General features: G+C 36.3%; 2 protein-coding genes across 2 annotated transcripts; both read right to left on the bottom strand.

The window, feature by feature from the left end:
• Window positions 1-541: 541 nt before the first annotated feature.
• Window positions 542-61,121, bottom strand: LOC142349163 (uncharacterized). The gene is made up of 17 exons (XM_075400578.1): window positions 60,439-61,121; window positions 59,792-59,986; window positions 59,225-59,410; window positions 55,229-55,360; window positions 51,173-51,257; window positions 37,882-37,966; window positions 36,016-36,103; window positions 24,428-24,454; window positions 23,895-23,972; window positions 23,421-23,483; window positions 17,339-17,532; window positions 16,770-16,891; window positions 10,424-10,520; window positions 9,702-9,886; window positions 6,851-6,985; window positions 6,654-6,692; window positions 542-677 (listed from the first exon to the last, which is right to left on the bottom strand). The coding sequence occupies exons 2-17, from the start codon at window positions 59,961-59,963 to the stop codon at window positions 542-544; spliced, it is 1,824 nt and encodes a 607-aa protein (XP_075256693.1). The 5' UTR covers window positions 59,964-59,986; window positions 60,439-61,121.
• Window positions 61,122-77,015: 15,894 nt separating this feature from the next.
• LOC142349234 (uncharacterized) lies at window positions 77,016-78,149 on the bottom strand. The gene has a single exon (XM_075400659.1). It carries the CDS (start codon window positions 78,142-78,144, stop codon window positions 77,110-77,112), a length of 1,035 nt encoding a protein of 344 aa, XP_075256774.1. The 5' UTR covers window positions 78,145-78,149; the 3' UTR covers window positions 77,016-77,109.
• Window positions 78,150-122,212: the final 44,063 nt, after the last annotated feature.

Below are 122,212 nucleotides of genomic sequence, written 5' to 3'. Positions count from 1 at the left end.
CCAAATTAGCCTATTTTGATTGATGTATACTTGGCTATTAGAATAGTAATCGTAGTAATAATTGATACCGAAATCAATTAAATTAATCATCCGCCAAAAACGTTAATCTACTATGTTGCCCATTCAATTGAACATTCCGGACATCTGCAAGAAGGTCTACTCCACCGTATCTTCAATTTTTTGTAGATCCACCCACACATTCGAGTTATCTGGAATTAGGGTTGAGAAATCATCCCCTTAAATTGGGTGAAAAATTGAGAAATTGGATGAGAAATTCTTTGGCTCCAATTCAATTGGATGGATAAATTATCTCCGGAGATATGAAAGTTTAATAAATCTGGCACTATTTCTAGCAGCATCTTTGAAGAGGAAAGTTTTCTTGATTTCAGTTGTCAAGCGAATCTAGCAATTATTATATTTGAAATACCGCGCATTAATTGGAGAAATAAAGATTGAAACAGTCCGTTAATTTCGACGGAACTTGAGCCGAACATCAACACAGCTCGACCAAACTGTTTCCTTGAGTTATAAACTGGAGTAGTCAGAGGTCAAAGGTCACTGGACCTGTGGATGTTCGAGCAACACTGTCACGCGTACTTGTTTTCCAAGTTCCTTGGGAGTGAACAAACTTCATGTTGCAATACTTGGCATAAATATGTCTCTCTGCAACACACTCTCTGAAAGAAAAAACATACTCTGAAAGAAAAAAAACATAACAGGAGGTGTTATCAAAACAAAAGCAGTCAACTTGGTCAATGATTACACAACTATAGTTAAAGCAGACAAAACTAGAGCGCTCCTCAACTATCGAAACAATCTTTTACTTTGAGAAAACAGAGTAGAGCAATTAGACACATTTCCGCGTTGTATGATGTTGTGTATACATACACTCTCGGAACTCAAGGTTTTTTTAAAAAAAAAGACAAAGAGAAAATGATTCAGAGAAAAAAACCCAGCCAGTTTCCACAAACATAAACGCTGCTTGAGTGCAATCATTATTTATTGAGAGTAAGTGAAAGTTATATTTTGTCAACAAGCAAAAATTGACAGACTGGATTTGGAAAAGAGCTGTTAGGGGGTCTATTCAGGTGCAACTACTGTGAAAATGGACCAGTACTGGATTCGAACCAGCATCTCTTACTTGCAAGCCTAGTGTGCTACCCAATTACACCAACTGGTCTTAAGCTCTCGAACTTGGGCGTCTCTTATAACCCGTTGTCACGTTCTTTCTTGTTCCTCGAGGCTTCATTTCTCTAGCCAAGTATACGTTGAACAAGTAGAGCTTCTTGTCAAGCTATGTCAAGCTTATCTTATGCGCAATTTACATTAGGTTGCTCTCTCTCAACCTTCTAACACTCCCCCTTAAATTGCGCATCATCTCTTTCACAGTTTCTAACTATCCTGGCTCTCTTTTGCGGTTAAGCTCAGAGACTAGGGTCTGGGCCCATAACCTGTTAGGGGGTCTATTCAGGTGCAACTACTGTGAAAGTGGACCAGTACTGGATTCGAACCAGCATCTCTTACTTGCAAGCCTAGTGTGCTACCCAATTACACCAACTGGTCTTAAGCTCTCGAACTTGGGCGCCTCTTATAACCCGTTCTCACGTTCTGTCTTGTTCCTCAAGGCTTCATTTCTCTAGCCAAGTATACGTTGAACAAGTAGAGCTTCTTGTCAAGCTATGTCAAGCTTATCTTATGCGCAATTTACATTAGGTTGCTCTCTCTCAACCTTCTAACAAGAGCCAAGGTAAACAAACTTAATTTGATCTCGCCTTCTACACAAGATAATAAAAAAAACAGTCGCTTAAAAGATCTCAAGCTCTCTTTGACAAATGTTTGTCATATAGCTATATTTTCGAAAAAAATTAGGTTAATCGAATACTTAGAGACTAGTAAGCAGTATTGCTCTAAAAGAGCTCCTCTGTCACTTTATGCCCTCCAGGGTTTACTTGTTTTTCAAGACAAAAAGTCAAAAGCGCCAGACAAAAAATCAGTCAAGAGGAATATCGCCTTAAAAAAGAAAACAAGACTAATATAATTGCTACAAACTTCGCTTGAGAGCAATTAACAATCGCTAAAATGGTCAAAAACTCTCCCATAAGTACAAATGTTGTTTATGTAAATGCAAATATCTATTTTGGTCGATATAATTCAAGCTTAAATTACAAATTACTTTGAAAATACTCGGACGTGAACAAAAAATACACGCTGAGAAAAATTTTTCGCTTCCACTTTCCTCGCTCTCTCTCTCAGAAAAAACGCATGAACATAACCCACTCTAAATTTCTATTGTTATTTATTTTTGCTCAACAAATTGACAAAAACTCTTGTTTCCAAAAAGCTGCATTGAGTGTTACATATTGTTTCAATGACCCTCGTCCATTTTTTAAGAAACCAGACCATCATAACTCCTCATCGAGTCGTAAAATGAACTGTTCATCAAACAAAAATGACTAAAGAGAGCACTTAAGCTCCCCATAATAAAGAGACATCAATATACATCAGACCTGCTAACTAAGACTTATTAGAACAAAGTTCAATATATACCGATAATTAACCATACCGAAACTACGACAAAAAATTCAATCGCATTTCTCGTTTAAAAACATTCTGCTAGTTGTGTCAATCAATGAGTTTTCCTCGTAACTTTTTATAATGGGGACACACAACAAGACTAAGCACAGAAAGGCAAAAAAAAGAGAAAAGCACTTAATTTGTTCAAAAAAGCTGACCCAGCAAATAATCAAGCGTATCCATTTGTTCCATAAAATGGATCTAGATAAAAAACTCTACCAGAAAAACTATTCACAAAAAAGCGCAAGAAAAACAGAAAAATTAGGAAGAAAGCATGAATTGGTAAAAACTATTAATATCATAAAAAAATACAGCTTAAATTTCAATTTTTTTCAGATAAAAAAGCATAAAACTGATTTTCAAATGATTAAAGGATCACATATACTGACAGAAACATTCACTGCCGCCATAAACCTCAACAAAACTCAGTGCTGGAAAAACCACTAAAAAAGACTAAATCGGCGAAACAAAAACAAAGAAACAAAAAATACCCGCAAATTACACCGTACAGACTAATAAAGACTTAATATGGTCCCAAGCGTAGAATTACTGGTTAAATTTGTACCGAAATTATTTGGACCAAAAAAATTGCAGCATGCAATCAAAAAATTCCCTGGCTTAGTTAAAAAAATTACACCACTTTTTTTAACCATTTGATTTTACATTCTGGAAAAACAGTGAAGTCGCCGATGAAAATAAAATAGATCAGTATCACACCTCTTCGAATCCCCAACAATTTTGGTGCTCAATAATGGCCAGCCGAGAAGATAATCGCTCCCAACAACCAAACTTCCCTAAGATGGAAAAAGAAACTAAAAAAGCAAACAAATAACTTGGAAAATAACTATTATTATATGAAAATATTAACGCGTGTAGTATTGTATTACACTAAAATGAGTGTTGTATTGCACCTTTGAATCATTAGATACATGTTGTAAGAATAATCTTTTTACAGCTGTTCGTCAGCGGAAGACATGTATCTCTTTCACAGGCTGATCAACAGGCATAAAAGCAAAAAATCCAAAGGGAAAAATAAGCAAAACTGATCAAACAGCTTCAAAGCTTATAAAACGTGCCCTGTGCACCTTGTTTCTTATCCTTTGGAGCGAAACTTAGCAATAAAACTGCATTGAGCACTTAGCAACAAAACCATCCAAAAAATCCATCAGACTAGTGCCTTCGAGCATTACCAGCTGGTTCTGTTTCAAATTCTAATGTCATTTAAAAGCTAAAGAAAAATATCCTACAAAAAAAACATTACTCAACTACAATTTACCCCCAAAGACTGCACAGAAAGAGAGCTCCGAATATTAGCCATTTGATATGAAGCAGTTCCTGAATTTAAAAAAATGGATCAGAATGTATCACATGTGTATACTTTCCAAAAAAACAAATTTAAAAAAATGAGAGTTTTTCTTAAACTCTTTTAGTCAAGATCGCAATTGTATTATTGTCTCTTTGCACAAAGTAACATGCCTATAACATAGCCCGCAAACGGCCGGAAAACAGCCGCCGTTGACCCGCTTGACGCACATTGGGTTTGAAACAGAAAAAGAAAAAAAATAAAAGATAGAAACCAACAAAAATTTTTTAAGTGTCAAAGCGTTCTTATTTGTTGCACAAATTCTGCATATTCGGTTAGATTCTATAAGTACACTTAATTCACCCTCTAAACTGAAGGCTATTAGGCATAAAACCGTTTCTTTTGATTTTCTTCTTTTCACAGCATTCGTTACATTATTACGTCATTCAATGAGTGAAAGAATTTAAAATCTCTTCAGTTGAAACAGTGAGTGAAGTAAGTCAGAAGTCAAGCGTGAAAATCGTGACTTATGTAAAACGAAAAACATGATCGAAAGGTAAAGCAAAAAAACATAGCAGGACAAAACCTGACGTATAGTTCAAAGAATTTATATTGACTAAACAAAAGACTAGACCTAGAACGGACTATGAGTGAAATGGGAAAATCATTTCCAAAGAAAATAGAAGAAAATTTAGAATGCCGCATGTGAACAAAAAAAACACTAACGAGAAAGGGAAATTTTGGTTCAAAGAAAAAACTTAGGCCTAGAATGAATTTTGAATGGTTGGAAAAAACATCAATAAAAAATATATCCAAAAAAAGGAAAAACCAGTAAAAATTGAAGTGATAATGCCGCATGTGAACATAAAATCGAAAGCCAGAAACGGAATGTTTGTTCCAACACTGTTTTCTCTCTACTTTTAAATTAGAGTAGAACATTTTACGCCACAAAACCACTCGCTTTTTCGCTCAACTTCCAGTTTCGGCGTGACCAAAATCACTAATCCAAATTGACTTCATGAAAATGTGTGAACAGATCTTAAAAAAAAACACAGCCGAAAGAATTCCGGAATCAATTCAAAGGAAACAACTAACGCCCCTGACTAATATAAAACTTATCCCACTGAACCACCACAAAAACCAACAATGCTTATCCTACTGAACAACATTAATCACTTTAAAACAAGAACATGAAAAAGAACAATGAAGAAGTATCTGACCAGAAAAGACGATTAAGCATATGATGAATTTCTTCAAGTTGCAAGTTTCAAAAAAAACTTTTGGCGAAAAACCATGCGATACGTTTATTTTTTATTCGTTGAACCACAGCAAATTGAGAGGAAATCCAACAAAAACCTTGCAAGTAGAGAAAACGGAGATAAAAGAAAGGAAATGAAGAACAAAACCATAAAAATTCTCTGTAAAATTGAAACAAAATTTAGTCACAAATTACGGATCCAAATCATTATGTTAAATTAAAAAAAAATTAAATACTACTTCTGGTCAAACGCCCACCAATCCAAAACATTAAAGATTTATAAAAACAAAAACGAAGAACGAAAACAGAAAAAAGTAGAAATTTGTAATGTCTGTCATTGAAAACTGCACTAAATAAACTCCAACAACACTTCTAAAAAAATCCTATTAGGTGCTAGAGCAGTTAAAAAAAAACAAAAAGCACACAATGAGAAGATTCAAAATTAAGCAAGAAAAAAAGAAAATCAGCTGAAATCTGCCTAAATATTACACAATTATTTTGACCAAAACAACTCAAAACTAAAATCAAAACCATCAACATGCAGCAAAAACAACTGATTCTAACCATAGGCATCCCGAAATGCTATAAAAACTTGAACAATACAAAAGGCAATTAAAAACAACTTGAAACAAACTCTGGAAAAACAATACGAAATTTTGGTTTCACGCGAGCACATAGAGCCAAAAAACGTTCATTGAAGCAAATAGATTATTGAAACGCTTGAAAATCAATTGGCAAGTAAAACAGGCTGAGAAACTTGTCTAACATTAGAAAAACAAAAAATAGCAAAAAACATAATTAAAAAAAACTCAGTACATTGTCATTTTTCTCAACCAAAAAATCGTGTAATACCAATAAAATTGTAATCACTTGGTATCCAAAAACTCCATAACTAACATGCGTCTATTCAAAGCCCATACAAAGCAATATAACAAGACAAAACGCAAAAAAATGATAAAATTCGCCTAAAAATCAGCAAAATAGCTGAAAAACCAGCAAAATGGTATAAAATTCTTATTAATGACCAAAAACCTACAAACCACTATTAAAGCCACCTTAAAAATCACACAATATCATAATAAGACTTCTAAACCAACAAATTAACAGAAAAACGGTTTTAAAAAGCCGCCCGTGAACACGAAATTTCAATCGCTTTCAGAAATTTTTTTCACACCTCAATTTCTCGCTTTCTCGAAAACAGCGGAATGAACAAAAAACCACTCTTTTTTTGCTCCCCTCTTCACTTTTGTTCAGCACTCAAACCATTCCAAAATTTTTCACGCATTTCATTTCCTGCTTCAAAATTCACTCCAACGAAAAAAAAAGATTTTAAAAAAATACTTCTCCAATACTCCTCTTCGAGTCGTAAAAAAGACAGCTCCCCAATACAATTCAAATTCTTTGAATTTTAAAAAGGAGAGCGCCTAAATAATAGCCGTTGAGAGGCTGACGGCAGCTATTAAACATGAATATCGAAATAGTTGCTTTTTTGATGACATTGAAGAAACATTTGCTTACTTGAGACTGGGCAGTGGATCCTCACGCAGCAATTCATACCTTAAAAGAACACAGCTAAATTAGTCGGTGAAGTTAAAATGTTTATAACCCAATCATCAGGAGAAAATTACAATTGATCAAATGAAACTTGTGAAAATTATTTGACAGCAAAAAAAAAACAGATTTTAATAAATATTAAAAGTGCTTTTTAACCTTACCCATCTATATAGTGGTCTGGATGTTCATCACTGTACCAATATCTGCTCATAAATGCATTAGACGCTGACTGCATAGCATCCCACGTGTTATCATTGAACTCGTCCAACCACAGGTGACGAGCAGACGAAATAAACCTAAAAAAATACTACACGTTAATTGATTTTTCGATTCAACTGAATTAATTATTTGGGCATGCTCTGGGCATTCTCGATCTTAATGTAACAACCACCATGGTCTATACTTCCAACATAATTCCCAACTTACTACAGCAGAGATGCACTAGTTCACACGCTAGACAGCGGTTCGGTTCTGTTGGCTGACGGGTTCAAGTTCTATTAGCCCTAAATAATTGTAAATGCAGTTGCCAGTACTGTTGGGTAGCTACACTAAATCAAAAATTTAGAAACTTGCTGCTGTTCATCAGAGTAATTGAAAATACCATCATGTTTCGCAAAAAGAGTAAAATGAGGCCCATCATAATGTAAAGGATAACAATAGGCCATTTTACTCACAAAATGAAGGAGTTCTAGCAATCAGTCAGAAATTACGAAGGTAACGTATAACAGTGTGATATCTTTTAAATACCGAAGTGCCATATATACCAACAAAGTTTTTCAATTCAAAACAGGCTTGATAGTTGACCGTTTAATAAATATTAGCACTCATGGTCAACTTTCCAAGTTGTCTGACTCTATGAAAACAGTAATTTTTTAAAAACCAAATTCATTTAGGGTCTCCCTTTTCTTTTTTATTTACATATAGCACTCAAGATAATTTTCATTACAGATAGCTAGCTGATCAAGATATTTTTAAGGCATAATAAAAATCTTGTGAAATGCCGTTTGCGCTCATCTCGTTGTTACATGTCCGGATAACCATTGCTTTTGAGCAACAATTTTACTGGTTCAACTGTCAAATATGCACATCACAGGTATATTAGTGGCAGGTTACAAATGTCAATACGTTTGGGCGAACATAGGAACAGACCTATCCACGATTTTTATTTTGCTCTTGATAACTCCTATTTTAATTTGTTGATGTTAATTTGTTACACAAAAAAGGTAACTGTTTCGAACAGGAAGTCGAGCATAGATCGCGTAAAGTGAAACACTGGCGCCCAAAAAATTCCTACGATATGATTTGTTCCTGCGATATATGCACTGCTGCCAGAAAAAAAAACAGGACACAGTGGCTTTTTGGGAAAAGTTAAAAGATAGCTCATCACATCCCGTCACAATAATGCAAGGGAAGCGTTTCCCAATACTGAAGATATTGGGTGTCCTTTTTTCACTTCTGTCAATCTCCATAAAGAAATGTTGTTGCGTTGGTCTTCTCTGTCAAATATCGGGAGGACAACTATTTCAGTTTAAATATCGGCATGTTTGCAGCACTTGCTTTTTCGCCCCCGAACATACTGAATCTTCGTTCAAAATGCTCCAGATATCGTTGCAAGATTTTTAAGCTCTGGATTTTGTTGATTATTTTGAAGTTAATTTCGGCCGCCTCCACATGAACGAGAGCAGGCGACAAACAAGCTTTCATCTCGTAATGTGGAATGTGTATCATCGCATGATTGAAAGCCTACCGAGAACTAACAATGCGACAGGTTTCCGTAGAGGTTTTGAATCGATGCTTGAAATTAACAAGCCCGATATTTGGAAATTCTTAGAGGCCATGCACAGACAACAAGCGATTCAAGAGTTTACCGTGGCACCAAAAATGAAGGAAGCACATGGTTAAAGAAAATAAGAATTACCGTAGAATAAAACGAATTGTTTTTGCCGCACGCGAATATCAGCCTTTAGAAGATTTGCGAGCAATTGCTTCAAATATGTCATTTTGAGAAACAGTTTCAATCTTTTGCTTTTCATCTGTGTAATTTTGTTGCAATATAATTATTCAGTTAATCCGATTTGATAGATGCCACATCTCTTTGACAGTCAAGTGGGAGTTTACTTCCTCGGGTCTTTTCCTTGAGGATTCCTTTCCGTGGGGTTTTTATTCTATATAATTTTGAGTGGTTTTTTGTCCGTGGGTTTTTTTCCGAAACCCTCTAGGAAATAAACTCCCACAGTGTCTACTTCCTTGGGTTTTTTTCTTGTGGGTTTCTTTCTGTGGGGTTTTTTCCTATCTAACTTTGGGTGGTTTTTCTGTGGGTTTTTTTTCGAAACCGGTTTCTTATTTTTCTATTGCCCTGCTTTAAGCTGAACTGTTCTATCATCTAATTTTCATCCTATGCCGTCAAGACGGTGTTAAATAAGTCAAATGAAAATATGAAAATTGTTAGTAACAAAATATCAGATAAATTAGTTTTTTAAGAGCCATTTCTGCCAAAAAAAACGTGCACAAAATTTAAGCGACTCATATCAAAAAAGGACAAAACTATTATTCTTTGTCTAGTGATAAAATCCAACGAAACCTCAAAATAGCTTTGTACAACAATCACATGAAAGCTAAAATACGATTTTATTAACTTGAATATGTAAGCCATTATTTCGTTAATTTGTAGAAGACTTCGAACAAAAACTAGATCACCAAGAGTAATTTGCTAGTCTGACTAATGATATGAATTCAAACAGGTTATAATTATTGCACATTTTCCCAATAGAGATACAATTTAAATGCCTCAACAAGATCTCGCTGATCTAAGTTTTCATGATCAGTCTTGACAAGTCGACAATATTCTGTCAAAATATATTCTTTAGTGCACACATGAAAAAAGAACTGAAAAAGCTGTATATATCAACATTGTTTCTTAGCAAGACTCTTATAAAAATCATATCAGTATATTTCATGTTTCATTTCACGGTGATTACTAATGATATAGAAAAAATGGCGAGCAGTACTAGCCTCCGTTGCCAGTTGCTGCACTTGGTACAGACCATGGTCCAAGAGTCCAGAGAAAACCAGAGGTCGAACACTCCTAGGAATTTACAACAGCACTCGGCACAGAACAAGTTCGAAACGTTCTCGGCCATCAACTCTTCAATCTTCCGTCGCCTCTCGTCAATTTTCGCCTTTTTATCATCCACGGACTAAAAGTGAGACAAACATTGTCTTTCGCATTTTTACACGAAAAATTCATATCAAACTCAAATTCATGTCAACACCCTCCCCCCTGCCGCTTCCGCCGCAATGGAGGCGTTGCGGGTGATTTGATACAAAGTTGGGCACATTTATACGAGACATTTTGTGATTGCCGCTAAAAGACATGACATATGGGCATCTTTTTCAGGCTACTTCCACAGGATAAAAACGACAGGAAAAACGAAACACGTCAAACAAATCAATATATCATTGAAAATGAAGTACAAAATGTATTCTAGGTGTTATAAATAGATATGTGATCATTAACATCATCGCCAAGTCTAGACGAGATGAAATGTAAACAATTGTTTAACTTGCAAGAGTTCTCTTCGATTAAAAACACTGAATTAATCCTGAAGTAGTGTGATCAGATATAATGATGCATAACAATGTTGAGCAAAATAATATACTCAAGTCAGTATATTTAAATAGTTTAAACAAACAAGTCAATAATAATTTGTTTAGTACCGGTTTAAAAAACTTACCATGCAACCCATAGACGACAGGAACAAAATGGTAGAAGACGCCTCCAACATCTTAGAGTATAGCAGTTCGGCTTGTCCTATGGACTCAAGAGTGAATCTGTAATAAACAAGGAATCTCTGCAAGAAGCATAGGTAGAAAATAGCTCACTACACTCGTTCAGAAAAAAAAAGAAGTCAACAGGGGAATTCGCTAAATTAGCAAACACTAATTTCTTATGTCTATTTTGTTTGTTCCAGTTCAATCTTTTAATTATTTAACCCGTTTTAATAAAGAATATTCAACAGAGATAATAAGAGTTTCGCTACAATAGAAGAAAGTTTCAAGAGTAGTTGTCAACTGGCTATCAGGCTGGTTCTCCGGTGTTTTGGTGAGGGTTGATTGCGAAGTTTTGTACGCCGCCTTGTATTGGTCCTTCTAAATATTTACTGATCTTCAAGTTGGGCAATTTTCGGCTTTCGTGCCTTTCTTAATGTTTAAGTATATACAAAATTCCGTATTAGCACCAACTTTATCGCCATAATTACTTCACCGAATACGTAATATCTCTTTACAATACTAACCAATTATACAAATTCATCTTCATCGCACTTAAAAAGGTGAACATTAAGACTTTCTGTTAAGTAATACGTTTATCAGTAACCTGTCGTTCTGATGTTTTCAATAAACATAAACAAATTGAGGGTCACCGTCTTCGTGATGTTTTCCTTAAAAAAGCCCTAAATATCCTTAAATAATTGCATTAATTTGGTTTTTACTTAAACAGTTCTCAAGGCCATATTTGGTCCCTTCCATCTAGGACCGTGACCCTCAATTTGTTTATGTTTATTGAAAACAATATCAGAACGACAGGTTACTGATAAACATATTACGTAACAGAAAATCTTACTGTTTGCCTTTTTCTGAAAACTTTGTTTGAGAGAAATTAAGAAACTCTCCGTAAAGAGTGGTAAGTTATAGATCTTCTCGGACTATTTTTGTGAAAGCTACATAATAACTGCTTCAAAAAGCAATCAAGGAAACAACTGCTAAAGTCTACGAATAGAAACATGGCTGCCAGAAAATAGCCGCAATAGCTTCGTAGATCTGCAGTCTCGAAAAAAGTAAGAAAGACCAGAAAAGAAATTTAATGTTTTCATTAAAGGCTGAGATGCTAAATTTTGAGTAAGAATCTGTATAACTTATTGTTATTTCTATTACGTGCTCTTGAATATTTTTCAATTAGCATGCTATACACTCACCTGACCTTATAACTCTGAATTAAAGAAAAAAAGTCAATTTCAGAGTGAGGAAGTCATTTTGGGATTGAAGTAAGTCACCATAAACTTAATCACGCGAATGAATAAAAAGCACTCTCCACTGAAAGTTGAAATTGCATGAACAAAAAGCAGATTTGATGTGATTTGGAAGTCATATGGTCGTAACAAAAATCTTGACGACGAAATACAAAACAGAGGACAAGTCCTGAAATACAATGCAAAGAATTGTATTAATTTATTACCCGACAATCATTTACTCCGCTTTAAAAGGCAAATAAGAGCTGTTACTATAGAGGCTATGAAATAAAACAACAAGAACAACAAAAACGAGCAAGACTAAAAATTCAACTTTTAATTTTTGAAACGACAGGATCAACATAAAAAAAGAACTACGATAAACTCAAACTGCCAACTCTATTCCTCTATTTCTCATTAGAAACCTGTCATTAAATGTCGATGAGTCCTCTCACTAATATTAATAAATGATAAGACAAAATAACCAAAAATCCCAAAAAAACTCATAACTTTTGGAAACACTTAGTACAAAAACCATAGAACGTAACAGCTATCGAAAGGATACCATTACACCAAATTATTGAGTCCTCAATGACCACCGGTGAGACCTGTCATAAATGAGATTAAGTGATAATACATCAATAATTACAACAAATTTTACCAAAACTAAAAAAAAATCACTAAGATTTTTTTAAAAAACGAACAAGGGTATAAGTCACAAAAAATAATAGCTAAAAACGGAAATGACTCGCTTTCAAAGCATTTTTAGTAACCAATGAGACCTGTCGATAAGAGACTAGGAGTTAGGACGACAAAATTGAAAAAAAAAACACTCATAAAACTCAAAAAATTCGATAATTATTATTGGAGACAATTAGTGTTTAAGTCATAGAAAGCATTCGCTTTGAACAAAAACAATTAAATCGATAAACTTAACCCCTATTAGCAGCATCAGAGACCAATGAGATTTTATAAGACATCAAAAAGTACAATAAATACTTGGAGAACTCAAAAATTCACTCAAAATTTTTGCGAAAAAGTAGTGTCAAAGTCACGAAAACCATTAGCTATTAACTCGATCCATTAATTAGGTTCTTTTATGACTCATTAACAACTAATCAGACCTGTCATTGATGACACTAATAGATAGGACAACAGATTGTTTTAGCTGCCTCTTAGTGAATTCAAGCAAAGGCAAAAGGCATAATTAGAACACATATGTACCGTCTTAAAAGCACTGAAGGAGAGGAAACTCTGAAAACAGAAGTCAAATTGATGCACCTGAAAAAAAATCCATCTCAAAAACCGCCGAATTGTTCAAACACCAATTTCTCACTCCACTTTAAAGGTAATTCGAAAAAAGTCACGCCTCAAACCTACTCGATTTTTGACTCCCTTTACTATTTCAGTGTAATCAAAATCACCACTCTTATTTGACTTCTCACTAACGTGAAAATGCGTGAATAGATCTTAAAAAAGACAGCGCACCAATACAATTCAAATTCTTGGAATTGTAAAAAACCAAGAGAAGGCCAATAATAGACTCAGCTATCGCTTCGCGACTATTAATAAAAATATCTACTTAAGGTACAGAAAAAGTAAAGCAATTAGTAAAAGCGACAATTTTTGAAAAATCTCAAATGACGTTAACTTCTAAAATTCTATAAACTACCTGATATCAACTCAACGTACGACTGGTCCAACTAATTTCCTTTAGCATACCGAAAAAACGGTAAAATCGATTACAGCATGCAAGATGAGGCTTATCAGGTTTGGCAAAACTATAACACCCCGTTACCTCTTACTTATGTAATACAACGGCGGTACTTTTTAATGATAGTTCTGGCTAAAGGTGCCGCTATGTTATCTGCATATTGGCTAAAATTTTGAGCAGTCATAGAAGTTCTGCTACACCAAACCGTCTAGCAACCCTTGCCAACGGATAAAAATAAGGAACATACCCGGCAGATTGCCGGAAAATAGCCGCCGTTGATTCCAATAAGCATGATTGGGATTGAAATAACAGAAGATATTGAAAAAAAGAGATTTTTGTACAAAAACATTTTTTTAAGTCCGATTTATTTTGATGGTATTTGGTAGTTGATCATACTTCTGTTTCATAGAGAGAGGCTACAAAGGCTACTATCAATGCCAATAAGCATTAGAGATGGTAATTAAGACTTATAGGAACGACGTTCAAATAGCGGGCATCTAAAATTGGGCTTTATGGGTTTATCCCGCTTCTACTTCTGACTTCAATTTTTTATACTGGCTCTGTTCAATTTGAATTGCTTTGCTGAGCAACTGATGTTCAAAGTCACTTTTAGCAGAATGAGAGAAGAGAGAAACTAGCCTAGAGAAGTCAAAAAGATATCACGCAAAATGTTGAAAAAGCGGCCAAATGAGGTAAAGCGAAACATTTTTTTATTCGACGAAGTAAAAAAACATAGCAGGACAAGTCCTGACGTACAATTCAAAGAATTTTCAATGACTTAACAAACAACAAGACCTAGAACGGACAATGAGTGAATTGGGAAAACCATTTCTAAAGAAAAAATCAGATGAAAAAAAAACAAAAAAAAAAAACAGAAAATCAATGTCAAAATGCTGCTAGGGAGAACAAAAAACCACTGTAATTTTGATTCTAACAAAAAACTAGGTCCAGAATGAGCTGTGAATGGATTGGGAAAACTATTTAGAAAAAAATCCGATCCAAAAAATCGAAAAAACAGTAAAAATCAGAGTGAAATTGCCGCATGTGAACAAAAACCCACTACCGAGAAACCGAATTTTTGTTCAAACACCGTTTTCTCACTCTACTTTAAAATTAGAGCGAAAAATATTCACGCAGCAAAACCACTCGCTTTTTCGCTCCATTTCCTGTTTGGGCGTGACCAAAATCACCACTCCAATTTGACTTCAAAAATCATGAAAATGTGTGAACAGAACTTAAAAAAAAACATAGCCGGAAGAATTCCGGAAACGACTCGAAGGATAAAATTGCCCAAACTTATGACTTAATAAAAAGAACCACTATTGTGAACCCAGAGCCTCCACAAATGCCATAAAAAACAAGGAAGAATAGAAACGGCATTCGAACACAAATTGAACAAAAAAACTAGAAAAACTTAATGAGTTTTTTTAATAGTACAAGGAAGCATAAAACTGAGTAAAGTTCCTTTGCACTTAGAGCAAAGAAAAGTTCGCAAAACAATTGGCAAGTCATAATAGGCTAGGAAACTTCTCAGATTTAAAAAAAGAGAAAAACTCCAAAAGATTTAAAATTTCTCAAATTTTCTACCAAATTTCCCAAGAAAAAAATAATTTATACCAAGAGAACTTCAGTCAATTGGTTACCAAAAATATCGTAAGTAACAAGCTTCTATTCGATTCCCACTTAAAGCCATAAAACAAAAAAAAACAGGCAAAAAACCATTAAATTTTGTCTAAAAATCAGCAAAACTGACCAAAATCCTCCAAATTATCAGTAAACTCAAATTAACTACTTGAACACTTCAATTCCTATCAAAACAAGACTAAAGCTAATACAATATCACAATCAAACTTCATAATCATCAGAAGTGGGAGAAAACTGCATTTAAAAGCCGCACGTGAAAAAAAAAATTTGCTCGCTTAGAGAAAATTTTTTCAGACATCAGTTTCTCGCTCTCTCAGTAAAGAGATTAAGAAAAGTTAGTAATATCTGTCAATGAAAAGTGCTCTAAATATATTCCATTGAAACCTTTAGAAAAGTTCCTACCAAAAGCTAGAATACTAAAAAGTAGCATAAAGCAGAATCAGAAGATTTCAGCAAAAATTCAAAAAAAAATCACAAAATTCGCGGAAATCTTGATAAAAATTACCCAATTATCTGCAATAAAGTGACTCAAAACTAAAAATCAAAATCATCATCACGGATCATAAACAACTAAATTGGACTATGGGCATCCCCAAATGCTATAAAAACTTGAAGAACACAGAGAGCATATAAAAACAACTTGAAAGAAATCTTAGAAAAATTAAGCTTTTTTGATTTCACAAGAGCACATTGAGCCAAAAAACGTAAATGGAGCAAAAAGGAAACTGAAAAACATCCAAAACAATAGGAAAAGCGAATAGGCTAAGAAATTTCTCTAAGCTAAGAAAAAAAGCGAAAAACAGCAAAAAATTAAGAAGAATAATTTAAAATGTTTCAGTTTATTGTCGTTTTTCTTAACAAAAAAATCGTTTAAAACCTAAGAAAATGTAATCACTTGGTATCTAAAGACTCAGTAACTAACATTCGTCTATTCAAAGCCCATACAAAGCAATATAACAAGAAAAAAACGCAAAAAAATTGCTAAAATTCGCCTAAAATTCAGCAAAATAGCTGAAAAACCAGCAAAATGGAAATTCTAATTAATGACCAAAAACCTACAAATCACTATTAAACCAACCTTAAAAATCACACAATATCATAATAAGACTTCTAAACCAAAAATTACCAAAAAAACGGTTTTAAAAAGCCGCACGTGAACACAAAATTTCGCTCGCTTACAGAAATTTTTTTCACACCTCAATTTCTCGCTCTCTCGAAAACAGCGGAATGAACAAAAAACCACGCTCTTTTCGCTCCCCTCTTCACTTTTGTTCAGCACCCAAACCACTCTAAAATTTTTCACGCGTTTCATTTCCTGCTTCAAAATTCACTCCAAGTAAAAGTGATCAAAAAAAGGACTTCTCCAATACTCCTCTTCGAGTCGTAAAAAAAAGACAGCGCCCCAATACAATTCAAATTCTTTGAATTGTAAAAAAAATAGGAGCGCTATAATAGCCGGCTGAGAAGATGAGGGCGGCTATTAATAACGATTCTGGTGCAAACCCCCGAAATCAGTCGTAAAAATCTAAATCTGACATAAAAAGACGTAATTTATCAACGCCCATGAGTCAAAAGTTCACATAAATTAAACTCCTTTAACAACTTAAAACTCCTTTAATAAAAAATTGAAAACACCCCTTATTAAAAATTTCTACGCTCGAGGCGCTGTTCTTGGCACAGCTTGTCTGTTCTACTTATAGCACCCATATTACTCACAGGAAATCGAGGTATTGTGTATCTCCTGAGCTGACCTTGACCTCGCATTTGAGTTCACCTTTTCTTTCCAGCCGCCAGGGCTCATGTGCCGACCCGCCCAGCAATTTAGGCACGTAGGATTCCTGGAATCGACTAATTTAGATAACAAATTATAAAAGCAAAACTCGCGCTGGTAGTTAAAATACTTCTACACAGAGATTTTCAAAATATTAAACGAACAAAAACTCAAGAATAAATTCGCCAAAACAATGACAAAACACTTGTGAAAGATGTCAACCCAAAAGTTGTCGCCTGCAGCCTATAAGGACCACAGAAAGGCTAACGCAAAATTACAATTTCTTTAGCTGGACTGACAATAGTGGATCTTTCCCTTTTGGTCCCTCGTGTGGGCTAGAAACCTCAATGGTTATTTACGAGTTGTAAGATAGTATTTGTAAATTTACATCTGTGTTTGACAGGCAACCACCAGAATTTAACCTCAGGGTTGTAAATTTAACTATACCAGTTATAAAAAAAACTATGGCTTGTAGGGGAACAGATCCAAAAATTAACGCAAAAAATTAACAGACCTTGAGCCTTAGATCCGGCTTTGTAGACATCACCCAAATTTCAGGCAACGCGTCATGCTTCCGAATGCCAATGATGATAAAGTCGGATTTCTTGAGAGGACTGCGGTTCTGTGGCTCACACTTGACCCCCTTCTCCACTGGAATGTTCATGTACCAGCTAAAGTGCTGCTCATACTGGCTCAAATCATCACTGACTGAAACAGATACCTTCTTCAGAATCTGTCCTTGAACCCCATTTGTCACTCAAGATGGTAATTGTAAAAAATTATGTTTTGGGAACCCTACAGTACCTTATGAGTTCCCCGCCCCTCTACAGTATGAGGTGCATAAAAGTGGAAAACATCCTGTTTTTGCCCTCATATCTTGTTTTTTTTGCTGCACATCATCCCAGGTTGAGCACCATAAAAATGTCAGACAAAAAAAACCCACTCATGTATGGATTATATGGAAACTACGAACCATACAAAGGTCATAGAAAAAATTCTAAAAGGCAACTTTAAATGTCCAAACGTCATTCATGCACATGTTAAATTGCTGAGTTTCTCTTGAATGGCAACTTAATTACCATAAAAGGCCATATATGGTCAGTTCCAAGGCAAATAAAATCAGGCAACACAATGTTTATTAATGAATATTACCACACGGATGTTATCGCCATCGTTCCTGCCTAGCCCCCCCCCCCCCCACATAACCTTAAATATATATACGGGAATGGGAGGCTATATGTTACGCACTGACTTTTTGTATTTACCAATTATACAAATTCATCTTCATCGAACTTACAAAAATGTAAACATAAAGACTTCCGGGTGCGTAATACGTTTATCAGCAATCTGTCATTCTGCAGTTCTTTTCAATAAACATGAACAAATTAGGGGGTCACAGTCCTAGATGGAAATACGGACCAAATATGGCCTTGAAAACTACTTAAATATAAACCAAACTATAGCAATTATTTAAGGATACTTAGGGCTTTTTTAAGGAAAACATCACGTAACTATGAGGCACGAAATAGGGGCGTGACACCATAATTTCCTGGCTCTAATGGGATTGGCCCGTCATTTGATTGGTATGTTATTTAACTGTTGTTAACGAACGCAACGATAAATGCTTAATCAAATCTAACGTACTGATGGAACTAGCCGCTCTAGACGTTCTCCCAACATCTTCAGTATCAGTGGAAAAATCGACTGAATCGTTCACAGAATGAAGAATAGATCGTCTCGCAAGTAATAAGATAGACATGCAAAACAGTCAAACAACTATAAAAATAAACAAGTTGTCATTTATGACAAAAATGATAGCAGATCGTGTAAAATGTACAACAGATGCAGTCATCTAAATGTGATAAAATAGCTCAAGGTATAGTTAAAAAACTAATCATACATTAATTAAAGATAACTTATAACCAAAGTAAAGAAACCTGTACGAATAGCTGATATGGTTGCAAATTTTAAATATAAATCAATTGTAGGCTAAAAATAAAAAAGCAGTCAAAACGGGCCCTGCTCACAGAACAAAAAAACTAAACGAAATCAGAATATTAGACACCGGCGACAACTGTTAAAAATGAAATGTATCACAATAGCTTTATAATTTCGTGATTATAACAATCTTTTAGATAATTGTGATTGAACTATAAAATAACCGTTCACATTTCGATAAATTATTATTATAAAATTGGGCAGAAATATCGTCAAAATATTTTTGAGATAAAACAATATTTTCAAGTTTTCAAAATCTATGACCTCGCAGGAAACAACTAAACGGGCTAGTAACAAAAATTGTATACACAAGACCAAACAGCGTAATATTTGATTCATTTAAATATTTGATAAGTAAGGAAGGCTCTGCTCTTCTTGACCGAAGACGCACCAAAAATGGTAACAAGCAGTCCAATCTTTTGGTAAAACAAACGTCACATATTTAGCTCATCAACTTTAGGACATGAATATTATTAAACAGCAGTTTAAATCTCATTTATATTGCAACAAGAAATGACATTCTGCAAAACTGTCTCACCGCAAAATTATAAATTGTGAAATCTTTTGTAAGTCTGTCATCTACAGACAAATGAATTTGTCATAATCTTTAATATCAAGCCTTAACTTTCTATCGTGCAGCTCATAACCATATTAAGGCAGTGTTGTGATTCAGTTATAACAAGGAGGCTCGGTAATGTTTGTTTGCGTAGTGTACCGAACCCGTCAACCGACCCTTTATAAAACAAAAATTACGATTGGAAAGCTCCAATTCGTCTATTGATTAAGTAAAGCAGGACAAAGGCAAAAGCATTTTGGAAATCATTGACTGAAGATTTTAAACATAACCGGCATGTTTTCGTTAAATAACCGTCGTTGACGCGCTTGGATTGAAAAAAAAGAAGAGATAGAAGTTGACAGAATTTATTTTCATAGTTCGGAAGAAGGTTCTAATTCGGTGTGAAATTTCAGTGTGATTCTAAAACTATACTTAATTCAACTTATAAATTGAAAGCCATCAAACACAAATTTAATTCCAGCTAGCAATAGCCTTAATGAATTTTGATAACCAAATGCACCATGATTTAATGACCGAGCTGTATCGGTTTATCCCATTTCTTTTGATTTTGCTCTTTAGGCATCGACTGTATTCACTACATTCCGTAATTCAATGCGTGAAAGAATTTGAAATTCATTCAGTTGAAACAGTGAGTGAAGTAAGTCACGAGTCAAACGCGAAAATTGTGACTTATGTAAAACGAAAAGCTTGATCAAAAAGTAAATCGAACTAAAAAACATAGCAGGAAAAGCCCTTACCTAAAATTCAAAGAATTTTCATTGACTTAACATCAAACTAGACCTAAACAGGATTATGAATGGACTGGGAAAACCATTTAGAAAAAAATTCGATCATATCAACCGAAAAAACAGTAAAAACAGAAAACAAATTGCCGCACGTGCATAAAAATCGCAATCGAGAAAACGAATTTCCGTTCAAACACCGTTTTCTCTCTGAATTTGAAAGTTCGACTGAAAAAATTCACGGCGCAAAATCACTCACTTTTTCGCTCCGTTGCCTGTTTCGGCGTGACAAAAATCACTACTCGAATTTGACTTCAAAAAATCATGGAAATGTGTGAATAGATCTTACAAAAAATAGCTCCAATATAATTAAATATCGCTGAATTGTAAAAAGTAGAGCGCCTAAATAATAGCCGTTGAGAGGCTGACGGCGGCTATTTAAAACAACTTTTCGTCTGTATAAAGAAAACAGTGAAATGAAAGTTGTAAAACTTTCTACTATAGATATTAAAGAACATAAACGCTTTAAAACAAAGCTTTTTGAGAAACTAACTCATTAGATGTTCACGACAGATAGGTCAAAAGAAAAGTAACCGCATTAATAGCATTTTTCAAAAATAAAATGAGTGCAAATCTTTCAAACTAAGTTAAATACGTTCCATATTGACCCATCTGTTAATCCATCCATCAGTTATCTTGCAGAAACAAATTTAACCTTTTATAATTACAATGGGCGAAAAATTCCAAAAAGAATTATGGTAATTAAATCGGAGCGTTGTCTTGGTATACTTATGAGGGTTTAAGATCTTGCTAACGAGCAACTACATGAACCAAAAATAAAAAAAAATGTTAAAATACCTGTCTACGTTTCTAGCTCTACAAACAAATGAAGAACTAGACAACATCATACCAACGGAAGCTAAAGAATTTTTGTATAAAACAGAAAACAACCTTTTGAAATTATTTTTTTAAAAGAGGAAAATGGAATTTTTGAATTACTTCTTTCGAACAATTGGAAAATCAGTTCCGACTTCATTTTTAATCAAAGAGTTATGATTATAATTCCACGATTATCTAAAACTAACTGCACTAATAAACGTACACCAACCAGTAAACGCATTTTGTAGAATTATTTCAGAAATTTTCCAGTATCTCACTATTATCTATTTTTAAAAGCGTGTCCTTAATATGGGAGCGCCTATATAGGTTTTAATATCAATAGTGCTTCTATATATGCCTTCCTTTATAATTGAAAACATATAAAATGATGATGAACACTGATATTGAAGCAATTATAGTAGTGTATAATTGAGTGTGATGAATTGATTTCCCAAAATTTTTGGTGAAGAGGAAACTTGATTTAACTTGCGACCAATATTTGTTGGTTACTATTTATAACTTTCCAGTAAACTGCTAAACCAAAAGTGGCACATCAGTTTGATCCAATGTCCGTTATATTGACCTGAACAAATCCACAGGTAGGTGGACACCATAAGAGCATAAACCGACTAACGTCAGACAAACTTCTCTCGAACGACAGGCGGGGCAATTTGATTCAGGGACTGCAGCTAAGATAAAATTTTGTTTTTGGGCAGAGAACATCATACCAGGGTGCGATTCGAACCCACAAACTCCAGAGTCTTACACTAATTGCCTTCGCCATTGGACTATCAGTCTGCATCAATCTGCAATCGCTTTTACTTTACCAAAAAACTTTACTTCGGAGTGAGAGCAATTGAGATCACTCAAAAATGATGAAGAGAAGGATGACAGAGATACTTGAATGTTCTAGGACAAACGCGCTAAAGTGACCAGCAAACAAGTTGCATAAAAACGACGCAGACATTTACATTTACTGCTTCAAACTTCGTTCGAGAGCAATAAAAAACGATATTTTGGCTGGAGGAAACGCAACATAAAAAACTTTAGGTTTTACGTTATTTAACGCGAATATCAGCAGCACCATGTATCCCATTTTAAAACATTTGCACTTTAAACATTATTTCAACAAAAATCTTTTGAAAAAGTCTGAGCTATCTTTGATAAGAGACGGAATTCTTTGCCATTTCTCAAATGTAAAACGTATTGAAAATTTTTTAAAAACTCAAAAAATTTAATTTCCAAATTCAAAATTTTACATCGGAACCCGGAATAACCAATTTTTGAAGAGTTCGCATAATAGAGTCTATGTTTAGGCAGCAGGACTGGAAAAGCAAGGAGTTCAAAATTTGGAGTAAAAAATACGAAAAATTTTAACTGTTGAAACAAATTTAAATACTCGTAGCTTCTCCATTTTTCAAAAATTGGAAATTAAAATCAATATTTGTACAGCGAAGACATCGGACAGTATCATTACAGAAACAATCAGAATATTGCTCTTCAAAATTTTTGGTCTGTAAAAATTATCAATTTTTTTAAGTTTTAATTTGCTTTGGTGAGCCCTGACAGTCCTGAAAGGGAAATTAAATTTATATTTAAGGAAGAGATCTCTTATTGAGGCGATGAATTTTCAACGTTTCTGAGCTTTTGCTGATATATTCTATACCAAAACAAAGACACAACCATTTTTTTACACATATTTTCCGAATAAATTAATGAGAACAAGATTGCAATCCTGTCTTACAATATTTGTAAAAATGGACTCGGTATTCGCAACCGATTTGATGGAAAATTGCAAAAAAGTAGGGAAAAGTTGTACTCTGAGAGCTGTTATTAATTTCCTATCCACTCTCCTAAGACATGACCACACAAAACTTGGTCCTCCTAGCTCTGAAAATAAGCAAATTTGGAAAGATTTATGGTGACAAAAAACTACATTATGCCGCCGATAAGGGCTTTGCTCCACTTCGTCTTGCAATCCTTACAAACTGCTAATTAATGCTTCGAGCAATTCAGTGAAATGCAAGCGGCCTCGAGCATTCTCTTGCGCTTGTTTTTCAAAACAGGTGGTGAAGAGAAGTACTAAATAAGAATACTTTGATGGCAAAAAATAGCAAATTAACTCACAATAGTTAGAGCAAGTGCGACAGATAAATATGATAAACAATCGCTAGAAAATTGTAGCTCTTTTTCTGAAAAGATACCATAATGATACGCGTCAGCAAAAAGTATAGTAAACAATATTAGTTGTTTCAAGTCAAATTTTAATTACCAACAGTACTTACAAACCAATGATCAAACATGAAAAATAAAATACTGTTTTTATTTGAGGTGATAGCTCAATTGTATTTATCAGTGAACTCAATGACAAACTTTTGGTAAAAAATAGATTGAATTGAATGAATGAACAATTTGCTTACAGAAGAGAGAGTAAGCTCGCGTGCTGCCTCTGCGTAAGAAAGGCTGCAGGTTCAAACTGAAGTCTGCAAACAAACAAATTAGCATCTGACGACCTAACACCTTGAGTTGAAAAAAACTTTAGTAAATTAGTAATTTTTAATTAAAAGCTTAGTAATTTTCGGCTTAAAATACTTTAAAGAAAATTGTTCATTTCAAAGTTCTTTTTAAAGGTTACCAATTCGGAGTTCTGGGGCAATGGGGTTGAGGGGAAGGGGGCTTTAGATAGCAACCCCGATATATTGGGGCTAACTTCGATGACATTACTCCAACTAATTTCAACCGCAGTCCTTTATGGTATAATTTTTAAATCCATAAATGATGTTCAACTACTGCACCAGAAGTAACTAAATTTCTTAACTAATATTATTTAAGCTAGAAAAATAAATATAGAAAGCGTGATAAGAACATGGTTAGATTGTAATAGTCCACCTCACCTTTGAATTCCTGCATCTTCTTAGATGCCATATCGAAGTTGGAAGAGCCTTGAGCCACGAAGCCATCGTAGAGTCCACCTGTCAACAATTAGTTAGTAATTGTTAGTAATCGTTAGTTTAGGGGTGAACAGATAAATATATGATAATAAAATTAGGACATGCTGATGAAGCCAAAATTAACATTCAAAGTGTGATTGAAGAAAAATAGCTTTTTAGAAAATCAACGAGTAGCAGAACCCGATAAACAATCTATACTCATCTCAACATCAGTTAAAGAAGCAAAAACGATTACTGTTGATGAGAAGACAGATACACACATTTCGTCCATTAATGCTGCAAAACGAAGCTCTCAAAACTAATACTGAAATTTTGAACAAATCAAATGAAAATCTAGCACGTATGAGATACGTAAGAGACTACGTGAGTATGAAGACGTACAAAAATGAACAATGAAGTCATTGATATAGATGATACCAGGGACAAAATCTGACATCCTCAATATACAGATGACTTAACATCAACAGTTAGCTCACCTAAATTAAATCCGAATCGGGAAAACTCTGAAAGAATATTATTTTTAAAGTTTATTTGTTGCGTGTAACAATTTAAATTAAGAAACTTAGTTACGAGAGGCAGGTAAACTCTCAAGCATATTCATGCCGTCAAAATACATGATGGCGCCAAAAACTTACATACAGCATAATTTCTGCTTTTAAAAATGATTCGTGCCTCATAAGCATGATTTGCGCCAAGGTGCGAAAAAGGTGTAAAATTTAGAGGTTATAAGAGAAACTTTATTCCATTTCTCCGCTTAAACAGAAACGATGGTTAAACAGCTTTAAAACTTCACCTAGATGTCGGATTTTCATGGAAGAAAATACAAAAACAACAAAACTTGAAATCAAGATCCAGTGAACAATATTCATATAAAAATTAGCTGGAAAAAATTTGAAAGCCAAAAATTGAGTGAAGCCTCGAAAAATGTCAAAAAATCCAAAAAAGTTAGTAAATTATGTCTTAAAGTTCCCAAGGACTCACTGGAGCATTAGAGTAACTCAAAACGCTTGCTCTTGAGACGATACAATTTCTAGAGGTACAATTAGATGAATTCGCAGAAAGATATGGATTTTTTTTTTCAAAAAATGGTGCAAAAAAGTCAGTTTGAATAATATAAGCAAGTGTTTTTTGTTCAAAATGGTGTATCAATATGCTCAAGAAGCCCTTTCATTTCTGGCAGATTGTTCTTTTATTGATGAAAATAGAGTGCGCATCTCCAGCGATGGAATTGTTCGAGTTTTTGAAGAAATGGTACGAGATTTGAGTTCGGACAAGTGATCACTTATGTTTTGGGGTGCAATAGAATAAGATGGGCGGAAATTGCTGCTTAAATGTCCAAACAAGCTAGACGCTGTTGCTCATTTGGAAATTTTGAATAATTACGAGGAAAAAATGCATTTTCAGGAGCTTATTTTTCAGCAAGATAAAGCTCCTGTGCATTAATAGAGGACTATATTGCGGCTGAGCTTAACAACTCAGAAATCAAATTGAATAGCGCTTCAAGGTCATTTCAAGCTCTCAAGCTAGAATAGTGTGACAAGCGAAATTTAATGCTACATTTTACTGAAGCCATTCGGATTTGTTCATTTTGTTCAACATTTATATTTAGCAACTATTATTAGTACACAATTGTCATTCACGAAGTAAAACTAACTCAAACTCGAACTACCTCAACAACCAGCAAAACAATACTACGACTTAACAGTATTGCATCAGATTCTTTGCGATTGGATTGCGAATCAACCTGTTATTGACACAGAATATTCGACAAAACTTCTACATGGTTAACAAATTTCCCATGACATCAAATTTACACTGAAAAAGTGACGTTATGGAAAAGTGTTCACATTCTGTCGACATCATTACCTACAACCAATCGACAGTTGAATTTGACATGTAAATCCACGTGACTAGCAGCATAAAAGGAGCTTGAAAAACTACCAAAAATCAGAAGAAATTTGCAATTTTGGTCATATTAACTGACATACAGTGCGTATTGAAGCACACTTTCTTGAGCGGTAAATTACTTGTTATCGTGTCTTGTTTCTGTAGATCATATTAGTGATTGTACAGTATTAACTTTACTTTGACTTGTGAAAAGAGAATTAACTTTGATATTCTCAAAACTTTCTTTCTGAGGAACGAAGTTCCTAAGTAAGAGAAACTTTGTGCAAAGCATAAAGTCAGTTTCTCTTACTGGCTTTAAAGAAGCGTAATCTAGTTCAACATTGGTGTTATTGAAACCAATAGAGAGACTTGCTAACATTAAAGTTAGAAAATTATTATTATTATCAGATTTACAAAGGGTAAAAGGCCCTGTTTTACAACTGCTAACGGTAGCAGGTTGAAACTTTGCAGAGTCATAGCCAAGTTATAAGGCTACAATCTTTCGAAGCGGGATTTCCAAAATTCGGTTTATAACTTGAGTTATTAACCAAAACTCAACAAAAATTTGATTGTTTCAATTTGAATTATTTTGTTATTCTGAGAGAAACAAGTTTGTTATACAGCAAAGCTGAGCGATTAGTTATCAGAAGTAATTGAGCAACAAGTAATGCACCGTATTCTACAGTATAGCGGATAATACAGTTCACAAAAGTTAACTGCAAAAACACATTATCCGGACAGATTTGAAACCGCTGAAACGAACTGGGCAGTGTAAAGTTTTCCTTGACTTTGATAGGAGAGCAGCCGTTACATTTGGTCCGCCGACCCGGACAGTGGAAGGCAAACTGCTGTCCAATCTGATGAAGAGAGTGCCAAAGGCACCCCCTAAAGAGAATCAAACAAATCAACAGCGCAACGCCAGTGAGGCAGAGCGAAAGTTCCGAGTGCACTTCACAAATTACGTTGAAGAACTAACCTCGCTTAAAAGGAGCAAGCAAAGCAAAAGGCAATCAGGCAATCCTAACACGATCAGCAGAGAGGAGCTCAAATCAACAGCACAAAGGTACGACAAGAAGTTCCAAGATTTAGGGGAAGAAGTCAACACTAAAAGAAGTCTTGGCTACAAAATAATTGAAGATTCAGATCGACCCAACAAATTAAAGGTCCTCTATCAACAGACAGTCCGCCTCCTAGAGGAAGAAATACCCAAGCAACTGCAGCGTCGAAACAAGCTTGTGCCCTACCAAGCAAATTTCGTTGAAGAACATCTGAAAGAAGCAAGGAAGTGCAAAGCAAGTTTGGACTATCATTGGCTTGCATATATAAGCAAAGGCACGCAACCAGAAATGAATGCAGAGCAAAGCAACGCAACCCAAGCAGTGAACGACAGCGAGAGCAACAACTACCAAACAGACAACCCAGTTGCTCAATCAGTGCAAAATGGAGCAACAGTAAGCGGCCAAGAGACGGAGAATGTTTCGGAAACATCTTCAGCACAGCAAAGGCGCGAGGAAAGGATGAAGAAGTTTGATACCGAGTTCGAAACGAAGATGCGACTGGAACAGGCACGGTTCGAGCGGAGGAGGCTAGAGCTAGAAATGCAAATGAAAGAACTGGAAACCAAGCATCAACTGCTGGAGGAAGAGCGTGAGCTGGAGCGCAAAGTGAAGAGAACGGCATTAGAAAACGATGATGCTCGTTCCCAATCAACCAGTGCTCGAGACAAATCACCCTTCAACTGGACCCCAAAGAAGAGAGATGTCTCTGACTGGGCCAGCAGGATCGACAACCTTCTAACACCAGAACGACCAACAGCTCGCTTCGAAGTAACCCCTGAAGTGAACAGGCATAGTCACTTCTCACGATATCGCAGTTCACGAGACCGATCCTCAAGTGCTGAAGACCGAGACGTTTCCCCCAGAGCTGGTCTATTACGATACAACACTGGCTATTCAGGTAGTGGTAGCCTACCAAAGCTGAAGTTGAACAACTTCGACGGGAACCCTCTCGAATGGCCGGAGTGGTCTAGTATGTTCATTGCTACAGTGGATCAACGACCAATACCAGACTCAGAGAAGATGAGCCATCTGAAGACTCTTCTGACAGGCAAGGCAAGGTCAGAAATCTCTGGAATGGGCTATTCTGGACAGTTCTATGGTGCTGCATGGAGTATTCTGGAGAGGAAATTTGGAAGACCTCATGTGATCATTGATGCACAGCTGGAGAGTCTTCGCAAAGCAAGTCAGGTGAAACCACACGACTCAACAGGTCTGATCAGTTTCTAAGTTATTGTTTCGAACTTTGTGAATGTGCTCAAAGAGTACAAGCAGATTGGTGATCTGCAATCAAGCTCGACACTGTATATGGCAGTAGATAAACTACCCCAAGTTCTCAAAGAGAAGTGGTGGTTCTATGTTGATGATAAAGATGAAGATTGGCCTGATCTGATAATGTTTGAAAAATGGCTATCAAGGATAGCATTCGTGCAGGAAGGGTTTTCAGCTTTCAAGGGAGAGCGAAGAGAAGAAGACCGAAGAAGCACAAATAGAGACAAACGGTTCTCGAAAACGTCGAACTTCAGTGCAAGTTCCAACGTGAAAGAAACGAAGCAAACGCAAAGTGATCACTGTCCGCTAGCTGATGGCACTCATAAAATATGGAACTGTCCACTATTCAGGTACATGAGTGTGAATGATCGGTACGCAGCAGTGAGGAAGCAACGCTTATGTTACGGATGTCTAGGCAAAGGACATGCAATCAAAGATTGTAAAGTCAATGCGTGCGGCATCAATGGATGCATCAAGAAGCACAACCGATTGCTACACTCAGAAAACCAAATGGACGAGGGCAATCACGCAGTCAACGTAAGCGCAGCAACAATCAACCAGAGTAACGAAGTTACTAGCTTTCTTCAGATAGTTCCTGTCTCAATACAGAGCGGTGGCAACAGGCTGAACACATATGCTTTCCTCGATAGTGGATCAACGGTTTCATTCATCGATCAAAGTGTGCAAGAGAAGTTACGGGCCCAAGGCACCGGTGTGACGCTCAACATAGCTGGCATACACGGAACGAAGGATCTGAAGACAGAAAAGGTTCCTCTCAAAATAAAGGGAGTACATTCAAAGGTGCATTCAATCGAAGCGTTTGCACACCCGTCAATCTCCTTGGGAAACACAAACTACAACTACAACAAGCTGAAGCAAAGCTTCAACCACTTGAGTGTTTTAACCAGCAAAAGCTTCAACTTGATGGAAGTTGGCATCAACCTTGGTCAAGATGCTTATGAGCTACAACGCCCATTGGACTATAAGATAGGAACACGAAGTGAACCTTTCGCCGTTCTAACAGAGCTAGGATGGGTAGTCAGTGGACCCATGACGGGCAAAAGAAGACAAAATGTTTGTCATTTCGCCTGCACTGAAGATGTGAAAGTGGCTGAGAATATTCAAACCTGGTGGGACATAGAAACCTATGCTCCCAAAATCAACGTCGTCAGTCAGTCAAAGAAGGAACTGCAGGCACAGAAGATGCTAGAGAGTACGACGAAGTTCACAGGCGAGCGGTACGAAGTGGGAATGCTGTGGAGTGAACCAGAGCCAAACCTACCGAACAACTACAGCTCAGCCTTGGGTCAGCTTTACTCACTGGAGCGAAGATTCCAAAGGGACCCAAATCTGAAGAATTTGTATCAACAGTCAATAGATACAGACGTAGAAAAAGGATTCGTAAAGATATTGGACGAGTTCGAAGTGAAAGGCACCTTCGGGAAAGAATGGTATTTGCCACACCATCCAGTGCTAAACCGGAACAAGCCTGGCAAAGTAAGACGTGTTTGCAATGCCGCATCCAAGTACAAAGAAGTATGCCTAAATGATAAGCTACTAGCAGCACCTGATCTGCTACATGGGTTGATTGGAACAATATTCAGATTCCGTGAGGGACCAATAGCCCTGACAGCTGACATCGAATCGATGTTTCTACAAGTGCAAGTTCCCGAACAGGATAGAAGTTGCTTGAGGTTCTTATGGCGTCCTAGAACAAACGAACCTGTTCAGATATACGAATATCAGCGTCATGTTTTTGGAGCTAAGAGTTCTCCAACTTGTGCAAACTATGCTCTCAACCGAGTGGGACTGGATAACGAAAAAGAGTATCCGATTGCAGCCAAGGCAATACAAAACAACTTCTACATGGACGATTTCATCAAATCGGTAGGAACCCCTGAAGAAGCAATTGAAGTCTTCAATCAACTACAACCTCTTCTCTCTCGACGTGGGTTTGAATTGAAGAAGTGGATAAGCAATAACGATGCAGTTACCGAAGCAATCCCAGAAGACTTGAAGTCAATCAGCAACACAAAACAAGTCGAAGTGGAACCCAATACGGAGGGATCTTCAGTGCTAGGACTACAATGGACCGTTACTGATGACAGTCTTCAAGTATGCAGAGGTACAAACAAGGAAGTGGAAGCGCCTATAACCCAGAGGAAGATTCTGTCACTGGTATCTTCAGTATTCGACCCGATCGGATTGTTTGCTCCGTTCAGTGTTCATATGAGACGACTTCTGAAAAGCATCTGGATCAAGAATGGACAACATTGGGACAACGAAGTGGAACCTAGTGAAGAAGAAAAATTTCTGAGATGGAAAGAACAACTTCCAATAGTGGCTGAGACAAGCATCGATAGAAGATACTTCAACAGAGAGAGGGATAAAACTGAGCTTCATGTGTTTGCTGACGCATCTGAAGACACGATGTGTGCAGTGGCCTATCTACGTTCACAACCAAAAGAATACTCAGCTGACTTAGCATTTGTCATTGGAAAATGCAGAGTGGCACCGATGAGGCATCTTTCAATACCACGATTGGAGTTGCAAGCGGCAGTCATGGCAGTGAGGTTGAAAGAACAGATAGTCAAGGAACATGAAATGAAGATAAATAGTTGCAGTTTTTGGTCAGACTCAACTACGGTATTGCAGTGGATACACAGTTCCCATCGCAAACAACAAGTGTTTGTGGCCAATCGAGTAGCTGAGATACTAGATACCATTGATGTTTCACAGTGGAAACATGTCAGCGGTATCAACAACCCAGCGGACATTGGCACCAGAGCAATCAACATTGAGGAACTCAAGAGGACTGAGTGGCTCACTGGGCCGGCCTGGTTAAAACGACCAGAAAGTGAATGGCCAGAGCAAGTGAACCTAATCTTTGCATCAGATGAAGAGAATATACCCTCATCAGTCTTCATGATACAGGCTGAAGAAAAGAAATCTGTTAATCAGTGGGAACGATTCAGCAATTTTAACAGACTAGTAAATACAGTGGCATACGTACAGCGAGCATTGAACCAACACAAACCAGCAACGCTTGTAACCAGCATTGAAGAAAGAGAAAAAGCAAAAGCAACAATCTTCAAGTTACTACAGCAAGAACAGTTTGGTGAAGAGATGAAATCTCTCAAAGCTGAAAAGGAAATTCCAAAAGGCAGTAAAATCCTACAATTCTCACCCTTCGTAGACGAAGAAGGACTTATTCGAGCCAAAGGCAGAATAGGCAAAAGTAAATTGGACTTCAAAGCAAAGCATCCAATTTTGCTACATTGGAAACATCATGCGGTTGAATTATTCTTGCGAAACGAGCACAAGGACAACCAACACGAGGGCACTGAGCATGTAAGAAACATTGTTCAGCAGAAGATGTGGATCCTAGGCATACGGAACGCCTTAAGATCAATCAAGAACAAGTGCATTACCTGCAGAAAAGGCAGAGCACAAACGATAGCACCAGTAATGGCAGGTCTACCCGAAGAGCGGTTAGATGCTTCAACAGCCTTTACAAATGTTGGAGTCGACTACTTTGGCCCTTTCATTGTGAAGATTGGGCGAAGAAATGAAAAGCGATGGTGTTGTCTCTTTACTTGTCTAACTATGAGAGCGGTGCATATAGAAGTTGTACCCAAGTTGGACACAGATAGTTGTCTCAATGCAATAATGAGATTTATTGCTCGAAGAGGCAAACCGAATACGATCATCAGCGACAACGGGACAAACTTTGTTGGAGCTGAAAGAGAGTTTGCAGAGTATGTTGTGGCATGGAACAAAGAAGGGATCGAAGAACATCTAATTCAACGAGGGATCAGATGGAAGTTCAACCCACCCGCAGCACCTCACTTTGGAGGAGTATGGGAGCGGTTGGTGAGAAGTTGCAAGAAAGCAATGTATGCAGTGTTGGGGAACAGATCAGTCACCGAGGACGTTCTTTCAACAACGATGTGTATTGTTGAGCAGACGTTGAACGCGAGACCTTTGACTCCAGTCAGTTCAGATGTTAATGACTTAGAAGCATTGACCCCCAATCAATTCTTGCTTGGCAACAAGAACGTTTGCTTACCCTACCTACCATGCGCGGAGGAATATGTCGATCATCGAAAGCTCTTTCGACAAACTCAAGCCTATGCAAATCTCATATGGGACAGATTTCGTAAAGAATATCTGCCAACTCTGAATAATCGGCAAAAATGGCGATCTACGGCGAACGAAACCCTTAAAGAAGGCGATCTCGTTTGGTTGATCGAAGACAGCGATAAGCGTGGATATTACAATCTAGGTCGAGTTGCGGAGACCATCGATGGGTCTGACGGTGTGATTCGATCAGCTATAGTTCGAACGAACGACGGAGTGTACAAGAGACCAGTAGTGAAGCTCGCCCCAGTACTACATGGAAAAGATGTTTTCGCGATGGAAAACAGGGCCGGCGATATTGCGGCTGAGCTTAACAACTCAGAAATCAAATTGAATAGCGCTTCAAGGTCATTTCAAGCTCTCAAGCTAGAATAGTGTGACAAGCGAAATTTAATGCTACATTTTACTGAAGCCATTCGGATTTGTTCATTTTGTTCAACATTTATATTTAGCAACTATTATTAGTACACAATTGTCATTCACGAAGTAAAACTAACTCAAACTCGAACTACCTCAACAACCAGCAAAACAATACTACGACTTAACAGTATTGCATCAGATTCTTTGCGATTGGATTGCGAATCAACCTGTTATTGACACAGAATATTCGACAAAACTTCTACATGGTTAACAAATTTCCCATGACATCAAATTTACACTGAAAAAGTGACGTTATGGAAAAGTGTTCACATTCTGTCGACATCATTATCTACAACCAATCAACAGTTGAATTTGACATGTAAATCCACGTGACTAGCAGCATAAAAGGAGCTTGAAAAACTACCAAAAATCAGAAGAAATTTGCAATTTTGGTCATATTAACTGACATACAGTGCGTATTGAAGCACACTTTCTTGAGCGGTAAATTACTTGTTATCGTGTCTTGTTTCTGTAGATCATATTAGTGATTGTACAGTATTAACTTTACTTTGACTCGTGAAAAGAGAATTAACTTTGATATTCTCAAAACTTTCTTTCTGAGGAACGAAGGCTACAATCTTTCGAAGCGGGATTTCCAAAATTCGGTTTATAACTTGAGTTATTAACCAAAACTCAACAAAAATTTGATTGTTTCAATTTGAATTATTTTGTTATTCTGAGAGAAACAAGTTTGTTATACAGCAAAGCTGAGCGATTAGTTATCAGAAGTAATTGAGCAACAAGTAATGCAACGGTATTCTACAGAATAGCGGATAATACAGTTCACAAAAGTTAACTGCAAAAACACAATATCCGGACAGATTTGAAACCGCTGAAACGAACTGGGCGGTGTAAAGTTTTCCTTGACTTTGATAGGAGAGCAGCCGTTACAGACTAACGGCAATTTTTTTCCAAGAAAAGGACAGGAAGGTGCTGCAATGGCCAGCACTCAGTCCATATCTGAATCTTATTAAAAATGTATGGGCGACCTTGAAGCAGCAATTACAAAAACAGATAGGTTCTCTGGGGAAGTGTCAGACATTGGAACGAAATTGACACTCATGTCGAGAGAAACCTGTATGAAAACTATCCAAAACCGTCTGCTGGACGTTTAAAAAGCTTAAGGGGTAATAAAGCGTTATTAAAGCACACATTGAAATCAAAAGTGTATTTGCAATGCTCTCAAAAAAAATCTTTAGGTGTCCGTAGCTTGTTGGTACCATAGTGTACTAGTTTCTCATTTGGTTGCAACAGTTTGACATCTCCCCGTTCACTGGTGAAATAAAAAATATAATCGAATAACGATGGCGAAATTGCTCAGGAACGGATAAGGGAGACTCGACGTATTGTAGATTGCTATCACTGGGTGAAGGGAGTAGTAGCGGAGTAAACGGTTTATTAGGGTGCTCAAATGATTTATCAGAGCTAATGTAGCGCACTAGAAAAATTCAAGGTTTAAAAAAAACTATATGGCACTCTTTTAATTTGATGTTTATGAGCAAACTGCCGCTAAATAAGTTTAACTGCTTAAAATTATTCATGAGAGTTCAATTTAGATCACGATAAAATTTGAGAACTCAGAACGGTCAGGCAAAGTTTAAGCAATACAACAAATGGTAGGAAACGCAGAAAGTTGCACATTCTCGAGATGTATATGCAGTTGATGGAATTCATAATTGGTGGGGATATGCTATGAGTAGATAATGGAGACTGTCAGTCATGGGGTCAAACCTGGTAAAAAATAACCTTTGAATCTTGAAAATTACCAAAGCTTACAAACTACGAACATTAGAAACACACGGAGCACACTAAATGTTAATGACCGTTGTTCGAAAACAGAATTTTACATAAGGAATCAAAGAATTCAACTTTAGCCATTAAGAAATGTAGTATTTATTCTGTTTCGAATTCAGTTACAAAAAATATGTTATATGGCACATTACTATGTAAAAAAACAGCACGTGCGCCTAGGGGCGTAAAAATATGAGCCCGCTAAGCTTGGAGTGGGGGGGGGGGCAAAACAGAATATATCACAAATGTGATTTACATTTAAAAACACGTATAATACAAATACTTCTCTTCGAGTTGTACAAAGAGAGACACTACTATAGTAATTGCTTCGAACATCGTAAGCGAGCAATTAATGAAGGCAAAATCCAAAGCATCTAATGTCATCTCTATGTTCATTAGGTGAGCAGGCTCAAAGAATTTCCAACATTTCATAAAATCCATATTTCTAGCAGACCCATGATTGATTCTGATAAATTTTACATTTTTATGGACCAACATTCTAAGGAATTGTTCCATTCGGAAATGTATAGATTCTTAGGAAATGCTTCATGTATACAACGACGTGATTTGACACGTGTACAAGCCAATGAAAATGGTCGGCGAGGGAGTTTTTCTCGGGGAAAAATCAGGGAATGATTTCTGTTAGCCGAAGGCTCGATTGAACAAAAGCGCTTTCTGTCAAACTAGGCAAAAAATGTCCAACTTATACTGTCGAAATTAAGAAAATGCCATTTAAAACACTTTAGGGTGGCACTTCAAAATCCGCTTGACAATAAAAAGAAGTCTAGTATCTCCCTTATTTCGTTTTCATTAGAAAATTCGAGTTCACGCACAAAAATTCAAAAAAAAAAGAAACGCACGAGTAAAGTTCAGTATTTTTTAAAAGCATTTGAGACCCTGTTAGGCGTGCACTACTTTATATTATAGTTGCCTACTTTATTTTATAGACTGGATTTTCATGTGCCACTCTTCAATGTTTCAATTTGTTTAATTTCACTAGAGTCCACAAATCTTTTGCCTAATATCACAAGGAGGGGTCAGCATAATATTAAGCAGCATATTTTCCTTGCGTTGAAGTCATTGATGATTGAAGAAATAAAGTTTTTCAAGCGCGAAACAAAGAGAAAGTTGATTGCTGCTGATTCGGTAATCTAATTTAAGATTTACAGCTCAAATGTAGCTGTTTATAAAGTTTACGGCATTTAGGCAAAACAAGCTGACAATTTATTGAAATGCAAAGAAAATAATGAAAAAGTATGGCTATCCTTCCACAAATCATTACCCTCAAATTAACAAATGTCTAATTGGATTAGAAATAATTGTTCCGTATTCAAATGTGCAGGTCAAAATATTTATTGTTTGCTGAAGTTAAAATTAGCTCTTGTCATAATAGCTCAATAGGTGGAAAAAGCTTCCTTCATATGAAATAAAATGGAATTTTTTCAATGCAATGGGATTTTTGCGTGAGCGTTGCTAATGAGAAGCCCCGTACAACTCACCTGTTCTGGGGGAAGTGGGTGAGTCGACCTCGTCATCTCCAGGGTCCTGGTCCAATAGAGGTGCTGAAGTCACACGAATCAGAGTGCCCTGCAAAAATGAAAAACTAAAATAAATACATTAATTATTCAAATATTTTCAAAACCAATTCAAAATTTATCCACGCGAGATAAACTCAGAATTTTTTGCAACTATTTGATCTGTTTTGAAAGCAAATTTCAGCATTATTCAATAAAATCACATTAAAACATGTGCTCATTTATCGCATTTTTACCGTTTGTGCCCCCACCCCCCCCCCCCCCCAGTACGTTTTCCTCCCCCAGTTACAGAGCACGTGCCATTACATTGTAAATCATTATGTAAAAATATGGCACGCGCGTGTGGGGGTGCAAATAATATGTGCCCACTAATTTGGGGGGGGGGGGGCACAAACGGAAAAGATCCAATTTATCAATTATGATATGAGAGCTGTGAAATCTCTCAAAAATAATTACTGCAAGAAGTTCAAATTACTACGTCAGGGATCAGCACTAGCCTAAAAAAGAGGAAAATATATCCATTAAAAAAAAACAATTCGGTTTGTCATGTGTTTGCCAACACTAAGACAAAATAGCCCTGAATTAGTTGAAGACATAAAACTTCTGCAATTTTTCAGTTGCAAGAACGGCACAATTGAATTTTAAAATTCTCATTTGTAGGGGTCGGCCAAACGAATCTGTAATTTCGTATACCACAGACACAACCAGATCAGCACAAGAGAGCAAAAATACAATATTCGTATTTACCTGCCATTTTGGATACCATTACGTTCAAAAAAATGGTAGCTGTTTCATGATTATACCAAAAACTTTCCATCTTCGCTGTTAAAATTTAATATGCAGTGACTTCATGGCTAGCAAAAAAAGAACTATAACACAACCGACTAACGTAGGAAGAATTGATCTCGTGCTAGTGGCAGGAGCTCTAAATCTATTGCAGCCTGCTTCAGTGGGGGCGGGACATCAAAGGTTATCATTAGAGGTTACTATATACCACTTTTAAGAATTGAAGTAAAAAAATGACACCAATTTTGGCGCACTTTTCATTTGACATTAAGTATTACTGCGCCATTTGAGTTCAGCTGCAAAAATTGTTCGTGAGACAAATTTAGATCAGGCAAAACGAAGAACATCAAGGGCGCAAGAGTGGTATAAATTGAGCAAATTACTGAGCAAACTTCTTGGAAAAGATCCTTAGAAACCTAAATGCAAGCTTCCTGGAAAATTAATGGGAAGCCAGTTACTCGATTTTTTTTCATTTACTTTGACTGATGGCCCTATCAAATTGTAGGCGACTCCAATTACGGATATTATATTCGCAGCAAAACAGAACGAAGTAGTTGTTCGTTGTTTTGTGCGACAGTGTGCCAAAGTTAATGAACAAACCACCGTAATCTGATAGCCATAGCAGTAAAATTTGGGTCTAAATAAGAGTTCAGGAAATCCTTCGGCAAATCGAGCTCAGCCTCGAGAGCATTTGCCGCAGGTTTTGAGCTTTAATTGCATTAGGCTTCACAGAACTATATTCTAACATATACTTACTATTGAAGTGCGACCCAATGAGGTCAGCTGCTTAGAATTGTGAATGAGAGAAATATAGATCGAACAAAATTCAAAAGTTTAAGCGTGATAAAAATCACTCGAAAAGTTATAAACGGGTCAACTAAAATTTGCATAAAAAACAAAAAAATCACATACGACTAATTGGTTCGAACTTGGTTTGTAGGCAATTAATCACAGCAACCCCTAGCATATCAACCTACATAATCGGGTCTTCAATGGCAACATGCTTGGTGAAAATTGCAAAGCATACAGAAACAGTTTTCTCACTGGTTGGTGGAGGTTTATGGGTGGATGAAGACGGTGTTCAACCACAGGCGACTCTTGTTCATCCCCATCGTAGCCAGTTCCACCTCTGAAACAGAATCAATAAAATACATTTATACCTAATATTAATATTCAACCAACATAACTAACCAATATAACTAATATTTATATTTAACCGATATAACTAACGTACACGGCAGATTACCGGAGTAGCTGCGAAAGAATAGACTTGCATGCCGTATAATAGAGATAGAAACAGATACATATCTAAATTGAAACAAAAAAATCGACGCCGCTCCAAAAGCAATGTAAAAAGCATTCCGCGATTTACAAAAATGAAGATTGTTAAAATTCATTTCGCAGAAGCCTTTTTATTAGAGTCTTTATTTATTAGGGCCTTTTTATTTTATTTAAAAAATGAAGATTGTTAAAAATCATTCCGCAGAAGCATTCTTATTAGGGACCCTTATTACACAAATGAGTTCCTTTGACCTTATACTACCTCAAATTATACTTAAGTTTTTAAGTGCAAAAGTCAATTTATTGAGTGAGTTAAGTCACGTATTATCAAAACCCAATCACGCAAATGACTTTAAAACGTTGACTAAAGAGTAAGAAAACACGTCACGCGCGCAAATGCCGTTAGTGAGAGGAAGAAGTCCGTCAGAAAATTTGACAATTTCAGCTTTGCTGCGTGAACAAATGAACAGACGACGAAACAAAAAACATAGCCGAAAGAACTCCGGAAACTATTCGACGATTCGTCTTCGTGAAAGAATTACCTTTTAAATCAACTGGTTCCTACTAAAGCGACAACTAAAAATAAAAAAAAAATAAATCAAAAATGAAAATAGCCCATAAAACCAACTGAACGACCAAATTTATATTACTCCTATGTATAAAACAAACCAAAAGCTTTGTGCACCATTGAAAACATCAAAGTACGCAAGCAGCAAAAGTCAAGCCATGTTAGGCTCCCAAAACTTTATATTGGAAGAAAAATAGAATTACTGCAAGAAATGGCCAAAACTTGTTACAAAATTATTCAATTTCCGTAAGTTCCATCAATGGAAACACTATTTTACAATATTAAAACAGAAATCAATTGGTTATTAATTAAACGTTGTCGGTTTCACTAAAAACTTCAGTTGTCGCATTAAAGAATACTGAACGCGATAAAACTAAACAATGACCAAAAATGAAATCGAAACTAATTAAAAAAAAAAGACTGGAGAGGTCGAACAACATTCAAACGCAAAATTCGTGTGTCACCGAAACCAAGCCCTAAGTACATTCATAAAAAATGAGTGTTGTTCAAAATTTTTAAAATTGAAACAAGCAAAACCTAAGTGCCATATTATGATTAAAAAAGTCAATTGTAAACAAAAAATCTTTAAAATTAAAGGGAAAAAAACAAAAATTTTTGCTTCAAATCGTTAATTTCCAATTTGATAAAGGCAGGGTGAGTAAAACTATAGGTCTTAGGAGAATTTTCGAAAGAAACATGCAAGAGTGTGGAGAATACAAACATTGTAAAAAAGATAAAACTAATTCGCAATTTCTGAAAAATCAAAAAAAAACTAAAATGGAAACACTAATGAAAAATCAAAATGAAAAAATGGAGTAAAAAGCATGGACTTTTCGTTATTAAGCAATCGATGTTTCGGAACATAGCCATCTTCCTGTCTCAGTAAGAAGTGAAAACAGCTCGCTTTCGAAACAGTAAAACAATTTGAAAAAAGATGTTCAAGATGTGGTAAAAATTTTTACTGAATTTTAGTATTGTTATTGCCAAAAACAACTCAATTAGCAACAAAACGAAACCAGAAGCACCGATGGTGCACCAAAAGACTTTAAATTTAGAAAAATTTGACAAAAACCCACCTCAATCGGATTAGTTTTTGTACAAAACACCTCACGTCTAAAGGAGGCATTCAAGTCAGAAATTATCAGAAAGAATTTGACTTATTTACTAATTTGGTGTTAAAAAGCCCGCTCAAAGAGTCAAATAAATGAAGAAATTAATTTAAAAAAACGCCAAAAATTGTCCAAAAGAAGAAATATGGCCCTGTTTTGTTTCTCGATTAATTTTCTGTTATCGATTTTAGATTGTTGCATATTCATGCGGCATTGATCAAAACATAACTCTACAAAAAAACAGGTTACGAGAGAACAAATTTGGGCCAAATGGATAAAAACACCCCTAAAAACATAACTCTACAAAAAAACAGGCTACGAGAGAACAAATTTGGGCAAAATGGATAGAAACACCCCTAAAAACTCCTCTATATGGGCAAATCTCTCAGATACTCTGTTCAAAGTCGAAAAGTCATTCACTGAACGCAGCGCATGAACAAAAATTTCGCTCACTCAGAAAAAGCTATTTCACATGCAGTTCTACTCACTTTCACTATTAGGTCAAAACGCCGCCTCAACAAATAGTACTTACGGTAAAAACATGGCCGGCAGATTGCGGGAAAATAGCTCCACTAGACGCTTGTGGCCTTCAATGGAAATGAAACAATTAAGAAATAAGACAGAGATTGACCAACAGTCCTTTAATAGACCACTAGACTTTTTGGGATAGATTTGTACTGTCATTTTTTTGAGACACATATACCCTTTAAGGAAAAAACCCCCATAGAGCTTTTTGAAATTTAATATTCTAAATCGTAAATTTAAGACTCTATAATAGAGAATTAGGGCATTTACATTTGGGACTACTTGGATGCACACTATTGCTCTTTAACTAGTAAATGTCCATGAAATTTACGGTTCAATAATTGATTTTAGAAGTCATTTTTTCAATGAGGTTAGTCACGAAACCAAATTAAAAGCAGAAAAATGACGTCAACAACACACTTTTTAACTGCAAAGCAGTAAGGTCAATAAAAGTCAATTCCAAGAAGTCAGGTCGTAAGAATCATCGATGAAGATAGCAGGAAGAATTTCGGAAACGACTCAGTGTGGCCTCTCTGAAAAAAACTTTTTAAATTAACTGGTACCTACTCATGTGACTACTAAAACTAAAAATTAGGTCAAAATGTAAAAATAGCACATAAAACAAACTGAATTGAAAAAAATGGAAAAGTCCATTATTCCTGTATTTAATACACGCAAAAATTACTACGAAAATTGTTTTACGGAAATAAAAACATCAAACTGATCAATCGGCAAATTCGAAGAAAAACTTAAAAACTGCAAGAAAAAATTGTTACAAAATTTATCAACTTGCGTAATTTTTCTCATTAGCAGCACTAATTTATACCATAAAAACTGTAATTATTTAATAACTAAAAAACCGTACGCAGTAGTTGTTGTTTCAAAACCCAATCAACGCGATGATAAAACTGAATAATGGCCAATAAAGTTATCAAATCAGAAATTAATCATGAAAAAGACTTATAAGAAAGAACAATATTCAAAAGAAAAGAATATTATATTACCAAAACCTAGCAGTATGAATGATCGAAGAAGAAAACTGTCAACCAAAACTTTTAACAGTGAGTCTAGCGAAAACTCAGTGAAAAACATGATGCAAATGAAGAATTGAAAAAAATATCAAGACTCAAGTTATTAGTTCAAATCAAAACTTTTAAACTTAATAAAAGCTGGGCCAATCAAATTATAAACCTTAGAACATACATGCTACAGTGTGGACAACACAGGCATTGAAAAAAAGATCAGAAAACTAATTCGCAACTTTTGAAAAATAAAATAAAATCAAATAGGAAATTCTAATTAAATATCAAATTGAAAATCATTCAGCAAAAAACATGGATTCTTCATTATTAAGCAATTACGGCTCAAAAAATTTACATGCCCAACTTCCCGTCTCAGTAAAAAAAAAGAAAACAGTTCAAGCTCGAAATAAACAGTTTAAGAAAATGGTCAATAAATGGTCGCAATTCTTAACAGAGTTTTAAGAGTAAATAGCTACAAGAACAAAAAAACTTGGAAACTGAGAAAAAACCGCCAAAACCAGATTAGTTTGTGTACACCTATATAAAAACAAGAAACTCTCACGTCAAGAAGAGGCATTCAATTGATAAATTATGAAAAATACGTGGCCATATTTACTGGGCGCGTAGTAAAAAGTCGGCTCAAAGCTCCAAAAATGAAGACATAGATGGAAAAAGCCAACAATTACTAAAATTTGAGAAATCCAAGTCAATTTTGCGCTTAAAACGCATCATTAGGCGCGCAAAAACATTGTGGTTTTAATTTCAGAGGTTTACATGTTCATGCAGCATCGATGAAAACTTATTTCTACAAAAAAAAACAATCTACAACAACAATTTGGGCCAAATAGATGGAAACACGGCTAAAAACTGTCATCTATCTGCGCCACTCTCTCAAAAACACTTTTGTAAGTCGAAAAGTCATTCACTCAACGCAGCGCATATTCAAATAACTTCTCTCGCTCAGAAAAAGTTAGTTCACACGGCAATTTTATTCACTCTCGCTTTTAGGTCAAAACGCCGTTTGAACAAATAGTACTTCCTGTAAAAAAAAGCCTTCAGAAAACCAATACTCCTCTTCGAGTCGTAATAACCAAGAGCACCGCAATATAGCTCCGCTCAGCTTACAGCTTCGCGCCTATAAAAAAATTTCATTCTCTCACTCAATGGGTGGGAAGTCAAAATAGAAGCCAAAAGTGAATGAGAGAGATATAGACAACAACAACGATTTTGGAGGTGTAGAAAGTGAACCATTCAGGCAGATTCGAATTATTTTATATTCAATTTGCTTTGTGAACGATAACTGGAAGATTAACAAAAATCTACGCAACTGAACCATGTCTGTACTAAGTTTTCGCTCAAAGAAATGATTATGGGGACATTTAGTAGGTGAAAACAAATTGCTGTTCAGTCTTCCGTTTATTAACACTAATAAAAACTACATATGTTAAATATAAAAGGCTGTCTGTATTGATAGGAACATTCGTTTCTATCAAAAAAACTGATTAAGAGGACAAATTAGACATAAAAACAATTTGGTGTTCAACCTTCTGTTTATTAACACTAAAAAAACAACACATGTTAGCTATAAAAACTGCTCCAATTCAATTTATTAGAACAGAAACTTTAAGATCAAGAATTGAACTGAAGAAAAAAGATAAAGGCAAAAATTAAAAAAGAATGAAAATATTCCCAGAACTAGTTCAACTCAATAGAAAGTAAAAATAATTGACCTCAAACAATACAAAATTCCCTTTATGGCGACTTAACAAGCCATGATAAATTTTTCATGAGACTTTATGAAAACAAAAAGCGCAACAAACCCAAAATATCACAGAAATTTACAAAAAACGCCGAAGCCACAAAAACTATAAATTCTCAAACAAAAACACAATGAACCTTTACTAATTCATCCTTAGAGAGCCCAACTATCCTCTCCTTAAACAATCTTAGTGATCAAACCTCAAAAAAGAGAAAAAAACGGGAAGAACTAAAAAAAACTCATTAACATTTTTACGAGACCCTAAGGTCAAATTAATCATAATTAGGCTATTTAAAGTAAACATTCCAAAGGTTCACTTAAGCCTTTTACATCATCACTGGGACCTCCTTTTTAATAAAACTTAGTAACAAGGCAACAAAAATTAAAACAAATACAAACAAAACCAAACAAAAAAAAATGATTTATGAAAATCGAGTTAAACCCATAAAACTCATTCGCTGTCCTCTGATCGATTCAAACAAAAACAGCTACGCACCACTAAAATACATGTATTTGCTTTAAACGCATTTGCAAAAAATCAAAGAAAAAAAGCAATTTGAGGAAAAACATTTTACCTTTGAAACCACTAATTATTTTCGCCTTTTACTATTCTTGCGCTGCCGAAAACTCTGCTTCAATTTGACTTCTCATTGACGTTGACAAAAATGTGAATATCTTTTAAAGATTGTTAAAGCAAACATGAGAAAAAATAGCCTCGTTATTGGGTCGCCCGGCTATCGAAAACATGCAATTGTTGCTAATATCAACATTTTGGCAAAAATTTCTAAAAAATATTCCAAAATTAAGCTAAACGTGAAAATAACGGTATATGAAATGGATTCGGTGCATGCATCAAGCAACGACACGCAAGATCTCATTGACAAATTGACAAAACTTGGGATGCTTCGGCGACATCTGGTTGGGCTAAGTTTTCACGACAAAACTTGTTTGTCTAAGATCTTTGTAAAATGGCCCTTTATTTGGAGCAAAGATCTCAAAATTTTTGATTAACCTTAACACTTGATTGTCACGAACTATGAAGCTTGTTCAGGATTGGACTTGAGAAAACTTATGAGTTATCAAAAGAGCTCACAAGTAGTATATATGACTATCAACCGCACACAAGCGCCAATTACTCAAATCATCAAATTCCTATAGCAATTATGGAACAAACACATTTTCTGTCAAAAAAATCGGCATCAACCAAGAAAACAGACGCATGGAGCATCTCTATTTCGCGATAATAATACTGGACGGTATTCTACCAAGTAATTGATAAAGAAGTAACTCCAGCTCAATAACAAAAAACATAGGGAAATAAAAAATCAACGGAAAATTAAACTGTTCGGAAAACTGAATCATTTGACACAAAACTAAAATGATGAATTGGAAATAGCTAGATTTAGAGTACAAAAAATAATTTCTGAAAAAAACTTTCAACTGATCCCAAAGATTTGAAGCAAGCGTGACGTCATATGGTCGTAACAAAAATCTCGGCGAAAAAAATAAACATAGCAGGAATAACACCCGAACTAAAAAATGAAGACTTGAATAAACAGAAGGTCTGCCTATCAGCCTCATTAGAAGAACAGCCTTTGATTGTCAACGCTGGAAATAACAAAAACACGAAACAAAACATGAAAAACACATTTCGCATTTTTTTTGGAAAACACGATCGGTAAAATCATTAAAACCGATAACAAGACAATAGGTAAAATATTACAGCAAGATATCGTAGACGATAACAATATTGTAGAATACAACCATATCTTCTCACTCTGAAGCACATAAAAATTATAAAGACAACCAAAAGGATTATGTAACAAAAGTAACATTTAAGGGTCGTTGCAATGGACCTTAATTATGCCTCAATCATGCCTCGTAATAGAGCCAATGAGACCTGCCATTAATAAAGTGAAGCGACGGCACAAAACTAAGAGACAGAACGAACGAAAAGCAAACAATACTTATAAATAGTGAAAACAAATAGTGTCTTAGTCCTATAAAACATTAGCAGCCCTTTAATGAACTCAGAAAAAACTCCTGAAAAAAGTTTAAAAACTATCGCTATCGCAGCTATTTAAAGACGTTCATTTTCACCTTTCTATTAAGAAACGTTTTCAGCTTCGAAATAAAAAACATAGCTGGCAAATTGCCAGAAAATAGCTGCAATATATTTGTAGATCGGCAGTCTAAAAAAACAGTAAAAAAAGACAGACCAAAAAAAATCGTCTTTTCATTGAAGCATGATCTGTTATATTTTGATTAAAAATCTGTATATAAGTTATTGCTGCCTCTATTAGCTGATCTCAAATAACCTTTATTTAGAGTGACAAATACGCATTTGACCTTATCTCTTTGAGTTAAAGTAAATAAAAGTCAATTTCAAATTGAGGAAGTCATTTTTGAGAGAGGTAAGTCAAGTAAGACAAAAAATTTAATCACGCGCATGAACAAAAAACTCGCTCCACTAAGAGCGAAAAATGACGTCACACATGCAATTCAGTTGAAATTGCATGAACGAATGAAAAAGTGGCTGTGACGTCATATGGTCGTATTAAAAATCATGACGACGAAATAAAAAAACCAAGAGAAGGCCAATAATAGCCCCAGCTATCGCTGTGCGGCTATTAACAAGAAATACAGAGGAAGAAAGGAAGAAAGAAAAAAAGATTGCCACACACACACAAACACACACACATACACACATACACACACACACACACACACACACACACACACACACACACACACACACAGAGAGAGAGAGAGAGAGAGAGAGAGAGAGAGAGAGAGTAGAGCACCATTTCAACAGTAAAGCGTACTTTAGAGAGATTGTAACTATTATTATAAACAACGAAAAGTAATTTATTGCGAGCATGGTCGAAGACAAAAAATTTTTTGGTAACGTTGTTGGCATCTCTGGGAAGCTCCGGATATCATTCAATTGAAACAGCTAAGTTTCAGTCTAGAACCTGGAAAACTATTGTAGGTATAGATTTTCGTAACAAGGTAACAATAATGCTAACAACGATATTACTAACTTATTAAATTCTGGAATATGATTTAAAAACAACAGATCTCAATTTATATTATTGTAGTGTGACATAAGCTAAACTGGCGCAAACGCCAAACATAACCGGCTAACTTCCGGCGAATTGCTCTCGAACGACTTGCGAGCGGTTGGCATCGTCAGTAGCTAGCCACGGTTTGTGAGGCTAGCTTTAGATTAAATGAAGGGGCGCCAGGTGAGCGCAGCGGGTGGCGGGGGGAGGTATGCACCGATGGTGGCTTTGAGGGAGTGCAACAGTGGGGGGCGTTGAAACGGTGGGAGGGGGTCTTTGGCTGCACCGGGCCCTTACAGCCTGAACGATGTGCAGGGGTGGGGATTGGGGGGGGGTTGAAGTGAGAGGGGTTGGGTTGATGTGTGCGGGGATGGGTTGTTGTTGTGTGTGTGGAGGGGGGTTAGGGGTCAACCTCCAAGAACCACCCTTTACACCATAAGTATAAGTCTCGAAAACAGTTTCCTTTAATCGCATACTTGGAGACTAGTAAGCTGAAAGGCTCAGAGAACAAAAAACCCGCTGGGCGCTACCTGTTTATCCCGTTTTGAGGACTAAAAGTCACATGGGTCAGACGAAAAACCGGTCGAAAATCGTCAAATTATAATCTTTTCTGGCACTCACAATATGCACAGCCGAATAGAAGAATTCATGCTACATGTTAGTGCCACATATGAAAAGCCATAGAAATGCTAGAGCTTGAACAAACCATACAGTTAAAGACTGAGTTTTTACAAACTAAAAAGACCAACCGATCGTGCCACCTCAGGGGGCAAAAACTCTTCCAGTTTCAAAACAAATTTTGCATGACATTATTGACAATGGTACCTTATATGTGGGCCAAGAACTGGCCATAGATCGGCCTATTTACCCAAGTCACCAAGAACTCACCCAAGCCGGCCTACAAGTCTGGCCATAAGCACCTGAATTGTGCTAATTCGATGCTATAATCTTTATCCTCACATCAGTTCGTTTTAACGTCACAAAAAATGAGAAACCGAAAGTTTTTTGATTAGATGAGTGACGGAAAAATCACATTTAGCATTTTTTTCGTGAGTAAACCTGATTGGTCAAATATGCTAATTAAATTGTTCCTCTTGAGCCCCTTCTATCAAAAATATAATCATTGACTCTGTCATAAAGAGTATATAAATCCAGGGAAACAAAGATGGGGATAAAGATTAGAGCATCAAATATATCCTTGTTGGAGAATCGAAAAACAGTAATTTGCAATATAAAACATACCAAGCAAAAATTGACAGGGAGACAGTTCCATTTTTTAAAACAAAACCGCAAATATAGCACCCTTAAAGACATTATAATGCCGCTTATCTTGCAAAAAACTTGCATATCTAACGTCTTGCAAGATGGTGCGAAATCTTGCAAGATCTTGCAAGATAGCCGTTGGTTAAACAGTGTTACCAATGGAAACTTTTTTGTACATGAGTTACTCTGGAGACTGTCTCCATGGTTTTCGGGACAAAATGTCAACTTGAATCCCTCATCAAGCACGCATTAGCAGGTACTTTTCTCAAAATAGATACTCTTCATCGTTCGAAAATTTTTGTTTCTTTTATTCCGCTGAGATCTTTGTTACTTTTCTAAGCTCCATTTTAATCAAATACCCGAAATTGTAGGACTGTCTGGAACTACAAGAGCTTCTGCCATCTGATTGGCTTCAGATTTGGATGGTGGATTGGGAATGTCCACATTTTCCATCAAGTTGATGCTCACAGGTTCCCTTCTGATGGTAGCCTCTATAAAGATATATTATGCGTTCATTTTTATGTATTTTAAGGCAAAACTGTCAGCGGCGTTCCAGATTTACCCATGTGGTTTTCTCAATTACTCAAATCATCAAATTCCTATAGTATGGAACAAACGCATTTTATGTAAAAAAAATCGGCATCATAGTATGGAACAAACACATTTTCTGTAAATAAAAAATCGACATCAACCAACAAAACAGACGCATGGAGCATCTCTATTTCGCAATAATATTAATACTGGACGGTATTTTACCAAATAATTGATGAAGAGGTAACTCCAGCTCAATAACAAAAAACATAGGAGAATAAAAAATCATAGGAAAATTAAACTGTTCGGAAAACTGAATCATTTGACACAAAACTAAAATGATGAATTGGAAATAGCTAGATTTAGAGTAAGATAAATGATTTCTGAAAAAAAACTTTCAGCTGATCCCAAAGATTTGAAGCAAGCGTGACGTCATATGGTCGTAACAAAAATCTCGGCGAGAAAAAATAAACATAGCAGGAATAACACCCGAACTAAAAAATGAAGACTTGAATAAACAGAAGGTCTGCCTATCAGCCTCATTAGAAGAACAGCCTTTGATTGTCAACGCTGGAAATAACAAAAACACGAAACAAAACATGAAAAACATTTCGCATTTTTTTTCAGAAAACGCAATCGTTAAAATCATTAAAACCGATAACAAGACAGTAAGTAAATTTTTACAGGAAGATATCGTAGACGATAACAATATTGTAGAATACAACCATATCTTCTCACTCTGAAGCACATAAAAATTAAAAAGACAACCAAAGGATTATGTAACAAAAGTAACATTTAAGGGTCGTTGCAATGGACCTTAATTATGCCTCAATCATGCCTCGTAATAGAGCCAATGAGACCTGCCATTAATAAAGTGAAGCGACGGCACAAAACTAAGATACAGAACGAACGAAAAGCAAACAATACTTATAATTAGTGAAAACAAATAGTGTCTAAGTCCTATAAAACATTAGCAGCCCTTTAATGAACTCAGAAAAAACTCCTGAAAAAAGTTTAAAAACTATCGCTATCGCAGCTATTTAAAGACGTTCATTTTCACCTTTCTATCAAGAAACGTTTTCAGCTTCGAAATAAAAAACATAGCTGGCAGATTGCAAGAAAATAGCCGCAATAGATTCGTAGATCGGCAGTCTAAAAAAACAGTCAAAAAGACAGACCAAAAAAATCGTCTTTTCATTGAAGGCTGATCTGTTATATTTTGATTAAAAATCTGTATATGTTATTGCTGCCTCTATTAGCTGATCTCAAATAACCTTCATTTAGAGTGACACACACATAATTGACCTTATCTCTTTGAGTTAAAGTAAATAAAAGTCAATTTCAAATTGATAAAGTCATTTTAGAGAGAGGTAAGTCAAGTGTGACCAAAAATTTAATCACGCGCATGAACAAAAAACTCGCTCCACTAACAGCGAAAAATGACGTCACACATGCAATTCAGTTGCAAATGCATGAACGAATGAACAAAAAGTGGCTGTGACGTCATATGGTCGTAACAAAAATCATGACGACGAAATAAAAAAAAAACAAGAGAAGGCCAATAATAGCCCCAGCTATCGCTGTGCGGCTATTAACAAGAGATACAGAGGAAGAAAGAAAGAAAGAAAGAAAGAAAGAAAAAAAGAAAGAAAGATTGACATACACACGCACAAACACACACACACACACACACACACACATACACAGAGAAAGAGTAGAGCATCATTTAAACAGTAAAGCGTACTTTAATTTAACTAGTTTAACTTATAAGACAAGAGAGGTTGTACTTATTATCATAAACAACGAAAAATAATTTAATGCAAGCATGGTCGAAGACAAACAATTCTTTGGTAACGTCGTTGGTATCTCTGGGAAGCTCCGGATATCATTCAATTGAAACAGCTAACTTTCAGTCCAGAACCTGGAAAACTATTGTAGGTATAGATTTTCGTAACAAGGTAACAATAATGCTAACAACGATATTACTAACTTATTAAATTCTGGAATATGATTAAAAAACTACAGATCTCAATTTACATTATTGTAGTGTGACATAAGCTAAGCTGGCGCAAACGCCAAACATAACCGGCTAACTTCCGGCGAATTGTTCTCGAACGACTTGCGAGCGGTTGGCATCGTCAGTAGCTAGCTACGGTTTAGTGGGGCTAGCTTTAGATTAATTGAAGGGGCGCCAGGTGAGCTCAGCGGGTGGCGGGGGGAGGGATGCACCGAGGGGGGCTTATAGGGAGTGCAACAGTGGGGGGGGGGGTTGAAACGGTTGGAGGGGGTCTTTGGCTGCACGGGGCCCTTACGGCCTGAACGATGTGCAGGGGTGGGGATTGGGGGGGGGTGAAGTTAGAGGGGTTGTGTGTTGATGTGTGCGGGGATGGGTTGTTGTTATTGTTGTGTGTGTGTGTGTGTGTGGGGGGGGGGGGGGGGGTTAGGGGTCAACCTCTAAGAACCGCCCTTCACACCATAAGTATAAGTCTCGAAAAAAGTTTCCTTTAATCGCAGACTTGGAGACTATTAAGCTGAAAGGCTCAGAGAACTAAATACCCGCTGGGCGCTACCTGTTTATCCCGTTTTGAGGACTAAAAGTCACATGGGTCAGACGAAAAATCGGTCTACCGAAAAATCGCATAAAAACGACCAACAGGGCTAATATAATTGCTACAAACCTAGTTTGAGAGCAACGAAAAATATATAGTTGAAATTAGCGTTCTTCAACTATGCTGACTCAAGAGAAACAAAAATTATTTTCTCGATAGGGGTCAACCTCGATAGGGGTGGCCCTGAAAATAATTTTAGCATAAAAGGGCCAAAAAAATTCAGACAGTGTCCTCAACAACCAATACAGTCTATCAAGAGCGTTACAATGATGCCATTCCTGTTTAAGCTCAAGAATTATTGATCACGCAATGAAGCTGTCATGACGTTTCTTTTCCTTAGCTTCAGATAAACTAAGAGGCGTACAGCCAGCATTGAAACTTACAATTTGGCGAAATGAATCATTGCCATTTCAGCATAATTTTATTTGTTGACAAAAATTTCCGGAACGACTAATATGAGCTCTAATGAGGTTCTGAAAACCCACAGTAATAGAAAATTCGCAATAAATTTCAAGGTTTGTGACAAAAAATTTTTGAGAATATATTAAGAAAAATATATGAGGAATTGAAACATTGTCAGCAGCAGAATCTAATTTGACTCACGGTTCGCCTCTTGGTGCGTCAAATGAGGTGTCAATTGGATCAGCACCACCAAAGAATTGAGCATTGCTGGATGCCACCGAAGAAACTGAAATAGTAAACTTTTATGAGCCAACAAAAATAATAAATTCATCCTGCTGAATAAGGATTTGAGGTCGTTGGCATTAAGTTTCTTTTAATTTTCAGAAATAACAGCACATTCAGAGCGTTTGAACATCAGAGCGACTCTATATCAAATCAAAGCAGTTGGTCAGAAAACAGTCAGCCAAAACTGTAATGGAACATAGCTGGGTGGTTCCAGAAAAGACAGAATTTTGTTTGCAGGAATCTTTGTCAAATGTTTGCAAAAATATACCAGTCATAATTTTCTCTCAGAAACACAAGGGAAACGATGTAAAATAATCTCTTTTGGAATTCAATAATTGTTAAAAAAAAGATGAAATACAAAATGAATAATTTAAAAATCGTCAAGTTATGCGCTTTTCTGGCACTCACCATATGCAGAGCCGAATAGAACAAGGTAGTTAGAGCTACATGTTAGTGCAACACATGAAAATCCACATAAATGCTCACCTAGAGTTTGGAGAAACCATACCGTAAAGTATTACATGCTAAAAAGACCAACCGATCGTGCCACCTCAGGGCAATAACTGGCCATAAGTCGGCCTATTTACCCAAGTCACCAAGAACTGTCACCCAAGTCCACCTACAAGTCTGGCCAGAAGCACGAGAATTGCGCTAATTTGATTTTCTCTAATCACTATTCTCAAATAATTTGGTTCGACGTCACAAAAAAACGAGAAATCAAAAAGTTATTTGATCAGATGAGTGACGGAGAATCTACATTTAGCATTTTTTTTCGTAAGCAAACTTGATTGGTCAACAAAGCTCATTAAATTGTTCGCCTTTAGCCTCTGCTATCAAAAATATGATCATTGCGTCTGTCATAAAGAGTATATAAATGCAAGGAAACAAAGTGATGGGGGGATAAAGATTAGAGCACCAAATATATCCCTGTTGGAGAATCGAAAACCAGTAATTTTTCAATAACTCATAACAAGCAAACATTGACAAGTAGACAGTTCCATTATTTAAAATAAACAAGGAGGCTCGGTAATGTGCGATGGCACATAAGGTTCCGACCCCGCTCATCCACAATTTCGGCATAATTGTCTACCAAATGAGGAGCAGATAGAAAAGTCCAAAAATTATTTTTTGAGGAAGTACTTTTCAAAAAAATTGTGTATGAACGATAAGATAGCCTCCAAAGCAAATAATTCAGTGGAGTAAAAATTGATGTATTAGATTTCTGTGATATACCAATTTTAAGAAAGCGAGTCAGGACGAACAGCAAAATCAAACAACAACAACAACAACAAACATTAATTACATCAAAAACTTTATGTCCGTATTAAAAAACAAAATTTAATAACAAAGTCAACACACCGTCAGATTAACTAAAAAAAACTTGTAAATCACCAGAAAAGATATGGGACCAGTCCATAAAAAGATTTGGTAACAATTTGACAAAAAAGAAGAAAAACAGTAAAGTTAAAAAAATCCTTTAATTTTTTTAAACAATTCGCTTCAAAGTAATGAAAACCATTGGAAATCAAGTAAAAAATGCCAGAGGTTTACGACTAACAATTCTTCTATAGAAGTGCATTAGAACCTGTCCTTATTCAATTTTTTAAACGGCTAAAAAGAACAACAAAAAAACAACCAAAAATTCAATTGAAACTTGCCAGAAAACGCTGTCAAAACCGTCAAACCATATTTTGGCCCTCAAAACTTATTCAATTGCGCTTTCTTCAAACACTGTTAATGTAGTATGTGGCCATTCATTAGTGAGACTAGGTAACAAGTAGACAAAAAGAGAAAAGGGCAAAAGTATGTAAAACTTCCGATTTTTTTCGGAACAAAATTACATCCAAAGTCATGAATGACATTAATTACAGAATTATATATTTAAATGGGGCCGTTTTTTCACCCAAAGGAAGTTCATGAGACCAGCAAGTATCCAGAATATGTCTTGAGTCTACAAAAAAAACGTAAAATCTGACAAAAATTGAATTAATTTACTTTTTTGTCAAAAACCCGTGTCGAAGCCAGTAGGGTCATAACGAATTTTTTTAAAAAAGATTTTGGTACACCAATCCCTTTTTAAAACCTTCCTTTGACACCCATAATGCCATATTTGACTTGTAATTAACGATATTAGGTAACAAAAAGAATAGTAAAAAGAACAAACTTGCGAAATTAAAAAGTTTTTTTTTAGTTTTGGAAAACGATTGTTTTCAAAGTCATGGAAGCCATCAGCTATCTACTAAATCGGCATATCGGCTCATCTATTCTTCCATGAAAAGCTAATGAAACCTATCACTATACAGGAAATTTCAGAAGACTAAAACGACAAAAAAACGACAGTTAAAGACAAAATTTTAAAAAATTCAATTAAAATCTTCAAGAAAGAAGTGTCGAGGCCGTTGAAACGATAATCAATATCTTTCAGGGTTTTGATATGTTCCATTGTGTCTTATTTTGAACGCTAATAATGTGATATGAGAAATGTCAACAATGTGATAATGCGACGAAACTAGAAAACGTGATAAACTGGCAAATATCTAAAAACAAAATTCTGAAATCTAGTATTATCAAAGCCAGAAAACAATAAATTCAAGCTTAAAACTGCAATCGAGACTAAATTTTGAATCCATAGAACGAAAAAGCATTCTTTCTAAGCTACAAGTTGACCAAATTAAGAGGAAAAGTTCATTAAGCCATTATTTATTTAAAAATCAATTAATTTTATAAGTCGAATTGACCATAAAGTTTCAAGTAAAAACTAAATGCATTAGCTTGGAGCTGCTTAGGAAGCCAATTGGACCCATAAATCCTGAGCTTTGATTTGATATACTCTGTTCTTTATTAATAAAGAAAATGGTCTTTTTTTAAAAAAAAAAGAACGACTGATTACAATCCGAATTCTTTTTGGATTGTAACAGTCCAAGATTCGCCCAAAACTAGCCCTGCTAGTGCTTATTGGCCGTTAGGAACAATTAATTTTTTGAATGTTGTAGATATAGATAATTTGTTAGTCGAAAACTTAAAAATAAATTCTGCTATTTTGATAATCAACGAGTAAAGTTAGCAAAAAACGGCAAAGTTTTAATTACAGAGCACTCTAAGCGGAAGTTGAAGTAATAGTAGCCCCCTTTGAGTCCACAATGATTGTAATAGTGTTGTTTGGGGTGTACTGCCGGTAATTTTAATCAAAGTGGACCAAAGTAGCTTATTTCGTGCTGTTTTTGATGAAAAAGGCTGAATTTTGAAAAATTTAGCCAGAATTTTTGAGCAAAAACATTAAATCCAAATAATCAACAATGCTTGTTTGCCATTAAAAATAAAATCCGCGACACTATTCTTAAAAATTTTACGAAATTTTAGCAAAATTGACGAAAATATAGGCAAAAATTTTGGAAAATATGAATAAAAACAGCGTGAATTCACTCTACTTTTCTCAGAAGTTTAAACCTCGATAACTCCATGTAGAAAACGAAAATTAAAAAAATCTTTTTAATTCCATATTCTACGCTGGACGAGCTTTCTAATGATACCAGTCTCAAATCTTTACGATGAATATATCGATCGGCGAAAATTGACTGAACAAAAAAAACCCATTTGGTTATATAGTTCCTCCCCCCCTCAAGAGGGGTCGGAACAAAAAAGCAAATTTCGAACCCTTAAAGACATTATAATGTCGCTTATCTTACAAGAATCTTGCATATCCGACAGCTTGCAAGATGGTGCGTAATCTTATAAGACTCTTGCAAGATAGCCGTCGATTAACTAGGGTTACCATTGAAAACTTTTTTGAGTTACTCTGCCGATGGTCTCCTTGGTTTTCGGGACAATCTGTCAACTTGAATCCCTTATCAAATACGCATTAGTAGGTACAGTTTTTTCAAAATAGATACTCTTGGTCGTTTGATAATTTGTGTGTCTTTTTATTCCGCTACGATCTTTTCTACATTTCCAAGCTCCATTTTAATCAAATACCCGAAATTGTAGGACTGTCTGGAACTACAATAGCATCTGCCATCTGATTGGCTTCAGAGTTGGATGGTGGATTGGGAATGTCCACATTTTCCATCAAGTTGATGCTCACAGGTTCCCTTCTGATGGTGCCTTCTGTAAAGATAGATATATGTTTATTTTAAATGTATTTCAAGGCAAAACTCAGCGGAGGCCCAGATTTACTCATGTGGTTTTCTCGTAAATTGCATACAATGTTAGAGATGTCCCTGAGAAATTTTGATAGTGTAAGTTCTTCTTCAATTAATCAGGAAATGGCCTTCAAGAGTGCTTAAATGTCTTCGAAAGTTTTCGGTCTTAATCTCAGAATTAAAGTTTTTAAGTAAGTCCACTAAGATACACAAAAAATTACAATTTTTTATATTTGACAGAAAAAACATTCGTTTTTACATAAACCATCGAAATTTAACGTTCAGCTGCCTGCCCGACCTGTCAATTGACGAGCAAACTCCACTGCCCCATTTTTATTAATAAAATAACTCGGTAAGAAAAACTCCGGCCAAAAAAAATGCTGGCAAGTAACGTTCAAGATTGTTACACATTCCAAAAAGTACGCACCAAAAAGGAAAAGACCGAAAAAACAATTGCGGGATAAAAGACAGGACAAGACAATTCCTCACAATCCAAGATTTAAATCAATCGAAAGTTAAGAAAACCGTCAACTTCAGAAAACTTATTTGGAAGTATTAATTTGAAAGTATACAGAGCCAACATAGATGGCACGATTGGAAAAACTGGCTTATGTACAAAGGCAATGAACACAGACACGAACGAAACTCCGCAAGTTTAACCAACCTGGTGTTCAAAGGTATTGAACAAAATGTAGCACAAAAATAACTTTAAAAACTAGTGTCTAAAATTTGACAAACGTTTATCTCAACCCATATCAAGGTCGACCAGACAAAAATTGGTCAGAATTTGAAGGGCTACTGAGGGCAAGCACTGCGTGTTCTCGAATACGACAAGCAAACCACCAACGCGCACGGTATCTGCAATTACATTTGACAGGTAAAACCCTAAATTTTAATCTACAATTTGTAGAGAATACACAAATTACTTGAATGCCTCTTTAAAAGAATTACGGAACAGGTACGCTGGAGCCGACCAAAAGAAAAACTTTAATTAGCTCTGGAGCCCAAAAAAAATTCAGCCACCAAAGAACAACCCGAGGACTTCCTGGCAGACTTAAAACGACTTGCAGAGCTCGCAAATGTTGACGACCTCGATGCAGTTATAAACCGCATTGATGAACAACAGTGCCACATCAATTTATTCACGGCATGCCGTAAAAATACAAGAAAAGTCAGTTGAAAGAAAAGAAAACGTCATTGGCACCTCTGTTATAATCAAAAGGAGATTCCGCATAAACCAGTTTAAACACGAATCTCAAAAAGACTGCACTATTAAAATCACTGAACTTTTCAACTAGAAATGCTGTTCTTCCACCACATAAGAACATTTTAGCGGCAATTTATGCATCCCAGCTGCCTCAGAACGAGTCCAATTCAAATTTGGCAGTTGTAGCAAGATGTGCGGGGTACGCCACACAAGCGTTAGTGTCCATTGTGCACGACACACTACAAGGAAGACGAACCAGAAAAGAGCGACGACAAAGAACCAGAATGCTTTGCTGGCAGCTTTTCGGAACCTTACAAAACAACACACATATTTTTTATCCTGAATGCAAAAAAAAACAATTAAAAATTGCAACAAGTATCCAATAAATGTTTTAAATCAGTAGTTTGCTCAACAATCCCCACAGAAACGCAGGATGAAAAATCAACTATAGCTATCACAGCTACAGTGAATCAATCTTGAGAACAGGAACTTAATTGTCACCCACGAAGAGCTGGTAAAACCAAACTGAAGAGAACATGCAGGAAACGAAATACGTTGTCATCGACAAGGGAAGATCGAAAACAGCAGGCTTTCTGTGGTTCATTGCAGAAGTTTTGTTGGTTAAGTTTCAACCAATGAAAACATCTCATGAATGGCGTCATGATACTCGCTTTTTGTCATGTTGTACTGCTAAACGAAGCATGGACCAGGCTCTTTAAAACGAAATTTGAAAATTAAAATTAGTTGACCAAAACATTCGAAATTTGCAAATTTGGAGTCGTAAAATAAAAAAACTCTGTAATTCGAGTACGCCGTTTTTAATAACGAGAATAAACGTACAACTTCGTAATCTTTTGGCTAAATCAAAATTTAAAAAAACGACAACAGGGAAATTAAATGCTTATATTTAAAAATTCGATCTTTATTCACCTGCTTTTCCCAAACACATGCTGCACAAACATTATCAAAAACTATGACATGTCGGAACCTTATAGTTATGTAGGCGAAATGAAACCTGATATAATGAGCGTCAATTACTTTAATGTAATCGGCTAGCGCTCCCCGATTACATTAAAATAGTTGACACTCACTATATAAGGTTTTATTTCGCCTACATTACTAGTTGAGTCGACATTAGTAGTTCTATATACACTTGAATAGTCACATCAAGCAATATTAAAAAATCGAGAGCAAAAGTCGGAAGAACAGAAGTCAACCTGAACCGTGTCGTCTAGCTTCCAGATTAGTCAGAGAAAAACACGAGGAACAATCACGCAATAATTTTTTTAAATGCTTTCACAAGGAATTAGTCCTTCTAATTAGTCCTTAAATTATTTGATGTATCGCGGTACCAAAATTTCAATTGCACGCCTTTCCCAAATGCTAATTAGAAAGCGCTAATAAAATTGTGATCGATAAAGACACGTTCAATTTCCAGATACTAAATTTTGTGAACTTCTTAATTTCGATTAAACGGGTAAAAATGTGCTGAAATTTTTCTTTTCTGAAACTGTAAAAATAGAACTACTTAAATTCTATTCAACCTTGTACCTTTTTATTGTAACCAGAAATCGGGCGCAAGCGCGTTTTTGTCAAGTCAATATGTTCTTCGGGTGACTATTATTTATTCTGTAACAGTTAAGTGGCTCTGCTTGAAGTCACTGAGAACTTCGGGCTTCTGGCTAAGTAGCAACTTCTCGCATTTTAACTTCTGGCACTGCAGACTTTCGGCAATTTAAAATGTGCACGTGAGTGTTTCAAACTAACAATAACGGTAGAATTTTAAGTAGGCAACATAATCAAAGAACTAATATAGTGCCCGACAGCCATTACATTTGCTTTTATATTATTGCATACTAAAATTGCGCATGATTGTAAACACCATAGGCTGCACTATGGTGTTTACAATCATGCGCAATTTTAGTATGCAATAATATAGAAGTTCTACCACACAATTATATAAAAAATTTCATTAACTAGGTCAATTGTCCATTGATAATACCTATTAAAAGCAAATGTAATCTAGCTTTAAAAAGCAAAATTTAAAAGCAAATGTATCTTCAGCAAATGTAATTTTGCCTTGGTAGTGCTATAATGACAACCAAAAATAAATCACTGTCTTTCAGCTAAAATCATCGGCTGTGAGGCAAAACACTAAAAATGATAAAATTGTCATGTATTTTTAACAACGTGTATGCATGTCAAAACTACTGTTAGGGACACTTGACAACTTTATAGCATTGAGTGGATTTTGAAGTACCTCTTTTAGATCAGGATTTTTGCCTAATGGCTACAAAACTTTCTTTCGCCTAATATCCCATCCCCCCTATAAATTACCTTCGTCTGTAAATGAATTGTAGTTACTCCGCTATGAAACCCGAGTTGAACACTAATTAATTGCGCATTGAATACAAAGTCCAACAGAGTCCTGAAAAGTTTTTAAAAAATTGTTCCAAGTAGTCTTTTTCAATGTGAAATCCATGCTCAAAGCTAATCTTTCCGACATTCAGAACTAACAGATGGAAAAAATTCAAATTCAGCAATCGTTAGTTACTATTCTTTGTTAACCACGGTCTATTTTATCGATTCTCAGGCAAGATCAGTGCGCAATCCACGCCCTACCTGTGCTTATCAGTTCATTGTCAAATTCTTCAGACGTAGATGTTATGGTCACGACCGACTTGCCTCTGTCATAAGAACTTTCTGTGTCAACATTCGAATGATCAGCTTCCAGTTCAGGTGGTCCAGGATCGTTAACTCTCGGCACGTCAAAACTGTGAACATCGTCCGAATTTTTGTTGTTCACGACTGCAAGGCAATTGTTACATTTTTAGGAATTTTTCAAATACTCCACTCAATTTGAAAATCTATTGGAATTTTACATATGCTAAGCATGACAATGGACAGGCAGACATGAATTGCCACTTGGTCGAACGTGTAACTTCCGTTTTGATATTTATATATATGGGACTTACAATAACTTAACTTGGCAAAGAAAATTTTTTTAGCAAAATGTTTAACTTTTTAATATATTTACTCATTACGTGGCCTCCATAACAAGAGAAATTGATTTAGCTTAATAATTGATTGAAAAATGACTTCACTATACAAACTTTTTATAACGGATTCAACGATTCGATTCAAATTCTTTTTTTGTTATGCTTTTTTAAAAATTGAGGAAACAATTGCCTGAGGTACAAGCTGACAGTCTCAGGTATTTCTCCCCATTGATATCCACACTGTTTACATCTCCCGGAAAACCCACAAACAAACTGGGAGAGCCAGGAGGCGAGTGTTGCACGGGTTCGAACCTCTGACCTCTGTCAAGTCCAAGTTCCAATTTCATTCCACCCTCAGCCATAATTGCAAATAAAAAATGAACAACTTTTTTTTTAAAATGAACTGTTTCCCCTTTACCCAGTGAGATAAAAATTTGCTTTCCTACACCTGTGGCAATATGCGGCAGTATGTTTGCATTGATACGTTCATACGGCCTATTAGAACGCGATACCAATCGTTACAGTTAAGACACCATGAAATGATTTCAACAATTTGAACTATGCATGCTTACTCGTCCGAGAATAACTATACTTCAAATCTCGAATTATTTTTACAAACGAAAACAAGCGGAATGTTTCTTTTTGCATAAACAATTTTTAGCAATAAAAATCTCGGAATATTGTTGTGAAAAAAGCTTTTAACGCGATGAGTTTCCTCAGAAGTTTCTAGGCAGAAATTTGTATCACAACCATTCAGAGTTGACCTGCTCTATATTCTACAGCTGCAAAGGAAACAGTTCAAATTATGTCAAAAAGCAAAGAAAAAAAGGTTCTAACTATTTAGAACAAATTTGTGAGTAAATTATGACAAGTTATGATTCACTTGACAAGAATGCAAGTTTCAAAGTCTGTGTTTCAATTCGTGGTAATAATTTCAGTAAAGATTATACAGTCTCGAGAAAATGTTCAAATCTATTCTCCTCCGTTTAAACAATATTTCAACTGTCAATTCTTCGCTTTGTCTTAATAAACGATGTCTCAGAAATTTTGTTTCAGAAGTCCTGATTCTGATTAATATGGAAATCGGTAAACGTGTTTCATGTCAACTTCAATAACGTCCTAAAATCTAAGCAGAATAAAAGTACTCAGATGAAACGAAAATTAATTGGACTTTTAAAGCTTGAACAAACGCTGGTTTTTGAGCTCATGAAAACTGCGCGGCAATGATAATTGTAATTAACCAAGATTTTTGAGAGAAATGTAAATTGTAATTGAATATCGTTAATATGCATGAGCAAACTTTGACGTGTACATTTTATGACCAACAACAGTTTGGTCGCATTTTTTCTTCGAAAATTAAAAACAGTTTCATAGCCAAATTTTTAAATAAAAAATGAACTAACTCGTTTATAACTAAATCTTTCTCAAAAAATGTTCAATTTTATATGAATTGCAGAACGACTAAACTTGTAGAAAGTTATAATGCCATTATAAAACTTATGTTTGAACAGCATAATTACACTGCAGTTGTTCAAATTTGATGACCAGTTTTGTATTGTGTGGTATAAGCTTTGCTTTGATTCAATGGTAAACTGAACTGTTTGGTGTTACGTAATAACCGAGGCATGCCGATTGTACATTTGTAAACGTTTGAATCGAGTCTATGTATTTGAATGGAGAAAGTTGAACACGAGAAAGAGTTTAGAGCTAAAACTTCAGCTGTTCTTTCAAATATACAATACCAATAAGTCACTGGAGTAGACCTCAAACAAGTTTCATAATTACCCAAATTGGTTAAACATTTGTGCTTAAGAAGTAAGTCTAGATACGCCTCAAGTCACCTCTTGTTATGACTGAAGAGAACGTTTTAAGATGCCAAGTTATAGCCCTTGATGACGCACATTCAATTTTTAATCTTAATCAAATGTGGACAGACTTCAAATAAAACTCAAAAAAACGTCCGCAAAAATTAGCTTACAAATTTTATCAGCTCTTCGTACATATGAACAGGATTTTCGACAATATTGTATGAATAATACTCAATTTCAGATAATTATATTCGATTAAAAAATTACTTCTCAACATAGCAACAATTTCGACATCTGAAATTTGGGTCAATTTAATTTTAAAAAAACATTTTCCTATTACTACCACCAAGTTTTAAAAATATCACGAATAAATTTGAAACAAACAAATCTCAAAAAACGTGAAGAGAATGTATTTTATTATCCTTTCAGGCGTTGCCTTCAAAATTTTTCGTTAAACATGATCAGTTGAGGTCAAATACTGCCGATGATACAGCACTCAGCAACAATTCCAAGAGGTCTAATTTCTTATCAAGGCGGACAATTTCTGTACCAATTTCCTATTTATCAAAGGAAGAATGTTCCATGACAAAAGTGCGTTTTTCCCACAGTCGTATTTGACACCCAAGCATAAAATTCACGTCAGCTAGTTTCTCACCTAGTTTTATCTCTACTATTTTTCCAAAATAACAACAATGTAAAGGTGCGAGTAAAAAAGGAAAATTAAATATGCGAGCTGTTAGATGTACCAAAAGTGATCAGACCCTCTTTTTTGAATTAACTGAAACAAAAGTGACGGTCATCAGGCAAAACGAGAAGCGTTTTTGAAAAAAATCCAAATTTCTTTTAACCGCTTATGCCATTTAGTGAAGTCCAAATCGAAAACCAATCGCTACCCATAACAATGTTTCCAAAAACCTTCAGAGATCTTCGTGCAATTCTGTAAAACAAAACAAAGACATAAAAAGAACAAATTAATTCAAAAATATTGCTTACTTAAGCATTGCCAGTCAGTTTGGTTTAAAATTTTCACAAAAAAGTGACTGAGCAACGATGAAAGCTTCTACAACCCTATAACGTTCTGTCGAAAAAAAAACTACAAACCAAGGAGAGTTTTTGAATTTGTCCTATAAATCATGAAAAATTACCAGCAAAAAAACTTTGCAAAACTTGCTCTCCAAATCAGCTCAGCATTATTGCACATTTAAGCCAAGCTATTATGTTATTTGTCTATTTTATGAGCAAATCGTGGTAAAAAGTTATGGGCAGAGGGCTAGCTCTGAATAACTTTTCAATTCACATTGATCTCATTTTTAATAAAACATGGTGAAAATTAATTTCATGGCACCTAATGCCTGTCGTAGGATTTGAGCTGTTGAGAAATATGTAGCCATCAAAGTTGGACTTAAAAAGCCTTCAACAACATTACCAAAACTTTGAACCGGCATATTTGATATCAAATACAGTTGAGCACTATATTAAATCACACCGGCTGGTTAAAATCTGAAAAAAAACAAGACAAAAACCTCCACCCAGAAAACATTTCTTCTATATGGCAACGAAAAAGTAAAGTAACTTTAGGGAAGTATCAAAAACCTTCTTCCTGTCAATAACACAAAATATTCTTTTAACGTCTTACTCAGAGAGAGAGAGAGAGAGAGAGTTTCCATCAAATAGAAATAAAATTGATATGAATTGAACAAAAATTTCTGGTCTCCAAAACTTTCCTTAAATCTTGAGGCTTAGAAAAGAAGAGGTCAGTTAAAATCAAAAATTCACGGTCAGTGCTTAGACTATTTATCTTGTGGAGCAAGCCAGATTCTATGATATCCCGTGAAATTTTTATTATTTAATCATAATTGATTCTTCAATCGTTGAAATAATGAAAGATCAAAACTCGCCAATTAAAATATTGTTGGTGAAGTTCAAAAATTCACGTTTTTAAAAATACTACACACTGTATTAAGTATCTAACTAACTTAGAGAGTTAGTTATTTTACAACATAATTGAGGCCACTATTAAGTATCATTTAGCTGTTTCTCGTTGTCAATTAAAACTGACGACGTTATTCAGCAAGAACGGAAGGCATTTAAAAAAGCATTTTTTAAGGTTCAAAAGAGAGTTTTGGTGAACCCAGTCTGAAGATTTTTTCTGTTGAGGTGATGATTTTCCCGTAACTCTTATAGCTCATGAAGTATTGGTTCTTCGTAAACATTCACTGATCTCTTGAACGGACCAGTTTATAGGTTTATTGGAGATTTTAATATTGCATTATCAGTACATATACTTCATCAAGCGCTTTATTTCTCTAACAAGCAAATAGTGCTTAAAACTGAGTACATGTGTTAGTGAAGGATTCCCTCAAAAAACTAGAAAAAAAAACAAAGTGCTTGCTGCACTAACAAAGACACTTGCTTCTCGAAAAATGTGAGAACCACCATCACACAACTCAAAACCATCTAAACTGAAATTAAAGTAAACCTCAACAAAGAGTGTCTACTTCGCTGTACCAGAAGGCGCTAAAACTTAAACTCAACGCAAGATCATAATGACAAAATTTGTGGACGAGTTGCACTAGCCAACGTGAAGGCCTAAACACACAACTTAATCTTTTTAGAGCGCTAAAATAATCTTCAACTCAAGTTTAGTTTAATTGCTCAAAAAACTGACTAACATGTTAACATGTTTCCTGACTGCCTACCAATCAATTATTCTAATTGACAAAAGTTTTAAATAAAACATAATATCCAACTAAAAACAGATAAATTGCTCACGAACGACTTATGGACAATCAATTTTATTGCTGCTTGCTTAAACGGGGCATTAGGTGTACGAAGGGGCCTATATAACTTATATAACTAGTGCTTCTATAGGCAAAAATCGAGATAGTTTTTGTTTGACATTCAAAAATAAACTACTGTCGTCACTTGGAGTTCCTCGGCTTGGTGTTCCTCTAGCGAGCAATTTACATCAAGAAAAAATCGAAAAATCAAGCGTGATGGAAGCAAAAACAGTCAAGCAAAAATTGTGCACCAAAAAGACAGACGACTAAAAACTAAAATAAAATAATAGACCTCATGATATACAGTTAATAGCATAAAGTTGCAACACTATCGAACGTTTCAAAGGTCAAGTTCAAACCTATAAAAAACAGTTATCAGCATATTGATACTTATTTGCATGTCAGGAGTTTTACAAAGTTCGCTAGCGTTGCAATTTTATGGTACTAACTATAAACTTTTAAAGAAAAACGGACGAGGTATTCAAGCAAAAACCAAATACAGGGACTGCTTTTTGGATTTAAAGGAATGCTGGAGCAGAACCAATTTGTTTAGAGACGTACTCCATATTGCCATTGTGAGCGTATAATTAATTGTCTAAGAGAGCGCGAGATGGTCACATTGGATTTAAACTGCAAATTTAAACATGTATTTGGTCACTTGAATTAAGATGTTTGAATCATCCTAAACTTGACCAACAAAACAACCCTTTTGTTTTAAAAAAACCTATTTCTGCAAAGAGGGTTGGTAACGAGTGTGCATATCAAATACTGCGTCGTATAATTGTACTCTAATTTTTGCGTCAGCAGGTTATAATGACCAATTAGAGCTAATTAGACAAACTAACTGATAAAAATACGAAAAATATTTTTTTATTAAAAACGTCTAATAACAGAGTGATCTTCTGAAAAAAATTGTTTCCGAAATCTATTTTGTCTGTGACATTTTTTTGACAAACCTGTTGTAACTATAGGCACAAAAACTTAGAGAGTTGCTTAATTGGTAGATACTGATAAGTGGAATTTTTTGACACAAATACCAAAGTCCGTTAAATTTTGCGCAAAGAAAAACGCAAAAAACATCAAATACAAGATAGCTGTCTGCTAACGAAACAACTTTGACTTGATCATCAATAATATCGACTGACAATATAGAACCTTCCCCCCGTTACCGGCAGTGAGGACAACACGAACTGCGATCACTTCACGAGGTGCATTATCTGTGAAAAACACAAATTATCCGTATTTCTTCCAACAAATCTAAGTAGGTTAGATAGATTATTGAGATGTATATGTAAACAACAAACAGTATTACATAACGGCATCATAATCTCACTCACCACAATTCAGATCAGGTTAACCGAATTTCACCTCGGATTTTACCACAATTTCCAGAAATTTCATGAAACGTCTAAAAAATCTGAAAAAGTACGTTCTTCATATGTTAATCGAAATAGAAATTTCAAGAAAAGCAACCCTTAACTTCTAACACAGTGCAAAGTTGTGGCGCCAAGATAGTGTACCTGAAACCAAAATATTTTTTGTTGTTTCAAAGTACAAAGCTATTTTCGATTATTAAGCGCCGAAGATTTGTGGCTTTCCAACAAGCAAGTGACTATTCCTAATGGTGATTAAGAAACCATGAAAGGTCAAACACTTCAATTTCAAATCAATCAGCAGTTCCGATCAGGACCATTCTTTCCAAAAAGAGCCGCAAAAATTGAACATCCCAATAACAGAGCAGACAGGTCATTTAAAAAGTGATGAAAACTTTAATGCATAGTTCGGTAACAGTTCAAACTCAAATGTTATTACCAAAACAAATTATACCAAATTCAAGCTTATTATTAACCTTTGGTTGCACACTTAATTTTTCCAACCTTTCTTTTGAAATGGTTAAATAATTATGCGAGTATGGCCTTTTCTCTAGACCAAATGGAAAATTTTATGCGCATCCTGAACAAAGAAGGTAGTAAGATTGGTAATTGTTAAAAGTTAGGGTAATGATGTAATAGGGCAATTGTTTCTAAAAATACTGGTGAAATTTCCCACTGAGACCAAAACTCAGTTCAAAACTGATAGCAAACTTAATATATTATACGGTCAGAATTCAAGTTCAAGTGCATACGCACTATAAACTCAGTAAAACTGTAGTTCGGACGATTCAATTCAACTTTTTTCGACATATAGAAAGCATAACAACGTGTAAGCATTAGTGTAAGCATTAAGACGTACAAAGCAACAAGTGGAACTTAGACGGCAAGATTTTTTGTTGTTCATTTAACAGGTTTTTTGTCTGATGTCATTGACGTCAAAATCAGTTCGTATTCAATCGGCAATTGTCTAGAAAACCTAAAAATATTAAGCCGAAAACCAGCTTAATCGATACATATCATGGTTCTATTTACTTAGAATTAGGTTAAATGAACTTTTTCGGAACATTCTACGTATATTAGAACGTATTTAATTCTTATTTTAAAGTTTAGAAATACTCGAATCTGATTGGCTAAAATTCGTTGTTTTATTTACTTCGTAACATCCTCCGGCCCGGAAGAAGATGTTGGGAAAACTGGTACAAGTTTTACAAGCGGGCGGACGAGTGAACCGGTCGACGTACGTAAAACGGCGGAGCGCGCGACGCTATCGGAGCCGTAACGGAGTTCCACAATCCGAGCGGTTGGGTAGTAACCCCTAGGGTTGGTTTCTTCAACTATCCAAACCAAGTCACCGGTCTTAAGGTGTTGCTCGGCAGGCGTCTGCCACTTAGAACGTCGGTTCAGCGTCGGTACGTACTCTTTGATCCAACGGGACCAGATCGCATTAGCGTACGACTGCGCACGGGCGTAACGTTTACGATGGTCAAGCTCATTATTGCCGACAACAGACGGAATACCGGTAGAGTATTCTCCTAAAAGAAAGTGGTTGGGCGTTAAAGCGTTCAAATCGCACGGATCGGCGCTTACGGGTGTTAAAGGACGCGAATTGAGAGCATTCTCCACGAGACAAAAGGTAGTATGCAGCACTTCATCCGTGAGGCGACGCGTGCCAAGAATAGTATACAACACGCGCTTGAAGCTGCGTACCAACCTCTCCCAGATACCACCTTGATGTGGTGCGCTGGGTGGATTGAACCTCCACTTTATACCTTTGTGAGCGAGCTCAGCTGCAATGTTGACAACGTTCCACTTTTCAATACTTTCTCGGAGTTCTTTCTCCGCTCCAATAAAGTTAGTGCCATTGTCCGACCAAATCATGGCAGGTGTACCCCTGCGTGACACAAACCGCTCAACTCCCATAACACAAGAACTGGTGTCCATGGATGTAACTATCTCGACATGGACAGCGCGAGTAGTGAGACAGGTGAAGAGGAAGCCCCACCTTTTCTCGGTAGTACGGCGGACAGTAACATAGAATGGCCCAAAGTAGTCAACGCCAGTGTTCGTGAAGGGAGGAGACTGGTAAGCAAGTCTCTCCTTAGGTAAGTCAGACATGATTGGTTGCATAGTTACAGCTTGGAATTCTCGGCATCTCAGGCAGTGTGCTTTGATGGAACGCAAGGATGATCTTAGTTTCAGTACTGTGTAGTGTTCCTGCACAATTGATCTTAGGTATTCAACGCCCTGATGATAATGCTTTACGTGCGTGTGTTCAAGGAACAGTTTTACAAACGGATGAAGTGCATCTAAGATGATTGGGTACTTTACGTTAAACCCAACTTCAGTTAACCGCTTGATGCGGCCCGTGGAACGGATTAGCCCATTTGGACTAATAAACGGTGAATGTGGAGCAATTCGGCTACTCCGTTTAACGAATTTATTGTCAATGAGATCTTTTCTTTCGGCTTCAAAAGACTCTCCTTGCACCAAATACTGTAGATGACGCTCGGCTTCGTCAAGCTCAGTAGGGTCGGTAATGCTACCATCGGGGTTACGGTAGCCGGCATGTTTCGGCAAAAGCCGGAGAACGTACGCGGCAATGCGCAAGTACTTTTGATAAGAACTAAACTTATCAAATGGGAATAACGACGGAACGGGAGTTGTCTGTTTTTTAACAGATGTAGCGAGAGAGACAGTGTCTTCTATGATGACTGCTTGGTTGACGCCAAGTTTGATGTTATTAATGACGTCTTTGTTCGGCACGAAAGGGAACCTTGTGTTAATTAAGAAATGTGGACCATTGACCCAACTGCTTAGTTGCAAAACCTCAGCGGACATTCCACGCGTGCCAGCGTCAGCTGGATTATCCTTAGTTGCGACGTGGTTCCATTGGTCAACGCTGGTATACTCCAAAATTTCACAAACGCGGTTTGCAACAAAGATTGGTTGCTTTTCATTAGAGTTTATCCACTGAAGAACGGTCGTGCTGTCTGTCCACATGAATACTTGGTTAACAGTTACAGTAAGTGCCTGAATAATTTCGTTCTTCAGCCGAGCGGCAAGTAGAGCTGCTTGCAATTCCAGTTTAGGGACAGTCAATACTTTCATTGGCGCCACGCGCGCTTTCCCCAAAACAAACGCAAGCTCTGTTTTTATCTTGCCCGTAGGGGTTGTTACTCGGGCTCGAAGAAATGCAACGGCACTGAAAATATCCTGAGAACTGTCACCGAACATATGCAACTCTGTATTATCAAAGGGTCCACTAAAGTAACTTCGAGGAATTTTGATGTTTTCAAGCTTTGGTAAGTCCGCACTCCAGACTAAAAATCTTTGAACCATGTCCTGTGGGAGCTCGTCATCCCATTGCTGTCCTGTGGCACGCCAGATGTCTTTTAAGAGCAATCGCGCACCGACGGTAAACGGTGCGACAAGACCAATGGGGTCAAAGACTTTCGAGACAAGACTTAAGACCAAGCGTTGCGTGAGGGACTTGGTGATAGCGCAGCTTGTACCCCTACTCACAACTAAAGTGTCATTAGTGTGATCCCACTTTAATCCTAGCACATGCGATGAATCCTCCTGACATGAAACAATAACCTTGGGCTCAGTAGATTGAGGCGAACCATCAATTCGATCAGCCAGATTTTGCACATTGCTTACAAACTTTGTAAGCTTGAACCCACCGAGATGGAGAAGATGTACCAATTCCTTCGATCTATTGATGGCTTTCTCAGGAGACTCCACTGAGTCAAGGTAATCGTCCATGTAGAAGTTTTCAAGGACGGCTTTTGCAGCTTCGGGGTAAAACTTGGCATTGTCTCTCGCAGTGCGTTGTAATGCATAGTTGGCGCATGTGGGCGAGTCTTTAGCCCCGAATATATGGCGCGTATATTGATACACTACAACGTTAGTTGTGGGGTCCTCCCGCCACAGAAAGCGAAGCGATGGTTGGTCTGATGGTAATACACCAACCTGTAGAAACATTCCCTCGATGTCGGCAGAGACGGCATATGTATGTTGTCGGAAGCGAAGAAGTACGTAAATAAGGTTTTGGAGCAGATCAGGGCCAGTGAGCAAAAATTTATTCAGTGAGGCGCCATGAAATTTTGCTGCTCCATTGAGCACCCTACGCACCTTATCCGGTTTGTTCGGGTTTAAAACCGGATGGTGGGGTAGGTACCACTCTTTATCGGACCGATTCTCAACCTTGTGAGCGTCCGGAACCTCAATTACATATCCCTTGTTTAGGTCTTCCTTGATGGTACTAGTATACTTCTCTCTAAGGTCTTCATCCTTAGCCAATCGTTTTCCGAGAGATTTTAGTTGCACAAGGGATGAGAAGTAATTGTTTGGGAGCTTGGTGTTATCTGCTGCCCAAAGCATTCCGACATCGTATCTCAGGCCATTGTGTATGGTGGTACTCTCAAGGATCTCGTGAGCCCTTGCGTCTGCTGCAGATCTGGAGTCGACCTGCTTGTTTGCTCCGAATGATTCAATGTCGTACCATGACTTTACTTGACTTGCTAACTCATTGTCATGTTCGATATTCACTTTAAAGCACGTTGAGGTTAAACAAGAACTTGATGGTAACGGACCGCTTAAGACCCAACCTATGGGTAAGCGTACGGCAACGGGTGAACGCTTCTCATCGGCAGAGAAGTATTCTAACGGGCGGATGGCATGATAGACATCTTGTCCGAGTATCATCTCAATGTCTTTATAGGAATATGTCACGGGATCAAGGACTGCTAAGTGTGGGTAAGTCTCCTGCAGGGCCTGTACATTAATTATATCAGAGCCGACGTTCAGACTCTCTTTAACGAAAGGGTTGATGGTAAATGGTTCGAAATCTTGATGTTCTCTTGGTTTCACAGTGACTTCAACAATCCTAGTGTCAACTACTTCTTCGGTATTAATACCTTTGACAGTTAGCTTTAGTGCTTTACCGTGCAAACCGAGTCTATCTGCGAGACTACCGGCCACCCAAGAGTTACTGCAGGCGGTATCACACAATACTAAAGCCTTGGTATCTAAACCGGAGGAACTGACCAACTGCAACTCCGTTACCTGAAGGAGGCCCTTAACATCAGTAACAGATGACATTGTTGTGGTCTTATTAGACGGCTGTTGACTAGTAGTTGCTTTACTTTGACCTGTGTTGCCAGGTGACTGGATAGTATTGGGATTTGTCGACTGTTTTGTTGGGAAAACCCTATCTGCTCCATGCAATAGTGTGTTATGCGAACTATTGCACCCTTCTGCTCGGCACTTTCTTGGTTGAGGGCACTGGCGGAATGTGTGCTTGTCCCGTAAGCACGAAAAGCAAAGTTTGTTATCCGCCACCAACTTAGCTCTCTGGGTTGGAGTCTTTTCCTTGAAAACTCGACACTCCCATAGCCGGTGGTTACCTTTGCATACAATGCATCGAAAGTAAGTATTTGTGGAAGCAGATGGCATTTGCTTCTTTGTTTCCCTTTGTTGCGAATTTGATGCAAACACTTTTGAGGCTGTTTTGGTCTTGGTTACTGAAGTGATGTTCTCTTCAGGTTTGGCCTTGGTTGCGCTTTGTTTCATAAGATCATGGGCCTCAGCCTTTTCTTTAAGCCAATCGTTAAAGTCAAGGAGGGTAGGCTTAACCCAGTGCTTCTTAACCGTAAAGAGTGACCATGACTCTTTCATGTTTGGTGGTAACTTCTGTACCGCTTGGTTAAGTAGGGAAGCGCTCTTCAAATCAGCATCATATGATAACGACTTGAAAACCCCAACGAGACTGGATATTGCAGCAGAATAGTTTATGATGTTATCACTATTGTGCATTTTAAGAGGTGGAAAACTGCTTAGTTTATCCAAGTGTGCACTTACGACTGCCTGTGGCTGGCCAAATTTACGTTCCAAAGTCCTTAGTGCATCCTTGTACATTAAACCACAGTAAGCAAACTCGGCGATTGCAATCTTTGCTTTACCAGTGACGAGTGTCTTAAGGTATGTCAATTTAACGTCATCAGTGAGCGTTTGCGAGTCGATCGCGCTTTTGAATTGACCATACCACTCATGCCACTTTAATGGGTCGCCATTAAACTCTGCAAGTTTCCACTCGGGCAAAGGGTCGTTTCTCTTGCTTGTTATTGCATCAGCTAATTCCCTAATCAATGACGCATTGTCCTGTATCGGAGGGGCAGGTGCAGACACCTGCGGACCGCTCCAACTCAACGGAGTGGGCCCAACATAGGGGTATGTTGGCTGAAAAACCGGAGTGGCTAAACCAGGTACAACATTAGTAGTCGCGATCAGGTTTTCCTGCTGCGCGCCTAACGGTGATTGCATATCAATCAAAGGGGGCGAATTGTGATAAGTTCGTGGTGGAACATAAGTGCTTGATGGTGCGATATGGGCGTGTACATTTGGAGGCAGACTATTCACGGTGGTTGTGTTTTGATTGACTATTGACGGTCTGTGCTGTGGAAACCGCCAATGACTCATATTTGGCACAAAGTTCTGGCCAAGAGGGATATTGGGCATAGTTAGGAAAGGAGGAGCAACAGAACGTATTACTTTGTTTACTCGGTTATTATTATTCTGAAATGTTTTGACGAGAGGCTGATTATCCAAAGTGACTTGTGGGATGGGAGCAGTGAGGTTAGGTGCGAAGACTGGGTTCGGAATGGGAAGGACGTTAGGATGAGCGGGTTCGGAGTTGTGCTGTTGAATGTTTGGACTTGGTGGGGCGCTTGGGTGCAGGGGAACGTTGATTGTGGGGGCTGGATGATTTGTCGAAAAAGGAGGAAGAGTGGCGTTTGGTGCTCGGGGGACAAAATTAATTTGTTGTTGGGATAATATTCGCTGGGCCAAATTATTCATCGGCAGACTTGATGTTTCAGGTCCCCTGGATTGTGCGTGTGGAAAAAACTCGGATGCATTATTTTGATTTTCTTGTGGTGCGAACGTCTGTGGTGGAATGGGCTGTTGAATGGGCGGTGAAGAAGCCCCTGGGGCGTGTACAGAAGGTGGCTGACTATCCGCGGTTCCTTGGTTAGTTATGGTTGGAAGCGCCACGCCTTGCTGGCCTGTTTGATCCATTTGCGCCCTTAGGTGCGCCTGGTACAACGCCTGTGTGTTAGCAGCAGCCAAAAAATTTTCAGGTGGCGTATAATATGGATCGAGTTGCTGTAAGGTCTCAACGCTTAAAAAGTAATTGCCTCGACAATTTTTTGGAATCGAATGCCTTGAAATGTCAGTGTCGTGATCATCCACTGCTTCGCCGTTATTATGGCTAGGGCATTCTGGAGGGTCTTTCGTAATCTCTGGTTCACCAGTGTTCTCGTTGTTATTAAAACTTAAAGCAAGTGAGGTGTTGATCCAATCCTGGACAGCCTTTTCACTTCTCATTGAGCTCCTAGCACTTGCAGTTGTTTCAGAGTGGCTACCTTTGGAAACGGCGTCCAGCAGTTCAAATTCTTGCAGAGTTGCCTCTGCCAACCGTTTCCTGTTGCTTTCCTCCAGTTCATCTAATTCCATTTGCTTTTTCTGTTTAGCAAGGCGAATGGCTGCCTCATTCTGTTTTTCAATTTCTTCGCGCTTCATTTTGGCAATTACGTAATCATGTTTACGCTGACTAGATGTTTTTGACGAGGTCATCAATGAGGGAAGTCTAGAACGAATGGAAGCCCTCGGTTCCTGAAACTCACTCACTTTATCATCAGCAGAGTTGATGTAGTTTCGTGCTGAAGCGAGGATCTTGTCGTTCTTAGTTGTCATTGCCTCCAAGTAAGACTCTAATGAAGGAACAAGTGCACTTGGATCCTCCGTTTTTCCAGCAAATGCAATCAGGTCCTCATTTTTGTCTACAACAGTCATAAATGCTTCGTTGCATTTTGTTACTAGGCGTTCAACTTTCACTCGCCTACTTTGACTATTTATACAATGAAGAATATCTTCATGTATAGCATGCAGTTCGGCCTCACGCTTTGACCTGGCAGCGTACAACTTTTTGACTTTTTGATCAAGACTATTAGACATCATGATGTTATTATTTCCAAAGACCAGCAATCCTACCACTGCACACGGTTATATTTTATATGCACACTCCAAACAAACCTAATACACGCAAAACGAACCCAACGCAAAAGACACCAAACACAGCACACTGTAGACAGTCTGTAAACCAAACCGCCCAAAGAGCAGGAAATGTCGTCGAGCACCCAGTGCCAGACAAAAACAAAAGTGGAGCGCTGAACGCTATGCGCTCAACGCAGAGGGAGACAAAGGACACGCGGGAAGTCGAGCGAGCAACGCGCGACGAAACGGAGACGTTACGGACGGGAAGTCGAGCGAGCAACGCGCGACGCGACGGAAACGGGACAGACGAGAGGTCGAGCGAGCAGTGCGCGACGGAACGGAAACGGGACGTGCGGGAAAGCGGGTGGAAAACGTGCTACGCAACGAAACGGGACGGTGGGAGAGAACGGGCGGGAATTGAGGTTGGATAGAACTATGTTAGCAGACCACAGCAAAAACTCAAGCAAACAACCTAGCCGTAACTCCAGAACAAACTTAAGTCACATCCCAGGAAGAAGGAGAGAAACTACTGCAAGAAACTCTAAAATAGTTCATAATTGGTTTATAACGACAAATTTAACGACAAACTAATTTACGGCAATGCAGTAGTACACTAAAAGAATGAAAAGGTCGAGAAATTAACTAGCCAGAATAAACTTAAGTCACATCCTAGCAAAACCCAAACCAAAACAAACAATCAGCATACTAACGGTATTAAACAAACTACAGCAAAATTGAATAAATTACAATAGTGTATTTGTAGACTAAGATAGTTGGAAAAGTCAAGAAACAACCCAGCCGTAACTCGAGAATAAACTTAAGTCACACCCTGGAAGGCAACAAGACCAACCCAACTAGCAATCATACAGGTACACACAAACATAAAGCAGCAAAATAAATATACTTCAACAGAAAGGCTAGTAAATTAGTAAAGTTGAAAAGTCAAAGGGCAATCCAGCCGTAACTCGAGAATAAACTTAAGTCACACCCTAGAAAGCTATAAGACCTAAACAACAAACCAGCATACTAGCATACTCAACATACTACAGCAAAAATAACAACAAACTTCATCACATATGATATACTAAATTGAAATCCGGAAAAAAGCGGAAGAAAACGAAAAGCGGAGTGTTGGGAGAGCGACGTTATTGAAAAAACGGAACACGGAAAACTAAAAAGCGAAAGGACGAAAAGGACGCGGGCAAAACGGTTCATAAACGATCGACGAGAAAAATTATGGGAATCCGATTTTTTTTTTTGTAGGCCGGAGGTTGTGAAAATTTTCACAACTTTTTCTTGTTAATTGAGTTTCACTCAATTTACGAACCTTCTTGCTGGAAAATTGATTTTGACAACTTTGTCAAAATTTCTGCTGTTGTCCAAATTTTCTCTATTTTTGGTCAATTTTTTGCGATTTCTTGAAAACGGAACGGTAATCCACTAAACTGGACAACTTTATGCTAGAAAATACGGTTTATCAATATTCGGTATTGATTTTCTAAAATTTTTAGAATTGCCTCAAAATTGACCAAAAATTTTCAAAATTGAAGAATTTAGTATAATGTTTTCCCTATTTTCTCTATATCAGAGGTATTTTTTTGATATACGAACCGACTTGATCACTTTTTACAAACTTTCGACAATTCGACCAAAAATTTTCAAAATCGATGTTTTTCGTCTCAAAAATTATGTTAGTGGGGGCTCCTTATCAATAATTTCTACAAAGAATTGTTTATCTCTCCATGTAAAATGAAAATAAGGGGTTGGGTTTCTTGCCGTCTAAATTAGTCTTTAATTAATTCAATGCAAAAAAATAGAGTTTTGGTTCTGTCTTACAGTTTTTTCGGAGTTTCGCTGCAGACGATTCCTTTGGGAGCGTTTCACCACAATCTTAGTGATTGCTTTCTATTTCTCGCATTGAAGGTGTCCATGAGTTAAGGTTGTGTGTAGTGTAAGTTGCCCACGTCTATGTTTGTCCGTTTGTCCATGTTTGTCTATGTTTGTTCGTATAGGCTAGGATCCTATCAATTCCGGGATGTCGTACAACCGTTGCGGATTTCTCCAGATGACAGCCCAATCTAGGAGCTTCTATCAGCCCCTCTCCTCCTTGCGGGCACGCCATTTCAAAATCACTAGATCAGCTCACAGTTAGAGACTCAGTACAATTCATCTGAGCGAATGTATACACTGGTCTGATCTGAAGTGTCTATGTGGACATGGCAATCAATACTCTTTACTGCTAATATGATGACATTGGTTTATTTAAAATTGAGATCCATTAATCGAAACAGAAACACATTCCTATTTATTTCGATTGGTGGCACGTTTTGATACGATTAACACAACAATTGGTAACAGTGTTCGTTAAACGGTCGCGGCACCAATATAAACTCAGTAAAACTGTAGTTCGGACGATTCAATTCAACTTTTTTCGACATATAGAAAGCATAACAACGTGTAAGCATTAGTGTAAGCATTAAGACGTACAAAGCAACAAGTGGAACTTAGACGGCAAGATTTTTTGTTGTTCATTTAACAGGTTTTTTGTCTGATGTCATTGACGTCAAAATCAGTTCGTATTCAATCGGCAATTGTCTAGAAAACCTAAAAATATTAAGCCGAAAACCAGCTTAATCGATACATATCATGGTTCTATTTACTTAGAATTAGGTTAAATGAACTTTTTCGGAACATTCTACGTATATTAGAACGTATTTAATTCTTATTTTAAAGTTTAGAAATACTCGAATCTGATTGGCTAAAATTCGTTGTTTTATTTACTTCGTAACACGCACAGAAACGATACCCAAGTCAAGTTTACTATCAAACTGTGGTTGCTCACTTCAATATTTTTTTTGCAATAATTGTTTCGACAATTCATACTACCTCATTACTCTACATTTCTATTATAAGAATAGAACAAAAAAAATGACAGAAACTATGTCTTTTGACAACCAAAAATCTCAAATTGCGTCAATCAAAATTCGCATTTAAAAGCAAAAACTAAACCCAGCACTTTGTGGTAGACACTCAAAAAGCTTATTTGAACTCGCAATTATTAAAACATTCAACAAAATTCTCCAAAAAAAACAGATGTTTTCTTAGTCAGCTTTTTTATGCAACAAATTTGTTGGTCAAACACTGTTCCGGTAGTTTTCGATCAAAGCTCAGGGTATTTTTTGAGCAAATTTCCCAAGTAACTTTAGCTTCAGTTCTGTAAGTTTTCAACAATAACAAAATTAGTACACAAAAGCACTATTTTTAACGCTAAAAATTGAAAACAATTTAAACTCCTCGTCTTAATTTTTCACATATAATTTCCCGAATTTTAATCACGAAGCAGAGCTCATTAGCTAATTGATATACGAAAAGGGTTCAAAGCAATGTTCAGCTGGCAGTCAAATGACCTGATTGGTTAAAATTTCAATTAAAAACTATAAATAAATCAAATCAATAATTATCAACTAATCAATCTGAAATTAAAACAAGGCATCATTTCAACATTTGTGCTTTCGCCTCCAGACTTGTTATTTTCTGAGACAATTTTTCGTTCAGTTCTTTAAGTTTCTCATCATCAAATGATTTCACAATCTTTTCAAACTTATCAATTCGAGCATTCAAATCCATCATTGCTTCACTTTGCGGATGTGTACTTTGGTCACATGACTTTTGCGCCGATTTCGATTTTTTAACTTTCTTTTTATTCACGGTCAACTCGCCCAATTTTGAAATTTTTCCAATTGATGCCAATGCGTCGAGAAGACATTGAGTCGTATTAACGTCAACAGTTGACTTGCTCTGGACGTGTTTTCCCAGCGTAGTTTTTTGAAGCTCGGGAACATTGACAAAGCCATCAAAATTTGGCACCTGAACAACATTGCCATTACAGTCATGTACAACCGATTGGTTTATATCTAAGTTACAATGGAGTTGTTCTAATAACTTTTCTAAAACCTTCTGTTGCTGGGTAATTAACTTCCACGTTCTAGTGACTTCAATTTTCAGTTGATCAACTGACATTGATTTAATTTGATCCCGCCTCATGAAATCAGGTGAAGATTTCGGAACATGTTTGGTCATACAAACTTTCTCCATATTAACAAGCTGTTCACGCTTTTTCTGCAACAGCTCGGGGGCATTTTGTAGTTTAGACCAATCAGATCTCGCTTTCGTTAACAAATCAGCTTTTCGTTTATTGCCTTCGAGCAAAGTTTGAATCTCTTTTTCGTACTGCGCGACCTCGTCTTCTCTCAGCTTTAGAGTTCTAGAATATTCGCCTTTTAGATCATTGACCTTTTCACTCAGACCGCTGAGCTGTTCTTCACAAGCTTGTCGCAATTTTTGTTCAACTTCCAGTTTTTGCAACGAAGGGTGTAACTTATCGTGTAAGTAATTTGCTACCAAGACCAGAACTTTTTCACATTGCGACCCGTGAACCAAAGAGTTATCGTTTAATTGAGCCTCGATAGCATCCCTAATTTTCAAATTTGCATCATTGTCAGCAGAAACTCTTTCTTTATCTCCCATCAAAGCTCTATAAACGAAAGAAAACTTACCGTATGTTGCAACTGTGGCCATTAAAAAATAAATTCGAAAGACTTATCAACCAAAAAATTATAAATAATTTACTTACAGACTCAGTTAAGTGCCTTAATAGACTCACGCCGCCAAGTTCAATTGCCAACATCCTAGTAAAGGTTGAGCTGGAAAATTCAATTAAAAAAGCGCGAGAACATATGAACCGACTAACGTTAAATGAATTATATTACTATTGAACATCTAACCTAGGTTCGAGTCTGTTTAAGCCAGTGTCAGGGCAAAAAAAAACCAATGCCAAAATACTCAACGTGACAAATCGAGCATTCAAGACTCTCAATACTTGCAAAGATTTGACTAATGAATGAGTATAGCAATGGGGGAATTTGTCTCTTGAATTTGTTTTCACTTGGCCCAGCCTGCTTCGTGTAATACGCGCAACGTCTGTTACTTCTAATGCAGCATTTTAGTTCATACTTTGTTATCCTGCTTCAAGATAAGAATGATTGCTGCATTCTTTTCTCCAAAAAACTAGAGAATTAAGAGCTTTTAGATATCTTGAAAACAAATCACTTGCTATAATTTTGGCCGTTCGTTGTTTGGCTATTGATTGTTTAAGTAATAATTACTTAGAAAGATCCAAGCCTCGTTTTTTCTTCGAGCAACCAAAAAAAACTTGAAATCAATGATTGATTGTTTTTCAAGAGCTTTTCAATGCTACCTACCACTTTGATATCAGTCATTAAAAACCAATTGGCCAAAATTGCTGAATAAAAAAGGCCATGCTGCTAGCATAAGGTTCTTTACAAAAATTTGGGGGTTGGAACAAGTGGTCAAATTTCTACGAGAACTGGTCTAAAAAGTTGAATTAGAAACAGAATCTGTCAGAATTTTTCCATTATAAACAAAATTAAATTTAGCAACTCTTTAACTTGCCCTTTAAGTGAATTTTAGCTTCACTCTTTGGGTTGCTTAGAGCTCTGTGTTTAGTTTAACAGTGCACAACAGCAAATTAGAGGATTTCACAGAACACCAAAACTAGAAGTTCAGAAAATGTATTGAACTTCAATGGAACTATAACAAGACGGCTCGTTCTGATTAATTATTCTAGAAAGATAAGTGTAGTACAATTTGAAACACGGAGAAAACCATACACACACAAACAACACAATACACATCAGCAAACAAATACAAAACCCAATAAAAAACATTTTTTAAAATTAAACTGGTCAAAACTCAAGGTTCGTCACTGTTCATTTAGGTCTTCGTCGTTTTTTTCTAAAATAGGCGTAAAATTTTTAAGGCAATTGTAGTGGTAACTGTAATTTTGACATTAAACATTGGAATGTAACTTTTTAATAGCCACGGTCAGCCATTCAACGGCTTTTATTTGGGCGCTCTCCTTTTTTATGTCGCTTTACCTTTTGATCGCGTTTTTTGTTTTACATAGGTCACGATTTTCACTCGTGACTTCTGACTTACTTCACTCACAGTTTCAACTGAACTGAATTTAAATTCTTTTATGTATTGAATAAAGTAATGCAGTGCATACAATCAAAGTAAAAAGAGCAAAATCAAAAGAAACGGGATTAATAGATGAAGCCCGGTCATTAAGTCATAGTGCATTAGATCAAAGTTCATCGAAGTGATTTTTAGCTGGTATTATTATTATTATGCTTTATAGCATTCAGTTTAGAAGCTAAACAAGGAGGCTCGGTAATGTGCGTACGCACATAATGTTCCGACCCCACTCATCCACATTTTTGACTTAATTGGCTACCAAGTGATGAACCGATAGAAAAGTTTCAAAAACATATATATCGCTCAATAAACCATAATGGAATACAATACCTCAAACCAAACAAAATAACCTTTACTTCAATAGAAAAGATATGGGACCTGTTCTCAATGCGACTGGGTAACAGGTCGACAAACATAGCAAAAAGGTGCGAAGTTCAGAAATACGTTTCTATTTTTGAGAACAATTGATTTCAAAAATGATTATTAGCATTAGATAATAAGTGAAGTCACCAAAAATTTCATTTATACCTGCATATGAATCAATTGCGACCTGTCATTATCCAGTGTACGTCATACAACTACAAAAAGAAGGACAAATACCGGCAAAACTAAGCTTTGCACGAAATGGCAGTGAAACCGTTGCAACGGTTGAAACCATAAACTTGTTACTAAGAGCAACGAAAACATTCAATTTCGCAATATTTCAAAGCCAATGGGACCTACCATTAGCGTAATAATTTTAAAAGAAAACAAAAGTCCTTTAAAATGTACAAATATATAAAATTCTCAATTACGTTATAAAATTTTGTAGTAACAGTAGTAAAATCCGAAATTTCGCAGTAAAAGCCGAGAAACAATTGTTTGAAACTATAACCATTATTATTTTAATTATAGCTCACTGGAAACGGGTTCTGACTTGTCTTTACAGAGGCTAAGCTAGAAATCGACAAAAAAATTTAAAAAAATGGCGAAGCTCAAAAATGCAAATACTTTTCAAACATTTGAAAAACTTTTTATCTCAAATGTCGTAACAGACATAAGATTTCAACAAAAAGAGGTCGATTAAGATGCAACACCTCAGAAAGCCAATTGGGCCTGTCATTAATCAGACTAAGTAACGAGACGACAAAATAACAAAAACAGGCAGAAGCCAAAACATCACAAACAATTTTAAACCACAGTGTTCAAGGTACTACATTTATAAGATGTTATCAAGAGCTTTAAAAGATCACTTGGTTCTCATCTGAAAAAAATGGGGGTTTCCCTATAAAAAGAACTACATAGAAATGACAACAAAAAACCCAAAAAGGGAACAGTAGAGAAATCTCGAAAATTTCTTATGAAACTAAATGGCCCACGCAATCAGTCAAAACATATAATCAACCGCGAAAATAAAGTTTGAGTCAACAAAAGTAATTGAGACTTTTTATTAGTGAGATTGAGTTACATGGTGACAAAAATCAAAGCAGAAAGGAAACAGTTGAAAAAGCCTCTTTTAAAAAAGTTAGCTTGAAAGTTACTAAAAGAAATAGCTATATACTGAAAGGTTAAAATAGGTTGTTATATGTCTTGGAAAAGCAATTAAGGGCTATCAATATCAGGTATATGTCGTATAACAAACAAAAGAAAGACATATTTACGCAAAAGATCACTAAATTTTGCAAGAGAACAGTGTCTCAGCCCAAAAGCGCAAACTATTCAATAAAAACAATTAACGTATTCGGGTACGCCTTTCTTTCACCCCGTTCATTTTCCCCACTAAACTTATCTTCAATTGGATCTGTCAATAATGTGATAACTCGACAACGAAACAAAATGAACAAAAAATCTGCAATTATGCTTTAAAAAATCGAAACTCGTAGTGTCAAAACCAAGAATCCATTATTTAAATATAAAACCGTTACAGACATTATTTTATTGACTAACAAGAAATGGGTTTATGCTGGTTTTTATTGACTACGCCGAAGCTGAGAGAAATAAGAAAATGGTGGCAAAGTTCAAAAATTCGCCTACATTTTCTTAAAACAAACGAATTCAAAGTCATTAGGTAATAACTGAAGGCATTGTATACTTCGAATATACCTCCTAATAAGCCGATCACTGATTGTGGTGACTACGTCATTGGACTACAAACAGTATAAAAAATTGAATGCAAAACATAAGAAATCCACAAAATTTTACGAGAGCAATTGGTCAGAGCCATAAAAAACACGAGCGTTGCTCTGAAACCGTAAAATATGGTCGTTAGTATTTACTTTTTGTAAATAGTGTCTGTCAATAAAAGAGCCCTCATTTGAAATTCTTGTCAGCAATATGCACAAGAAACTATAAGTGGAAAAACTTTTTTTTTAAAAAAGGCCTTGCCCCATTAAAATCTAAAATTTTTTACCGTATGGATCCATGGTGAGATAAATATCAGCCCTGACATTGCTGCGCGACTAAAAAGACATTCAATTGTTCAAATGGTTGCAAAAAAGATCAATTTTTAAACAAAATTTCTGAAGACTCTTAAAACCAGCGGGAGTGCAACTAGCTCTCTTTTCAAGCTTGCAATGAAAATGACGGCAGTTTCAAGGTGTCCTCTTTAAGCAAATTCAGTGAAAGTGGGCTAAAAATGCATATTTGGTCCCATTTTTGACGAAGAAGTCCAATTTTTGAAAAATTTTGCATAAATTTTAGTCAAAAAAACTCATATCGAACAATTCAGCAACCGCCCTCTATCTTTTAAGATAAGATCAATAACATTACCGTTAACAATTTCAAATTTTTAGCAAAATTAACGAAAATTTGGTCAAAAATTACGCAAAATGTGAACAAAAAAAAACAACGGAATTCACTCTACTTTTCTCAAAGTTTAAACTTCGATAACTCACTGAAAAAAACGGAAATCAAAAAAATCTTTTTAATTCCATATTCTACGCTGAACGGGCTTTCTAATGATACCACTCACAGCTCTCTACGATGAATATATCGATCGGCCAAAATTGACTGCACAAAAAAACGCAGTTGAGTATATAGTTCCTCCCCCCACTAAAAGTGGGGTCGGAACAAATAAGTATAATCTAACAATCTAACTTAATATGCAGAATTTGAAGACCAAATAAAAACATCTGGACAATTAGAAAAATTCTGTCAATTTCTATCTCTTATTCTCTTTCTGTTTCATTACCAATGTGCGTCAGGCAGGCGGTTATTTTTCGGCAATTGGCCGGCTATGTTGACGTCTGTAATGGATTTTTTCAATTTTGATTTCTTATGAGCTTAATAGGACAATTATTAAAAATCTAATGTGTCATCAACGAGACTTTAAAAACTCATCAACGAGACTTAAAAACTCATGTGTCATCAACTTTTGTTTTGAATCAATTTTTTAAAAAATTAATAGCAAATATATAATTTTTCCTAATTCTGCCATAGTTCGAACTACATGCTCTTACACTGCAAAAGAATACAAATAAAAATGGTAAAAGATTTCCTCTTCTTTCAGAAACGAATGTGGTTGAATTGATGTTCATTTCATGAAACCTTTTTTTACGTCTCCAAGGTTTTGAAAATACTAAAATGGATAGTTCCGATGAGATGACCATAATTTAGAAAAGAAAGCATTTTTCTGCGTTTAGTCCAACATTTTCAAAGTTGCTTTTTGCTAGTTTGAGAGCTTTAAATTGCCTGAAGTCTTTAATTTTTCAAAAATCTTTTGATGAAGAGAAGAAATAGTTCGTACAAAAGTTTTTAAACAAGAGACAACAGAGAGAGAGAGAGAGAGACGTTTAGAGATGTTTTGCAAACAAAATTTCGAAAATATACATTTTTGGAAATTTTCGGTCTTATAGTTCATAAATCATTAATTTTTAGGCCGATTAAAAAAATTGCTCAAAAATCCATTTAATTCAACTAAATATACTAAAATTTTTACCGTTTGCTTTTAGCTTCAGTTTCAATCTGTCACCTTCTACCAGCGATGTTTTATTTCTTCCCTTCGAGTTCACCCTTTTCAAGTTTCTGACAATTTTTTTATATAAATCAAACTAGATCCCAAGGGCTACAAAATGGTGTCTTTTTTTCACTACGATGCCTACACAAAAAGCAAAAATTCGACTGAAGAAAAGACAGCCCAGCAAATATATTCTCCCATTTTTAAAAAAATGTTCTAACAATAAGCGAGACCTATATCTGAAGCGCTGAAGTTACTTTTCAAAAATTGCGGATTTGCAAAATTATTTAAGTGTCGGAAACCTAAACTAAGGTGGTTTCTGGACCAACATTTCAAGCCTTGGAACTGCTTATTTATTTAAGCACAAAATACTTCTCTGCAGATAAGCCATGCTTGCTCCCACGTTTCAAGATAGCGCGACAGATTTTAACGGTGAGCCTTTATTCCCTTCAGCAATTCACGTAATTTTTTCGTTCCTGTCTGATAAAACCCCAAAAAATTGGTTCTTCAAACATTGAATCAGTCATATGCAACTCCAACATTAGTCATATGAGCTTTCCACCTAATCCAATATTCATACTTTTTTATATACTTTTCCATCCATCTACCTAAATCAGTGAAAATGAAAGTCTTCTGATATCTCTTTCAAAATACCTTCAAATTGAATAATGCGATGTGCTTAAAAAACCTGATTTTATGCCATTATTGATTCCTTCAAACTGCAAAATTAGAAACGACAAAGATTATAATGTTTCTCAATGGAGTTTCCTAATTCTGTGTCCTAAAAGTCATGTATGGCTTTTTAAGGAGACAATTTTTCAGCTCTAGCGAAACTTATTATACTCAACAATCCGCAAAAAATTCTAGTATAAACCTTTTGCGCTAAAACAAACCCTATTCACAAGCCTATGCCATCAAACTTGACATTTGTAGGTGATCGAGCACTTACTAGTATCACTATCAGTACTTACCATACTAAGTGACTCGGTGACCGATCGGAAACGACCAATCTAAGTTACGCTCGCGGAACATAGGGTGGTGACACTACATAAGAACTTAGAAGATTTTTTGTGGAAACTCACAAATAGCTTCGTTGTCTACGGTCAGAAACCTTCTTCAAACTCTTCAAAAACAAAAACAAAAAACAGCCGGAAGAATTCCGGAAACGACTCGAAATCATCTTTGCCGGAAAAACTAGCCTTTCAAAAATCTAGTATCTGCTGGCAAAACTTACCAAAACAGAGAAAATAACAACATTATGTCCAATAACGACAGAAAAACTGGCCAAAATGTTAACTCGCCTTGAAAAATAAGGAAAATTCAATTCCTTTCCAATATAGTACAAGTACATCAATTAAAACCTTCGTTTCAAGTAATCATGACAACAAAATTGCTCAAACAAAAATAGGCAAGCAAATTTAAGTTCAAAAACATCTCTTTAGGAAAGAACAAACAAATTTTTAAAAAATGTAGCAAATTTTCGATTTTGTCAAATTTCGAAAAAGAATAATTAGCCGAAAAAAATGATAACATCCGTAATTTTTAAAAAAAATCCCTATGAGAATTAAGCTTCAATTTATTTACTAATAAATGCAATAAACAGTGGACCTTAAATCGTTAAAATAACCTAAAATTCCCAAAATAGTTGAAAAACTTTTAAATTAGCGTTAAATTCCTCCCTTAATAAGCAAGACACAGCTAAAGGTTATCCAAACTACTGAAATATCACTTTTGTCGTCAATAACCTCTAAGACAACACAGACGAAAGTGAAAAAACCTCTCGCTTAGCTATAATTTTTGCACACCGATGTTTTGCTCTGTTTCAAAAGATATTAAATCAACCACGCTCTCTTTTCTCTTTTCCCTGCTGATCGAAATTGTTAGCTAAAATTAGCTTTGAGTTAGCTTTGAGCGTTATTCTCTTCCTTGGCTTCCGGTTTTTCCCTCTATCCCTAAATTAAAAAAACAGATCCAGAAGACTCCGGATTGACTCGAAACAAAACTTGAATTGAGTCGTAGGCATTTTCCTTTGGATTGAAATTTTTAGTGGATTGAATTACTAAATATTTTTAAAAAAAAACAGATTAAAAAAGAACATGAAAAAAAATCTGGTAAATAATGTTAAAAAATCAGAAAAAAACTCGAAAATGAGAAACCGAAAACTGTTTCAACTTTCTGTAGGATATCCTGAAAAAAGAAAGCCTGTAAAAATAACTATTCATTTGAGCATCAATGTAAAAATAATAGATACAAAGAAGAGCGATAACAAGTGACTAAGAAACTAAAAAATTAAAATCTGTTATTAATTATCTAAAAGAACTTCACAAGTTGCACGACGTTCCCCAAAAAGTCTTGATAAAATACACGTGCCCAAAATTTGAAAAAACTCGTTAAAACAAGAAAAGATTTCATATTTTATTGACCCAGTACTATGGCTATTTTATGACAGAAACAGCTTATTATTGAAACAAGAAAGATACACGGAGCCTCCGTAAACACTAACTGCAACTAAAGAAGTCGGTCCCTGTAGAACGAGAAAACTTAGCCATAAACAGCTAAAAATATGTCTAAACCGGCAAAGTACTTCTCAATATAAGTACAAATAACCATTTGAGTGACAAAACTTAGGCTAAAACATAACCATTGCTTTAAAAAATCCGCACGTTGAAAAATTCTCTCCACTTAGCGAAATTTTTTCTCGCCGACTTTCTCTGTCGTTCGCAGATTTATAAATGAACAAAAAAACTCTTCTTTTTCTCTCTTCTTTTGATTTTTGTTCAGCAACTGAAAGCTTGTTTTCACGTGCTGCATTCACTTTTACATCCTGTTCAGTTAAACTTAAAGATTAAAATAATTACCAATTATCAATTAAAGGCAAGTAAAATTGGCAAAAAAATAAAGTACGCGTAAAAATTAGAAAAATCCAGTTACTTTTCGATATACTTCCAGAAAGCATACAAACAATAAACTTTAATTCGTGCAATCGAGACTACGAAACATTAATGCAACCAATAGTCCAAAACAGCCGGAAGAATTCCGGAAACGACTCGAAATCATCTTTGCCGGAAAAACTAGCCTTTCAAATATCTAGTATCTGCTGGCAAAACTTACCAAAACAGAGAAAATAACAACATTATGTCCAATAACGACAGAAAAACTGGCCAAAATGTTAACTCGCCTTGAAAAATAAGGAAAATTCAATTCCTTTCCAATATAGTACAAGTACATCAATTGAAACCTTCGTTTCAAGTAATCATGACAACAAAATTGCTCCAACAAAAATAGGCAAGCAAAATTAAGTTCAAAAACATCTCTTTAGGAAAGAACAAACAAATTTTTAAAAAATGTAGCAAATTTTCAATTTTGTCAAATTTCGAAAAAGAATAATTAGCCGAAAAAAATGATAACATCCGTAATTTAAAAAAATCCCTATGAGAATTAAGCTTCAATTTATTTACTAATAAATGCAATAAACAGTGGACCTTAAATCGTTAAAATAACCTAAAATTCCCAAAATAGTTGAAAAACTTTTAAATTAGCGTTAAATTCCTCCCTTAATAAGCAAGACACAGCTAAAGGTTATCCAAACTACTGAAATATCACTTTTGTCGTCAATAACCTCTAAGACAACAAAGACGAAAGTGAAAAAACCTCTCGCTTAGCTATAAATTTTGCACACCGATGTTTTGCTCTGTTTCAAAAGATATTAAATCAACCACGCTCTCTTTTCTCTTGTCCCTGCTGATCGAAATTGTTAGCTAAAATTAGCTTTGAGTTAGCTTTGAGCGTTATTCTCTTCCTTGGCTTCCGGTTTTTCCCTCGATCCCTAAATTAAAAAAACAGATCCAGAAGACTCCGGATTGACTCGAAACAAAACTTGAATTGAGTCGTAGGCATTTTCCTTTGGATTGAAATTTTTAGTGGATTGAATTACTAAATATTAAAAAAAACGGATTAAAAAAGTACATGAAAAAAAGTCTGGTAAATAATGTTAAAAAATCAGAAAAAAACTCGAAAATGAGAAACCGAAAACTGTTTCAACTTTCTGTAGGATATCCTGAAAAAAGAAAGCCTTTAAATATAACTATTCATTTGAGCATCAATGTAAAAATAATAGATACAAAGAAGAGCGATAACAAGTGACTAAGAAACTAAAAAATTAAAATCTGTTATTAATTATCTAAAAGAATATCACAAGTTGCACGACGTTCCCCAAAAAGTCTTGATAAAATACACGTGCCCAAAATTTGAAAAAACTCGTTAAAACAAGAAAAGATTTCATATTTTATTGACCCAGTACTATGACTATTTTATGACAGAAACAGCTTATTTTTGAAACAAGAAAGATACACGGAGCCTCAGTAAACACTAACTGCAACTAAAGAAGTCGGTCCCTGTAGAACGAAAAAACTTAGCCATAAACAGCTAAAAATATGTCTAAAACGGCAAAGTACTTTTCAATATAAGTACAAATAACCATTTGAGTGACAAAACTTAGGCTAAAACATAACCATTGCTTTAAAAAATCCGCACGTTGAAAAATTCTCTCCACTTAGCGAAATTTTTCTCGCCGACTTTCTCTGTCGTTCGCAGATTTATAAATGAACAAAAAAACTCTTCTTTTTCTCTCTTCTTTTGATTTTTGTTCAGCAACTGAAAGCTTGTTTTCACGTGCTGCATTCACTTTTACATCCTGTTCAGTTAAACTTAAAGATTAAAATAATTACCAATTATCAATTAAAGGCAAGTAAAATTGGCAAAAAAATAAAGTACGCGTAAAAATTAGAAAAATCCAGTTACTTTTCGATATACTTCCAGAAAGCATACAAACAATAAACTTTAATTCGTGCAATCGAGACTACGAAACATTAATGCAACCAATAGTCAGCTTAAAAAAACTTCTCTAATTCTGAAAAACTAAGAGATTAAGAAAAGTTGTCAAATTTTAACGAATGGCTAAACTTTTGGTCAAATTTTATAGCCAAAAACCCTTTTTACAAAAAAAAAACATCAATAATTTTTTAACAGAGACTGCCTAGGTGAGTTAGACTTCACTTCAATTTACAATAATTGAAATGATTGAAATGGGCAAAATACCGCTAAAATAGCCTAAAAATAAGCAAACAAATTGGAAAAGCTTCAGATTAGCGTTAAACTTCCTATAAGTGCCAAAAAGCTTCAAAACGCTATCAAACAGCCAGGAGATTTTTAATTTAGTCTACAATACCTTTCTGACATTTTAAAAGAATTGAAAACCAAATAAGCTTGACAAAAAATCAGCATGTGAACAAAAAAAATCGTTCGCTTAGCAAAATTTTGTTTCACGCCTACATTTCTCGCTCTGTTCAAGAGAAGGCATGGACAAAAGAAACTCTCTCTTCTCTGCTCGTCAAAATAGAGCGTGAAAACAACTTCGAAATTTTATTGACTCCCTTTTATCCAAAAAAACAAAACCAGAACACCTCTTCCAGTCGTAAAAATCATAGTTTTGGTAACAATAAATTGACACATTATGACGCAAATACAATAATGATTCAAGTAAAATTAAATGTATAATCAACGCAAAACCTTAAGGTTTAGTTTTCTTGTTTTTCAAGGTTCTGAATTGACACAAATAATGAGAAACAATCAAACTCAGTTTGATAACTGTAATCGGTTCTGTTGAATTAATCATTAACCAGAGTAATCAATCAAAGATTTCTCTGTGGAGTATTTTAAAAACGCCTCTTCAAATTTTAATAACACATCAGCAATCAATTAATCTAGAGCCAAAAACCCTAAAATCTACTCAGGGCAACACTTACAAGGTGGTTGTCATCATTAGAAATTTCACCTTTGTAGTTTTAAAGGTAGCTATTGGCTACCGAGTTATTTTTCCGCTTTGCCCTTCGTGGTTTTAACATCGATTAAATTTTTGGTGCTTGTGAATATGACAGACGTACCAAACTACACTCTTTAGAGTAGCCAATCAGAAAGGGACTAAACAATATATTTATTATTTCTGATTGGCTAAGCGTTGAATAATTCTCTCACCATAACTCTCATGTTTTAAGATTCACCTCGTATGCTTAGAAATCACACCAAGCCCAAAAGAAAAGTATACGCATTTTATGTGCGAGTTAATCTCAAGTTCGGTTGTGATAGATTCATATCAAGTACTACGGACCGCTGAGTCATGGCCTTGGTCCGCGAGAAATGGCCAAATGCATTAAAATCCTTTCAAAATGTTAGACTATGTTTTTGTCGGCTAAATGAGTGCATGATATTTTACAATGAGGGCCATTTCTCAGCCAAACAGATTTGTTTAAAAGCCTATATTTTGGTACGTCTGCTTGTTGACACATCAAAAATTTATCCACCCTGAACGCGAATTGTAATCAGGTTACTGCACAAATGTCTTCTACGAGCTTGCTAGGAAGCTGGCGTAAGAAAATAAACAGGATTCATAAATACTGCACACTAGGGCTATTAACCAGGATCATAGTGAAAAAGAGTTTAGCAGTAGTAGTAGTAGTAAGAAATGACGGTGGGGGTGGTGGTTCTGTCACCCAGAAATTTCATTTCTTCATGATTGGGACTTTAGCCTCGAAATCTGTATGCATATTGTGTACGTAAAAATTGAATGTCATTTGCATCAATGCAAAATGATACCAACTTACGGTCGACAGACCCCCTCCCCCCCATTTCCTACTACTAACGGTACTGTTTAACATTTGAACGGTTTTAACTCTGCACAGAACCTTACCAGTATATCGTCTTTGATCAAAACTGAATAGTTCAGTATACAATATAAAATCCAAGAAATAGGGATTTCTGAAACTATCCTGGAACACAGATAATTTTTTCATTTCAACAAGTCTATAGGCCTCCATAATCCGGGATCAAATCGTGAAATTTCATATGTATTTCATATCACTGGCTGAGATGATGGCGGTTATCTTGGGAAAGTTAACTAATACAGAAATCTATATTCAACAAATCGTTAGCGACATTAAAGTGGACACTGAAACATTCGGGGAAACTTTAGTCTGTTCTCATTCTGTTTATGCTTCGACAATGAAGCACACCATTAAACAAATACGTGACAAATATCTAAGTATAAAATGAACCTCAAGCTATTTAAAATTGCTCGTATAAAAACTGAGAATCTGAGAAACTTCAGGCAGTTATTAAAAGTACTACAACGTTTGAAACTGCACAAAGTTTATGAGGATAGTTGAACTGTTGATTTTTGAACAGTACAGATTATTTGTCTGATTAGCTCAATTTTTCCGTACATTGCAATGTTAATTTATTACATAACACATTGCGGGTGCTAGGAAAATTGGCCGACAGGGCGTTTAGCCGACAAGGAAAAAATGAGGAATTTAGCCGACAGTTTTATCATAATTGGTAATAAAAGTCCATAATTGGTCCATAAATCAGTAGTTCGGTTGTGATAGATTCATATCAAGTCCCACGGGCCACAGGCATGGCCATGACCCGCGAGGCATGGCCAGATGCTGTAAAATACGGTCAGACCACGGATAGACCTTCGTTACACTAGTTGATGAAAAAACTGCGGTATATTTGTTCGCTTACGAAATAGTGTTTTAAATTGGCCAATCACAGCTTCAGAATAAGTTTTATTGCTCATTTTACTTAAATTGTCGGTTAAAATTCTCATTTTTTAGTTGTCGGCTAAACGCCCTGTCGGCCAATACGGCGGCCACCCACATAGCGATATGTCAAATAACCAAGCAAGATAGAAATAATTTCTGAGAAAAAATAGCAGCCTTTTGGAGATGATTAGTAATTTTTCTCGATCTTGGTTGGTCATTTATTCTTCAATGATTAAAAAGCAAATTAAATCTACAACGATTAAACAACATTCCAATTCTAACCAACAAAGTTGACTAGGGATACAAACAGGGATATAGGGATATAAACTGCTCCAAAATTGCTATTTGATGACGGACTGTCTAACAGTTAACATCTACACATCAAATTTCAAACAGTCCCAAGGCAGTGGTAACAACCTCACACAACACTGAAATGTTCAAGAAGCGCTTTGTTTGAGGAAGAATTTTTATAGATATTTCAGATTAAAAAGCGCTCCTTGATATCGCTTTTGTATTGATGTAATGATTTAAAGGTAGTAGTGCGAGGGGGCTAATCACAATATGGTGACATGCTTGATTGTTTTACAGATTAACTGTAACTTCCAAGTGTTCCAAATATTGTTTCGATGTGCGGACAATAAAAGCAACATGTTTTAGGGGCAAAAATAACTAAATGTTGGAATTGATACGAGAATGATTACTGAAATTCAGATAGTTGTATAACTCAGTTCTTATCTTAGTGGCATGAACTTCACGAATTTCACATTCTAAAGCATGATTGAATATAACTGGCAGTTTGGTTTTAGTTTGTTGTTTAACCTTCATTCAATCACACGTGGTACAATATTATAAGAAAGAAATCATCAGTCTCTCAAGTAGAAGTTTGAGGAATATAATCGTTGTTAGGGAGACTGAATTATTAATTAGGTTATAAATAATCGCTGACGACAATGTCGTTGCATGCAAAGCAAGAAGCATTTCATTTATCTCAACAAGATTTTGTGTGAAAGATAATGGGTTCGAGAAAGGTTCAAGACGAAAATTCAGATGACCTAAGTTCCCAGATGACCGTTTTGCGTTTCACTATATGCAAAATAAACTTTTCGGAGACATTCAAGTAAACTTCGCTTTTTTTCAGGGACATTCAAACTCAAATAAACTGAGGTTGTTCTCTTAAGTTTGACAAAGTTTGTTCTATAGTTTGAAGATAATTAGAATAGATAATTTTGAGTTCCAGTTGTTAGTATTCAAAAATGAGAAACCTGCTCGGAGTCTTGATAAGTTATCGTCACGTGTGTATGATAGATGTCGTGAGTTGATTAGAATTAGCTCCTGAGATCAAGAGAAAGTTGTACAGCCCGATTTTTAAAGGCAAGCGTTCGATCAGCTGCAAATGGGGTTCAATAAAGGTCTGCTAATACATCGCTAATGTAGTCCCCAATAACCAGAATGAATTCCAATGGGACTACATCGTTATCGAACAAGATGTCCATAACAACATCGGCCGGTTTTAGGTTGTTGTTTTCATCAAACAAGACGCGTGCGTCCGTGAAGTTTCTTGCAACGAAACTCGGGAGAATTGGCAAAGCTCCGATATCCGACAATATCCTTGCTATTAATCGATAGCGCCCGTCGACTTCGACGTTCACCCCACGAGAACCCTCGTGATTTCCTTCGACGTTTGATGTAGTCGTCGACTCCCGAAGAGTAGCTTCGTTTGCACCGTCCACACCAGGTCGAAATCTCGACAGATACAAAGCTGGGTCGTACCGATTGTCAAGACCATCGCGTGAAGATCCAGAAGCACTTTCGAAAGTGTTTTCAATGCTGGATAATGGTCGGCTGTTCATTTTAGATTTGGAATAGACTAAGAGTGGGAGTTGATCTTCAGAACTCTATCCTGTCACCAGCAAAATGACAAACTGATTGTGGCTGATGAGTAAATCGAGAACCTTGTGCAGTAGAGCGTCTAATTGATTACTAAATGAATATCTGAAAAATAATTAAGTACCGCCATTAAAATGATTCTCAGTAAGGCTTGGCTACAAATTTTTTGTTACGCAAAGGTCAGTAATCTTAATGCAAATAAAATGCAGCTTTTTAAAGAGTTCTCATTTCATCAATTCAACTAAAATGCTGATCAGTAAGGAAAGCAAATAACTCTAATCTATTCTGAACCCATCCGCTTAGTGAGCATATAACCTGCTATAAAACATGTTAATTGTTGTGTGCTAATTAGCCTAATTGTTGCGATAAACTTATTAAATAGTGTTTTTCATAAGACATGAATTTCTGAACGCGCCGGGGTGCGATTCATAGACTATCTAGATCTAGAAGGGCACGGTGATCACACTACTGGAGAAGGGACACTATGGCGAAGGAAAGATCACAAAAGAAGGCGACCAAAAGCCCGTGCGGTGAATGTGGAGAAGAGTGCAAAACAAACTGTTGCGTGTTTCAAGTGTGGAATGTGGTTTCATCAAAGTTGTTCAGGGGTTCCTGCATCAGTTATAACAACCATTAGCAAAGTGAAGGGACTGGCCTGGATATGCAAACGATGACTTGTTGAAACTGACAAGGAAAACGGATTTCCGACAGGAACACAGCAGAAAATCGACGAAATATCCGAACAGCTTCAAAACCTCAAAAAAAGAATGACAACGATGCACAAAAACGATTCTCAACCCGCTACAACTAATACCGACACCGTGCGCCGGTCTATTAGAGTCAGTGGTCTCCAGAAAGCACAGATAGTAACGTGTAGAAACGAAAGTCAGACGAAGTCGAAAAAGTTAGAGGTATAGCGCGAGATTTAGGTTTCAACGACATCAAAATAAACGGAAGTCAGGACAGAAAAATTTGACGAAAAAATAGTAACAGATTGCTTATTGTGGAGCTGTCATCTTGATCCGAAGCTGAGCTTTTAGTGGCCAAAGCTATTCAAGACAAGTTGGGAACGACGAAGAAAATATGCATACCACCAGACTTAACAAAACCTGGACGGCAAAAAAGAAAAGTCTTGAAGAAGCGGCGCGAGTTGACTGCTTCTGCAGTAAAGCCGAAGAAGAAATTGAAGGTAACAAACCTGGTTCTGTATCAAAACAAAGAGCCAGTTAACATCTGACTAGCTATCGGCGCCGTCGATACGCCTCATAAACGCGAGAAGTCTGAAAAAATGTAATTTTAAATCTGTCCACTGACATAACAACCCTTAAACCAGAGCTATGCTTGGTAACAGAAACGTGGGTTGGTGATAATGTGGAAAGCATTTCAATTGTGAAAAATTATACAGTCTTCGGCAGCGACGGAAAATTTGCAAAAACAGGTAAAACCCGAGTTGGAGGAGTTTGCATATATGTCAACAACAAGTATAATGCCAAGTTTTACATTGAAAACAATCCTTTGGCTCAGATGTGTGAGTTCTGTCTTTTGAAAGTTACATTTCACGATCTTCAATTTTTTTGTTGGATGTCTACTATCCGCCGGATATCTTGAAGAGTGAACAGTTAAGGGAATACCTTGACAACATATTCTCTGCTGTTGCTGCTGAGTTCCCAAATAGTCTTATTCTGTTCACAGGAGATTTGAATCATTATAATTTTAACCTTTTAACGAGCCTCACCAATCTATCAGTTATGGAAACTGACGCAACGAGGGGAACAAAAACACTCGACAGAATTCTAACAAATAAACCTCACCCGTATAGCGAAACCGCGGCTGTCAACATTTATTTGAATAAGATCACCATTGCGTTGTGTTATCCAGAGAAACAATGCCTCCAAAAATCAAAAAATGTGTATCGAGACACAATCAGAGCAAATCGCATAAGTTTTGGTTGAGTTCTAGATTGAATGGACCTAAGTTTCATAAACAACATCAGAGATGCGAGCATTGCGCTGGGTTGCTTGCTTCAGATGCTTCAAAGAAAATTAGACGTGACTTGTCTCAAAAACTAGTTAAGATGACTAACGCAGATCCTAATAATATAACACCAGAAGTAAATCTTGTACTGAAGAAAAAGAACAAAATGAAGAAAAAATGCAGGGACATAAGTCGGATCGATGATCATATTGCGAGGAAAATACGAAAAAAATTGACCTCAGGCAGAAAAGGAAGCAAGATTTTGTGCGACAAAGTGAACACTTTAACTGCCAGACATGAAAAGAAAGAACATATTTTAGAAACACCAAAATCTGAACAACTACTTCTTACAAAATCAATACAACGAAGTGCTATAAGGTCCCATCAAATGTAGATTGCAGCAGCTCATAAATTCCATTAGGGCCACTGCGACAAGTGTACAAAGGAATGCGAATAAATAAAAGCACCAGCATAGGACCAGATGCTATTCCCATGTGGGTTTGGTCAGAGAATGCGCCATCCTTGGCAGAACGACATGGAAAAATGTTAACACTTCGCTTCAGTTGGGTTGCTGTACCTCAACAACTGAAAATAGCTCGAGTCGTCCCGCTGTCAAAAGTGAACAAAGCAAAATGTACGAATGAATATAGACATATATCTGTAACGTCAGTTATATAAAGATTCACAGAAAGAAAAATCCACAAAAACTATATCAGATAAGTACAACGAACGGCTAGCAAGAAATCAGCAAAGGATCCGAAAAAAAGCTTCAACAACGAGTGCGCTTTTGAATATTCAGCACCATAATTAGTATTGTAGAGAAAGTCGAGCGAGTCATGGAAGATTATTTTCAATCGGTTTTGGAAAAGCATTTGATAGAACCCAACATTCGAAAATTGTTGATAGTCTGAATTCCTTACAGGACAGAGAATTCAACCGAATGTAATGGAATCCAACCCTCAAGTGAACCAATCAACCAAGGCGTCCCCCAGAGTTCAGTATTGGGAGCTGTATTGTTCCATATTGCGACCGCGGATCTCAATGCCGACATGCCTAGCACTTTTATGGAAAAGATTGCTGACGACGCAACTTTCATTGTTCGTGCAGTTAATGGAACAGACAAATACAAAGAGGTTCTTCGTAATGTTACGGATTGGTGCGTAATTAATAAAAGTGTTCTGAATGAAGATAAAAACGAAAGAAGACTTTGACAATATCTTTCAACGGTAACTCAACCATCGCCGAAAAGTAATGCGGCGTAGAAATCATGAAAATATTGGGATTAACACTTGACAAGAAATTGAAATTTGGTGAGCATGTCAAGTCAGTCACAAAGAAAATGATATCGAATATCTACCTCATCAACCGCCTTAGGAGTTTTGGAATGGTCAAAATAGTCTCTCATATTTTTACAATACACTAGTTTACAATACACTACAAAACACAAAATGTGTATGCCATTAACGCTTGGGCTAGTGCTAATGAGCAATACCTTGTTACCATCGACAACATATAAAAACTAGCAGTCAGATTTGGCATCATTGACGAATTCGCAACAGTCGGACATTTTTCAAAGAACAGATAAAGAGCTGCTAAGCAAATCGCAAAATTTTTGTCATATTCTCTATGATATGGTCAACGAGAGCAGCAGGACCGAGTTACGCAGAAGAAAGACTACGCCACAGGCGTGCGTTACATCTCAAAAAGTATGAAGCAACCTTGAAACTCTTCCCCTACCGAGTGTTTAGAATGAACAATTCTTCATATCCAAATATTTTTCGAGGTCTTTCTGTACATTTTTGAGATTGTTTGATGGATTTGAAAACAATTTAAAGTCTTTCTTCTATTTAACTAGGAGTGATGAAAAAACGCTTGAGAGGCAAAAAAATAGACCCTAAAAATGTTCCCAGCTTTACAACATGACTGTTAATTTTATGTAAGCGCACAATTGTGTAGCGAACCAAAAATCAATGGATGTCTTGTATTTCTAAATGAGAAAACATAACAGACTAAACTCCAACAAATTGATCTCGAATAAGTAATGGAGGCTCGCTTTCGTTATAACCTGCTTCAGTGGGCCAATATGTTTACTCAGGGGCTCCGAAAGATTTTATCAGCTATTATACGTCACCAAGAAGATTTCTAGCAAATGAAATCACATTCTCTGAGCTTTTAAGTGGAGCAATTTCTCTGAGCAATCTACAGCTTGAAACATATACCAACTAACATCGAGCAATTTACAGCTTTTCTCTGAGCAATTTACCGTTTAAAACATATACCAACTAACATTGGACGAATAACCCTCGATCGACTGGCGAAGCAATCAATTTAGAATGGGCCATAGGTTAGTAGTAGTAGTAGTAGTAGTAGTAGTAGTAGTAGTAGTAGTAGTAGTAGTAGTAGTAGTAGTAGTAGGAGAGTCTTTAGGGTCGGAGCCCTCGGGTGTGGAACCCTTCAGTTTTCGTTTGGCACGAGTTTTTTCATTGGTTTGCAGATTCCACAGTTGCATAGAAGTCTCCAGGTGCAGCTGTCGAGTTCGTTGTAGCTTCTGTGGAAATAGTTTTGGTACATCTCTGTCAGAAGTTTCTTCGTCATTGGCTTCTCCGTTGTCCTACTGATGATGTTGAATAGCTTTGTGGCTCTGAAGAAAAAATTTTCGTCTGATTTATGTAGTCGGTGTTTGGGGAGTTCAAATTCCTGCTTTTGTCTTGTTTCGTTTTCTTTTCGCTTTGGCAGTTTGTCTTCGGGGACGTAGTAATTGCCTTCTAGGATTGAGAGGAGATAGAGGACATCGTGCATTTCCATGTACATGGAGAGTGGGAGTATTTTCAGCGTTTCGAGTCTTTGATGGTATTCGTCGTTTCCACCGCATATCCACTTTGTTGCCTTTTGCTGGATCTTCTCGATTGATTTCATGTCAGTCTTCGAAGGGTACCAGACTTGGGAGGCGTAAGTGAGTACGGGCACTACGTATCCTATGTAAGCGTTCAGTTTCGTTTCCATTGAGGTTCTGCTCGAAACATTTCGTTTGAGTGTGTAGAAGGCTTTCCACGCTTTGGTTGTTCTAAGTTAGAAACTTTTAGGATCTAATCTGCCGCCCCCCCCCAGTTTAGAGAGCATAAATCTTTTATGAACCCCAGAAGCAAGTGGTATTCTCTTACAAATTATCTTCTAGAAAAGTGCTATATAACAACATATAATTTCTAACCGGGGCTCAAAAAAACAGCATGGGGCGGCAGAGAAAAGATTTGACTTTTATGATGAAAAACGTCTGACCAGGAAAGGGTTCAAACTGTTGGTCGGCCTACCTGATGAGAGTCCTGGACAGCTACCAGAAAGCTAAGCGGGCTATCAACGGTCTTCTCCCGCAATTGGGTTTATTTTATCAACAGACATGATTCTGATGTTACGCAACTTAAATCACTCAGAAGTAAAAATGGAAAAGTCAAGCACTCAAGACAGAAAATCCAAAAAACTCTAGAAAGCCATCAAACATTAACTTTGCATAAGACACACACGTTTACAATAATTGCTTCAAATTTCAATCGAGAGCACTTAATAACAATCAAAAAACGCAGTTAGGTTTGATGAAAAACTCATTATTTTGATCTAGAATTTAGGTCCGAACTGGGACTTCAAATGTTGATACTAAAGTACTGTGCGCCATACATTAGGCAAAAAAAAGAACGGTAAGAAACTCCTAATTAATCTGCATCACTACGCGTTAACCAATATCCGCTCGCCAAGTGTATATGGAAACACAGACGCATTTTGTCTTCCCAATTTTTTTTTCATGAAAAACATGTAAATTACTCACACTAACCCTAAGGTAAGATATCTACATGCTCTAAAATGTTAAATAAATTAATCGTCATTGTTATTAATATAATAATCTTCAAATTGTGGCTGTTCGTTTTCATAGGTTAAAAATAGGATTTGAAGGCTCCTATTTGTCTATTAACGGGTAATTTCTTGTGCTGATCCAGCAAAAACTCGGTTAAAACATTTTTAAAGCAAGTTTTACTGTTAAAAATTCTTATTGAAGAGGGCAATTTGTTCCATTTTTGAACGGTTTTCAAGATTAAAGATTTGTTACTCCACTTCGTTTTCGTTTTCTTTTTTAAAATAATTTGATTTGTTCTTTTGTTCTGTCTAGCGTTATGGCGACTAGAAAATATTTTAAAATTTTCGGATGTTTCCCATTGTCGCATGTTTGTTTGTAGCTTCATCAGGCACGATACGATCCTTAATGATAAGATCAATGGAGTGGTCAATTTTTTGACGAAAATAACAAACTTTTATTCCCCAGTTAATTGTCCTGTTTAGGCGTTTTAACTTTCTCCTTGTAAGAGTTTGAAGGAATACTCCACTGAAGGAAAGATGAGAGAGTACAACTAACTTGAAAACATCACTTCTTACTTTCAAAGGTATCTGATTTCTTACAAGATACCAAGAACGAATTGCATTAGCCATTTTGCTTAAAACTGAGTTCAGGTGATTTTCAAAGGTTAGGTTTGAATCAATTTGTTCACTTAAATAACAACATGCATGAGCTGGTTTGATAACTTCGCCTTTAAAAGAAAACTCTGGATCCGAATTGGTATGATTTGTAAAGAATAACATCTCTGTTTTATCGGCATTTAAAGTGAGTTGATTCTCTGTCAAGTAGTTGTCTGTTTGTTCTAATATTTTTTCAATTTTTTTGGGAGTATTTTCATTACGTTCAAATTTGCATATAATACTAGTGTCATCCGCATTTTGAACAACATCATTTTCACCTTCCAACTTTTCAGAAAAATCGTTGACATATAACAGAAAAATAAGAGGTCCTAACACAGTTCCTTGTGGAACACCATGATAAATAGTTATTTCGTCTGATAAGTCAATACCTAGTTTTGCGCATTGTGTTCGATTTTCGAGAAAAGATTTGAGAAGTAAAATTGTTGATTGAGAGAGGTTGAAATATTCAGCTTTCTTGAAAAAGATCTCAAGATCTCATGCGAAATTGAATTGATAGCTTTTGCAAGATCTAAGAACACAGCACCTGTGTCGTTGTTATCTTCCATATTTCCTATTATTTTTTCAATAAAATGAAGCACAACATCAGAAGACGAATTTCCAGATCGGAAGCCAAACTGTTTTTTGTTTAAGAGTGCAAATTTTTCAAGATATTCTACTAACTGATTAAGTAAAAGCCTTTCAAAAACTTTTGCGAAATTAGGTGTTACAGAAATAAGACGATAATTAGTTAAAACAAAAACATCTCCTTTCTTGAAAATTGGTGTGATGTGCGCATCCTTAAGAATTGTTGGAAAAACTTTCTCTTGAATACAACCATTAAATATAATCTGAAGATGTGTCCCAAGTGCATATTTTCCGGATTTCAATGCCCAAGCAATGATGTATTCCGGCCCTGGTGCTTTGTTGTTATCTAGATTGTCAATAACTTTATAGATTTCCCGCAAAATAAAAGGTCTAAAGTTAAACTCTTGAAATTTTCGCTCTATTTTTTTGACGTTCTATGGAACAGTCTGCCCTCTCTAGATGCTTATTCCACTGAAAACACTGTTAAAAGCGTTACATACTGATTTTTTGTCTTTCGTTTCTCTACCATTCTCATCAATTTCTGCGATGTTCGGACTGTTGTTTTTCTTTCCGATTTTTTTCTTAATGATTTTCTATTTCTTTTTTGAGGTTTTAATTTTTGTAAAAAAATTCCTCTGAAAATTGATTTTGTGCTTCTTTTAACGTTGTATTTACAAGGTGGCGATACTTTTTCAATGACACAAATGATTCAGCACTTTGTGTCAATTTGTAGTCATTGAAGTAACGATGTTTCTCGGCAACTAAATGTTGAATTTCTTTTGTCACCCAAAGTTTTTCTGAAGTCGTCTTTTTTATATTAGAAACAAATTTCTTCTCTGTTGGTGCATTTTTCTCAGTATTGTCAAAAAAATTCTGTTAAACTCTGCAAACATTTCATCGCAGTTTCTTTGTTGACAAACTGTTCTCCAATCTGCAAGAGCCAGATCTCTATTAAATTTTTCAGCGACAAAATTTTTTGTAACTCTTTTAATAAAAAAATTTTGTTTTTCTTCTAACAAAAAAAGTTTGCTCTGAAAAAAAATTATTTTATGATCAATATCGAAAGGTGGTAAGCAGAATTTCCAACTAGTGATTTGCTTATTAGTCGAAAAACAGTGATCTATCAAATTTCTTTTTTTTGTTGCTTATGCGTGTAGGAATATCAATGTTAGGTAACTGTAGTCCCGCCGCAAATTTCTGAAGGCTTTTATTCCCGTTTACACTAAACAAATCAATGTTATAATCACCAAATAAGAGATTATTATCTGTAACTGAGAACGCATTAGAAACCTCTGCACCTAATTCGTCTAAAAAGAAGTCACCCAGGCTTTGATGTGGACAATAGGAGATGTTATTGAGACATTTTACCGTTAATGAGTTACCTAGTCCCAGCCACAAGGTTTCAAAAAAATTTGGATCAACTAACTCAAATTCTCTTCTGCCTTTAAAATTTATATTCTTAGGAACCCCACCCTGAGCTGCTCCTGTTTGATTTGACCAATTTTTATGCAAAAAAAATTTAGCTCAGCGGTGAGGTTTATATTCAAGCTTTGTTCTTCGCTCATCCAAGTTTCAGTTACTATAACAATAGTTTCCGAATCCAGCTGCTGGAGCAAGTTTGATTTATCTTGATACATATTTTGTATGCTGCGAGCGTTGAAAAGTAGAAATTTCAATGCCATTTTGAGCGCCAGATATAGCATCATCCAAAGTAGAAAGTTTTGAAGCATCAAAGGCTCCAGAATTTTTTTCTATGTCACCACAAAGAAGCAAAAAACTTCTGTTAGGAAAACGTGAAACACAACGAACAGCCGCAATGAATAATAAAATCAGGTTTCTCTGGAAAAAAATCAGCATATTTTCTAAATTATTATGTTTCTTATTTACTTGAGTTAAGTAACGTTGCTTAATGTATACCTGGTCTTTCAAATTTCCCAAAAAAACAAGAAAAATAAAACAAACGATAAAAATATCATGTCAAAAAAGTTCCTCAACTCAAGCAAAGTTCAAATTTCTATGTAATTTCCCCGGTTGAACTGTATTCTGTGATGCCGGTAGGTTATGTGTTATATTATAGTGAAGTATGTTTTCTACCAGATTTTTTATACCGCCATTATTGGGATGCACTCCATCAAAACATATATCATCAATTGATAGCGCATTTTCCAAAACTTCAATCCGTGACCAAGGATAGGAGCCATCAAGCTCCAGGCTTATCATTTCTAGATGGTCATTGAATTTAGATATTTCCTCGTTGTTTGTTTTCCTTCCATAGCAACCGTCTTTTACCGGACCAATTTTGCATATAGCAACACGATGAGGTTTGAATTTTTGCATTTATTTGTCGACAGTTTCTTTGAGTTGAGTCGCTGCCTCCTGTCCAAAAACACCTTTGTCAATTGAATTATGACCGACATGTACAATTAATGTTTCCATTTTTGCTCCAGGAGAATAGCAATCAACTACATTAGAAATGTCTCCTATTGTTGCAGATGAGTATGATTGGATTGCAGTCAGCTGCGAAATGTCTTGCTGATTTACTTTCCGAAAAGTGCTATCAGATATAACTAATTGCTTGGCAAATGGGGGTGCCATTTTTGGTTGATAAATTTTCACTTAAGGATCAACACGACTGTTGCTTTTTGAAGTCTTCTGTCTATCAAGTAAATTGTCAATAACTTTAGAAGTTTGTGTTTTGAAAAGTTCGATATCTTTTTCCATGCGATCAATAGTTTCTTTCTTTTTGTCCGACAGTTAGTTTTTGCATTTCATAGTTAACAAGATCTTTTTCGAGTTTTGTTATGATATTGTCCTTTTCTTGTATTTTTTCATAGGTCTCCAAAAGCTTTGCAATTATTTCTTTTTTGTTGCATTTCACGAGAACTTTTTTTTGAAAACATGGTGATAAGGCGTAATTGCTCTAATCGAGACTTAAATAAAAGCCTTTTTATTTTCCGTTTGTGACCTTAAAATAAAATTAAAAAAAAAAATGAGAAGAGACAAGATTGGAATGATCTCACCGGTGAAAGAAGCAGGCAGAATACCAAATAAGAGTTTTATATCTTCTTTTGATGCCTTAAAAAAACGAAAATTGTTTGAGATGAATACAAAAAACAAAAAGTTTTTTGATCGTCGTTTGATAGGATATCCAATAATGGCGAGATTTGAAAGAATATTCACTAATATAACAGCCTCAGAGAAAAAAAAGAAGGTCGAATAAGAACTGCTCAGTATTCAAATTCAAAAAGAAACGAATAAAACGACAAAAAATGGTTTATCCACACAGTTGCCTTCTGACTTTTCTCCATGATTAGGCCGAATTTTCTTACTGTATTATTTGTAACAAGGAAGACATTATGGACTGTCCATTTTCTCCAGTCAAAATCTAGAACGTTACCAGGCACTCAGGAAAGATAACCGTGGTACCATTTTAAAGATCTCAAGTGTTAAAATGAAATCAGAATTTTTCTAAAATGCAATTTTACCCTCTCTCTTGCATACACAAACACACATACACATACAAACACACACCCCACTGCAAAGTAACCAACTGTTTTTTTGTTATTTATTTTTCACTCAGGGTCCACAATTGTTCATCTAGATTTTTTTTTGTTTTGTTAGCGTTTTTGCATCAGCTTTTCCAGTTATGTGCATTGATTTCTTGCCTTCGGGTTCCTTAGACATGAAAACTTCTTAACACTATGCAAAGGGGTTGCAAAAAAAATTGACAGCAACCTACGACTTTTTGAATGGGCATAGGAGCTGAAAGAGTGCCGAGCCGAACGAGAAATATGAAAAGCAGAGCCGAATGCTTAACTATGATTGGCCAGATAATCTGACTGGTTTAAATTAAAGAAACAAATGTAAGAAATGAGGACCTAATTAGTTGCCAAGGCTTATCTATGGTGTGCGGCCGGTTTGCGTTCCACTGGGAGTAGTGAAATTTGGGGTGGTCTACCGCACAGATTTAGGATCCCTCCTATCTAGTCTCGAATCTACGCCAAATTCAATCTTAATTACAATAGGAAAGACGTCTTCACCAATGAACTACAAGATCCAACAACTACACAACTTAATCAATTCTATAGGCACGACCATCTTGATAAGTTTACACTACAGTTATGCCATTGAACTACCCAACATGCAGTTTTAAATTTACTGATTGAAAATCATCAACTATAATGCCGTACGAAGAGGCTCTTTGGCCCAGATGTTATTTCGAATCACCTTGTGGGCTGAACTGTGTCTTTTTTTCAATCAGCTCACACTTTTATCATTTTAAAGTAATCTCAATTCTCAATTATCAGTACTGAACAAATAACTAAAGCTATATATACCAAGAAACACGAACTTAGACCATTTCTCAGCAAATTCCAAGTGCCATGATTAACAGCGCAGAAATTTCAGACAATTTTCGATACATTGTCTATTGTGCTCAAATTCTGATTCCTTCACAATTCTCATTCGAGGCGCAAACAAAAAGACGCAAAATTGATACAGGAGAGTCAAATTTGGCAACACAATTTCAACCGAAGGGCCTCGCTAACTGGATTGACCACTTTAGAGAGTGGCTATTTGCTGTTGTACATCGTGATCCTCAAAAAACGCAACAGCAATACAGATGGTTTGACGACATATCATTTGAGCATCAACACATTCTGGTCTATACAAACGATAATCGAGAACACATGAAGAAGACTATCAAATCCTATATTCGCCATGAAAGCAAAGTACTGTTCGAGATCAAAGCAAAAATTTTCGTACCAACAAGCGCATTTCAAACGTTCAATCAGCAATTCCTACGATTCAATGTATCAGACATTACAAGACAAGGAGGCAACTTCGATCAATTCACAAAAAACGCTGATACAGTAATGGATATTTCCCCAAAAGGAAAACGCTTGATGGAAACAGTATGGGAGATGGAACGCTCGTGTCCAAGTAGACGACAAGAATGTGCTACCATGACGGAATACCAGCGCAGAATATTAGCAAAAATAGAGAGTCTCGAGAGTACAGACTCGCCTTTCAAGCAGAAACTGGAGGACTACATCGGCATTCTGGCAATCGGTTGGGGATCGATCTACGGAACGGATCCATCAACTTATTTGGAAGTTCAATGTGGAAAGAACAATTCACAATGCACATATTGGGAATGCTGGGATGTTTCATTGGAGAAAAGCACAGAAAATTCCGATGGCTCATCTAAACAAACAACAGAAAACTGATAACAAAAAAACTCTCACTGATTACCACTTTCCAAATAAGCGATCTGTAAATCGGTTGCTTTACCAATTTAATGATATTTATTCCCGATATTAATAAAGTTTTGAGCAATTTTGAGATTGTTTCTAAGCATTTCCTTCAAAACGAAACAACAAAAAATGCATTTCTTGCAGTTTGCATGTTCATTGATCCTAATTCTGACCATCAGGTCATCAAAAAACTGGCCCCGCTTGGAGGACTAATAGGACCCGGTAATAGCAGACTGCATGATTATCTTAAGCATTTGAAAATACTACAAGCACATGCTGCATTTCATGACGCGTACGGATTCATGAAAGAAAAATACGGGCTCGGGCCAGGATATTTGTATATGGTTTCAAATTTTCCTAGTCACTTTCTGCTTGGGCACTTGGCTGGTGTCCTATTTTGGATAATTTTAAAGCTCGTATTCTGGTCTTATTTTGAAGCATTGCCATTTTAGGATGACCAATTACGACCCCGATAACTCCACACTGCATATTTCGAAACTGGCAGCTTTACAACTATCTCAAGCCAACGACAATACAGAAATATTGTTGAGAAAACAGTGCAGGCAAAAAGTGGGTCAACGTTTTGTTCTTGTTCAAATTGAAATTGATCTATCACTTTCTGAAATTGAACTTTTAGCAGAAGCTTCTAAACTATTAGAGTATTTTGTTACATTATCACGACAATCTAGTCAGTCTCCACCACCTGCACCACCCACTCGAGCATCTTAAAGTTATGACTGACTCTCCAGATTGTCACTTGGATATTGCTAGTAAAATAATATTCGACCAAAACGATGAAGAGCGCCCCCCGTGGAAGCTTTGTGGTAGCATTGAAAGGTCACTAATATTTTATAGCATACACATTTTTCTTTTATTCGCAGCAATAACAAGCAGCCTTAGTTTTCATTTTGTTACCAATTGCTCAACAGAACGCCCAGAAACTTGGTCAGTGCTCGCTTTCAGTATTGGTTGTTTGATTCCAACACCAAAATGAACAAAGTAATTGTTACTCAACCTCACTTACTGACGATGGTGGTTGGCCCCAGTGGATCAGGTAAAACCCGTCTTGTGGCAGATATCATAATTAAACAAAGAGAACTGTTTTATCCTCATTTTGACAAACTAATTTACGTTTATCAGCATTGGCAAGAAGTATAAACAGAAATCAAAGCAAAACTCGGAACAACAATATATTTTATCGAAGGACTCAATTGGAGCAAGATCAATTCTCATCCCGAAATACACCGTCAACGGATCATTTTTGATGATGTATACGCAGAAGCCAGCCAATAAGAAGAGTTTTTGAATTTGGTCATTTCTGGACGGCACAAAAACCAACGCGCCATAATTTTTAAGCACAATTTGTACCAAAAAATACCAAGTTCGAAAAAAATCGACGTGAATGTTACACAGATGCTCTTACCGAAAAATCCCCGAGATGTAGTTCAGGTCGATGTTCTAGGTCGTCAGATGGGAAGCAGAAATCTTGTGCAGTCAGCGTATAAATTAGCTACTAAAGAACCATTCGGTCATTTGTTGATTGATTACGATCCCAGATGGAGCGAGCAGCTACGATTCTGCTCACATTTAACAAACGACCGCAGCATATTTTATATATTAGAATATTCGCAGCAGAAAATTGAAATCGATGAACAATTCACAACATCTGACTACTTTCAAACTGCTCATCAAATTCAAACTTGTTCTGAAGCGCTTCGCGCTTATTCATTTCGATGATAATTTTATCAAATTTTTAGTTGACTGTTTATACAACATTGTTCAAGGCAATGTCTCGTGAGCTAATACTTATATAAACAAACAGCAGTTCAAGAAATTTAAAACCATTCTTTCTCTTCTTTGTGATAAGAAAGTTCAATTACCTCAAAAACAAAAACTGCTGGCGGCCAATCAGGGCCTGCAATTAATTAAACTAATTCCCTATCCCATTCAAAATCATTTCAAGAAACAACATGCGCAATAACACGGAGGCACAGAAATTCATTCTCCTTCAATTACAAACTTATAATAAATCGTTTGAAGCAGCCAACGAGAGCAACCAAAAGCCTCAAAAAGCCAAAAAAAACTTTACTAACCAAAAAAATTTTAACCAAAGCGATGTCGAAGCCCAACTAAGTGTTGCAGCCACGTTCAATGAGGAGCAAAAATCGGGAGAGGAGACAGAGGAGATAATAACAAGAGAACATCATCAAACAAATCTTAGCGCTGACGAAGCAAGTCAAATTTTAGAGGAATTGACTCTCGCCGGACTTTCCAGCGGATAAATTGAGTAGTCGAAAACAATTATTAAACTGTTACAAAACTCACCAAACGTTGCAATTGATAAGCATACAGGCAAAATTCAAAGCAAAACTGGAGAACCTCCATCTGACACCAATTTGTTTGAGCTTTTAATAACCATTCAGCACCCTACAAAATAAAATTTCTCCAGCAAATCTTACCCAAATAAAAGAGCTGAAAATTGCCCAGCATCTAGTTGCCAACACAAACGCCAAATCGGTTAGCCCAAAGCTTGCAAAAGATTCGAACACCACATGGCTTTCCATGTTCAGCTACAGATAGTAAAGCTATTAGGTAGGAAGCTTATTAAATTTCTGCTCCAAATCAGTGGAATAGAGCAAAACCCTGGTCCTCCGAGAAAGCTGACATGTGGAAACTGTAGGAGACTGTTGGGAAAAAGCACAAGAAGGAAACCACTGTTTTACTGCACAATTTGTGGTTGGGTACACAATCAAGGATCAGGGATACAGAAGGCAGAAGAGTATGACAGAAAAAAATTTACATGCATAAATTGCAAAAACGAAAGGGTCATCTCATCAGCAATCACAAACAGCAGGGACCTGCAAACTATTCAACAAAATTATACAACCACGAATAATCCATCAGTTTACGGCAGTATCAACAGGCTGGTTAAATCAACAGGCCTAAAATGTAAAACAGTGAAAACCTACCTAACAACAAGCTCAACATACACAAAGTTTAAACAAACAGGTCACCGTTTTCCACGCCTAAAAGTACAGTCATATCGTTTGAATGAAATATTGTCAGTTGATCTTGCGGATTTGCAATCATTGTCCACAGGAATTCGAAACACTCGATATCTACTGGTGTCAGTCGATACACTTAGTAGATTCCTGAGGGTTCAACCTATGAAAGATAAATACGCATCAACAACCAGACGCGCTTTCGTCTTGATGACGACAAAAATCAAACCGGAAAAAGTATGGACTGATGAAGGAAAAGAATTTCTGGGATCATTCAGAAATTTTTGCGAGCAGAAAGAAATAACAATTTACCAAACTCGGAACGAAAAGAAAGTTTCGTTTGCAGAACGTAACATTCGAACTATAAAGTCTTTAATCTATAAGTCCTTAAACGAAATTCATACCAGCACCTATATAAATAACCTGCCGAATTTTGTCAAAGTCATTAACTCTCGGGTCAACAGGATAACAGGTCTTGCTGCAAAGAGTGTAACCAAACAGCACACAAGTTATCTTATTTCACTAAACGTAAACGACAAGATACAAAAGCCCAAATTTGACGTTGGTGAGACCGTTCGAATCAAACGCAACATCGAAATGTTTCATCGGGGTTATAAGATTCAATTCAGTCGCGGAATATTCAGAATAGACAATCCTTCAATTTACCGCGTTGTTTCTCATGGAACAGGAGATAAAATAGTCGGCCGATTTTTCGAATCAGAACTGACAAAATTTTCAGAAATTTAAAAAAAGACCCAGCTGAAAATACTTTTACAATAAATTTAGTCTCCAACGCTTCGACGGAAGCGTATCCCGGCAACTCGATGGCGTCTTTCACAGTTCTATTGCCCAAACCAATAGATCTAGACAAAACATTCGGAACATGGCGAGTGGCACTTCTCGATATATGATGGTCAGCAAAATTTAAAAACGTTACACATGGTTTTATAGAGCCACATATGGACGAAACAGATTCCTCCTCGGATGATGAAGAGCCAATAGAACCAACGAGCGCAGAAGAAATTTTCACTGATACAGATCGCCGCCGCCGTCGTTGACCGGCCGACAGAAAACAGTACCATCTGCGGAAAAAGGCAAACCTGAAATGCAAAATTGACACTGGTTTTTACCCAACAATTGAAAATTTGATGCAAAAAATTTGCAAAAAGCTTTAGATTAAAACAAGAAAAAGACTGGCCCATCATATGGTGCATTTCAAGCTACACTCAGAAAATGAAGCTATTAAGCAATAGTGCCAAAAAGACAAGGCATCAACAGGGAATGAGGATGGTTTTATGACCAGTTCCAGTGAAGATAAACTAACAGAAGACGATACTGAAAAGAGAAGTCCCACAAGTATAAAACTCCTTTCATCAGATCTGCAAAACATTCTTGGAACACACATACTTAAAATTGGTGTCAACCCAAAATATCCAGTAGACATCTCCGGTGGGCGTCAAAAAATTTTGGTTTATTGTGATTTGATACAAGATCAGGTTATTGGAAACAAATTAACGTCGCTTCTTAGAACAATAGCTCTTCCAAACAACTCGTTACAAAAGACACAAAACGCCATCATTTGCCATCAATCCTTCTCAAACATGCAATGGGAAAATGTAGTCAAGTCAACATTTCAATCTATAAACATAACGATTCGCGACAAAACGGACAACTGATGCCATTTCTCTCAATAGGCCGAAGCTGGCTGACATTGAAATTTCAATTTTTACCAAATTAAATCATTATTCGCAAAGGCTACCCAAAAAACATTTGGTTTGTTTGGAAGCATGGATGCACACTATGAAGCACAAATTGCGAGAAATCAAGAAAACTTTCTGACTCATGGCGGTCCAGCAAGGCAGTTCGGATCAGGTGCCGTAGGATTGGGCGCATTAGCTGTGCGAATTGGTCGCTGTACTTTACCACTAATACAAAAGTACGCTTTGCCATGTGCCAAAAAATGGGACGCAATCTTATTACAGCGGCAATTCCTGAGATTGGGCAAATGATAGCAGGAAAAAAGAAACTAAAATCTGCAGCAAATGACTCATTGAAGAAATCAGTTTCAAAAACAATTTCAGAATCGACAACAGCCGAAATTTCGCGGCCGCGCCCGCCGAAACGGTTGCGATTGACGCACGCGTTTGGCGGCCGCCGTCCGCGGGTTACCGCGCCGTCCGCTTGCCAGGCGGCGGGGCGCAGCTTAACCCAAAACCCCTTATCAACAAACAAACTAGAGATAAGAGAGATACCATCACGCAAGAGGCCAGCCAAAACCACTTTGAAGGCAACCAAGACGAAGCGCAGTCGATCAGATATTTTGTCAGATGTAAGATTCTAAATGACTGAGTTCACCAGCATTGCAGCAGATATCGCCAATCCTGTAACGCACACAGCTTTAGACTTTTTTGAGAAACCTACTGTTCTTGTCAATTATGAGAGCGGATTCGATCAAGCATTTGCCCACAAGTCGGTTCAAGAGGACCAACATTAGACTTTTTAATCAGCAGAGATCAGCGCAACTGCAATGACCTTAACTATATTCAACTAGAAATTCAAGTCTCCATCTACACGCCAGATGGAAAAGATCGCGTAAAAGCAAGTGACGCAAGCAAAGTTGTATTTGCAAACAATGCGCTACACAACCTATTCTCACAGGTCGAAGTATACGCCAACGGTATTTTGATTTTTGATAGCTACAACTCTTACCATCACCGAGCATTTCTTGAGACAGAATTAACAACGAACAGCGATAGCAAAGAGACTTGGACCGCTTGTCAAAGGTACATTTACAGTTCAGAGCCTTCGTCAGACGCCAATCAAACTGAGTGGTTGCAAAAACGTTTGAAAGCAACCTTGGAGTCAGGTTACACGCTTAACCTCTATGGTTCCCTTTACGACTTTTTTAGTTGCGAAAAACGTAGGGTCCCTGAAGTCGACATTCGGGTTAAACTCTACCGCGCAAGTAACGAATTCAGTCCTATCAGCTGGGCCGACGATAACGACAAACTGTTTACGGCTGTAATAGAAAAATCTTCCATGTTTGTCCATAAGATAACTGTCACTGAATCAGTACGACTTCCAATCGAGAAAGCATTATTAAAATCACCAGCAAGGTACCCCTATATAGAATCCCTTTGCAAAAGTTTATTTTGCAATCAGGTCAAAATTCTTTTGATAAAGAATCAATTTTTGGAACGGAGCCAATCAGACGTTTAACAATGTGCATGTTAGCAAACCATAAGTTCAGAGGATCGAAAGATACAAACTTTTCTCTGTACCACAAGTATAAAATAAAAAGAGTTGAAATCATACGAGGAAATGACTTACCTATAGCAGGCGCACCACTTGACACTGAAAATAATGTCACAATATATAAAAACACACTAACAGCGCTGGGCTTAAACATAGTGGCATTAAAATTCCTCTGCAGGGTTTTCATAACAAATTTATTGTCAGTTTCGACTTGACCTCATCACAAGAGGCGTCAAAAAATCCTACCCTATTCCCCGAACTGACAGGAGCGCCATTTACTATGAAGCTATTCTTCTCTGAAGCCCTTCCAGAATCAGTTGAACTCTTCATTATCGGAGAGAAATTCAGTCAAGTTTTTATTGACGCCAAAAGGAATTTTTCAAAAAACCAAACTATATTCAATGGATAACATTTCGATCAAAAGAGTAGTCGGCAAATTACGTTTATTAAAATTTTCTTTTGGAGGTGTTTGGTCGGCAGACAATTTTCCAAGAACGAACTTAGGTCCCCGCTTTCAAATTGTAAATACATCTCCAAAAAACCTCATGGGAACTCATTGGCTATTACTTGTAGCCATTCAATCAACATTGTAACCTGGAACAGCCTGAAAATTCCGCTTAACTTTTTCACTCTTTTCCAAGAACGATTTAATGCACTGTACAAAATATCAGTTCGTTTTGACATTCACGAAACTGCTTCGTCGCCTCCCCCTCAATCTTTATCTTCAAACTTATGCGGGCTGTATTGCTTGTATGCAGCTTTAGAAATATTTCAAAAGGTGGGCTATACACATCACACAAAGATTCAGGATCGCCTTATGGCAACGAAGCAGTTCAGATTTCTAGTGTTATACGCAGGTAAAAATATTGGCTTAATTAATGGGTTGAATGTGATAAGATTTTTCAATTGTATATTTCAAACCAATTACACATTGAACATTTTATAACTTAATTTGTATGGCTAACCATTTGTTTTTTATCTGAGTCTGAGTAGAAAACAAGAGGTCGTTGCCTCTTTGCAGGCACAGGCTGAATGATACAAGATTCATCACCACTACTGTTACTACATTCTCCTTCAATTGCTTCATCATCTATAAACGGATTCCGGGGTAGACGACGATCTTCGTCGCTATATTCCTATTCATCACTGAGATCACTCCAATTAATGACTGGCTCCGAGTCGTCAACTTCTCGAGGGATAAAGCCAGGATCGGGCGGAGCTGACACAAAACTAAGTGCATAATGATTATTTTGTAGTAACGGAACTGCAAAAAGCGTTTTTAGCAAAAGAAGACACCGTAGAAGAAGCTATTGAGCAGGAGTCAGAAAGGTCTACTGTCGATATCAGCTCGAAGTTCTTCTCCTCCTCCTTTTCTTCGCTTGGAATCGAACTGTTTTCACAGTCACTATCCTGTAGTGATGGACAATCCGATTCGAAGGTTACTGTTGGAGTTTGATTGAGATTGTAGTGGCCACAAAGTAAAGTGTCAACACCGTTATCCAGTATAAATCTTTTGTCATCAAAACAACTTAGAGCCGTTTTGTTTGTTGTTGTCACCTTTTTTGATGGTTTGCTGAATGAAATCTCGTCATTGGTGCTCGACTGCTAACTCCGGTCAGAAGACACTCAAGAAACTTGTCATGATGCAGAGTCTTTTTAACAAGTTTTTGCACGCCTTTGGCACTCTGTGTTAATCCACTTTTAAACTTGATGCTGTACATCTTAGATCGAAGAATTACACTCTCTTCCAAAACTTAACCATTCAACTCGTCAGTCATTGTCAGAGGCACTTTGTTTTCTCGCGTCGAACAGAGGACGAGAAGTTGGGTAATCGCTGAGATTCAACAAATGTTGAAATTCGTACATGTCTTCATACAAGTCTTCGGTTTCAACTCTGTACAGAAGCGAGGAGTCAGTGTCTTTGTAAGTGACACAAATCCGTTTCCGGTACCTCGGTCTCATTTAGTTATAATGAAAATGGTACAGAGCAAGTTTTGAAAGGTCCAAGATGGCTGCTCCGAGGGGAGTTGGTTTGTCTCATCTAATGTTCGGTACGGAAAAATGAACGGAACACAAATTTTCGCTTATAATTTGAAATGACTTGAAACTCGGCCTCGACGTAAGTTTGGAGTTTGGATTTCGCCTCTTCAGAATATTTTTTCTGTTTCGTATTCCAATTTTCCATTGTTTTGCCAAAGGAAGCGTTCGACATCAGTTTATAAATTTTTTTCGAACGTTGTTGAAACTTGCTTACGCATAACCGTATTTTTTTCGATATAGGGACGCAGACAATCTGTTAACCGCTGAGTTTTTGCTGTAAGCAGACAACCAATCGTCTTTGATAACATGCTTTTCGTGATCCAAGGGAAAATCAGAGTGGTCGTTATGAACTTCTCGCGGATATTCCAGATCAGTTTCAACGAAGTGGCCAAAGTCGGTTTTTGACCTGTACTTCCAACTTCTCGCGGATATTCCAACTTTCAAACCTTGATCGATGTAAAATAGCAAGTTTTCAATGTGACATATATAATTCGGCTTATCAAACAAAGTTTTGACCAATTTTGGAACAACATATCTGTTAACCGCTGAGTTTTTGCTGAACGCAGACAACCAATCGTCTTTGATAAAATGCTTTTCGTGATCCAAGGGAAAATCAGAGTGGTCGTTGTGAACTTCTCGCGGATATTGCAGATCAATTTCAACGAAGTGGCCAAAGTCGGTTTTTGACCTGTAGTTTCCAATTAGCTCATCGATGTTTGAAAACTCGCTCCACTTGTAGCCATCCTTTGGAAGCTTTTTCATCATGATGCCACCATAGAGTGAGGTAACATCAAAAACAGCGCGAAAAACGGATTTTTTGTTCCTATCGAAATTCTGAAGATATTTGTTATTCGCTCGAAATTTTCTCAGCGCTCCCACGCCACTGAGACCATAGCTTTTTTGCAGAAAAGCAGCTTTTCAACGTCGGACAGAAGCCCTAACTCAACATCAGTTGTTACCAGCATTGCATCCCAGCTTAGATTAGGAGCACTATAAAAATAAGCAGGATCCAAACGATAAACTCTTATGTACACCGAGCGGAAAAATTCGAACACATCTGCCAGCAAGAACACATCTGTCTGCAGATAAGCATCGTGGTGATCTCCAAAATTTTTACCACCGAAGAGATGATACATATCAACAGCTCGTGTATACATTTCTTGGGTAACATCAATTCTACCGGTTAGAGTGTTTTTCCAATGGTCCCCGTAGGCAGAAAAGCCAAGTTGAAACTTACGAAACGAGTCTAAATTAGAATAGGGAAAAATTCCTTTTGCTCTTATTTTCTTGAAATCTGAATCACAAAATTGTTTAAAGTGGAATCGGAGTAATTTCAAATCGGCATCTTGCAAAGTTTTGTGCCAGTGAATCAAGGCTCGAGGCCGTAAAATTAAATTTGTCCAGAAAGTGCAATTTATTGCATACAAGTTTCTCGACACGACATTTGTTTATGTAACTTCTAATTGGAACCTGAACTGAGATTGAAATAAACGTCTCTTCTGTCCTAGATATAGCTAAGAGAGTCTCGTTTTCTTCCAGCTTTATGTACTTTATAATTTGATGAGCATCATAACGAGACAAGTTATGAAAGAAAACAGGAAGTAAACTACCAACCGTAACCAACAAATTGCAACTACTGTGAGCAACGCCAAATACAGTGCCCGTGAGATGACAGTGATGGACTACTTTCTCATGATCAGACTCGACGATTTTTTGACATATGCAGCAGGGTCCAAACCAATTTTTTAATTGTTCCCTTTTGTCAAAACTGGACATCTTTAAGAATCCGTAGCGTTGACGCTCTTTGTCTTTCCATCTTAGCCATTTTTGTAAAGTTTGCATAAGAACAGCAATACAATCTTCGCCTCGGTAAAATTTTTCCATCTTCACACTTGATCTTTTGTTGTTTACAAGAACAGCTCCATAGCTACAAGGATACTGATTCTCAGTAACAAAGCTAGATGCTCCTTCTTTTTTCAATCCAGTTTCGAGCAACTCTTCAGCCAATTCGAAATCTTCCGTTCCGACATCAAGAGCCTCTATGTCAGCATACACCACAAACAGGCATTTGAAGGTCTTCTGCCAGTTTTTAAAATTTACGGTAGAACCCTGTTGCGGCATCTCAATAACTTGTGGCTGATGGTGCTCGCAAAGCGATTTGTGAAGCTTGAACTTTTCTCGAGCAACAGACAACGCTCGCAGAATTTTTGAACGTTATTTTTCAAGCTAGCAGTGGCGGCCGAGTGAAGTAAAACCTTTAGAACTCAATCCAAGTCCTTTATCAAACAATAGTGCCAATTATTTTCATCTGAGAGCAACAATAATTTGATTCGCTTCGCAGAATTTTTATTTTTCCTGATATAAGCCGAATACACTTTGCTACACTCGTAAGCGAACTCGTTTATTTTCATGTGACTGTTTTTCTTGAAAACCGGTATATCAGCTAACGCCACTGGCATTTTTTGCGGGTTATAGTGGAGACTGTTCATGGCGGTATCTTTGCGTTCTCTCTTGGTTTTGCCTAACGGGGAAGAGCGCGGCTAAAACAGAGTAAATGAAAGACAATCTGATATTCGAGACTGTATTGCGTTGTGTTTCAAGTTCAGGAGGCGTTGCAATATAGGAACCCGCACGAAGAGGGGAAAATTTTGAAATCTTCAATTCGACAACATTTAACTTCTCTATCACCCACCCACTTCCTGCAGTACAGAACACGTTTATTTTAGTCAATAATTTGTCAATATGACCGAAATACTATTCAGCAGTCAATGATGTTGAGAGGCTCTCCATTGGACTGTGAAAGAAACAAAGATTACTATCATCAGTTATAGGCTTGGTGAACTTCACCTCTATACAGATTCCGAACTTCGCAGTCACCAAATCCTGAAGCTTCAACGTGATAAAATCTGTAATTTTTCGTTCCTGGAGCACGAGATAATCAAAGGGGTCAAAAATTGAACCGTCTTTTATTTTGAGTCGGATTGATTGGAAGTGATCGCGAACTGACTTTCTCTCATGTTCCAAAATAAAACGATCTTCTTGAGAGAAATTGGATGAATCAGTTCAAATAACTGAGCCCACCAGAGAATGCTTGTCTGCCCAATGTTTTCGCAACGCTTGCTCATGTTCGAAAATTGTTTGACACGAATTGCATCTAACAGAACGCGCAAATTTATGGACATTTTTCAAATGCCCAACCAAGTTTTTCGCGAGCGTAAAAGTGATCGAGCAATGTCCGCAAACAAAGTTCTGATTTGGGAGTTCAACATGCTTTTGATGCTCATGCAACACGAGTTCCTTTCGTTTAGCGAAGTCCTGACTGCAGAAATTGCATTTGAACATGATTCCTATACCAAATATTAGTTTAGGTTTTCTCGCCTTCTTATAAAGGCTAGGCAATCTGGTGTTGTTCTCAGGAACAAACCAGCAAAGATGCGAGGCACCAGTTTAAATAAAACCGGGAATACAGGCATCTTTGATTTGAAAATACTTCACGTGGAGGATAGTGGGAAAAACAGTCTTAAAAACCTTAGGTTTCGTAGACTGTTTTTTCGACTATCTTTCACCTGACTTCAGCCTGGCCCCATCGACGTGAGGCAGCCAGATCTGACAAAAGCCAGAAGGAGGTTTAAAGTATTCTAGTGACGCAAGAAGCTGCAAAGCAACAAGAAACTTGGATGCATGCTAATGAGATTTTGATGAGAATCGAATAATTCGTCAAGCAGCTATTTTTGCATCTCTAGAAGTTTTTTAAACAATATATTTACAGAGTTATACAGAGATATAGTTACTGTTGTTCATACAGAGTTATACGGAGATATAGTTACTGCTGTTTTATATTGTTTTATAAACAAAATAAAACAGCAATGTTTTTAAACAATATGCATTTGTAATTAAAAGAATTATTTTATACCAAATTCTGTAGAGCGCAGCTCTCCGCAGCTTTTCGCTTCAGCTTTTTTGCCCTAAACTATGCGAAAAATTATTTCGCTCACATCCATGGTCTAAATATCAATGAGCGGATACAAAAAAAACAAGATGAGCGCTGCTCTTCACAGTAGCCTGACATATTATTCTTTTCAAAGTTGTGATTTGATACTCGTAAAATGATCGAATTTGATGAATGTAATTGCTGAAATTTACTATACTTAGCTAAAGTCAGATTTCATAGCTTATTAATAATTATATTTAATAATCTAAAAAATAACATTATATCCTATGCATTAGATGATCTGTCTTAAATACTAGCGTCCCGTAAAAAGTGACAATAGACAGACCCTCCGGGTGAGGATAAACTTTGACACTCTGCATAATCTTGTTAATGGACTAACAAGTTCGTAATCTACCCAGGTTTAATAATATTCCAGAATCAGAATAATGCATGGAACATTTAAATCTTTAAAAGACGATGCCTTCTATTTGAAAACATCATATAGAGAAATTGCGCAGCTTTCGCTTTATATTGATATTATCGGTGCGAAAAATCATTCCGCTCTTATCCATGATATAAATATCAATGAGCGGATACAAAAAACAACAGGAAGAGCGTTGCTCTTCACAATAGCCTGGCATAAAATTCTTTTCAAAATTTTGACCTGATACTCGAATTATCATCGAAAAATATTGGAAGCATAAGTAGAAAAAAAACGAGAGCACAGTTCTTCAGAAAAACCCGGCATAAAGTTCCCAAGAGATTTCGACTGAATATTCCTTTCGATCTTTAGCAACCCCGATATCCTATCAAGTCAAATCTTTTCAATAGTTACTATGAAAGTATATAGTAACAGTTTACCTAAGTGGTAAGTTCAAAGCAATTGCAATAAAATTTAATCTGTGTTAGAAGATGAAAGAAAATAGGGAGTGTTACCAACTATTTGTCAAGAATTAGATTTATAAAAATCAATCTTAGGAGCCCAAAAACTTAGGAGCCCAATTATCTAATCCAACCAAAAATGCTTGATACAAAACTTAATCAGTAGGGCATAGGTCGTACCATATGAGGCCATTTTCAGGGTATTCAATTGAATTTGTTCACACAGTTTCTAATAAAAATGACTTCAAAAGGCTATACACGCCCCATTTTCAGCTGATTCCCAGGTTCCTCTATGTTAAAATTAGTTAAAAATAATCTCAACCTGTTTAAATATTTTTGAGTTATGCACCGATAAACACTAAAAAAAGCCCTCAATTTCACCACAAAATCACTCCTCCGAATTTGATTTGACCTACACTAAAATAAAGAACAAATACTGTACTCAGCGAGATGACTTCTCCTAGTTATCAATTTGAATAAAGAACATCAACCCGCCTAGTAAAGGTGTGGCGAGAAGCTGAATCGGAGGGTTCAAAAATTGAAATTTTGCTCTACAACTTCTCCAATAACGAAAAATCTGTCTACCAGACGATAAGCATACCCGAACATCAATTCCAACCAATGTTGGACAGCATATTGATGGAGGTGGACTTTCTGCGCGTCATCATCGACGGGAAAATACACCCAGAAGGCAGACTTGTATTTCATCAGGAGGCTTGTGAGCGGATGCGGTTGGACTCTAAAAGCTGTGAAGTCATCAGGGACCTCAGAGGTAATTTAATTCTTCAAATGATCAAGTTTATTCAGTAGTTAAACTTTATCAGAGCAAAATTGACGCGTAATATAAAACTCTTAACCTTAGGAGTCTATTGCTAAAGATAGAAATTGATCTAATGAATGTTTCTCTGTTTAGATAACGACAATACGTACTTCCGATTGTCGATGAAGTACTTCGACCCCGAGGTCATGTTGCTCAGCGTGTTCTTCCATATAAAGAGATTTGACAGAAAAGGTTTTATGTGGGAGCTGCGCTATGTGTCCATGGGGTTGAGAGAAATGGCAGCTCTACTGCGATTTAACAGAGATTACAAGAACTCAAAGAGAGAGAGAGAGAGAGCAGTTAAGAGAGAAAAACCAACCGCATCCGTTCGACCTCAGCCTCGGAAAATTCCCAAAGTTGATGCAGAAAACCCCTGATGATGCAGACGTTATAGTTCTTCCCTCAAACGAAGAAAATTATTAAAACTCTAACTATGTAAATCCTATGTATATAACTTAAATGTAATACCTTGTGAATTTATTCAAAATTTTGGAGAAATCTTATAATATTTCTTCAATTTATTATTAACAAAACCAATCACCCCTGAAAGACTAGAAAGTTATCAAAGTTACCAAATACAGCCTGACAAACGGCTGTCAGATTAGTAAATTTTGAGTGGTGGGGCAAAATTGAAACGTACCTTGAAAATGAAATAAATTTTTAACCAAAAAATTTGATAACAAATAGCTCAGGGCATACAATAAAAGCAATTCTTTGATACACTTTAGTGCTACGGGTTCAATAATTCAAAGCACACACAAGACGCGTGATAGCTATTAAAAGCACACAAAACAGAAGCGAAATGGACAGTAAGCAACCTATTCAGTTTGGTATATGTCAAACATAAAGATAAATCAGTAAATGATGATCATCAATGAAATCAATGTGCGGATTAACCTTGAAACATAATGGTATAATAATCTCCGAAAAAAAGTAGATCTGAAGTCCCTTTGGCACAATGATTAAGGCACTAAAAGAAGAAAAATATCGTGCATAAGGAATATAGACTGATGTTCGAGGCTTTAGAATGAAGGGATCCTTTTTCTGTGCGGTAGACCACCCCAATTTTCACTACTACTTGGATAGGGTTGAGAGACACCTAGTTGCTTTATTTTGACTTCTTTAGTTTTTGTTAACATCCTGAGCTATGATTTTGACACGTATTTGAGGTGCAAGCTCTTGTCTAATTTATTAGAAAAAATGTTAAATGCTGGAAACTTTTATATCTTTTATCGTTTTTAGAAGCTACTGATAACTGTAGAAGATACTAATTTGTCAAATACAACTAATTCTGATACTTAAAACAAACGTTTATAATATACGAGCACTTTATGCTGATACAATTTTGGTTGGGGTTTCTAAAGCACTTCACTTCTCAGGCGAAAGCTGAAAAAGTTTCAAGTCAAAGACTTTATTTAATTTAGTTAAATAATGTAAATGAAATGAATTTGTCCAATTAAATTTACTTGCGATATTTAAAACGAGCTTTTTCGAACTTTACGTTCATCGTCAGGTTAAAATTGTTTCACTAATTGTAAAAAGATTAAATGAATATGTATTTATCGCTAAAATATAATTTCAGATAAAATATAAAGTTCGAATCATAATTTTGACAAGATAAGGATACATAGGGCAACAATACTAAGGGTTAGGGTAATTCGGAATACCCCTAAAAATACAAAAACATGGCCAAAATCGAAAAATCCGGAATAGGAATGATTTTTAAAGAAATTGATAACAGATGTAAATATGAGTTGTAAATAGACTAAATATTTATATAGGAAAAAATTTTTGATTGAATTTTTTAGAATAGTTCTTAGAATTGTTTTAATTGTGGTCTCAAACAAATGTAAATACATGTTCATTTTATCATTTAACAATTTGTGAAACAGTTTTAACCTGACAATGAATGTAAAGTTCGAAAACGTTTGTTTTAATTATCGGAAGTGATTTTAATTTGACAAATTGGTTTCTTTTACATTTTGTACTTTGTCAAATGTTTTGAAAACAAGGCCTAAAGAAGGGCTAACTGCAAGATACTTTGCAAAGTTTTCATGGTTTTAGTGTGTTAGCGAATATGAATTTTATAGATTTACCGAGATGGTGCATATTTTAACTGCAAGTTCGCTTCATTGCGATGTAAATAGTCTCCCATATTCAAGCAAAAAACAGTTTTAGGGAAAGTTACATCGGTTCCCGGTATAGTAACCGCCCGTGCACAATACTCTATGTCTTTGGCTAATTGAGCGTGGTACTTGTTTAAAAGGCAAACTAGAAGTTAAATTGTTAAGTAGATTAACTTGAAAAAAGTTGGTTTGAATAGATTAAGATTCAATAAAGTGGTTAGCTCTGATGGTAAGCTGGTGTTCAATGAATGAATTTAATCCTCGCTTTGGTCGGTACCCAATATCGGGTCTATCATCGTGTTGAATAAACCAAGTCCACAAAAATATGTCAGTTTTGATGATCTGGTCTAATCAAAGGTCTATTTTCTTTTCTGACACCTATCAACCTTGTGTCAGCCATAAATCAGGTAATAAATCAATTTTTAAACTAAATCCTTATCCTTGGAACCCAAGTTGTTTAGTACATCTTTTTTATATATATGGACACTCACACTCCCCCCTCTTAACAAGAATAGAGTGCACTACTCAAAATTAAACAATATCTTCACTCACTGATCATATTATATGAACGGCTTACTATGCAAAAATTATGTAGATTCATATGGACAGTTTAACTATCAGTTTTGGTTGTTCATAATTGTTTCTGCCTCGTCAATTCCAAATATGTTGTCCGCTTCCCGTGCCGCATCATTTTTCAGAATTTGATATGCCTGGTTGATGGTCTTGAAGAATTCTTTGTCTCACCA

This window comes from Convolutriloba macropyga, chromosome 11, assembly GCF_964194025.1.
Source record: "Convolutriloba macropyga chromosome 11, txConMacr16.3, whole genome shotgun sequence".
Lineage (NCBI taxonomy): Eukaryota > Metazoa > Xenacoelomorpha > Acoela > Convolutidae > Convolutriloba > Convolutriloba macropyga.
The sequence above is the reverse complement of the archived record's forward strand: the minus strand, read 5'-3'. Positions and strand labels throughout refer to the sequence as shown.

What these genes read in the sequence shown, in the direction of transcription:
- LOC142349163 (XM_075400578.1), bottom strand. Translation starts at nt 59,963, where the DNA reads ATGGCTGAGGGTGGAATGAAATTGGAACTTGGACTTGACAGAGGTCAG. An exon ending in ACTGTCAGCTTGTACCTCAG is followed by an intron (nt 59,411 to 59,791) that starts GCAATTGTTTCC and finishes ATTGCCTTGCAG; the next exon opens with TCGTGAACAACAAAAATTCG. An exon ending in TGTCGTCTATGGGTTGCATG is followed by an intron (nt 9,887 to 10,423) that starts GTAAGTTTTTTA and finishes TCTCACTTTTAG; the next exon opens with TCCGTGGATGATAAAAAGGC.
- LOC142349234 (XM_075400659.1), bottom strand. Translation starts at nt 78,144, where the DNA reads ATGGGAGATAAAGAAAGAGTTTCTGCTGACAATGATGCAAATTTGAAA.